General features: G+C 33.6%; 8 protein-coding genes across 17 annotated transcripts; 5 read left to right on the forward strand and 3 right to left on the reverse strand.

The window, feature by feature from the left end:
• Positions 1-4,073: 4,073 nt before the first annotated feature.
• Positions 4,074-18,681, reverse strand: LOC125065558. Its single transcript, XM_047673238.1, has 2 exons — positions 18,559-18,681; positions 4,074-4,956 (listed from the first exon to the last, which is right to left on the reverse strand). Exons 1-2 carry the CDS (start codon positions 18,604-18,606, stop codon positions 4,468-4,470), a joined length of 537 nt encoding a protein of 178 aa, XP_047529194.1. The 5' UTR covers positions 18,607-18,681; the 3' UTR covers positions 4,074-4,467.
• Positions 18,682-34,913: 16,232 nt separating this feature from the next.
• Positions 34,914-40,773, forward strand: LOC125067341. Of its 2 annotated transcripts, XR_007119720.1 has the most exons (5): positions 34,914-35,122; positions 35,541-35,631; positions 35,948-36,187; positions 38,373-38,482; positions 40,588-40,773. XR_007119720.1 is itself a non-coding variant. In XM_047675888.1 (4 exons), exons 1-4 carry the CDS (start codon positions 34,991-34,993, stop codon positions 38,414-38,416), a joined length of 507 nt encoding a protein of 168 aa, XP_047531844.1. In that variant the 5' UTR covers positions 34,914-34,990; the 3' UTR covers positions 38,417-40,331. The 2 variants fall into 2 exon arrangements, 1 of the variants encoding a protein (XP_047531844.1); XM_047675888.1 differs by lacking the exon at positions 40,588-40,773 and having other exon boundaries at positions 38,373-40,331.
• A 10-nt stretch (positions 40,774-40,783) lies between these two features.
• Positions 40,784-66,862, reverse strand: LOC125067291 (serine/threonine-protein kinase hippo). Of its 9 annotated transcripts, none has more exons than XR_007119718.1 (12): positions 60,037-60,654; positions 50,036-50,138; positions 49,026-49,184; positions 48,413-48,640; positions 47,636-47,844; positions 46,837-46,946; positions 46,259-46,374; positions 45,769-45,910; positions 45,121-45,268; positions 44,902-44,965; positions 44,019-44,227; positions 40,784-43,956 (listed from the first exon to the last, which is right to left on the reverse strand). XR_007119718.1 is itself a non-coding variant. In XM_047675864.1 (12 exons), exons 1-11 carry the CDS (start codon positions 66,684-66,686, stop codon positions 44,055-44,057), a joined length of 1,518 nt encoding a protein of 505 aa, XP_047531820.1. In that variant the 5' UTR covers positions 66,687-66,862; the 3' UTR covers positions 40,784-43,956; positions 44,030-44,054. The 9 variants fall into 9 exon arrangements, 8 of the variants coding, with proteins under 8 accessions (XP_047531820.1, XP_047531755.1, XP_047531773.1 ...); XM_047675864.1 differs by lacking the exon at positions 60,037-60,654 and adding an exon at positions 66,664-66,862 and having other exon boundaries at positions 44,030-44,227; positions 44,859-44,965; XM_047675799.1 differs by having other exon boundaries at positions 44,030-44,227; positions 44,859-44,965; positions 60,037-60,660.
• A 425-nt stretch (positions 66,863-67,287) lies between these two features.
• On the forward strand, positions 67,288-68,322 carry LOC125067332 (cilia- and flagella-associated protein 20). Its single transcript, XM_047675876.1, has 2 exons — positions 67,288-67,714; positions 67,866-68,322. The coding sequence occupies exons 1-2, from the start codon at positions 67,439-67,441 to the stop codon at positions 68,181-68,183; spliced, it is 594 nt and encodes a 197-aa protein (XP_047531832.1). The 5' UTR covers positions 67,288-67,438; the 3' UTR covers positions 68,184-68,322.
• A 1,131-nt stretch (positions 68,323-69,453) lies between these two features.
• Positions 69,454-77,142, forward strand: LOC125064555 (nodal modulator 1). The gene is made up of 16 exons (XM_047671663.1): positions 69,454-69,654; positions 69,814-70,200; positions 70,706-70,865; positions 70,953-71,201; positions 71,458-71,626; positions 71,784-71,948; positions 72,625-72,706; positions 72,832-73,022; positions 73,234-73,757; positions 74,084-74,264; positions 74,498-74,700; positions 74,865-75,055; positions 75,131-75,286; positions 75,406-75,511; positions 75,748-76,110; positions 76,441-77,142. The coding sequence occupies exons 1-16, from the start codon at positions 69,506-69,508 to the stop codon at positions 76,588-76,590; spliced, it is 3,426 nt and encodes a 1,141-aa protein (XP_047527619.1). The 5' UTR covers positions 69,454-69,505; the 3' UTR covers positions 76,591-77,142.
• A 1,329-nt stretch (positions 77,143-78,471) lies between these two features.
• Positions 78,472-80,145, reverse strand: LOC125066071. Its single transcript, XM_047673983.1, has 4 exons — positions 80,009-80,145; positions 79,606-79,720; positions 79,047-79,139; positions 78,472-78,624 (listed from the first exon to the last, which is right to left on the reverse strand). Exons 1-4 carry the CDS (start codon positions 80,085-80,087, stop codon positions 78,546-78,548), a joined length of 366 nt encoding a protein of 121 aa, XP_047529939.1. The 5' UTR covers positions 80,088-80,145; the 3' UTR covers positions 78,472-78,545.
• Positions 80,146-86,168: 6,023 nt separating this feature from the next.
• LOC125077947 (heat shock protein Hsp-12.2-like) lies at positions 86,169-86,819 on the forward strand. Its single transcript, XM_047690077.1, has one exon. The coding sequence runs from the start codon at positions 86,243-86,245 to the stop codon at positions 86,741-86,743; it is 501 nt and encodes a 166-aa protein (XP_047546033.1). The 5' UTR covers positions 86,169-86,242; the 3' UTR covers positions 86,744-86,819.
• Positions 86,820-92,689: 5,870 nt separating this feature from the next.
• LOC125066938 (phospholipid scramblase 3-like) lies at positions 92,690-98,480 on the forward strand. Its single transcript, XM_047675272.1, has 5 exons — positions 92,690-92,758; positions 94,765-94,964; positions 96,791-96,982; positions 97,565-97,723; positions 98,383-98,480. The coding sequence occupies exons 1-5, from the start codon at positions 92,731-92,733 to the stop codon at positions 98,404-98,406; spliced, it is 603 nt and encodes a 200-aa protein (XP_047531228.1). The 5' UTR covers positions 92,690-92,730; the 3' UTR covers positions 98,407-98,480.
• Positions 98,481-102,874: the final 4,394 nt, after the last annotated feature.

Raw genomic sequence — 102,874 nt, forward strand, 5'->3', positions numbered from 1 at the left:
ATCCATACGATACGTTTGTATATTTTTGTATAAATTTGTAATCGCTTGCGATGTTAAAGAGAGAAAATAAATTATTTTTTTAAATATTTAAACAATGCTTTCATTTGGAAACCTTTGAAATTGTTTTTTTTTTTTTGTTATTGAAGTAGGCAAACAAGCCGCTTAATAGTAAATATGTATGCCATTGTCCTTTAAAGTGACCTAACAATTCACATACTAATTAACTATACAAAAGGCAAAAAAATTAATAAAATAAAATTACAGATAAATAATTATTGTTTTAAATTTAATCATTATATTACCACATCAAACAAAGGGCTACAACTTTCCGTGGCAAAGTAACCGTTTACATAATAAATTAGCAACACAGGTGTCTCACAATTAAACTGACCCGAACAGATGCGACACTCGGGGGCCAGCTAATGTTATTCTAAATCCACACATAGCGTCCCACTTCAATGATTGTATGGGATATCGCTACCCCAGTCATTCCCACGATTGGCCTCTCGCTCGTATTTACGATTTGCGTATGCGTCGTCTCGCTCGCACAAACTACTTCCGTAGGAAGAACAGGGTGCAAAAACTTTAAACTTTTTTGTCTGATCGTGTGCGTGCCGTGTGTCGGCATGTGTCGGTATGTTTGTGTGTACGTTTTATGTTGTTACGATGTTCCTTCCGCATCTTTTGGTTTAGAGTGGAAATATATTTATTAAGTTTTTTATCTGTCTTAATGAAAAATAATCTACTATTTTCTCTTGTTATATTTGTATGATTGACTAAAATAATCAATAAATAGGTTTATATATTAAAGCTCAATTTTAATAGTACATACATACACTTTATAAATATTGTCTTTAATGTAACTCAATAAACAAATGTTTACCAACAAAAAGTTGGTAAACATTTGTTCATTTTTACCTCGATCACAATAACATCGCAGATGGGATTTGGATTCAATTTCAATAAGAAGTATTAGTGTCAACTATTTATTTAATACTGAGTTTTCCTTTGTTTTAGAATGTAGACCATGGAAACATTCCAGGTATACATACGTACTATGGTAGATAGTACTTGTATCGCTCACTTATTCGTGACAGTGTAAAAGATATTTTTCTATATAGATAATATAACAAAACATGATCACAACCACGTAATGATTACTGGCGTCCTTACAACTTGTGTGTATAGCAGAGACGCTACGTGACGCAAGAAACGTACAAATAAATAAACATTTGTTTATCGTTTGTAATTGTTGTAATTGTAAGAACACGTTAATTATCTGTGTATAAAAAAGTTTTAAATACTTTATTTGAACATTAATTTTAATAAAACGTTAAAGTCATCTAGATATACCTTGATTACAACAGTGTGGTCCTGGAAGAATGTTGACAGCTGATTTACGGTGATACGCCCTTTTGATACGTGTATATGATACATTTCGCTAATCACTGACATTTCACATTCTTCTTAAAGAATAGTCCTACAGGATCAAATTTGAGACTAGATGATGAATTAAAAGGTTTTTGCCTTTTAGTAAATGTCTTTAAAAGTAACTCGAGTTCATCTTAAAAGTGTTCAAAACTTATATTACGCACATGACTTTCAATGTTATAATTAATTTTATGAGTTAACTTATATTTCAAATATTCTTTCAATTGAAAGTGATTATTTGCAAAGTAGTTACAAAGAAAACGTAGTCGTCTTAAAAATTATTTACATATGGTAAATGATTAAAAGAATAAAATATTACTACCACTATTCTGGATTATATGTAAATGTACACAGTCTAAATAATTTCAACAATAAACGTCCAACGTCGAGGGTCGTAAATGGATGAGGCTAACTAGCAATAAGGTATTCATAATAAGGGTTATGTGTGGAAATACTGGAACAGCTAATCTTAAGGGAGCCGATTGCGCAGAGCATAGTATAGTGCACAAGTGTGTGCCCAAGCACAGAGTTGTCTATTGCCTCACTCTCATAATAAAAAGGACGGCAAATCCGACTCGACCGGAAAGACTTCAGGCGCGAGACCAACAGCTTTACGCACTTTTCGAGCCACGGAACACACATACAAATGACTCGGGGTTGCTACTGAGAGTTTTTCGACAGAGTCTGATCAGAAACAGTACTAATACCACTAGTAAACTGTATCTAGACAACGTGATACACCACGACATTATTCAATTCAATAGTTCCTTTGTGTGTGTGTATTGTATTATATACAATTAATATCTTGACAATATTTTGTCACATCGGTAATTCTTATTTCAGAATACATAATAATTATATGTACGAAAAAAACCAGTCTTTAATACAATAACAATTATTTTACGCATAAATGCTTGCTCATTAGACATTCTTTACAGAATATGTTTGTATATGAATTGTTTACTACAATGAGCTGTTATGATGGCACTATTGGACACAAAATAAACCTGAAGAACTCGTTTTTGGAATTAGCTAATAGTCGTCTGGTTAAAAAAGCTATTGATGGTCGCGAAAACTGGTTTGTTTATTGAGTCAGTATTGACTTGCTACCCCATCGCAAAATATCGCTCGTTTCTGAAATATTTTTGGGGATCCGTGTTTATTATAATTATTTCTAAATCCACAGACGTTTCTCGTGCTTTTTCAGTTTGTATTTGTGATATTATTTCGCTCCGTTTCATTTGATTATATTTGATAGTTTTATATTTCTATATTCATCTTAATATAATATTATAGTAAGCTTCAAATAAAAATACTATTTCGTCAGCGGTTTTTATCTATTTTATGTATATTATCGATAGTTTTATGAAAATTCTCGTACGCTAAACATATTTATGTGTACTATAAAAATATTGGATACGTTTTGATTTTGACAAAGGATTTTGATATATTGAAATTATTCTCATAAATTTTCATTTATATTTGATAACGATCGAATTTAATTAAACGTAGTTAACGCAGTAAACAGAAACAAAAAACAAGCACCAATTAACAATAACAAAAGTAGGTACTTAGGTACAAGACCAATATTCGGCGCTATGACGCCCTTTATAATCGTCCATTTAAAACCCTACTTGACTGCCACAATACTTGTACCATATCTTAAATCAATTGGATAAAATTAACATATGACTCTAAGTGACTTACAATTATAAATAAATAACCATAAAAAAGACTAATTTTATACCTCAAGAATTAATATTTTTGGCACAAACATTCCTATGAGCTTCCATTACAGAATAAACTGTCCATAATGAGAATTATAAGTTATTTTACGAAATTAAATTGATTAAAGATATTTTTTGTTAAATAACTTGTATGTAAACAAAATTTTGGTTTATCGAAAACAGGTAAAGAAGGTAATCTTCCCGTGGATCGAATAAAATCTGCCAATAAGAATAACGCTAAACTCCTCTGAGTGGATGGAACGTTTTTTTCAAAAACATTTTATATAAAATGTATTTTTATAGCGTGATGTTAAACGTGTTATTTAAAGTAATTATCAACTGAATAATTAAACGCTGTTTTGGTATTAGAATCTCATTATTATTATTAACACATTTTTTTGTATATAATGTAATAATTTCTTTCTCAGATGAGGTACTTGCTGGTAAGATAGTATTTTAAATATTCAACTCCACAGAGACTATATTAATAAATTTAAATACAACGAATGTTAGTGCTACAGAATACTGTTTATAGCTTTAATTCAATCTCAACAAATTAAAAAAAAGAACAAATAAATAAAACGAAACATTATATATTTTATAATATTTATTTACAATTGTATCAGATGGTAATTAAATCTATAATCTATATAAAATTTATTTGAGATCAATATCATAATTATACATCTATGCATTATCACAATAACTTTGGTAATCACTACATCTAATTATAATTATTTATTTCAATACAGATTTATAAATTACAAACAAATAATTCATCATGTAAAAAAAACATCTTCACAAAAAATAGTGTTGCCAGTGAAATAATTATTTATTCAATTGTTTATTTTTTTTTTTGGGTCATATGTAAATTTTACATTAATTTTAATTATTTTATATTCATCCCAATTAAATATATTATAAATATTGTATTTATGTTTTATTTATTTTTCAAAACATCGTCGCGAATAGCGTAAAAAACCGATTAACTTAAACCACTTTTTGTAAATCATTTTTATTTGGGCGTGTTTATTTCAAGTAAGTATACTGACTTATTCCTGTTAATTCTCTGCCATTTTTAAATCATTCTCAACGAAGAAAATCGCTTACAGAAATCATCAAATCTTGAGCACAGATAAAATAAAACGTAATAAAAAAAAATGTCGTTTATAAATCATAATGTTTTAAAGTAAAACTAAACACCGATTTATAACACCGGCTTTACAATTTATTTCTTTTAACTTAACCATAAGAAATCCGTTATTATGAAAGTTACTAAAGTAAAACATTATCTAAAATTATAAACAATTCATAACGTACTAACTAATTCCAAGCTTTCATTTATCATATTCTGAGCTTTCTCATCTTCATCAGCATCAGGATCATAGTCCAGGAGCGTGTATTCGGTGTGAATGCTGCTACTGTCCTCGCTGTCATTTACGTTAAAGTAGGTGACCGTGGCGTAGCAAACGGGTCTGGTGTGGGCGGGACTGCTACGCGTCGAATCATACGCGGAGTCGGACCGTCCCGAGCTATCACAAGTTGAATTGTTGTAGCTCTGAAGGCTGTCATTGTGAGAGTCGTAGCTGTTGTAACTGCTGTAGTAGGATGTGTTCTCGTAGGACTCGTTCGCGATGTGTAGCGGTGGCATGGAGGTTCTACAGGGGCAGAAGCGTTGTAGATCGATCTCCGCGCGCGCGTCCACCGTTCCATTATATGACGGAGAGCGCACCAGCGCTGGAGAGACCCGGTTTCGAGCGTTCTTTTTGTTTTTATTCCGCTTGAACAGCTTAAAAGCCTGCAAAAAAAGACAAATACTATATAAGGAAGAAGTACTCTATGATTAATGTTGCTCAGTAGATATTACGAGTCGAGATTGAAATAACTTGACATTAAAGAATATATCTTACGTAAAAACACAAGCATGAAACATATCATAAAATGTTCTTTGTGTATTATATTAAGGAAATATGAAAAAAAAAACTTGTTTAATAACATATTTAGTTATAAATGTGAAAATACATGTTATACAATTTTAAACGATCAACAAATGTTACCAATCGTATAAATATGATTATACTTTGATAACGATATCATCAATATGAAAATAAATCGAAAAAACCTCACATAAATTTAATATCAGCTCGATTTTCAAATCGTCGAAAACCTTATTACAAACAAAACGAATAATCGCCGCCATCGACACCGGGTGCGATTTATTCCGCACCGACTTACGTTGAAATCGTTTTTCCATATCGTAAAAACTATTCGCCGATACTTGGATTCTGATATTATTTCTAACTTTTATTTGTAACATGTGTTGTTGCTGAATGATCATGAAATAACATGTGTTTGTTTTTTTGAACATTTTGCGTTCGGCGCTAAAGGAAGCACCACACGTACATCATTCCATCGCTTTGCTTTAAAACTTCCTCTCAATATGTAAGAAGGTCTTAGCCCAGCTGTGGGATATAAAGAGGCTTTTACTTAACTTTCATTATTGCTTATTTTGTTCATATCCGTTCACATATCGTTGATTTAATAAATATAAATGAGTAATCGTTAAGTTACTAATGTGTTTTGCATTAGTAATAATAACTTAGGCTACTAAGTTACTGCTTAAAATGCCTAACGATCTATGTTAGATGTACCATTTCAATAAATACTCGGTAATTCGGCCCCTGTATAATCCAGAACCGTCTATAATCCGACATCAGCAAACCAAAGGTCAATATATAAACGTGTTTAAACTTGTTACGTGGTGGTCACGTGTTGCCTCAGTTCTCTTGCGTTTGAAGTTCGGAAAATTTCATAGTCCGACACCGCCTTGCAAAATATATATTTGTAGGATTATATTTTACTACACATACTTATTCCTGATATACACACACAAGTAATAAACATGCATTAGAATATTTATTTACTATTAAAAGTTTATTTTCTACATTATGAAGTTTAACACCATTGATATTATGAAACTATTATCAAATACACGTTATCAGATAATGTAGAGCTATATTAAAAGTAGGTCAATAGCCAGTCAAGGGCTTATGCAACACAAAATATACTAAAACCTAATGATAGGCGTGACATCGAGATAATCGGGGGAATCGGACGAAACAAACATGGCGTGTAAAAATAAATCATCGATTTATATTTTAATGCCTTTGATTAAAATATTTACTAGCGTATACAACATTCACACCTATTTTTAAATTAGAAAACACGACCCGCTATGTCCCTGCATTTGAAATCTTTTTTTGTTTATTTATTGTACTTGTGTAAAAGACCATATTGATCTATATTAAATACACAATTTATTTAATTAAATGCATAAGGATTGATGTTGTATTGCTTAAAATCGCTTCGTAAATAAGTCATTATTTCTCATAAAAAATAAAGGATAAAAAATATATCATTGCGGACTTTTTGTAGATCTTTTTAATACTATAGTATATTATTTTGATCTACCTCGTAGGGTTCAGTCCGCTTTTGCAATAGCGCAAAAAAAATGTATTTGTTTAAGACCTCACATTAGAAATCTATAAAATGATCAGTGTTCCTCTACTACTTTATGCATGTATTATACATATAAACCTTCCGCTTGAATCATTCCATCTATTAAAAAAAGCCGAATCAAAATCTGTTGCGTTGTTTTAAAGATTTATGCATACACAGGGACAGACAGACAGCGGGAAGCGACTTTGTTTTATACTATGTAGTGATATAGTAAACGAAACGTGAAAATCATTAGTAATAAAAATTAATGACGTTCGAATCGATATTAATTTAAAAAAAAATTTTGCGTAATTTTTTTATCAATGAAATTTTTTCCAAGTCGGTGACAAAAAAAATAATTAATATATTTTTATCGAATTTCTTTATATGATTCCATTGTGTAAGTTATTGTGAGTCGAAATTAGCTGATTATTATTTTATAATTGTATGATTCCCGAAAAAGTAATTGGACTACAATTATTACTGCATGTTGCGAAACGCAGTTACGTCGGCGATTGGCGCCCGGCTGGCTGAGAGTTCACGACTTTTACTCTGACGTCACAGCGCTGCTACGATTAAGCTATCGAAAACATATTTAACAATGCACTAAAACTAAATACTACGTCTCCAAATATATCGCCAAAATATTAGTTAAGAAGACGCGTGAAAATTGTTATTTAAGATGACTTTTTAAAACATTGTAAACAGTTGCCGATGCTTTCAATGCTCTTATTTATGTATTGTGTCTGTAATTGGAATTTAATTTATCGATATAATGATGTCCTACTTCGTGTTCAATTAACATTGTTATGTTTCATCGACTCGACAACAGCAGCGCTTATCGGCGATCTATTAAGCTTTATTACTATTTAGAAATATGAACACTGGAAATGCCATCACTGATTACATTACATCAATTATTTTATTTGAATACAAATTGTAATCATCTGTTGTATATATCGGTATAAAATATTTTTTTATTTCTCGATCACAGCGCCACCTAAGCTAAACCATTCCGGGATAAATGAACGTGATTTACCGAAATAAGTCCAGCCGTTGAGGAGGATTTCACTGTACATAGGTACAGAAGATTTAGATATTATGGAACTAGCTACTAGACCCTTCGCACGGGTGGAATAGTTGTCAACATATACAATTGGTATAATTGGTCGGCATTTCTTTTCTGATATCTCTAGAATCATCTCCTTTTAATTCAATAATTTCAATAATTACTTTTCTCATGAACCATTATGTCCATTAGTGCAAACCATATAAAAATCCGATTGGTAGTTTTTGAATTTATCCCATACAGACGTGGCGGGGGGACTTAAATAAAATTTGTACTGAAGATCATATTAACTTGAGACAGTATTGCATAATTTCTGAACGAATGCAGAAATGTTATCGTTGCGTCATGTTATGTCTATGTCTCTGTCATTCTGTCTGCCGCACGCTTATTGTGTATCGAATTACGGACCGATAAAATCATGTTTTATATTTCTGCCAAGAAATTTTCAGTAGGAGCTCAGTGTTAGGAAGTTGGCAGCGTTGCTCTTCCGTTCCTAGAAAAGCAGGATCCGAATATATCTGTTATCTCACTGGTACAGATACCTTATCCATTTTCTCCCCCGTCATAATTCAATGTGATCGAACCCAAGACTTTGGAAACTGTAGTTAAGCTCTAAGTCAAAAAGGCTGATTTATGTATGAACTTATTGTAAATACTATTAGGAGTAACTTAGTTTTGTGTAATGTATCTTGCGTACATTGCGACACGAAGAGACCCGACCGAATAATTTTACTCAAAATGTCGTCCAACTTAGCGCATCGACCTATAATTAAGTTTTCAGTGTCGTCTGACTAAGCACGCGCACATTCTATTACACTTCACTTAAAGTTGTATTTCGTACAGTCGGCCCCATATTGTCAATACATAATAAAACAAAGACTGTAAGCTTGATCTTTTAATCTACGCAACGGATATCAATACGACAGTGATTCAAGAGCAAGGTTTATGTGTATAATACAAGCAAATTATAAAAGAAAGGCCGAGATATTCAACTTTTCTGTCCGGAAAAACACTATTTTATTTCTTTGTACGCTTGTTTTCAATCTTAAAATTATATAGACTATTTTACGCATGTGTATTGTATTGTATGTGTATTGTACGCATGCCCGACTTGGGCAGGTTTTTAGTATCATATCAAAGATTAACGTATTTTTTAAACTAATCGTACTTTTTAAAAATAGTTATCACAATTAAAACTCTTAAACTTGCTAGACATGTTAATATATTAATATTCTTGTCTGTGTATAAAAGTCTCCAAAAACGTAACTATCTTACATCTAAAGTGTGTCAAATTAAAAATAAATGTTTCTGTAAATGTATCCAACTGTACTCTCTAAGTAGGCTAAGCGCGGCTTCATCCCTCAAGGGTTTAATCTTGCGTCACTATTCGGCTAACGCGCTCGCTAGTAGCTTAATTAATTATTACGCCTGACTCACATGTAAAACATAGTCCTAAATAAATATTATATCAACACGTTTAGGTAGCGCGGAGGTGCGCTATTTTTGATGAACTGACTCATATAAGCCGAGATGGCCCAGTGGTTGGAACGCGTGCATCTTAACCGATGATTTCGAGTTCAAACCCAGGCAGGCACCACTGAATTTTCATGTGCTTAATTTGTGTTTATAATTCATCTCGTGCTCGGCGGTGAAGGAAAACATCGTGAGGAAACCTGCATGTGTCTAATTTCAACGAAATTCTGCCACATGTGTATTCCACCAACCCGCATTGGAGCAGCGTGGTGGAATATGCTCCAAACCTTCTCCTCAAAGGGAGATGAGGCCTTTATAGGCTGCTAATGCTAAAAAAATGACTCATATATATATTATAATATAATAAGTCATTAATTATTGTGGTTAAATAAAACTGCTATATAAATACTGTTACAATGTTTTAGTTTCAGTAACAAAACATATCCTATTTGCTTGTTATTTTTCAAGTATTCATAATATCTATTTGTGTTTTTACAGACACATATCACAAACTAAAGGTGTTTATGTAGCTATTTAAGGAGAAACGATAATTAATTTAACGACAAAATGTAGAGTATATAAATAATATATAACATTTTCTTTTGACTTGACTTAAAAAAAAGGTATGTTTGTATGTCCACGATTTTCACAAAAACTACTGAACACGTTTTGGATGAGATTATCAAATATTTTATGTGTCAAAATATATGCACCTGCTTTGGCTTTCAATATTTATTATATTCAATATTAAAATGAAACAAAATATTTAAAAAGTTAGTTAAAAAACACGTTTCTTGAGGAAAGTTAGACCCAAAGTCAGAAAACCCTATAGACAAATGATATTACATTTATTTTCTTATTTGTTGTCAAACTCGTGTAGAATGCCCGGGATGACTGATGAAACGGTCTTCCATAGGGAGGTGTATATGTATATGTACATATATACAAACTCCCCATGGACGATCGTTTCATTCGAATTTGTGTATACTACAGAAACCTGCGTGTTGGTAGTGTTCGGGAAATCTCAGTTCCTAATACTGAAGTACAATACATAATATACTCTTTTGAATTGTGACTAAATATTTATTTTTGTTGTCGTAAAAGGTTCTGAGAGATAACTTCAGCTGAACAAGAACACGCTTTGCACCTCAATTGTCTAAATTTAAAGCTTTTGAAACGGCGACGCGCAGTTACTTAGATAATACTACTATATACTAAAACCGTCTACATATTCTTATGTTTTAAGTAAGTCTCCTAATGTATTTGTATGAATTAAACCGACTTAAGTCACATCATAGGAAATAAAGTATTGAATAAAAATTACATAGATTATAATAGATAGATAAAATTGCATAGATTAAAAAAAATATATACAATGTGCTGTTGCTATTTATGTTTTGTACAAATCAATGATTTTCTAATAGCATGAACCGACCGTTGATGAATACTATAGAGTATTTAAGTATTTATTATTAATCTGTCTAGTTTAATCAGGGAGTTATGTAGAGGGTGCTCGGTCACCGTAACCACACATCGCTGGCGCGGAAACACGCAAAAACCCGACACGCACGTAACGGACTTTAAAACCTTGGGGGTTTGTCATGTTGAACCTGTTGAATTCCTACGTATGTGAATTGGAATTTTTTATATATTTATTTACGAAGTCATTTATTACACGTTACATCCCAGACACCTTGCGAATGAGAGCCAGGCTAAAAAAGTAGATCCTATATATTTATATTATCGTGAGAGATTACGGATTAGATTAAAAAAAATAACAAGACAAATTAACCTTATCTTCCTACTAACATTTAAATGTAATATTACGAAGCGAGAGAACCCTGAATATCTTCTAAGCACTCCCTGACTTGGGAATTTATTCATAATTCAGACAGAATCTTAAGACAGGCGTAATTGAAATTCCAATCCAGATATTGAATATCCCTTTCTCTAAGTATTCCAAATATGTCATTTATTTAAGTTCCAAAGGCAGACGGGATTAATATACAAATTAAATATGATATTTATTGACAGGGAGAAAGTTAATAAGTTCACTAACAGATATAAAGGATATTTTAATTTCATCACACATTATGTACAAACAAACTAATATTAATTTAAATGGGTTACTTGAAATCAATTGAAACTATTTATCTAGGTGACATTTGGTCTGTCCTACATTACTGATCTCAAATGGTTTGCCCGGAGACCAGTGGTTCATAGATTTAGGTGTTCAATGATTAACTTTCATCAATTTAAATATTTTAATTTAAACGCTGACCCAAGATCACTCCAATTTCAAGATCACTCCACGTACTTTTACATAAATAACAAATTTTAACGCGTATAAAAGTTTTAAGACAAGCAAAGACCAACAATAAAGAAAACAAAAAATAATCAAAATATAGATTAATAATTGAATTGTTGACTTCCGAAAATAGATTCCATAATATAATTTCATATCATCATAATCGCGTTCCGTTGTTCCGAAGACGACATTGGAAATCCGATTTGATATATCCGGCCTTACTATTGTTACTATATTGTTTAAATGTACCTTTAAAAGGTATTGATTACACGAACATATATTTTATTTTAATATAAAAATCAATAACACAAAGCCGATTCGAGAATTCATAGTATATATACATACATATATGTATCTTTTAATATCTTTAAGCTTTAGGTCTGTCTCAAGTGTCAACGGATAAAGCTTAACGCAGTGATCAAGAATGTATAACGGAATATTCAATTCTATAATATAGAATCAACACGCGATAAATAGCTATATATTGGAGCGATTATTTGTGGAGCGATCAAAGTTGAACGCTCAACCCGCTTTCATTCCCTTGATTTACAACCGAGTGTTACAACTTATGAAAGAGAACAGCTACGACAGTTGACACTCACACACTTATAATAAGCGTACGTACGTTATACATGTGGTCACATGAATATTTATCAGTAATACTGTTAAGTATTGTTTTGATAGTACTTTTTACTACTTAATATTTAAACTGACATGGCTGCAATCTTATCATATGAGAATAAATGGCCGTGGCCGGAATTGATCATCATGTTGACAATATATTTATTTATATTTTTAATATATTTTTGTGTTTTATTTTGCTGGATATCCGTATGCAATTATTTGGTCCGTGGTAAGGCTGCACGAACGCTTTATCAATAAACATATTTTGTCATAAATTCTCGAACACTACACACGAGTTCTATTTAAATGTGTAAGTAAACAAATAAATTAACTTAAATGACCACCAATACATTTGCGGACTGTTTGTCAAACATTTGTAATCACAACCCCATTTTCATTTAAAAGCAATATCGTAAGAACAAATCGCGTAATCTAAGTTTGCCGGTCAGAAATTTGTCACGAGACATATAGACATAGATAATCATTTTAAGTATCAAAAATGGAAGTTTTGTATACATACAATTATGATTTAAATCGGCTACGTTATTTTTATTACAGTATTGTCACAAAAAGCATAGACTTAGCCATATTAAGTCGGGGTAAGAGTTTAATTATCAGCTTCAGTTATAACAAATGGCATGTTTAATTTCGTAAATTTGTTTCAAACAAGAACTTTTTTAAATAAACATTGTTTATTAATGTATAATGCCGCAGGACTGTTGCCTCATTGTTTATTAATGTATAATGCCGCAGGACTGTTGCCGTACGTTCGAAGACGTTTTTACGTTTCGGTCGTTTAACGTCTCGTCAAACTTAAATCTAAATAAAACTATAATAAAATTCTTTGATTTTTTATTTTAAGTTTTTAATTTTTTATGAGCAACAAAAGGTTTATTGTTTACTAAATAACTAAGTTAAATAAGTAATCATATAACGGATTATTCATTGAATTAATTTCCAACTATTTATTGTAGAATTTTAGACAGAGATTTCTTGTAACCTATTTATATATTTTTTATTCAATAAATAAATTAGTTAGACTTGACAAATTGACGTAAAGGCAATGTTCTTTTTTTTATATTTATGGATTCAATAAAAAAAGTCAAATGAGTTTCACTATAACACAGAAACATCAATATCGAAGCTAATTTATCAGAACAAGATATTGCTATCCCTTTCTGACGCGTGGTGTTGAAGAAGAGAGCATTTCATCATAAGACCTGACAAATAAGTTTCAATACTTTTTTTTTATAACTTGTGAAGTCGTATTCCATGTAATCGAATATAAAATATATATGCTAAATGCAATCTTGCAACTCGAGTCTTTTCTACAGAAGCAGTAGCACTTAGTGGTTTCTTCATTCTTAATTTTCTAATCCAAATTCATTAAAAAACCACTAGTAACGGAGATTAAAGCACCAAGTGTCAGATTACGTGAAGTACACAGCAGTTCTAGAGCAAGGAAATAGTTCCATAAGATAATGCGAGCCACAAACACAGCCAGTTTTACGCGTGCCAATTGATGAGTTTGATAAGTGAAGTGAAATGAAAATATAAAAATATATAACAACTATTAAAATTAAGTATTATTATTAAAATAAAGACAAGATAAATGCGCGTTATTCGTTAATTTTCATCACAACTGAGTTTATGAGTGGCTTTTTCTTGATAGAATCCATATCTCATAACGTGCTAACTTTAAATTTGTAAGATGACATTTCAAAAGTTATTACAAGAGTGTACTTGAATAAAGTATATTGATTTGATTTATTTTTATTATAAAATGAAATTAACATGCGATATAACGAACAATGGCACTTCAAGGAACCGATCGTGATACTTATATTTAAAGTGAACGAGTCTACTATCAATAATCGTCAATGCTTTGTCATGATAATGATTTATACTCGTAACAATAACAGAGCAAAAGTCATTTGTCGGCGTCTCTCTGTTGGAATTATCATTTAAATAATTCTATATAAGGATCGTATGAGCCAAGATGGCTCTGTGGTTAGGACATCTTAGCCGACGATTGCAAGCGCAACTGAATTTTCTTCTGTTTAATTTATTTTTGTAATTCATTTCGCTCCCAGTGGTGAAGGACAACATTCTGTGAAAAATTGCTACTTCGTATAATCCACAAAAGGAGCAGTATTTTAGAATAAGATATTAAGACATTCTTCGAAAAAAGAAAGACGTTTGGCCGATTCTTCGCTCTGGGTTCAATAAGAAATCGTATTGAAATTAATGTTATAGTTTTTCTACATAAGAGTATATACATAGAATTATAAAAATAAACTAGATAGGTTCTACCCTCTGATTAGATATTCTACCACCAAACATCAATATTAAGTATTGTGTAACGGTTTGAATTTCAATAGACGAGATATAACATCTTAGTCCCCAAGGTTGGTGGCGCATTGGCTATGTGAGGAAAATAAAGAGTTTAATTATTTCCTACCAATGGCTATTTGCCCGTCGGCCTACTCAAAATATAATTTATATAAAAAAATCATAGAAGTTGTAAAGATTAAGAATGTTTCTTTATCTGTAACGAATATATATATACGTTTTACTTTTTAAAACAATTAGAGACACATGGCAGACAAAAACCAGTAATATATAAAATTGTTCATAATTAATTATAGTCCACTAATTGCAGAACATTTAACGTAGGAGATAATTTTATAAAATATTTTTTCTGTCCTCTTATGCACTATAGTCGCAGGCCGAAGATTGGAAATAGATTTTATTGATTGATTATCAGGATCAGAAGCGGGTTTGAAGGTTAACACATGAAGTCGCACGGGGCCCCAGTATACATTGCCCTGAATTTTGGAGCATGCAACTGTTTTGAAGAAGAACGATTAAATAAAATCGATATTTTGTATTAGATAAAGCAGAAACCTTCAAACTATATTAGTAGCTTAAAAAAAAATACGTGAAAAAGTACCTATTTATAAATATTTTTATTTATTTATATATATGACACATAAATTTCAAAGTCAAAATTTTAACTGCATTGAAACTAAGTTTAATGGCCCTTATACCTGTAATAAAATCAGTTCATTGACTCGTATTCTGCTTTCCAAAAGTAATTGAACACAATTTTCTAAAAGCTTTATTGCTTTTTTTTCTAAATAATTCTGATTTGAATAGTTAACTCTATTCTCTTCATAAATCAAAAACAAAAACTTCAAAACCCTGCCTTAATTCTGAACTTGAACCACATTAAATATATTACTACTGAAATATATTATGTAAGCGCAGCCTCAGTGAGGTAACAACGGAGGGTTAATATGCTTGCTCTTCGAGGCGCGGTGAAGCACTCTCTGAAGATAAAGAATTCAAGTATGCTGAGATATTTTTAGAACGGATACCATAATTTATTAAACAAAAATTTCATTATATTTCTATATAAAATGATTGCATTTACTGGCAATATTACAAATAATACGATTTTGATTAGATTTTGTTATTACGTAGAGTTGTATAGAATTAGTATGAAGGTAAATTGATTTATAAATGTCAAGTTATTTAAGTAACACTTTTGATTCGCAACGTTGCATTATAAAATTAAAATTGTAAATCTACCATTCAGAAGGCATTACCGAGTACAACCGGCAACAAACTGAGAAAATAATTTAAAATTTAAAACACACTCCTTAACAAAAAAAAATGAAACCAAGTTTAAGCGAAAGAATTTTGGAAGCGACTAATTCCATTCTTTAACTTTTTTCCTTTTTTAATTTAAATAATATCGTAGTATAACAAACATTTAAAAACGTGAAATATATTGATACACATTCGTAGCTTCCAAACACGTTATTCATCCATATGATATGACAACATGACAATAAAAACACAATTAAATAATGAAATTAAAACGCTAAAGTTTATTTTCATTCCTTAGCTGTCATTTACTCGCACCTTCCGGCGCGTGCTATGAAGCAACATCGCGCAAACAAACACCGCTTATATAATACCAATGATAACAAATGAGTAAACAAGAGAAGTCTAAGTGAGTATGATATGTTGCAAACAAATCATTGTAGATATTGTCCATTTAATTGTTATCATTTTGACACTAGCCAGCCTGCCTAGGCGGTCTGCGTTTGCGATAATGAGAGAAGTAAGCGGAATGTTGTACAGCCGCTCGCTAAAGTAAAACATGCTAATTGAATTGATTGTTGTTTATAAAAGTAACTAATTATGAAGGTTTCAGTGAAGCCATTCTGAACAAAAAGTTTGAACTCCTGTCACGTGTTATACTCCCTTCGTTCTAATTTCAAATTCAGTTTTAGTTCCACTCAATTTAAAACTCGTTATGTTTAACGGTTACTACATCGTTGGTAGTGGCTTATAATCTCAAGCTTTTTATTTATATCTCGAGTTGGACCAGTAAAAAATTATCGAGTACTCTATAAAGAAGGTCAGTACCCTGAGTTTGTAATCGGGGATAGATACTCCCGTTCCTCGGAAATTAAATCAAACCGTTGCCCGCTGACATACCACACAGGGAAAAAGGCACTGGCATCTCTTACGTCGTCAATAAAGTCAAACAACAATAACCAAAATGTTATGCCCCTTGTGTCTGTTCTGACGCTGGTTCGACCCCCCTTCAAACCGGACACAACAATCCGAAACATTGCTATTTGGCGCTAGAATAAGTGGGTGGTATTTATCTGACTCGCACAAAGCCCTACCTCGTAGTAAATTGTTATTAACAAAAAATATTTTAGTTTTAACGGTGATATTTCATAAATCTCAAATTAGGTGGACGTTTAAATTCGATAGTAGAACAAAAACACTACCCTTCTTAACGTAATGGACTGACTAACAACGCAGAAATAATTACGTTAATTAGACGTTAGTTTTTTTTTTTATAAATCAAAACACTAATTACCGTCATTTGATTCAAAACAATAAACAGATAACGAACTGTTTATTAAAAAAATAACTTTTTTTACGATCGCCGTGACGTATATCGCTTCAAATTTATACACACATAACAATCGTCTAAAGTAACCTTCAACTCATCATATTAGAGCTGCGACGTAAACTCGTTAAAAAAGTAACCTCCAAAATTATATCTCGGTACTTATCTTACTAATGTTTTAAATGCGAAAGTTTGTGTGTTTGGGATTTGAATGTTTGTTGTTACTCAATACCAAAACAATTTAAGATTGGTCTAGAATATAGAAATTCGGATTTAGAATATAAATGAGCGGTTATTACATCTCCAAGAATCAAAATCAAAAAAAGAATCATTATTTTAGTAATTCTAATAAGCACAGTTAAATAGTCATTTTACAAGAATAAACTGAAGGTAAAGCTACGACTGTTTCGGAACTTACATTGCAACAGTAAAAACGCCAAGAAACTCAGTAGTTACTCTTTTTTTTTTAATAATCACATACAATTATATCTATCCTCTATATTGCTGAATTCTCGTTTGAAGGGTGAGTATGCCATTATTATATAATATAACCGTTCCTGCCTACAAAAGGCGTTATAACCACATCTTAGATCCTTTGTAGCCCTTGTGCCCTATGAGATTTATACTTCTTGTAGTATTCTTTCCAATTTTATATTCATCCGAAAATTTAAAATATAGAATACCTTTCCTAGCTTTGGTTATCGCTCTTCATAGTGTTCAAATAAATAATTAAGTATAATATTGAAGGAAATTGACTAACGATGTTCACGTCATTATTGTACCAATATTGAGCGAGCTCCCGTCCGTCTGCTTCCTCCCTTTTATCTCAGACAAACATTTATTCAAACCAATCACTATGTTATACGTTATCTCGTGTGAATAAACGATTTAACGTATGCTCAAATTTTATCGTATTTCCTTAAATATGTGCAAATAATCATAATATAACCGAAATATATCTTAAATTATATACTAAGTTATTTGAGAAACACGTAAACTATATATTGATATTCTTAAATCTTATTTATTTATAATCACAGTTAAATGGATGATTGTTTTTAACGCTTTTAGAAAACGCCTGTTCATATCAATGGAACTGGAAACCGGTTACATTGAAAAAACTATGAATTCGAATATGATAATCAGAAGTCTAATGAACGGGACTCGTAGCATCACTTCGTAAACAAAACTTTTAAATAAATGTACATATATCACAACAATAAAATTAATTGAACTAATATAGTTAATTATTAAGTTATAGATCCAAGGAGATTAATTCCAAAAGTGTCTATGAAACTTTGAAAGCTCCTGGTAATCATTTTATTGAAATACTTTGATTATTTGATATTGAATTAAAATACATTGAAACATAATTATATTATTGATGTACAAAAGTTTATGTAGTTATCAATAGTTTCTAGCGTCAATTATAATTAAATTATATTAAAATAAAATATCAAATAACTGGAAAAGCGTAAAAGTCTCTTACCTGAAGCCACTTCTTTCTTGTATCCGTCAAAAAGTCTGCAAGAACCATTTTCACAAAACAAATCGTAACGATAACAGAGTTTGACACAAGCACGCGTGCGTCCAACACCAATATCTGTGAGGGAGTGAGCCCGAGTAGAGGCAGAGGGCTAGCGTGTGTGACCCCTCCGCCCCCGCAGGAACACTTGTAGAGTTGGCCCCTTACAGCGAGCGACTTTAAAATCTTAACTAACATTATAAAAGTGAGTTTTATTATTTATTTGTTTGTCACAATTTCCCATGTTAACTACTTAAAATTTTAAAACACATTGTGGGGGTTCATCTAAGGACATAACTCAGGGCAGTACCAAACACCTGCTAACACGCGGTTGATGTCGCGGGCGGAATCTTTTATGAAGAATTTTATAAAGTCCGAATTGAACGTCCTACAAATAATTATGTACATATATGTTAATGCTTACTCTATATAAATTAGGTATATAAGGTAGCTTTACTTTAAATAGTTTGTTAAATGACGATTTAAAAGTGCTTGTAAAAGCCTGCTTGAATAAAGTATATTTTGATTTTGATGAATGAAACATTAAATTATTATTATTATTCCCGTGCAAAAATCTTTACTCTTTAATTAAAAGCATAACACTTTACATTGCCATTTGCCTCCACTGGTGACAGGAGCTTTTTTGCCCAGAGGATCAAAACCACGCTTACGTTCCACGCAGTCTTGATTTGTAAAATAACTTTTTTTTTTAATTTGTTTGAGTATGATTTAGGCGCTAATAAATAACAAAAAATAATATTTGTCAAAAAAACGTTTAATCAATTACTTATTTAAACAATTTTATTATAAAACAAACTCTGCTCTAAGGTAACGTAGAGTGTATAAATATTGGAATAAGGTTATTCAGCTCGTGTCGAATTTGACAGCTTAGAGAATTAACAAGATAACTTGAAGGTTTGTTTCTGCTAAAAATTACAATACAATAAAAAAGCAAAAATCAAAATGATGTAATCTTTCGAATATTCCTACATCGGTGGTTCTTTCGCCGGTTCTTCTCAGGTCAGGGTGTTTCCTTTTCCGAACAGGTGGTAGTGTTTAATTTGACTATCAGTAAGTAAGCTTCTATATTGAATAAAGAAATTTGAGTTTGAGTTTGAGTTTATATGAAAATGGTAAAAATACTGGTAACTAACAGTATATATATTTTTTAATTATAATTTAATTCAAAGGTAGAAAAGAAAAACGACTAAATTATTCGATTAATTGACAATAATACAAAATGAAAAGAGCAACCAAAGAAGGCTAAGTATACTTTTCTTTATTATCTTCATAATACAACTTTGTACATAAATATGTCAGTTAAGCACATAACAAATAAATGCAGCTATTATGTAATAAAATAAAATAAGGTCTGATAGATCTGGCATTTTCCTATGAGATATTTGTTTTCATTGTACGTTTTTCTTTTACAAACAATAGAAAAATAATTAAATATAAGAAGAATAACATAATACTTCCATAAAAATTCCTAAACGCTGCAATGCACTACTAACCTCTTTTCTTATCAATGTATGCGTAAATTAAGTATTTTAATGTTAAGCCTTTATTTAAATAAACCTTCGGAAGATATAAAAAAAAAATATGAGATTAGACTAGTGACATTAGCTTAAGATAATTTTATTATTAATCTGTGTTAATATAGTTTCATTTTATTTTATACTAAATACCGTCCCGACTTCGTATGAGTATTTTATCCTCGTTTTTAACTAAGTATTAAAATAATTCGCTAACCTATTCGTCCGTACTGTTTTAATGCATTGCACAACGTACCCCGCCTATATTTATGCATTTATTTAAATAAATCGTAATATTTCTAAAAGGTTCGAATTTCAAAGCGGTAAAGACAACATCAACGTCAAAAATTAATATGTTATTTACTAATAAGGTTTTAGTACGTTATTGTTTTTACCAATATTTTTCTCTACAAATCTATGAGATGTCCTTCATAACACAACTGCATATAAACTGAATCTGAAATCTGAATCACTGAAACTGAAGAATTCAATCACTTGGTAGTTTTGTGCAAGCCCGTCTGGGCAGGTACCACCCACGCATCAGATATTTAACCGAAAAACACCAAAACCTAGAATTATTGTATGCCGGTTTCCAGGATGAGAGTGCCCATGTGACTTCAGGACTTGGCATCATATTGCGATTTTATAATTGACATAAATAGTAAAACCTACTTGGCGGTCAAATCTTGGCTGGATACGGCTTCCTTAATAATACATAAGATCTTGGCCCAGTACGTAAATAGGTCAGACTAATAGATTTTAGAGCGCAATGCTTTAAAACTTAACCTTCCCTTAATGAAATATACTATACTGAAAAAGCTTATCATGATTTTTTGCATCATCTTATGAGATATATTGACAAAACAGTTTGTTAGGAAACTAAAAATAGTCAAATTATTTGTTGGCAGCGGTTGTCTAAAATTAAAAACTAATTTGATTGATTTTGGAAACTTGCAAACATCTATATTCTATAACCCAAAAACTTCAATTGTTGAGCTGTCTGTTATAACAGCCAGGCACACTGAAATAAAATACAAACTAAAAATAAGATGGAAATACAATCCAATGGTCGAGATTCAAAAACAATTACTATATTAATTGAAAAAAGGCAGTTATTTTGACATTATATTGATGGAGATTTGATTTCAAAATCTCGGTATCTGGAATATACTTAATATTTAAACAAGCCATTCAATAAACGAGATTACTAAATTAAAATCTAGTATTTTAACTCATAAGCTCAGCTCAATAACTCTGCCTTAGATTAATAAATATTTTACAATGTTAGTCTCTCCGTTGAAAGAATGATTGGTGTAAACATTATATTGTGCTAATACAAACAGCACGCACCCGTGTTTTTGCGCTCTGACGTGATAGGATTGGCCACAGAATATAAGTTCAGAATATATTTGAAGAGTTTCAGAGACATAATTTTTTTTTTACGAAATAAGTCGTAAGTATTTTTTTTTCTTAATAATTTAGTTTTTTTTACTTTAGTACTGTATCTCTAGAACTAATAAATTTCCAATCTTTTGATTAATAAACTCTATTGTCTATGAATTGTCTATAGATTATTCCAAAATATAAATATAATTATAAAGTAATTAGTAAGGTCGTCTAATAGTAAAGCTAATTAATAATTATTCTAAATGAATTCAAAAGCTAAGCTGATTGCGATAATATAACCCCAAAAAATTATATAACAATTTCAAGTTGCAGCTGCCAGAATTAAATATATTATACTTATATTCCGCCTTGATTCGCCACGAATGGAAATCAAACCCACGAGTTACAAACAGTATGATAAAACAATAGCACCCACACTTGCTCATATAACTTGTATATGAAAGTAAAGCGGAGCGGCCCTTGGGAGTGTGAGAAATGTGACCGCCGTGGGTGCTAACTTCATAGGGGCGGAGTCGCCGTTATCAACTATACATAACACCTACCGCATAATAGTACTAAACAAACATTTATATGGTATTCACTAAAACTTATATATAAACTAAAACAAACTTGCACAGAACATGCATAACCCTTTATAAAAAAGGGACTTTGTCCATCCTAGTACCGAGTGAACAATTTGTGTTTTTTATTTAGGTAAGTGGTCACTACCTCTAGACATTGCTACTGTAAGAAATAATTCTCATTCCTTATATAACCAATGCCCACCAGCCTTCGGAACTTGGATGTGATCCCTAGTGCCAATAGTCAAAATGGCTCACTTACTAAGCATTGCTGTCTGGCGGTAGAATATCTGACGATTATCTAGCAAGCTGGGCACATCCTCATCTCATCTCGCACAAAGCTATACCATCAAGTAAAGTAAGTGTTTTTCCATATCGTACCGTGTTATGGGATTATGAATTAATTCTAATGAAAGAGTATTTTTGCTATTTTGTAATATAATCGTATACAAATGGAATTTTCCCATTTTATCGAACAAAGGCCAACCTTTAGCAAAGATCTTATTACCATACTAATATTATAAAGAGGTACGGTTTGTTTGTTCTTGTCGGTTTCATGCGTGACTACTAATCCGATTGATCTGGAACTTTCATACTACAATAGTTTCAGGACGAATAAATTCTATAGATACATATAACATGTTTGTATATTTTATAAAATAAAAATCAGATTTTTATGTCAAAAGTCCGTAACAGGATATACGAATATACATATGTAAAAGTATATTTTATTTATGAATTTTTGCCATCACGATCAATTGATAGGTAGATGCACTCTGTTTTCCTTGACTCTTAAAAAGCCTGTGCCTGATTTCCAAGGAAAGAGATTATAAACACTGCCAATTTCCAAAGTCTGACTGTTACTGAGAATAAACCGAAAAACACGGCAGGTAGTCTTCCTAATACACCCTGGTTGTTGGTATATATATATATATATATATATATACTTAAATCATTGGGAAGAACGTGTGCGATGGATTGGTCGCGCTGCGGGATAGTTTCAGCGAAGACATCCGCTACCTTACACGTTTCGTGCCCCGCTCGTGGCTCGGATAAGCTTTTTTGAGGGGAATAAAGGATGATCTCGTCGATCCGGCAATGAACCGTCAGAAACTTGAGGTCTCTTGTTTTTCTAAACACAGATAGTGAGTTCGCTCGTTTTCCTTCTTAAATATTATAAAAATAAACCGTCGGGTGGCTAGTAATTCATATAAGTAATATATGAACGTTGCTTTAATTGGGTACATGAAACGTGCTCTGGAGTTTATTGTACGACTAACTAGGAGTTCCTGTACGGAACGGTTCTAGAACCGTCATTGTACTGCCAACTGCGGCCACGCGACTGCTGTTAACGTAACATGTGCTTCGAAGTAACTGTTGTTTTCTTTCACGTGCTTCTGTAAATACATTTAAATATTCTAAGAAATCATGCCTTCAATTGTAGTTAATGATGTAATTAAATATTATTTTGTACATTTATTATTTCTCTTATATAAATATAAATTATTGTGTAGTAATAGTATTTACATTAGTGATAAAATAGTTTATCACCATAATCATTGACAAGAGACAAAGTTAAAAAAAAAATGTTCGAGAAAAAAATCACGTGCTTGAGTCTCAGTATCTACTCGAGACAGAGAAACATTTCTACGAAGGCAAGTCCACACTCAAAGGCCCTTAAAATTTTACCTCAATCGCGTAAAGAATATTCACTTCAAAATAGCAATAACAAGTCTACAAATAATATTAATACAAATAATGAATGAGTTATGTCGTAAACAAAATAAAGCACACTATAATCATATTTTAAATAATTAAAAATGGGTCGAACAAAAAATCAAACAAGTGAAAATTTGGAAAAGTAACTTTTGCCGTCTAGACGATTACAGTACGTGGGAAAGCCTTAACCACCGGGTCACACGCCGAGCGACACGTGTCCGAGAATTAATATATATAATACCTACACGTCCACCCCTCAACCCCACACAACCATGCGAATCCACTGCCAAGCGAAATATAACTCTGTCCTAATGAACTAGGGTCGGATTCACATAAAACATAGAAAGTGATTGAGTGAGCAAATTTATATAATTACAGAATTATGGAAAGTGCTAGCTTAATGCAGGCACACGAATTGCGTTTTTGTTTGTAGACTTGAGTTAAATATAGAGTTTATATTATGCTATAGAGTATGTTATGTTATTTTAATACTTTAGAGTTTAGAAGATACATAAAAACAATTACATTTTTTTCGTACATATTAAAACAATGATCAAATAAATTCAACTGAATTTAAAATAAAAATGAATTTATATACTTCTATGAGAAACTGCTGCCCTGCAATACATAAATATATTTAAAAAAATAAATGATTCAAAGATAAAATACTAATCCTGTCGATATATTAATAATTTATATCTATAAACGCAATATAGTTTCCCCAGCAAAATACAAAACCACACAATTGGACAATGAAACGAGAATATCCGTAATATAATGAATAACAAATATTAAACACTTTAAAACTTTCAAAGCATTTTAAAGACAACGTCAATCTTAATTCTGTTAACAAGCACTAGAGGGGATTAGTCTTAACACAGAGAACAATTATATTTTTGCTCATTATACAAGAAGTAAAAAAAATATGTATAGAAGAATGACGGGCGGCGCTCGCGTGCGCGACACGTGCGCGGCGAACGCACTCGGACTCGGAGATTAATATTGTTGTTTGTTTTTCAGACTTGTTTATCACAAAGCTTTCAGTTTCACGGCGTAGTTTAACAGAATATTTAGTTAAGTGTAACGAGTTGTGTTTGCCGACTAAAAATAAAGGGAATATTTTACTGTGTGTAAATCGATGGCAGAATATCAATTCGACTTTTTTACAATTGCTTTGTTATCTTCGCCGATTGCAAACTGATTTTAGTATTACATAATAATGTTTTTAAAAAACGGTTAAATGGTTTTTTTTTTTTGTTTTTAATAATAATAATAATCAGCATGTATTGTGATAGGGTCGGATACTAAAACTATCTTCTTTGTAACAAAGATACGGATTAATTCAGATTAGTTAAATTCTAAAGAAATAAGAAGTGATGAGAAGTTTATGTCGTTAAATAATATATTATGTAGTTACATTACAGTGTATATTTAACTGAAAGAAATGAATTTTCAGAATTTAGATAGTCAATCCCAATTCACTCCGAGAATAAAGAAATATTGTTATCAAGTCTCGCCTCTGCGAAATTCAATTTGTCTTTTTTTGGAACGGACTGCTCGTTGAGACCTACGAGAAAAGTTCACGTGTTTTCATCTCGTCCCTGACAATAGACAAAGCTATAGTCTTATATAATGATTAGGTAACGAAGAAATACATTTCAGAGCACTACGGTATGATTCTGAAGTAAATAACAAGTATGCACTTAAATAAATAGGGTACATTTTAAATCAAATCTTATGTAAAATGGTTATTTTTAAAAGTATTTTATTACTCATAATGCGAATACAAACTCTCTTCTTCCTCTTATTCTTTCTCCAAGTTCTATGAAAAAGTTATATAATTAAGGTTCTTAAGTAAGTTTTACATTTACTGTTGGGAGCGGTTATAAAACAAAGGCAGATGGAGTGACTATAGTGACATCAACAAAAGCGAAATCGACATCCCGGTAGGGCGAGACGAGTCTTTTTGTTAAGTTTTTCAAAAAAGTACCCTATGTCCCACCAACATTAGAGTCCACAGTATTTACAATTATCACGCCGATATATGTAATTTATCGACTTATATATTAAAATGATCAGTAAAAAACTGGTGTTTTTGCGCTGTTTAATGGGTTATTGCCTTCTGGCAAAGCATAAAAAATTAATAACGAATGCATTTAATTCAATGTGGATACGTATATTTGCTATAAATTCGTACATTTTTGTTAAGGTGAAATTTGGAGAAAATTCACGTTAAAGGCCTTGTATCCTTCAAATGAGATACACGGAACTGTGCGGAAAGAACAGAACCGCCAACCCGACGCAAATCGTAATGTAAAAAATATATTTTAATAAAATAATAGGAATATTGACATAAAATGATTAAAATAGAATATATTTTTACATGTACTAATCATATTTGCATTTTATTGCAATTTTAGAATTCGTAAGTAACTTACAAAAAAGTAGGAACGTGAAAAAAAGGATTATAAAAAAAACTATACTAATAACAAAATGCCATCGTTCTATATTTAGCATTTTTTTTAGCATTTGCAGCCCGTAAATGTCCTACTGCTGGGATAAAGGCCTCCTCTCCCTTTGAGGTTTCCTCACGATGTTTTCCTTCACCGCCGAGCACGAGATGAGTTATAAACACAAATTAAGCACATGAAATTTCAGTGGTGCGTGCCTGGGTTTGAACCCGAAATCATCGGTTAAGATGCACGCGTTCTAGCCACTGGGCCATCTCGGCTCAGCACAGCTTATAAATTATATACTTAGGATAAATGAATAAATTTAACAGTAACTCTTCAATATATATAACAGTGAAATGTATGTTCGTAAAAAATATCGAATAATTATAACTAATATCCCCTTTCAGTAGGGCTACATCTGTGTCTTGTTTATGGACCATTAATTTTTGTTGGCAAGAATTTTTAGGATGCCGTTTACCGCTGAACCACTGGAGGCAGAGCGCTCTCTCGTAATGGCCTAGAAGTCATTTGTTATTGCTTTGGCGTACATACCCATAAGCAGAATTGGAGCGTATTTGCATTGTGAATGTGCACTATTCAGATACTTCATTATACGGAAGAGGTTTTATAGGGAAGCAGGCATGTTGAACGTGTACATATATGCATACATACTAAGACGAATTAATCGACTTAAAATGTAGGTAGTGTGTGAGGTAGGTCCCCAGTTTATTACAAATTGCACAACAGAATTATAAACTAAATGAAATTGTTATAATATATATTACACTCGGATAAAAAAAAATGTTTGTCTTTCAATATAGACGTTACATAACGTTTTATTGTATATTATACTATTTTAATTGTAACATAAAAATAGCTCTGTAATAGATAACAGGTGCGACACCAATAAATAATTTGGTCGATTGAGATATATGTAGTTACCAAATTAATTTTGAAATAACCGCGTGTTACAAATGTTTTCATTCAATACAATGCGAATGAAACATCATAATGAAATTTTAAATTGTTGATTGAGCGATTCGATTATGTAATTGTAATCGAATGATGGATCGGTTAAAATATCAATCATGTGAACGATAACACAGGAAGAGTTGTCCCCAGTGTATGATGAAGTGATGTTACAAATTTGTAGAGCTCTGTAATCAATAATATCACTTTTCAAATTGTCTGAAAAGATATATTTCGAGATTATGAAAAAAAATTAATATCTTATTTATTAATGCATAAGCCGATTTTTGTCGCAGTGACTATGGGACAATAGCTGTACGTAAAAATTAGTTATGTTCTCATTTTGAAGAGCAGCCGTAGCTGTGCAGAAATTTAAAGAGGATTCTTGGATACAATTGAACAAAGAATTAATTTTAGAGAGCCGAAAAAGTTACTGGCTGGTTAGAGATAGGTACTACGGCTGTATAAGTATTCCAACTGAACTAATGTATACTATTTGACACTAAAAAAATCACTTCAAAGAGGTTCATCATTTTGGCGCCAAATGTAGATGAGTGACTTGCACTTTACAATGAAAGGAAATAAAAACAAGACCTGTCATAAGTTTCGAAATTTCTAAAAAAACTTTTGATTAAACAGGAAGTTCTGCGTGAGACACACTAGTACAAATTTAACCAAATAAATGATTATAAATCTAGAATATATTTATTATAATATAAATAAAGGAGGCAAGAGCAATTTCTAATATTATAATATTCTAATTCTCGTTGACGTCAGTGGTCCACCCCATTGGTCACGTGAGTTATGTACGCAAACATTTTGAATATCATATCGTTATTATTTCACCGTTATTGACATAACATCTCAATTATTCAGATAGTATAATAAGTTACTAGGCATAATAGGTCTTGATACATGAACAGAAAAATAATTTCCATCTCTTACCATTAGGTATTATTATTATTTCTACTATATTTACGAGCACGTGTTATGGTATTATAGCTTCATGAACATATGTATTCATTACTTACTTTATTTCCGTCTTCTCTGTCTAATAAACAAACAATATCTAATAAGATTTGAAACATCGAAGTTGATGGTTGATGAATTAATGTATAATTCAAGAAAACCATTAAATAAATATTATATTAATGAGTAAAATAATTATAAACCTAGAGCATGACGGCATAAGAGAGCAGCACGCCGCGCCGTTTGCCAATACGGTATACGAGACGATCTTATCCCCAAGGCGTGCGAAATTCTAATAGATGTTTGACATCAAATAGTATTTTCCCAGGCTATTAATCATCATCCCACCTATCACATTCATCCATTTATTTTTGCTCCGCTGTAAAAATAATTTGTAACACTAATAAAACAAAAAATATTAATATTTGTAGGAATTAAAGAAAATAGCTAAAGAATTTATCTAATAAACCAAGTATCAAGGGAATGAATCCCACTACAAAAGCTCGATTGCAACAATATATATTGCGTCAAAGCTTTCACAAGCTTCGATTGACCATACCGTTTTATTGCTCGATTAACTCGATAGGGAGCGGCTTTTGTGTTCGACAACCCTTATCACAATCGTATAAAGTTAAATATGCTTTAACTTTTAACATTAATTTGATTATCTGACCACTGACCACTAAAATAACCGATGTCCAAAGAAAACATATAGAGCCCGATCCAGTAATGCATTAAAATGTACATCTACTGTGTAACACTTGATATTAATTTAATAATATCGTTGTATTAAAAATCTGGCATATAATATACTTAATATGAGCTTTCATCAACCAAATATCTGAACTAAAATTACTGTATTATTAAATTTCATGTGTCCTTTATGCCAACATTAATTGGAAGAGCCTTATTAACGACGAAACAATCATTGTTTTATATATATCAGATTAGCCCATAGCAATGCTATATAATAGGTATTTCTTAAAAATAGCATAAGTTAATTCAAAAATAAAGTACGTACTTTATTTGAATCTAAAAAGAATTAAACCATACTGGATTTCATCAAATCACACATGATAGGGCGCACGCAATCATTAGTCGCCATTCAACGGGCGCGTTTCAATCGAATTAAACCGATTGCATTACAATTAATTCAATTATAAATTATATTTACGATATGTTGCCGCTTGTAAATTTTCTCCGATTGTCCGAATGACGATTTATTATTTGGTTACAACTGGTATACTTTACGATTACACTTTTATGATTATCTATTTTTCATAGATATTTATTACCTTTATTAAATAAAAGCATTTAGAACTGAACTGAATCTGAAACTCTATTTCGATAGACTGCATTGTGGTTTTTCAATCTGCTTTGTAAAATAATATTCATTTAATCTTTATAGCCGACGCAATGCTTACAATAAAATATAAATTTTTAACTTTAACAATAAATGTTAATTAATTATATAACGTTCAACGAAATAAATCGAGGATTAAATTTTTTGTATGCAAATCTCGTCATTCTTGATTTGTTGAGAAGCGTGAACTATTTATATTTAATTGTATATTTTTTTTAATTGTTAAAGTGATGTGCGGTGACTATAGACGTCTGTGACGAATGTTCACGAAATAAAATTTAATTGCTTTCATTGTGTAAACTCTGATATTGAATACTGAAATCATTTACTTTCTGAAGCAGATAATTTTTAAAAAAGTGTTTCGGTTATTCATAAAGATTAATAATACACGACGTAATTTTCTAAATATCGTAGTAAATCCACGAGTTTTACACATTATATTTTATAATAATAATGTTAATTTCCGTAGTATATGTCGGAGAAGTAGTCGGGTTTACAGCTTCCATCGCAGTGAAACGCAATCAATATAAATAATCTTTATTAGTTCTGTTAACAATTTATTGTCTATTTTAAAAAATGTGTCAATGCAATATGGCGTTGCTATAACAATGCCCGTTTCTAACGCGTCCTTTTCGAATGAATCAAACGGATATTCACAACTACAACTTTTTATTATAAATTAATGCAATTACTGTAAATTCATTCTTAAAATATAGTTTAATATTAAAGATGAATATCTATTTGGTTCTTATTATTAAATATAGCTCTTAATTAATTACAATTGAATTACTTAAAAATAATATAATATTTTTATTACATAGTCCGTTATGACACATTACAGGTGGCGCTACAAGACGGATCCAAATTAAGTTTTACTTATTGAATAATAGTGTTTTACAAATTTACATAATAAAATATAAACATTAAAATGATAATTGACAATATACTTATAATTATTATTTTACATTATTAATATTTTAAACCATTGCCGATAAATGGCGACTTGCCATACGCCCATACGGCCATACTGACTCCAGCGCGTCCCCTGCGCTGTTACATGTTATAATTTCATACAAGGCATCGACCATGCTGGGATCTAGCCAACACACAAGGCATCACCCATGCTGGGATCTAGCCAACACACAAGGCATCACCCATGCTGGGATCTAGCCAACATACAAGGCATCACCCATGCTGGGATCTAGCCAACATACAAGGCATCACCCATGCTGGGATCTAGCCAACATACAAGGCATCACCCATGCTGGGATCTAGCCAACATACAAGGCATCACCCATGCTGGGATCTAGCCAACACATAAGGCATCACCCATCCTGGGATCTAGCCAACACATAAGGCATCACCCATCCTGGGATCTAGCCAAAACATAAGGCATCACCCATCCTGGGATCTAGCCAACACATAAGGCATCACCCATCCAGGGATCTAGCCAACAAGACCAGGTTTAAGGATACGCATGGTGGCCAACCAGCGTTTTAGGAAGGGATATAGGATAGGATAGGTTAGGAAAAATAAATTTACACATACACGCACATATTAATTATATCATTAAATAAATCATATCAACAAAAAATGATATTAATTACGCCATAAAATAAAACATATCAACAAAAAAAATATATATGTTAATTACAACATAAAATAAATCATATCAACAGAATGTATCATACAGTATCAACATTGACCGGAGCGGAAATAGAAGCACCGTCACGTTAATCAGTCTCATTTGATTCCTCCGCCCATACGGTAAATTCGTCCGAGTTGACATAATCATTAAAAGGGTCTGATTGAGCTGTAGGGGCAGGCCGTAAGGCATTATGACTTACAATTTTTTCTGAACACCCACGAAAGTTAACATGTTTAAGTCTGTATCGATCATTTGCCAATATATCTAAAATTTCCATCGGGCCTTCAAATTTAGGGCCTAATTTAGTGGTGTGTCGTTCATGGCGCTGCATCAAGACGAAATCACCAACTTTACCTCTACCAAAGCGCATTTTATCATTAAGGGACCGCTCGTCCATCCGTTTTTAAGCATTTGATCTAATGTCCTCTAAGTTGTCTGTCAGTATGTCATCGTCAATTTGTAGCATTTTGATGGCAGGTGGGAAACATCTTTTATCTAATAATTATTCCATTGGATTTATTCCTGTACTTTTTATACTGTACAGTTAATAGCTAGTTGTAATTTTTGTAAAGCGGTGTGCCATGGCCTATTAGTCTCTAACGGACATATTATCTTTTAAGACTTTCATTAATCGTTCAACTCGCCCGTTGGCCCTACTGGCTCCCTTACCTATTACATAGTATTGAATCTCATATTGGTCGCAAAAAATTTTAAGCTCTGTAGATGTCATGCTTTTATCCTGATCGGCAATTAATAATAAATAAAAATTAAGTAATAAATTTTGAAAACATTTGATAGCAGTTTCGCTTGTACGATCATTGGTATAAAGCATATGGACATACTTAGTGAAACCATTAATAAATACAAAAGCATATTCAGGTTCGTTGCATTTCCCGTTCATTCATCCGGTTATATCAGCATGAACTGTATGGAAGGGCACAGCTATTTTATCAATTGGATGAAAAGTAACCTGTCTAGCGCCCGATATCTCCTTTCTTTCTCTACACATAATACAGTTTTCTACAAACTTTCTAACTAATCTAGTCATATTAGGGAACTAATACGGCTCTCGCAATTTTTCAAGGATATTTTCTCAACTAGTGTTGAAGAATATCATGATAATAGGATATAAGATTTTCACCAGTAATTACGTGAAACTATAATTCATTTATGTGTTTTATTATTTATCTGTACTTTACGTCTCATTAATTTATCCTGAAGTATAACGTGAGTATCTGCTCTATTTTTGGGAATCGAATCACTATTCAATTGTTCTACAATATTAGCTAGGGTTGAATCGCGTTTTTGTTCGAGGAGTTACGTTCGTCACTTTGACGCCGGAAACAATTTTTCTCTGAATGTCCTGTACGATGACAATAACTACACTCAATAATCTTAACATTACTATAACTACCACTGGTACCGGGATTGTTATTTGATTGCAATAAAAGAGAGTTATGCTTAGAGAGATTTTTATCTCTACAATCTCCTGATAAATGACCAGGCTTATTGCAATTGAAACATATAATTTGATCCTTTGAAGGTCCTGTAACACGTATTTTTTTAGAATCGTTATATTTACTCTCTCTATTTTCGATTTTACGTTTCCGAAATGTTTTTAAAATCGATACTAATTTGGGGAGCGATTCGGGTGTATTTCTCAACAACTCCGACCGAATAAACTCAGGATAAATACCTGTGATCAGTGCATCTACCACCTCGGCAGCGGAAGCTTCTGGTCTAACTCTCTTGAAAAGCGTCCAGGCCGTCGTAGCATATTCAGCGTAGCTTTTCGCCTGGTCCGAAGTGTAGCTGCGCCATTTTTGCACATCATCCGCGTACCGGAACTCTTCACCAAACGTATGGATCAGCTCCTGCTTCACTTGCTCCCACGTCGTTGAGTGCAACGACCAGGTGTCGGCCCATACCTTGGCTCGTCCTCTCGATTGCAGAATGGCCTTCATTCGAGCTTCGTGTGGCGAAATATTCAATTTTATAATGGTTTGATCAACATTAGCGCACCAGTCCCTGATGTCATGTGATCTCTCATCAGGGTTGAACGGCGGAAGATAAAAGTCATGGTGTCGCCGCATAGTTACGATTTCCTCAGTTAATGTTGCTCTTGCAGCGCTTTTCGCAGCTGTCCTCGTAATAGATGTTAGAAGACCCATAACTTGTTCCATAGTGAATATTGACTCATCCGGAGGTCTTGAAGAGTCTCGGGGCTGTGATCCCACCGCTGCTGTCGGAGAAGTAGTCGGGTTTACAGCTTCCATCGCAGTGAAACGCAATCAATATAAATAATCTTTATTAGTTCTGTTAACAATTTATTGTCTATTTTAAAAAATGTGTCAATGCAATATGGCGTTGCTATAACAATGCCCGTTTCTAACGCGTCCTTTTCGAATGAATCAAACGGATATTCACAACTACAACTTTTTATTATAAATTAATGCAATTACTGTAAATTCATTCTTAAAATATAGTTTAATATTAAAGATGAATATCTATTTGGTTCTTATTATTAAATATAGCTCTTAATTAATTACAATTGAATTACTTAAAAATAATATAATATTTTTATTACATAGTCCGTTATGACACATTACAGGTGGCGCTACAAGACGGATCCAAATTAAGTTTTACTTATTGAATAATAGTGTTTTACAAATTTACATAATAAAATATAAACATTAAAATGATAATTGACAATATACTTATAATTATTATTTTACATTATTAATATTTTAAACCATTGCCGATAAATGGCGACTTGCGCCCATATATACCTAATCATATAACAAAAACAACCTAAAACTAACTAATAAAATATATAATTTTCCAACAATATTTTACAAATAACTTAAAAATATATTTGAAAAATAGTTTAAGTTACCTATAGTGAGTGTTAAAATATTACACAGATTAACTATTAAAATTGAGGTTATCTTTTATCTTAATTTGTTTTTTTGTCCGAGTGTCCGATTTTTGTCCCAGTGATTAAAGGAAGCTACACATTAAAAATCTGTTATGGTCTCACTTTGAAAAGCTCTAGACGTACATGTGCAGAAAATTAAATAAGATTCATGATTTATTTCTATTTACTAAATTGTTAAAATTTAACAAATCATTTATTTTAGAGAGCGAAAAAAAGTTACTCTCCGGCTAGAGATCGGCGCTGCGGACAAACTCCAAATCTAATTGAACTAATGTAATCTATTTGACATTAAAAAATTCCATTTTGGCGGCAAATGTTCGTAAGTGACCTGCAGTTTAGAATAAAATGAAATCAAAACAAAACCTATCGATGTTCCTAAATAACCTTTTGAATAAACGAAGTTGAAGTTACTAGTTATTGATATGTTGTCCAACTTAAATAGAGTACAGAATACTGATTATTCTAAATAATTTTTGTTTTAACTTTTAAGATACTGCTAGCGCCATCTAGTTTTAGATAATAAACATTAAATGACTACGATAAGTGACGGATTTGAAAAAATGGGATAATTTATTTAAGAGAACGTTTAAAATACATTAAAAATATATGTCTTAACATTATTTCTTTATTTCTGTTTTTACTTAAATTAGTATTTGAAATGTGAAAAAAAATTTTTTAGACAAGAGTAACATTATTAATTAACCCAATGACATTGACATTTACAAAATCATATTGTTTGTATTGCTATCTATGTATACAGTGCGAGCGCGTAAATACGATACGGGGCTGTATTGATTTTGTGTCTAAAAAATATCAAACTGCTGCATGGTCACCCATGAATGAAAGTACAGAATTAGGAGAGGACTTCAAGTGCAAGCTCCCAAACGTTTCGATGTCAACTCAATCAAAAACAATGCCAATGATTGATTTAAAAGTTTACATCCGCGTTGTAGCCGCAGTGTTTTCGGTAAGGTGTAATTATTACTATATTTTTTCTTTTAATTAATTAAAAAATAAACTGATAATTTTCATATCGTTCATAGTTCATACATATATCTTCTGTAAATTTTATTATTTCAAATGGAATTTGACTTGATTTTAGTCTCGTCGTAAACAAAAATATTTTTTTTTATCATTTATTTAATTTATATATTTTCGAAATCTGAACACGATAACTACATAGCTGCTCTAAGCAGATAACATGTACCAATGTTTATATTCTTAATTATCACATTAGCAGTGACACAAACAATGTCTGAATAACGTTTTATTTTTAGAAACTGTTACATTTAGTCCGACTATTACTTAATTCTGACATTTTTGTTTTAATTAATTTATAAAAAATATATTCTAATTCCATTACATTCTAAAATATCTGGTTTCAGATTTCTTCAGCAACGGCATTAGTGATGGCATTGCTCCGGCTGTTGACACCTAATCTGTTCTATGTGGAACCTCTAGATGGCAGCAATATTGGTAACATTCATATAATGAATACAAAAGGTTTTGTATACTATTACCCTGAGACTGTTCTGGTGGATCATTAGCTAAACTATATTACTAGTAAAAAACACCATTAATACATATTTTTTTAAATTTGGAATAAGACAACTGATTTTACAACAGCAATAATAGTATATAATCTCACTAAAACCAGTCGAATGGGGAGTTCCAAACCCACCGATTATTACGAATTGCTGCATTTATATAAAGTCTATAATGTATAAATATCCATTTTTAAAATTTAAAGTTACTGTGTGCATCTCCTTAATAAAATTTTAACATTTTTCAGTATTGCACTACTTTATAACCGGTTTAATGGTGGTCACAAGTGCCATTGGCCTTCTCAATAGCTGTGTTGTGATGAACCGCAGTGCTGCAAAGAACACAGGCCGCAATATAACCACTTGGCTCCTGCTGGACTCCCTGTTTGAGACAACCAGGGTTGTGTACGTCTTCATCTGTGAGGTTGTGATAAAGGGCCGAGGCTCTTTACAGACATATGAGATGTTGATAAGCATTGCGCAATACTGTGAGTATTCAAGTTTTTAATTATTAATTAAAAGAGTAATAGCAATGTGTCTTGTCAACATTCAAACAATTACTTATATTCCAATTTTCCCCTCCAACAAATCATAAAAGTGTTTTAAGCATATAGCATAAGCCTATAGCCTGACTCGTCACGATTGAACCAGTGCATTCACATTGCTAGGCAACTTGTATACTATTGAGCTTCCAAATCTTAATTTATGTTACTGCCTTCATTATAAATATTTTTTTGCGAGAGCCTTGTTAAATATTGATTTCCCTTTTCATGTCATGTTAAAATTGGTGGTAGTGCTTTGAGCAATCTCATGATGTATTCTACTGCCAAACAGCAATGCAGCATTGTATGAAGGCAGAGTGGGGCTAACTACTACTAGCATTAGATACATTTCTTTTCTTAACTCATAAGGTTGATGGCATTGGTGATGTAGGGAATAGATATTTCTTTCAGCACCAACATCTGTGAGCAGTGGTAACAACTTACCAGCAGGTGGCCAATTTGCTTGTCCACCTAACTTTATTTAAAAAAAAAAAAAACGAAGTTATGCTGTAACATTATTGAAAATATTTATTTCAAGTCATTAACAGTCGACCTTAGACATTGTTCACACTTTCGTGTGTTCACCTTGACACATATTTGCATTTTTAGAAATTTGTAGAACTAGTTGTCGCCCGCAGCTTCGCTAACGTTGTTAAAATTGTTGATCGTCAGGCGTGAAGGAAAAAAGTAGCCTTTGTCTTTCCTTGGAGTTCAAGCTTTTTTCATATTTGACCGTGATCTTTCACAGACAGACAGACAGTTCGCATTTATAATATTAGTATAGATATTTAGGATTTGATATACCTAAATTAGCTAATATTCTTGTTGTTGAAAGTTCATGTAACGTTATTTTTATAAAAAAATATTATTATCACTTTTGGTTACAAATTATAATTATAAAATTAATCATATTTGTTTTAAACGGTTCGTAATACAATAATAATTCAATGTCTCGTTGGTCTTGTGGTTAGCTTAGCGCTGTAGATTCCAAAATCCTAAGTTCAAATCCTGGTTCGAGTTAATTTATGGACGATTTCTCTCTCAAAACTCTCAACAACCGCCCAGTGTTTCAAATTTTAGTTTCATCGTTTCGCAATCCCGTCATCGGATCGCGATAGCGAGGAAATAGAAATTGCACCTGTTGCTGTTAATACACTTTCGACTTAAAATATCTCGTGCGCAGTTGGATATTCTCCCTTGAAACTGTCCGCCGCCGTGGCCGAAGTCGGTCAGTAGGATGTCATTAATCAATGTACCAGTTTCAATTACGTGAATAATCGAGGAATATTCGATAAAGCGACCGCTTCGAAATGGTGGAAACGTGGAATAGAATTTATATTTTCTTTACTAATATTTAAAATGCGCAAATTATTCTCTGTTTCGTTTTCTCGGCCAAACCACTCAGCCGAAATTGTTGATTTTCGGCTTGAAGCAAGCAACCCCAGTCCCCATTGGCTACTTTTTATACCCAAAACCTAAGTCCTACGACAACAATTGTACTATGACGAAGCCGCACGTCAAATTAGTAAAACTATAAATCCTAGAGTGGATTTGTTTGTAACGCTTCTAGGAAACTAGCTTAATACAGAAGTTTTGTTGTCATTGTTCACGTTTCTTGGTAGTAAAGTAATATAATTTTAAATTCACAATTCTATACCGTTGTATGAGAGACCGCTTGACAAACTGTCGAGACCGTTGAGACCGAAGTCAGGTTTCCTTATAAATAAAGCAAATATTTAACACACTTTGGAGGGAAAAATGGAAATAATATTTAAGATTTGGAAGCGTTGCTGTATTTAATTTTTGTATTTTGTTTTCATAACACTTCTATAAAATCCAACTAACTTTTATCCTTTCGTTTGGGTGGGTCGCGAACATCCCTCAACTATTATAGGTACCGCAATTTAACAATACTCAGTATTTCAAGAGAAAATCAGTATTCTTACAGGCACATGGTATATAATATCTCACTGGCACATTGGCCTTTTAGAAAGCCCTCGGTAGAATTTTCAGTATGAACCAATGGTAGCTCTAAATATTATTTATCTTATAAAATGGAATTTAAAAGAGTAAACTAAGAATATATTTGAACATACATTGTTTTGATTGTGTACGTGTTTTTTTTTTTCAGTATTGGACAGCTTCCTGTATTGTCAGATGATACTCAGGCACTAGTATAGAGCGTTACTTTTATTTTATGTATCCTAGATAGTTATTAGTGTCCAAGTTATGTACACAAATGTAAGTATTGCAGACATTCCAAAAAGTAGTGATAAAATCATTTAAGTCACACACGTCAGGGGTGTCCAAACATTTACTGAACGGTGTTATTATATATGAACTATAATTGTACATGTATTATTAGACTGTCTGTTAAATAATTTTAAATTATAAATGTTAGGAAGAAAAACGTATTCATAAATAATATCTTAAGCCAGTTCGATGGTAACGAACAGGACAATTAGCATCGTGAGTATGTAATTCATGGCCATTATATGCAAGTATTTAAAAGACTGGCATAAACGTTAAGTAAGTCGCAAGAATAGTTATTTCTTACAAAAGAATCATAAGTAATTTCAAGCTATTCTTATGCAGACTGATCCGACTTGAGTCGATTAAAAGTAAAGCATTTTTCCGTCAGAAGCGATTGAATTAACGTTGCAGCTAACATCTTAATTTCTCATCATATTCGAATGAGTGTTACTTCAAAAATATCCTTCTGAGATATATTTAAACGAATTGCGGACGACAGTTTCGACACCCCTGATATTAATCACAAGATATATGGATCTCGTTTGGAAATGAAGTATTATTTTATGAATCAAAGTGAGATTTAGTTTAAAGTTAGAGTTAAACTCCATAACGTGTAGTAACTCGTAGTATTAAATACTTAGATCTTCACTAGAATCTTTATTCACTGTGATCTTATTTTATACACTTTAAACATTGTTCCTTTTTGTAACTTTATTTTTATGTATTCTCTTTTGTAATTATATTTTGTTTTATTTTTATTAGATGTTTATTAATTTGTCAGGGATTAAAAACATGTGGTTTGTGCATATTTAATATAAATCAGGCGCTATACATTTGTGCAAAGGTTTCATTGCACTAATATTATTCATACACATGATACAATTTTTGTAAATATGTTGACACTGGTAACACTGCGAAATGACTTTAATGTAAAAATTTTTTTTTTTCGAAATAATTTCTCGATTGTAATTTTAGCTGCATTTAATTGTCAGTTTTATTAATTGTCTTGCTTATAATTTTTCATTAACGAATCAACTTAATAATCACAGTGTTTTCGTGTCAATTTGTAGTTTGTGAGTGTTACTAATGAAGCTTCATTGATTGTCGAATGTGTGGCGCCAGTTTTACCGTTAAATAAAAAAAAAAAATTCGATAATACTTGTAAAAAATTTAACGAGCTTAAATGAAATTCAAAATTATATCTTGTATGGAAATATGATTCAAAAATATTGTATCTCGTGTAAAATAATATCCTGACAGAGTATTATTAAAAAATAAGTTTAATATATAATCAAGTTCACTCAGCTCGAAGCTCGTTATAATTTATAATACGTAAGATATCCTTTAGCTCTAATCATCACTCGTTAAAACACCATTGTACTATATAAAGTTAATATAAACTGTTAAATATTATAATCCTCTCGATTAACAGGCTAAGCTTTATACAGTAGGTTTTGCAAATTTGAAAATCATGTCAAATATCTGTCCAGCTGAACTCAAAACTACCATAATGGTGCCAATTTAGTTATGGAGTTAAATCAATCATTATCCTTTTCCAATCATAGTCAACAGCTGGACACAAACCTCTCCCAAGTTGCGCCAAGCTCTCTGGATCTCTGAAATGTTACATTTTTACTATACTTCACGGTCCTAAAGAAAGCAGCTGAATTTACATATTTTTATAAATACTATTTGATTTATTTACAACTATTTTAACAATCCACAACAGGGGTAACTATTAAAAAGGGAATAAATTGTTGGTACCAAGACGAAGTCGGGAATAGAAATTAATAAAATATTTCAATAAAAAAAAAAATCATGGGTCATAGAATAGACATTAATAAGTTGTTCGATTTTTAAACCAAAATGACGCCCTCTGGTAGAAATTTGACATGATCTCCAAATTTACATGTATACCCATACCCTGAATACCTTTGATATAATTAAAAATACTCTTTGATAAGTTATAATAAATGTCCAACTAATCGCTACTTCCAACCATCACGTAGAAAATCTAACAATATATTTTTTATGCCTTTATTTGATTAAGATATACCTGTATATAAGTCAATTTTATGTCACGATTTCCATAGACGGACCGACATCGAATGACGCAAGCGAAGTGGTAATTGAAAACAAAACAATCTACTCTAAAACCTCCTAAACGATTTTATTAGTAGACTTTTTATTTATATCATGATATTATATTTTGCACAACTGATACGACTAGTCGAGCAACTTTTTTTTTATATAAGACTTAAATTACACTAAAAATAAAGGTTAATAAAATAACGTGTTTATAATTTATCCTTTTTAATCTGTGAGTCATCCGTCCAAAAATATAATGCGTACAGCTATCAACACTCCAACTGGCTACTGAATTACAAAAGTGCACTTCTCGTCTACGACAAATTACAAGCGGCAGTACGCGTGGCGACGTTACCTAGCGATCATTGAATTGATGGATTATTATTATTAAAAACTCTTGATTACACTTCACAATGTCGAACAATCCTCGACAAATAACGCATTAGTGAAACCACAGTAATTAATAATAATACAAACATTTCTATTCATTATTAACATTTTCACAACGCCTTAACTTGTATGTAAGTATTGGTTTTGCTCGATGCAGGCACACATTCGCTATAATTAGGCAAACTTTTTCGTGACTTTCAAAAAAATGAATTAAAAGTTACATCGGAACATGTTTGAATATAAACGATCGTCGCAAGGTCGCCACGCGAGGCCTCCGCCGGCGGCTGCGGCTGTACGGATTCTTACATATTTACAAACTCACAAATAAACTGTTAGATGAAATCAAAACTCATTTAATTTTCTCTCTATTGGACGCGTTACTGAAATCCGTACAGCTCAATCCTTTACCGATAACCCTTATCATCTATCGCGATAAGGTTCAAAATCGCGAACCTTTAAAAGTATTTAGTATCAAACCATGTTCCCATTCCATTGCCTTCGACAGCGTCAGTTTGATCGCTTAAAGAGCAAATAAAAGCGAAATGCGCTTTTAGCAAAATTACACACGTATTACAATTGTTACCCTGTACAATTTTTAGAGAAAATGTTTATCTAATGTATGTGTAGGCCAATTTTAGACTCATGGCCAGCAAAATACGCCAAAGTTTTCAAAGTATCTTTCTATAATAACGCCATTAATGGCAACAGTAATAATATCTTTATATTAAACGAAAATTTAAGTAAACATATGAATATTTCAATTTCATGGCAATATCCAACTCATTGGAGTTTAAACAGACACAAAATATAAATAAGAAAAAATGTCGAATGTAGCAACAAAAATAGCACCACTTAACATTTCGAACAAAAGCCAAATAGATTGATAAATTCATCGAATACACCGATATTCTGCTGACCAATATCGCCTTTCACAATAAATATTTCGCCAATAAATCAGGACGAAACAATTTTCAAAACTTACAATATACATAAGCGAAAAATTTCAAATGAAAATTTCAATCGCAAATGGCACGCCGAACACATTGATTACCTTCCCATCGCTCCATAGATAAAACACTCTAAATTTTAAATCTATTGCTCGAATGTACGAAAATACTATTATATTACACTTAATGGCACTTCTAAAAATTTGTAACTTCTCAATATCTCATCGAAGATTATTCATTTAGCAAAATATGATCTGTACAGGCGGGGAGAGGGGCACGGGGTGTAGGAGGGAGGGAGGGTTTAGAACTTGATAAACATCAAATTTATCACAAAGATTTAACATTTCAAACAATCAACGTCCCTCCAACGGCTCGATCCCCATTCCGCGGGTCAGTCACCCTATCTGTCATTAAAACTTTTTCTCTACAAGAACATTTTTACAAATCTAATTATTAAAATATAGCATTTGTCAAACCGTTAAACTAACGCAAAGTACACAGTTACCTTTGCATATAAATTTGGAAATATATCTGTCGAATCTCACAACCCGCTACAATGTACAAGAGTGAATATATCTAAGATAGAATTACACGTATAATACAATTGAGATGACACGCCTGAGATCCAAACGAGGAACTAAATTAACTAAACGACGACGTTATTGAATACAAAACAAACACTTCACCTTCGGAAATTAAATGAATCCTCAAAAAAAATAATATCTACATACACAATATTGTCATGAATTAATTACAATATACTATATCTATACAAAATTAGTATACGTATATTCTTATAAGGGGTTTTGTCACACAATGAAAATACTCTTAAGTTCCCGCTAGAGGACTTTTCTAATATGTATAAATCAGGTCAATATTCACAGGTAAAACGCTTGTGTACATATAACGAGTTAATTTTATCTATTATAAAAAATATGAAGTATTTGTGCTGTCCAAGTAATACAAAACCGTTCAACGCCATCTAGCGGGACTACGCAGGCCGCAAACTGCGCGGATATGTCTCGGCATCCTTACGTACGAGTTCAGAGTCTACTCTCTAAGCTAAGATAACAGCTTAATCTAAACTATATCTACAGGAGGATAGTTCCCCAACATCTGCAACGAGTTCTACGCATCACGCGCACAAACGCGTTAAATCTACGGAGAAAATTACAAATATTCAATATTTGGCCGAAATATTTCAATTAAATGCTTAAGCCGTGATACGAATGAGTGATGAATGAGATTAGGAACAAGTTTTAGCGGTTGCATGAGCGATTTGGCACCTCTACTCCTTCAAAGCACCCGGTTATTATTTGACTAAATCTAAAAGTTCCAATTGATAGAAATTTTATAAATATTAGGCCAATCATAAAAGTTTTGTTTGAAATTTAACCGAAACACTGCTTCTCACATGAAACTATTTCTCGATTGAATATTGAAATAATTGTTAACGAAATGCATCATTGTACGTATCTACAGATCACAATAGCGTTATTGAGGTGTAATGATGTTTTAAAAATCACAGTTTGCAGAAAATATATCGCCCAGCTCTTTAGCGTAAGCCATATAAAGCTTGACATTAAACTTAACCTTGTAAAATTAAGCTTCAGAAGTGCTCGTACGAGCCTACTTGAATAAACAATTGTTTGATTTTACATAATGTTCAATGTTACAAGAACATTGCAATTTTTAGCACTCTGTATGAAACAAGAAATATTTATTCAATCTATACTGAATTGTTTTTTTTTTGAAAACGTACTATTAAATAAGTATATTTTTTCAATCATTTGATGCGTACTTATTAAATTCAGTTCTAATGAACCAAAATCTACGAGGCCCTTTTTCATCGTTACCGGTAAAAACTAAAAAAGATCTTTGTAATTTTTCAATAAATCACAATCACGGGCCGATTCAGGATTCATTACATTTGGTGATTAGCGCTAATTTGTGAACTATTTCAAGGCATGTTAAATAAGAAGATTCTCGAAATTGGCCATTCGCGGGCAGCGGGGCCGTCGAGACGCCGGGATTCCTAGAAGTAAGAGAAGGTATTTAGTAGAGATCCGCCGAGTAGAGCGCAGGCATCGGCCCAGAGCGCGGCGGCGCGGCGGCGGCGCGGCGGTACCTCGCGCTCACAGCGTGGCGGCTAGAAGTTCTGCTGGCGCTTGCGCTTGAGCGAGATGGCGTCGAGGATGGGGCGGCGCTTGCGCTCGTAGCGCTGGTGCAGGCGCTCGATCTCCGCCTCCATCTCGGCGTCCAGGCGCGCCATGCACGCCTCCAGCTCCCCCTCCGACAGGAACGACAGCTGCGCCACACGAGTTAGGGAGCGCCGCGCCGGACTACTGCTTACATCGGAAGCGAGTCGAATCGCCCGAATAGATTCTTAATCAAATCGGAGCGGCGACCGCCGATCGAGTTGGTTTGCTTTGAATTTTTTATTTTAATTCTTTTTTTTGGTGGGCAACAAGCGACGGGTCAACTGATAACGAATCATGCGACCCGGCTCGCTCAGAACGATACAGTGCCGGGTGTACCGGCGATCTTCAAATATCTCACACCGGACGGCGCCGAATTGATCGATTAGTTCTACCGAGGAGCCCCGTAAGTAGCATTTAAATTATTTCGAGATTTTATTCAAGAGAGATAAATAATAAAGAAAAAAAGAAACTAAAAGTAACTTAATACAAATGTTAATGTTAGTGCGTATCTCTAGACATTTTAGTAGTATTAGTTCCAACTCTATTAGTTACTCAAAAAATAATAATAATCAAATATATAAAAGTGTAAGATAGGACGGTCAACATCGAAATATATCCGTGTGACCGTGTCAATACAAAAAATATTAGTCGATTACAACGAAGCTAATGCGACTGTGTTATAGTAAATCTTATATATGTCGGAGTGTGTGGGGGTGGGGGGTGGGGGGCGCGACTTACGGGGCCGCAGCGCGAGCAGAGTGACGACGTGCAGTTGACTTACGAATTCGAAGTTCCCGTCGTCCAGCAGCGCGCGCTGCAGCGGCGCGCCGTCCGCCGGCGCCGCCCTGCGCGCACACACACACACACACGAATTATTGGGACTCTCCCGTGTAAATTACAGCAGCCTCAAAGATCGATCGGGGCGTCGGTCGGTTATCTCTATCGAAGTTAAAGAAGTATTTTACCGCATATTTTTTTACGTTACTCGTGTTCGGCGTACCTCTCTTCGTCCGACAGTCTGAGGGGTCCGGTGAGAGTGCCGTTGGTGGCGGCCATGCCGAGGTGATTGACCTCCTTCTTCTCGAAATGCTCCAAGAACAGCGGCCTGTATTTCGGCCTGTTCGTGTCCATGGGGTCGGTGTCGTGCCCTGGAAATTGTATCATTTACATTAATTATAGTATATATTTAAAACAAGATAAAAGAGTAGTTTGTATAATAACTCACTTAGTATTTCTATACGTTTGATTCTTTATATATATAATATAGATAGACGGACGGGCAAATAGCCACCTGGAAGGCGCTGTAAGAAGTACATCGTCAAAAACCAACTTTGGAAACTAAGATGTTATATCCCTCAAACCTGTATTACACATTATTTCCCCTTATAAACTAAAAAAAAATGCGAATATTAGGTTTTTTTATATTTTTTGAATTTTACTCTATCATTTACAACAATGTTGACTCAGTTCAAATTTTCTTATAAATTCACAGAATACACAGACTTATTATATTTTTTAATTACACGAATTAGAAAGAGATAGCCATACTTTCATTGCTCTTAAATAATTTACAGTAAGTATGCGACAAATGTCTAAATAATATTAATAGGTCAGTCAATATTTTTCTCGCCTATAATATTTCACTCACGTTTCATGGTCGCCAGGTCGTGGTCGTTAATGACCATAGTGCCTAAGTCAGCGGCCAGCTCCAGTGACGCGTCTCTGGGCACCAGCGTGGCTTCTCTCGAGGAGCGAGCCTTCATCGTGGCCTCGCTGTAGTCGTCTCCGCCCTGATGGAATAGTGAAGTAACCATTGCATGAAAAGCTCTTACTTTAGCTCTACTATTCCCAAAGACAAAGGCACTGTAATATATAGTATAATCTATTCACTCACGAAGATAACTCAATAGATCACTCACCGTTAAATTAGTATTTAAAAAAAAATATCTTATCAAATATACTATTTCTTTGTTTTTGCTGACTCTACTCTGAGTCGTCTCACGCACACCGAGACATATAGTGGGCCTGATTGTCACGTATGGCAGCGCACGCCTGCACCCGGACGGGGAGGCCACCTCGTGAGTGAATAGATCGCAAGCGGCGGAGTAAGCGGCGGAGTAAGTGGCGGGCGTACGTACGGGCGCGAAGGCCTTGGCGGGCGGCGCCTGCGTGGCGGCGCGGAAGGCCTGCGTCTCGCGGATCTCGCGCGCCTCCGCGATCATGCTGCTCAGGATGCTGGCCTGCTTCGCGTTGCCTGCGACACACCTCACCTCAGCTCTCTCACCTCACTCCCGACCTCACTCCGACCTCACACACCCAGCGTGTGAGCTGAGCGCCTCTATCTCGGCCATATCGCGCTCTGTAGTTACTGATTCTATGCTTTTTAGAATCTAGGCAACTTTCTACACACTTCAATTCTGTCTAATATTTGAGTAATCGGTTTTCTTAAATGAACATTAGTGGGCCACACGTATATAATATATTTTTAATTTTATTTCTAAAATGTTTCAACTACTACAAAAAGTATAACATTGAGCTCTCTATTTAATTAAAAGTCAAAAGTTTCTATAATCACTGTATTTGTCAATAATATAACGTAATTTAATTGAGTGACTTACTGAAGAACGTAAGCAGATGCATACGAATTAAAATTTTCAACAACAAACTCACTTTCGCTTTAATAATATAGTTGAGGATATTCCTAATGCCTACGAACCTATAAATTCGTGTGCTAACAAAAACTCAGCCGTCGCTCGCTCCTCGGGGTTCTTAATGAGGCACTGACTGACGAAGTCGATGAACTCGGGCGACCACTGGTCCGGCTCTCTGAAAGCATTACGCAAATCATCATTACTACTCTTTGTTATGAGGTTGGTCGAGGAGTTGGCGTCCTCGAAATAAACTAAGCTGGTAAATATAAACTAGTATATATCCTTTCCCTCAGTTTGGACCTCTCCATTGGTTTGGGGAAACAATCCGAATATTATACTTAAATTAAAATCTTATGTTTTTCTCAGAAATTTCAAATGTTTAAACGTGTGACACACTAATGTTGCATGTTAATGTTTTAATTTTGATTAAATAACTAAGAATTTTATTAAAATGCATGCAACATTTGTAATTATATATATGTTTTAATTATGTATTTCATGTTATATAAATACCGAGCGACACAGGATTATCTAAAGACCAACGGATCAACAAATATTTTTTTACAGCTGTTCTTAGTTATTTTTTATAAGCATGTAAGGAATAGCAAATTTGTATAAATTAAAATTATGACGGTATAATATCGAAATAAATTAAAGTACACTTTATCCAAGATTCTCTGACATTAATAAATTTTACAGTGTTCAATTTAATTTAAAGCTACCGATATATGAAATCCACAAGTGTCCATTTGGAAAATTATTCGTAAATTGCAACATAAAGCGGTCTAGTTATATTATTGGAAACATAAGTCATACAATTCCAGGTACATATAGTATGAATTCGCATTTTAGTTAAAATCTCACCTAAAGGACGGCGGAGGTTTAGTGGGTATCATAAATATCGCCCTCATCGGGTGTATGTCTCCGTACGGAGGTTTCCCTTCCGCCATCTCTAGGGCAGTGATGCCAAGTGACCAGATGTCCGCGACACAGTCGTAACCGATCTCTTGTATCACTTCCGGCGCCATCCAGAATGGCGTCCCAATTACTGTATTCCGCTTTGCCATTGTATCCTGAAAACGATAAATAGAATACATAGCTCTAGAAGTTAAAGTTTTTTTTTAATACACATAAGTTGACTGACCAGCAAAACGGCTATCTGATGGTAAGTGGTAACAATCTATACGTGTATATAGGCATAGTAAATTCCTTATGATGCCCATGTGTACCCAATCTTGGGGCGTCAGATTTTATGTCCCTTATGCCTGTAGTTACACGTGCTAACTCATTCTTACAAATAAATATTGCTATTTGGCGATAAAATATGTGTAGAATGGGTGATACCTAACCAAACGGAACGGAAAACCTTGCACAAAGCCCTACCAAGAGAATGTACCTATATTAGGGTTTCCTGTTTATTATTGTTACTGCGCCTGAACTATCTGTTCCATTTTGGATCCAGTAGCAGTCCCATCGAATTGGGAAAGTCATAGAATAGATAATACTCTTGTATTTGCTAACAAACTTATCCACTATAAAATATGTCCTGAAAAGTTGGTCACTGACATATATGTATTTATATTACTCGTTTCGGTAGTCAATAAATATTATTTACGGCTTAGATATTGTCACGCAACTCACTGTCAACTGTCCAGCGACTCCAAAATCTGCTAATTTAGCGTGACCTTCAGTATTGAGCAATATGTTCCCCGCTTTGATGTCTCTGTGTATCTTCCGTCTCCGGTGCAAGTACTCCAGGCCCTTGAGCGTGTCGCACAGGATGGTGGCTATCTCGTCTTCGGAGAGCGTCTTCTTCCTCAGTCGCATTATATCTGACACGGAACCCGCGCCGCAGTATTCCATTACGATCTGCAGAAGAATAAATGTCGACATTTTACGCTTGTGTTACCAAGTTTTTGTCATAGAAGATATTATTCAAAAGTACATCTTATAATACGAAAGCTACTTTAAGAAAAAAAATAGTAACAAGAAAATTTTGAAGCTCGAGAAATATACATTTAGGTGGATAATCTGGTAAACCTAAGATAAGTTTACGGAAATTTCCCAAAAATAAAATATCGTCAAAATATATCCGCATTACTTAGTCAGACAGTAAGACATTTCAAATTAATCTATCTTTTACTTTTGCAACAGTACCTACTGCTCTTTACAGAGCTTTACTAACTCAAAATAAGCGAACGGAAAATATAGATAATTATTGTAAAAAGACGAACATTATGTAGTTAATTCTCACCCACAAGTCCGTGTTCTTGAAATAACTGCCATAATATTTGACAACGTAGGGACTGTCGCACTGTTGCATGATGGAGATCTCCTTGATGATCTCCTGCAGATCCGTGTCGACGGGCACCTGCTTGATGGCCAGCACCTGCCCGCTCTCTTTGTGTAATGCCTGAAATGGTAGCATTACATACATACAATTTTACATAACAAGCCGATGCTAATCCATAGCATTTCTTAACTTTGGAATAAGTAATTATCATTGAATTGAGATATATTTTATCGTATTCACCATTCGTATATATTTATAAACGCGTTATTTATTGTCACAATTTATTTTTATCTAAAAATACCATTAACATCACCCAGTACTCTAAAGTTGATTGGAAGGAATCTTTTTTGGTTAAGTTCATCTCTGTTCACCCATAGTTTAAATTAGGCTTAGATATTATGATATGCCGGTAAAACTTAACGAGCCAATCCACTATAGATCCAAAGCCGAACGAGCACCGCTCAGGTTTAATGTGCTTAATTTGTGTGTATGATATGAATATCATGAGGAGGAATATCATGAGTGCACGCGTCGGATGAATTCCTGTAAAATCTGTATCAACCAACCCACATTGGACCAACGTCAAATAAGCTCGATAACATTCTCATTAATTGCTGTTTATAAATACAATGCCTAATCCCCTATAATCAATAAATGGCACACACGCGTAACGGTTCAACGAATTCTTCGAAAGTAAGGGGTTAACAATATGCAAATCCAATGTTGCCTTTTAAGGCAGTCAATTAAAACCGCGATGAATTGACTATTTAATGTTTCTGACCTAATTGTATAATTTACCCAGAGCTCGAGCTGATGTTTATTAATGAAATGTAGGTTTGTAATATCTATTAATAATGATAAACTGATCAAATAATTTACGGACTATAATAATGTAAATCTTTCACTAAATAGGCGATTGGGTAGAGGATTAATTTTACAGGCTATCTTAAGTAAACCAAATCTGTGTAAACCTTGTAAACGCTGCCATATGATCCTTCTCCAAGTTTGCAGATGATGTCAAAGACCTCTTCAGGCTGCCGCGTCAGACTCTCCTCTGATAGTTTCTTGAGCTCGCTGAAACAAAGATAAGTTATACGTAAAAATTAAATTCTAAATATCATTTTCTTTATTAAGACGATGATCGTTAACAAGAGATCGCTTTTGACACCTTTGATTCCCTATTCGAACTCAAATTCCTTTATTCAATATAGAAGCATTACACTTTCTTAATGATGGTCAAATTAAGCACTACCACCGGTTCGGAAAAGGAAACACCCTGACCTGAGAAGAACCCGCGAAAGAAACTCAGCGGGTCTTTTTTTTCGTCAATATAATTATATACATGATTGTATATGAATAGAAACAGCCAGGAAGCAATCGTTTCATTCCCAAGGTGTGCTAAAAAACATAAACTCACTAATTGTATAGTAACCTTTCGCACACAAGCGTTCCTTAACATTTTTTTTAAATTTCGCAACAGAAGCATTTTGAACGCTTTCTGGGATCCTGTTGTAGAAGCGTATACATTGCCCCACAAAAGAGTTACTGACTCTATGCAGTCGAGTAACAGGAGTAACAAGATTGTGTTTGTTCCTTGTACCAATGTTATGAGAATCACATTTTCTCATAAAAACATTAATATTTTTTCCGTACATACAAAACATTATAGAATATATATTGAGAAGCAACAGTCAATATCTAATTTCTTTAAATTTATACCTTAATGATTCCTTGGCTCCTAGGCCTAATCGTCTGTTTAGTTTTATGTTTAACTCGATTACTGACAAAACTATACTATCGGCCAGACTGCCTCTAGAGCCTCTTAGAAATGTCTGCGCGATTTTCTTGTCTATATATGAGATTAACCGGTATTTCTATGTATAGATTATAATAGACACGAATATTTTGGACTCGCTCTCCAAATAAACCAAATTTACAATTATCTTAGTTTTCACAACTATTGTTCTCAATCTAACCTGCGTTGGAACCCGAGTCTAAAACCAAGCATCTTAGTAATATGTACCTAGTAATATGCAATTGCTTGTATTTAATAAAGTTCTGGTAAATAAATATATATTCTTATCCCTGGAATAAAGGTTTCGCTTATAGCAGGTGCATAAAGTTTGTGCTAAGGTTAGGTGTTTCAACAAACAAAGTAATGCATTTCAAGACATTATACAACTATATCGCTTCGAATACAATGACACCATAGTCTGGATTGGAAGACTTCACGCACATAACGGCAGGCTGCCAAGTTCCACGGAATAATTTATGCCCGATGTCTATTTTTGTATGAAACAGACATTTTCTGAAATCGAAGGTGAGAAACAGATAGTTATTACTTGGAAACATAAAAATGAAACCTTTAAGAATAAGTACATATATACCTGCGGGGAGTATTAAGACAGTATTGCTATTTTCTCACTACTTTAATAACTATTTCGTATGATATCCAAACCACACTAAACCGCCTTGTAGGAGCGAGTTAGTTTTTTTTTTTTATAACATATAAAAGGCAGACGAGCAAATGGGCCAACTGATGGTAAATGATCACCACCGCCCATAAACAATGGCGCTGTATGAAATATTAACCATTTCTTACATCGCCAATGCACAACTAACCTTGGTAGCTAAGACATTTAGTCCCTCGTGCCACTCACTCACCTTTCAACTTGAACTTAACATCTCTTAGTACCGCTGTTAGAGTATCTGATGAGTGGGTGGCACAAAGCCTTACTACAAAATAGTAAGGAGGAAGTAAGAATATGACTTTAACCATCTGGCTGTTTCTTTCTAACTCATACCGTTCCATCTCCATCTAAATTACAACATTACAAATTATTTTCGTTTGGCGGTAGGACGATTGAAGAGTGTGATTTATCTACCTCGCCATGTCTACCTTCTTAAGGTCTTATGCAAGGAATGGCCTAAAACTTCGAATCTATTACATTAATAGACATTAAGATAGTATTGATATTGTTTGAAATAATCTAATGTGGATTTATGAGATAATCTTGTCAATGATGAGTCTTGATGACTGCCGTCGCACTTGACACGAGATATTCCGTTTTTGTGTCTGTAATTGCAGTGTTTTATAACCTTCACAGTGCGACCAAAGCAGCTAACTACTAGATATTGAACCTAACTGCAAGAGTGTTTGTTAAGTAGAATTAAACTCCAACAAATTACTTAATTTCGATAATACTACGCGCGATATATTATTCGGTCAAAATTTCATACATTGTATAGTACAGTTGAACGGTAATTTCATAAATCGGAAGGTTCTTTTACGTTAAGATATCCCGTATATTGAGAGACTTTATGAGCCGTCTTTGGAGGTACCACCATCATATATTCTACCGCCTAGCCCCAATACTTAGTATTGTTGAAAAGAATGATTATTTTTTTAAGGTGTCAATGTCTACGGGCAAAAATTTACGACCTACGACCTACTTATTTGCACATCCGCCATAAAAAAAAAATCCAAATCAACCGCAGATGACAGCATGTGTCACGGCTAGTTCAAAGTTTATAGGTATATTTAAATGAATTATATCTATTTAACACAAAAAAATATGCGCCTGTTAAGAGCTGAACAGTGAACAGCATTATAAGCCCGGTAGGATGACCACGATAACAGAACGGAATTCATAAGTGTATTTTACTGCTCAATTTTAACTATTATAAATGCGGTTAAACGGAACAGAAGTTGATGTACAAGAGCGCCATCAAGCAATCAAAAAAACAAAAATCTCTATGAAAAAATAATATCGTCAGCATAATGAAAAAAAAAAACGCTTACAGACCTAACTGTAATCATAAATCTCAATTTATTTATTTCTGAGTCAAAATTAGTGAACATCTGTAAAATAGTATAAAGATGTATTAATATCGAAGACAATATTCCAACATGCAATCTATACGAATATTATAAACGCATAAGTAACTCTGTCCGTCTGTTACGCTTTTACTTAACCGATGAAATTTGCTACAAAGCAAGCTTGAGCTCCAAGTAATTACATAGGTTACATTTTTAAACCTAAGACCTGACGTCCCAACCTTAAATTGCGAGCAAAGCCGCAGATGACATCTAGTTTATATATATATATAATAAAAATAATGACATTTAAAAAATAGACCTTATATTTTATTATACGCCATCAAAATAAATATGAATAACGTTTAAGCATTATAATTAGCATGAGTTAATGTTTTATTTGTAATACGCAAACAGATAGTTGATAATGTTATTATTTCAAATTTATTACAAAAAAAAGATAACAATAAGCATTCTATAACTTAATTTCCTGAAAGTTCAATGACCTATTATATCACATACCGTATGTATGAATGTATAGAGACGTAAACAAGGCGCCCTATAAAAAGCATTGGTTACGAAATTCAGGGCCAATGAACGTTTATCATGCAAGTTAACCCCTGATGCCATGTTCACCCCATTGTCTTTCATATTTGGTAGTACAGACAATTATACATGTATTGGTTGACATGTTACAAACATAATAAATGGGAAATATTATATAACTGAAGAAATGTCAACTGACTACATCTATTTTAATCTATTCCCATATGTATATGGCCTAGTAGTTAGAACGCGTGCATCTTAACCCATTATTTCGGTTCTTACCCAGACAGGCACCACTGAATTTTCATGTGCTTAATTTGTGTTTATAATTCATCTCGTGCTCGGCGGTGAAGGAAAACATCGTGAGAAAACTTGCATGTGTCTAATTTCAACGAAATTCTGCCACATGTGTATACCACCAACCCGCATTGGAGACCAAACCCCCAAACTTAGTCTAGCAGCGGGAAATTTACAGGGTGCTAATGTAATGTAAACCAAATCTGACTTTGAATGCAATTACAATTAAAGTATTTTTAATGTTAAGTTAATTATTGTTTTTTTATTCATTATTGAAAGCAATAAAAGTGTCAAGTTATTCAATATAAACATAAAAAATAAACTAAGCACAACAAATTTGCGTATTTATTTAATCTCTCTCTCATATTAAATATAGCATCTCAAGTCCCGTTCCTCGCTGGAGCTTTAAAGTGAATCTAATTATAGAATTTTAGTGAGCTAATTTCATATTAGCTCCAAAACGAGACTTTTTATGAGGTCATCGACAGTTACTTTACTTTGATTCCACCTGCGTGCAGGCCGGGCATTTATTGAAATGTTTGAAAGTCCAATCATTTTTAAAATTTGTACATCAATGATAATCAAATTCTTAAGTAAGCATAAACAAAACAGATTATTACTACAAACACACGCTACAAAACATAATATGTGTAATTCTAGCTACATATAATATGTGTATATATTGGGAAATACTATGTATTTTCTTTTAATAGTGGTCTAATTGTTTTCGGGTTCAGATCTATGTCACAACACATTTCGAGTTTTAAAATAAATTCTAAATCACCATACCTTCATAATAAATACCAAAGAAATTAATAATGTTCATGTACTTATATTTTTAATACATGAAGGCAGACGACCTTGTGAATCACTTGATGGTAAATGGTAACTGCCGCCCGTAGAGATCAGAGTATAAGAACTATAAATCATTCCATTCACGACCAATGCAATGCGAACTATGGCAACTGAGATGTTGCATCCCCTGTGCCTGTAATTACACTGGCTCACTCGCTATTTGTCGGTTGAATATTTCATGAGTAGGTTGTATTTACCCAGACGGAGTTTTACAGAACCTCAACACTAAGTAAAGACCAAGCTAAGATTTTAGAACGTAGCCTCCCAACTATTTATAACGTAAGGTTATAAAACGATACCAATACTGAAGACACCATGTGTTAAATACCACGAATCGCCGTAAAGCACGAAACCAAGACAGTTCTAATGAAGTGCTTGAAATGTTAAAATATTCCAAATATTTCGAGAAATAAATGTCTCAGAATATCTCTAAAAGACGAAGTATGAAACAAAAGGAGAATTATATTGAGATTCTTAACGAACTTAAAAATATTTCATAGTAATACATACGTGACGACCTCCGTGGTCGAGTAGTGTGTACACCGGTTTTCATGGGTACGCCACTCCGAGGTCCCGGGTTCGATTCCCGGCCGAGTCGATGTAGAACAAGTTCATTAGTTTTCTACACTGTCTTGGATCTGGGTGTTTGTGGTACCGTCGTTACATGTGATTTCCATAACACAAGTGCTTGAGCTACTTACATTGGGATCAGAGTAATGTATGTGATGTTGTCCAATATTTATTTATTTATTATTTATTATTATTTACATACATTATGAGGGTTTACTATTGTCTGTTTGATTTCTTCAGATTCACGTGATCTTTACGAAACTTTCAAATCATAGGTAGGTTGACGTTACAGGACGGACATGACTTCATGTTATTTATTTATTATGTACTGTGTGAATGTATATTTCTTTTTAACAAAAAAAAAAACTATAAAACTTTAACGCATTATCCTGATATAAAAAAATGATATTACCAATCAAGTCTGATCATCGTAATTGATTTTTTTTTTATTTATATTTCTGTTCTTTTAAGAACTTTAATTCAACCGCACGAAGTCGAATCGGGCCGCTAGTGTCGAATGAAATGGTTGAAAATTCCGAAAGCGCTGTGGGAGCGTCTCATTAGTCGTTAAAAAATAGATAGTGGTGATGTCGCGGCAACACGTGTTTGGTGCTCGGACATCTGGGCCCGAGAGAGGAATGCGATTTGTTGTAGTTTTATTATAATATAAATAAACAGGCTAACGATAAGCTCAAAGAATAAAAAAATAAACCAGAAACTAATAACTAAAAAAAATAGTAGGGTAAAGTACTTTAACCCGTAAATGTCCCATTGGTGGGCTAAGGCCTCCGCTTCCTTTTGAAGAGAAGGTTCAAGACTACTATATATAGATAAGGTCTTATGGCTTAATAGGACCGAAACAGAAACTACTTATTACAATCAACACCAACTGTGGAAACTATGTTAAATCCTTGTGCTCTAGGCACATGGATTTAACTACTGGCTCTCTCAACCATCAAAACGAAATGTATAAATAATTTATATTGCTGTTTGAATAATTTATGGGTTGATAGTACCCCCGTAAACGTAAAGGTTAAATTCAAACGCGTGCGAAGTCACGGGCACAACTAGTCATTTTATAAATGTATTCATTGTACAACAAGTCCTTCTCAGGTCCAAGTTATTTCTGTGCGGACCTGTCGGTGATAGATTTTTGACAATTAATAATCAATTTCAAAGCATTGCTTTACTTGCTGGTTGGGCTTAGTGTATGCCCGGGTAGAAACCACCCACTCATCATAATTATAATTTACCGCTAAACAGCAATACATATTTGGTGCTGTTGTGTTTCTAAAGTAGTTTCTAAGTTGTGAGTGAGCCAGTTTAACAGCAGGCACACGGGGCAAGGACCATAACATCTTGTTCCCAAAATCGTTGGCACATTAGAGTTGTAAGTAATGTTTAAAAATTCTATCGTCTATGGACAGTAGTGTTTCTTTAAATAAATAAAGATCAAAACAAATAATTTTGACTTTGAAATCATAATCACAATAAAACACAATTATAGTTTTTAAATTCAATTTTAGAGCGATCGCTTATAAATCAACAATAATATTATCTATAGAAGAATGTATGTTGATTACGCAAACACAAAAACAATATGAGTAAGCACAATATCTATTAAATCAAATAAAATGCAATCTACTGACGCGGACTTATGCGGAGTTCACACCGACGGTCAATAAAAAAAGCGTTATTTCTCGTGCTATTAAAAAATGATTTACCTAATTGAGTTATAAATATGTATGTAATTTAGAATAATATCATAAATACGAAAGTAACTCTGTCTATCAGTTGCTTTTTCACGGGTAAACACACAGAAACGAATTTGAAGAAATTTCGCATGAAGCAAGCTTGAACTCCAACGAAAGATAAATAGACTAACACGTAAAACGAACGAATCCGCGAACGACAACTAGTTAAATATATATTGGTAACCAAAAATTGTATTTAACTGGTAATTATCCGATCGAAAATTATTTTGAGATTAAAAGTATTCGTTGGTTTTGTACAGTCCTAACTAATATTAGAAATACGAAAAAGAGTTACTTTGTTTGTGTTACGCGTCCACGTCTTAACTACTCAACCTATCATTATAATATTTTGTCAACACCTCGGTAGGGAAAAGAACATAGGGTACTTTATAACTGTTAGTTGCAAAATTCACTAAAGGAACAAGAAATGAAACAGAAGAAATAATAAACGAGAACTTAGCACATATGTAGATACATTTATAACGCACGCCTCTCCCTTTCAAAAGCCTTCTAACACAGCCAAGAAAAATATATAATAAAATAAATAAATACTGATCAAATAAATCCTCATTTTTATAGTATTAAAATACACTAGGTGAAATCACAGCTTTGCCTGCTTGGAAATCAAATTTACAACCTCAAAATTACCCCCCTCAAAGGTTGATAAACCTATATCCGTCCTTGGGATTACAACTTTCGCCGTATTGAATTTCAACAAAACCGATTTAGTACTTTAACAATGAAAGCGAAACAGACAGACAGATACATACATAACAGAGTCACTTTGGCGGTTATATTAGTACGGATTAGTCCAATAAAATAGTAAACACACAAAAACTATACATAGAGGTACACATACAATACATTTACTCTTGTACTGGCACTCTTATAAATTATACTATAACTAATTACCGACTTTATAAACATTCGAAGACAAATAACAGTTCGAGATAATAAACTATCACATATTAAGTCATCAATTAAAAGCAAGCGACGAGTCACAGCTGTTTAAATATTACGTTTGAAATATGACACCATATGATAAACTAATCAGAATCGGATACTGCTATACGATTCTGTTAGAATTCACAGCGTATCTCACTCGTGTAATATTCACATTCGACTTCATTGATACGCCATTTTGATATCTATACGGTATAAATTCCATATTTATACTATATATATATATAGTCAATCCTGCGTATCACATTTTGACATTTCACGCTTGTACTGATCGCGATAATATTTAAAATGTCATTGTACTTAACATTTTGTTCAATTATTATAGAAACGTCAATTATGAATACAAATAAATTATTTAGTAAGTGACATATATCCGTCTAAATGGTACTTTAATCCGTCATCGAAATCATTAGATTAGAATCTATATCTACATATTTTTCATCTTGAACATTAATAGGAAAATGGTGTCCGATTTCGGTCATGGTCCCATTCGTAACGGGTCATAGACAAGCACGACGGAAACATTACAGAACTCAAGTGTATGTTCAAACACAGATGCACCATATTCCCTTACTCTCATAATTTGATAGGTCGGCACACAGACATGATCGGACCCGAGTCACAACGGTTTTCATCTAAACCATAAGCATTGACACTAAGATGTGTAAACGATTTGTGATCGTCAATGTGCTGCCAACCAAAAGGATAGATATATTATATAGCTAGCTACAAGATTATATTCATGATAAAAAAGCGTGGAGTTAATGCTTGTTGACTTCCAGGCAGGAGATATAGCATACATATATAATTGTATTTAACTAACATGACTGTATTTTTATATGTTGAAAATGAGTAACTACTTGCCGGTTCTTCTCGATAGAATCTACATTTCGAACCGGTGGTAGCTTTACTTTAAATAGTTTGTTAAATGACGATTCAAAAGTGCTTGTAAAAGCCTACTTGAATAAAGTATATTTTGATTTAATTTGATTTGATTAGCATAAGGTCGATCATCGGGAACATACGCCTGTGTTGTAGAAGATCCAGATTCGAGCATTACAAAAGTGTGTGAGATAAACTGAGCATCACAGTGCGTGACCTATAATGATAGTTTGTAATGTAACATCAGTATGAGAAAATAATCGAGCACTAAAAAGTAAAAACAACTGTCTCCACTGCAGGCGCTGTTAAATAACATTCGAACAAAGCAATAAAAATTATAGATGTTTAGTCGCCAATTATGATTCCGACTATCACTAGTAACAATGTGATAATCATAAATTCAACTCAATCACATTTAAAAAATTTAACGTACAATATTGAAGAACTCTTAACAAAACGTCAACAAAAAAAATCTTGTATCCTACGTGTATATTTATGTATGTTTCTCAAACATGGTTTATCTCGTCATTCAATATTATAACGAGACAATAATATAATAGCAATTCTTTTGTTCCATTGTGCTTCTGTATCTTGATACGATATTGAATTTACAGATCTCGATCGGGTGTCAATTTCGAAACTTACTACTTATTCTTTCACTCGCAGTATCCAGTGACACGATCGAAAACGTAAAAGTAGCACAATTAAAATAAATCCAAAACATTTTAAAACCTAAACATGGTTCGACTTTCTTCGACTTATGACGATTAGATGTTTAGATGTTTTTTTTTACCTTTATCTTAGACATCGATAACTCGGCATAGCACTTCCCTATTTTATACATTTCATTTAAAAAATATATATATATATATTAGACAATATAACTGTGTGAAGCTTAACTATTAGTAGTATATTAAGGTTTTAATTAAGTTAAGCACATTTTCGGTCTTTTTAGTTATATAACATAGTGGAGCGTAATAAAAAGATATTTATTTATACCCAAATAAATTATGAAAATTTACGTTAACTCTTGCAAATAAAAGTTTTTACATATGTATGTACACGAACATAATATTAAAACAAATTTTATACCAACATAACCACTAGACGAACCAAGCCATTCCTACAATTTAATTCGAAATAATATTTATATAACAAAAAAACACGAATAATATAAGTCTCTCGGCGACTTATCACAAAGTCTAGATCGCATATCGCTCAAAGTAAATTCTATCATTGATTTCGCGCTTCATTTAGTTTAGAGGAAAACGATAATTGCAATGCTTACCCCTGAGGGCGTTCGTTGGCGTCCATTCTTTCAGAGCGTCTCTTCTTACAGGTATTACAACTGAGGGTCGGGGCACCCCCTTCCCACATGCCACCCTTCCAAAACACGAGCCTACCCTCCTCGTCCATGAGGAATCGGCATCTTCACGACTAATGCATCTTATCACATCTCAACCACTCATATTGTTGACAAATTTTCTTCGTCAAAACAGTTATATAGAAAATTATTAAAACACAATCGTCACAGTAACAAAATCACGTAGAATTATTTCGCAAAAAAAAGTAAAATATATCACGGCATTCTACGAAGCATGATAGTCTAATCAGAACACTCCAAACACATACAAATACAGCTCTGAACCCGTTTACTAAGTAAACACTTCATGACTTCATTCTGCACGAAGTTAATACTGTTCGTTCGATAAAGTCGATGTCCGACCACTATCTAAACTCAAAGACCAATTTATTCCAAAATTCTCCACGATGAATATGACGCGCAATTTTTACGAAGAATAGTTTAAACGTAAGTATATTTACGTAATGGCACGTCCGTTGCAAACATTTAAAAGCGATTAACAAAAGTTAAATCCCAAAATAAACTCTGGTATCCTTTCCAAGTCATAATAACCGGTCGAAGCGTGCGCGACTAAGCGAACGTCCCTTGCGCCGGCTCACACTACACTGCACTTTGTTTCTATGATTCCATCCCGTTGAATACTGACAGATTTGGAAATATGCGAAAGAATTCCTAATGTGATTCACGCTTTGAGTTTTTCTTCAACTCGCTGGCGTCAAAATACGTTAGAGCTACACCCAGCTAAGGAAGGAACGTTGTTCAGACATATCGATTGCAATTGATTTTGAAAACAAATAAGTATATTTCCATTTAAATTATCATTTAAAACTGGCGCTTCCAACTTAAGTTGTATTTAAGATCATCCTGTTCTATTCGTATTTTTACGTATCCATAGTAAGGAAAACTTTACACAATGTATAGTGTTGAGGATAAACATTAGTTATATGTTTTATATTTAAATGAACCACACATTACAGACTACATTTTGATTGGCTTTGATTTTTAATATGATGCTTATAGCGTTGTTAACTTTAACTTGTATAATATAATCACGTAAACCTCAAAATATTATCACTTCTCCAAAAAATGTCACAACGGTTACATAAATCAAATTCTGCCCGTTGTTTATACCGCCGCCTGTGTCACGCGAGCATGCCGGGAGACGGGTGGGCGGCTCCAGATAAATAAAACGGCGTGTTGGTCCATCTATAAATACGACTGATTCTATGCGATACATCGACACGATGACCTTTTTATTGGCACGCTTGTACTCCGTTGTATTGACACTAGGTTGACCTAGTCTACAATACGAGGAATTATTAGATGAGCATGAATACGATGTGAATAAACGCGCGGTGCAACTTCTGTTAGTTTGCCATGGCAAATATTTAAACGGGATTTTTTACTAAATGTTTTGATGTTTCAACAATTGAAAAATCCCTTTTTATTCTATTTATAGTGTATCAATTACAAAACGCTTATACATAAAATTATAATGAAAATAAAAAAATACTAGCTTTTACCTAAAGAAAATTATTACGAACTACATATTCCTCTTGTACACTGAAGATGTTTATACAAATCTAACAACTATTTATTACCCGTGACCAACGATTTCCAATTAAATTTTAAATGTTCAATTGATGACCAAGAAAAATTTGAATAGGTATGGATAGAAACTACCGCAATTACTCATTATATAAGCTACCTCTTAATGCAACCAGCATTAATACGTCGAATACAATGCTACAAATATGTGAATTCTCTCATGACATAAATGTTACCTGAACCACGAGAAAGCACGTATTTACCCACAGAGATATTTTAAATTAAACGCATTTATTAACTAGAAGCTTTATCATAATAAATATAATTGAAATTGAAATCAATAACAATGTAAGATAAAATGAAACATCGTGCTAGTAACATCCTGCATTGAAGATAAATAATTAGGTCGTGAGAAAGGACCGCAGGGGAACGTAATATATCTTTACACTTGTCAAGAAAAGCCGATGAAATGTTGACGCATCTGTTTCCGCTAGTGATATTTTTGCGAGCAATCTACAGAGCGTTGAACCTAAAACTCTTAAAGCTATACCTGTTGGTATGTTGAGTTTCCGTGTAACGATTCCTAATCCAACATATTTGAATAAAAGAGGTCAGAGGAATATTGTCTGTGCCAATTTCCCATCAAATCGTGATGCTATAGGTATTGATGTAACGTTAATCCAATTTTTAGTAGAAATCCGTAGAAATGTAACTAACAGAAATATATAGCCAGACCCTAAGCTGAGGTTTATTCTCATTTTGAGGAGATTGTTTCGAACTTATTCAATAATGCTTTTCGAATTCGACTTGTAGGCTTAAGTTTATTGCAAATATAAAGTTTCGCAATGTTTTCAATTCATTCAACTGCGACCATAACATTAATTAAAGCCATATTTGCCTATTTTTTTAAATATACCATTAAGCAGTGATATTACAGCTCGAATTTAAACCCACAATCTTTGTTAACACACAAACGTTACCACTGGGCCACTTCGACAGCATAAATATTTGATAAGTACATGTTTTAATAAAGCGAAGGTGTTCAAAAATCTTCAAACTTGGAATCATGTTCGATATACGATAAAACAAGTGTGAAAAGAAATTCAAAGACGATCAATTTTATCAACAGCTAATTGTTACTATAGACAGAAAGAGAGCAGTACTCCGACACGGGACGGGTCAGCTCAGATCGACGACCCAGAATCTGGGAACAGCGCACGATCTAGCTCGAGATGCAGAGCCCACGCGTTTTGCAACAAATCGCACGGCCAACTTTGTCAATGGCGATTATATACCAACTAAAACTATATGTATTAAATATATTAACTGGTTCTGTTTAAATATATGCAACAGATTTAAGTTACTTATTGGCAAATCTTTAAATGAAACATTTAATTTATTGGCATAACAATTTGAAATACTATTTGCAATCTGTATTTGAGATGTCTGAATTCTTTAGTAATATCATGTAAAAGCTCGAAGAGAAACGGATATTGATGATGATATGATTGGAAATTATTTTTTGTTTTAATTTCCCCTAGACACATTCGTAGAGCTTGAAAGCTATGACCTTGAAAGTTAAATTGCTTCGTTCATATTTTCTACAATTTCAACAAAACCAGAGCCGAAATGGTCCAATAGATGGAACACATGAATCTTAACCGATGATACTAAATATGAAATTCCATATATTTTATGTTTATAAATCACCTTCTAGCTCGACGGAGGAGAGAAACATGGTGGATAAATCAACATGTGTCAGATATAAAATTGCCGCATGTATCCATCAACCTGCAGTCGAACAACGTGGTGGATCTCTCATGTAAGAGGAGAAGAGGTCTTTGTCCGACAGTTTTTTACATAAGCAACAATAGATCTTTAGATTTTGAACAACATATCAATAAAAGGAATTAAAATGCTTCGAAACAGATAGCTCTACAAAACGGAACTAAATTACGTCATTTTGTGTAATAAATTTAATAGTTTATTCAAATTAACAACATTCGTAATCAAATAGTGTTTCACGGTCAATCAATCAGTATCAAATCGAACGTAGATGTTATACCAGTGGAACAATGGCCGCAAGTGGGTTACGACTTCTAATAGTCCGGCATCCGCATTGACTCACTGCATTCAATGCCTTCTAGATGTTAACAATCAATCGGCACACCAAAAAGGCTCCGCATTTCCAACGTAATCGATAAGAAGCTTCCTTGTTACCGCTTTGATTTTAAATTTGGAACTCAGAGGTTAGTTTCTTTAATCAAAAATATGCGATTAATGAGTGTAATAACATTAAAATATTTTTTTGTTTAAAATCATCATTCACCGAGAAAAATAAATATCAGGTATTAAAATTAACATCCTGCATCGCTTATATCTCAGTTGGCTTTTCCAATTAAGTAATTAAACGTGCAGCAAATGAAAAGATGTACGGAGCTCTTGATATAAAAGCGTTTTTATTAGTATTTATGTTGTATTTAAAAAGAAAAAAAAAAAAGTTTGCTTTTTAGATGAAATGGCGTTTGTTCATTCATGAGGTGGAATCGCAATGTATTCCACAAAAGCTTTGAGTTCAGTCATCTTGATCAAGATGCGTTCGAAAAAATCAAAACAATGGCCGACACGCTTGGTTCCCCGCGCGCGGGAATTTTGCGGTCACATTCCATAAATAAAATGCTATGTATTTTTATTGTACCCACTGCCCTGTAATAAGTATACATCGTACTGCATTAATTATAAAGCAAAATTTCGCAGGCTCCAGTTGACTGACCGCAAACCGAGTGGAATCGAAACGAAGCCTTTCGTTTCGTTCATTCAATAAAGGGAATTTCCAACCTAACTATAAAACTGCATACTTTTATAGTAAGAACTGGTTTCTGTTGAAGCAGAGAAAGTACACACATAAGTGGGTCAGTTTATGTTAAAAATACATCCCTTTTTGCAAGTTAGTTAAACTTTGCCACATTTCATTTAAGCTTTTATATTTTTAAGACTTTCCAAATGCAAAAGGTTATATCTTAAATTGAAAAGGTTATTGATTTATCAGTGTCAATGTCGGAATTAAGAATTCTACTTTAATAACCAATTATTTTTAATCCATTCTTAGAATAGCTCATATCACAGCAAAATATGGTCCGCAGACTTGTTGTTTATGAAGGCTTATAAATCATTGTGGGTGGCATAGACAATTTACTATCCTGATTAACTATATAAGGTCATCGATGAATAATAAATTATAGCACAACCATAGATAATATTATATTGCACTGAAGTAATAATACAAGACAAGTTTATTTTTGTGTCAATACATATTTTATAAGAGAGGACTCGTAAGCTATTTTTCAATAGAGAGCATTGGATGTTACATTTGAAAAATTTAATTCGACTTTTCGTCTAGAGTCCATTACACTCTAGACGAAAAGTCGAATTAAATTTTCAAGAAAAACAGATAGAAACAAATATACATTTAAATAAAAATGTCCTGAATCTTCTAATCATTACCAATCATTTCAATATATACATAAAAACTCCTTTCATTACCACATTCATAAAATGAGAGTATCAATTACTAATAGAACTAAAAGTATTCAACTAAAAATTAATTTCTTATCAAATGCTGTCCATTGGCGGATGTAACTATCATTAAAAGATAAATAATGCATGTTTGTTCACACACCCCCACAGAATATATCTAATATACAATTTCATTCTGTTTTCTAATTTCACTTGAACCAATTATTTTGTCATTGTTTACATGTTTATTATAAACAGTAGACTTGTACAAATTTTAGTATCCAAAAGCAGGCAGGAATCAATGACCGATTAGAGAATTAATCAGGAAAGGTACTAAAAAGTTGCAAGTGATGACAAACTAATTAAAAACTAATCATTATAGAGATACAATCAGATCAATTTAACGTTTAAACCATAAAATTATTAGTTAAAAATTGTCTCTATTCTAAAATTTTTTTTGTAATTCTCAAAAAGAGTTTAGTAATTAAATAGTAATAGTTTTCTTGACTCAAAATTTTATATATTGTAAAACACAACAACAAAACAAAGTCAAATCAATAATATTAACAATAAAAGATAACAACAGGAAATCAGACACAATTAAAATGAGAACTGCAATTTAAAAAAAAAGGACATTCATTAGTCATTTTGAGTTTTTTTATTATTTCCTGAGCTTAGGAAAAACTTCAATGATCCAATTTATTTATGATAAATTTTAAATGGCATCAATGTTATGAATGTCAAATAAACTGGTTTTTTGTATGCAAATACATTGATTTTTTTATATTAGAACAGGCTATAAATATTGCTAATACAATTGTTTTATTTTAAATATTGAGGCATATCCTTTTACACAATGATTCACACAGAATTTGTATTCAACATGTCACACATGCTCAGAAATATTTTTTATATGTGTGTATATTTAATATTAAATCTCAAACCAATTAACTTCTGACAGTATTATAAATTTAAAAAAAATGGAATCATTGTTCAGTAAATGTTAAATATGATTTTGTTGATTCTTTGTATTTAGTATATTGAAAATACAAAAAATATATATAAACAACAATTCCTCACATACTGTCATATTTTTATCTGTTTATATAGTTAATTTTTTTTTATAAATAAACAGTAAAGAGAATCACTACTAAATTCCAAGCTTGTCAATTTAAAAAAAGACATTAAATATTTTTGTTTTCTTTTCTCTATGAATTTATTTTAAATCAACAATTGACATTTCTCACATTTCCACTTATTATAGATTTATTTTATTAGATATCATTTTTGACATGTTACTATATCACTAAAAAATATTAAAAAAATATTTCGACGAATTTATCAACCATCATACTACATACATAAATAGAAACAGCGAACCCGTTCAAGCATTTGTATCTTACTACTTCTAGCGGTCAGGTAAATTTAAATATACTTTTAGGGAAGTCAAATATATTCTATTCAAAAGTATAATATATAACTACTTACTTTTTCGAAGAATTTTCCGTCATATTCGGTGATTCACTAATACTTTAAGTAAATACATAAACAAACTTTCATTATCCTAAAATGTACCTAAAGGTATGACTTATTTCTTCATTATGATTTATAGTTGACAAAATCAAATACTAAATTTATAATTTTATGATGCATGCGATACAATGCATCGCATGATTCGCGTGTAGTGTACTTATCTGTCAAAATTCACAGACAAGAGACAACGTTCACTTCAATCAATCGCTGTCATGAAAGCGCATTACGTTCCATTATATCCGGTTTACATTGATTATATCTTTAAAAGCCCTTTACATTGAAACAAACAAAAATTAATTAATTATTTGAACTAACTAAATGTAACCATTAACAACAATGGTAGTTTTTCTCATAAACTATTCGTCTAGGGTATTTATATTTAATTTTTCAATAAAAAACTAATCATTAAGAAACGGATATATACCAAAAAATATATTTATATTTAACCAAAATCTTTGGGATAATTTATAATAATTTATGGAAGCAGTTTTATTTTTGTTGTAAAAGTCATGTTGAGTTAAAAGAAACGTTATATTTTGTTTGTTGCTATGGTAATCTTGAATTGATAACAAACGCATGGCCAATGGCGGAGTTCAAAATTCTTGTGTTTACTGTCATGCTGTCAAGTTTCAATGCAAACCCGAAAAAACATTTTTTATTGATCAAACTTTTATAGTAACTATCTGATAAATGTTGGAACACACAGAGGTTTCTAGAATACTTTGTAGAGATGTTTAAAAACACTTTTCAGTCCGGGTTTTTGTCAATTCTTTACAGTATAGGTAGCAAACCTTTGCAAATTTGGGATAAAAAAGTTCGAAATGGGCACATAAAACGAATCACGGACAACGATATACAGAGCTTAGTATTAGAAATAGTTGGGACCAATGTCAGCACTACGTATATCACTTGTCCTGCCGATCCAAAGAAGACTCTTGGCATCAAACTACCTTTTTTGGTTATGATTATCAAAAACCTCAAGAAATATTTTACATTCGAGGTTCAGGTGAGCAGCATGTATTTATTTTAAGAGTTACAATTATACAATTCAAGAATTGTTTTTAAAATGAGTACTTTTAGAACTTTGGAGTCAAGAATAGCTTTTATATGTTATAATTAATTATATTATAAAAAAATATTCAATTGTCATATTTCAGGTTTTAGATGACAAAAATGTGCGCAGGAGATTCCGAGCAAGTAATTATCAATCAACAACTCGTGTGAAACCATTCATTTGTACCATGCCTATGCGTTTAGATGAGGGTTGGAATCAGATTCAATTTAATCTTGCTGATTTCACAAGGAGGGCTTATGGTACCAACTATGTTGAGACTCTTAGAGTCCAAATTCATGCCAACTGTCGTATAAGAAGGGTCTACTTTTCAGACAGATTATATTCAGAGGATGAATTACCAGCCGAATTTAAACTCTTCCTTCCTATCCAGAATAAGGCAAAAACAGCAATTGCTACATAAAAATCAAACTGATGTTACCTTAGTAAATGTATTTTATAAGTAAAATTTATTTAGTTTTTGTTTTATGAAGCTTCATATCATAATATTTATGTATTTTGTGATCTCTCACAGAAATAAACATGCACACATTTTATAATTCCATTGTGTTTAATTGTAAAGTGTTATAACCATTTTTTTTAATTTACAAAGTACCAACTCAAACTCAACAACTATCCAACAAGATTAGTCAAAAGTGTTTTCTCTAATTTAAAATTATGAAAGATACCTAACATGGAAAAATTAGAATCTAATAAAATTTAGAAATTACATACACAAAAAAAAAAGAAAACTACACAAGGAACATAATTAAAATGGAAAGATATACTTATGTTAGTATGGCCTGCAATCAACGTAAAAATTAATATATTTAGGAGATAGTGACATTACTTTGTGCTTGTATTAAGCATTGTGAAAATAATGCAAAATAGAAAACATAACTTATTGTTCATTTAACGTTTGCCCTGTTTCGTGGATCACATGACTCATATATATTTGTTGTGTCTCTGAGTTGTGTATGTTATTTGGACCAGCAAGTTTGTATCAATCTAGACTTTTTCAGTTTTGTATACGGTCGACAAATAAGATTGATTAATGAATTTATCAAAACTAAAATTAAATTTCGAAAAAAATTTGTTATTACTGGTTGCCATTTAATTATTAGGTTTTAAGGAAGTTTTTTTTCTTCCGTCTCAACGCAGGATTTTCCTTTTTACGAGAAATCAATTTAATATAGGTACTATTAATAGATCAAGTGGAATAAAGTTAAAATTTAATTTTAATGTTGTTTAGTTTTAGTTATATTTGCATTATAATAACTGATTTATATAATTTTGTTTATGATTAATAAAATATTAATGAGGGGGGATCTGTTCTTTGAAAATGAGATTCACACGTAAAAAAACAGCATTAATTGAGTACTTTAGAAATTTCCACTATTATGTGTAAGGTACATAGTACTTACCGAACCTAAATGGAAACGATAATGTTATAAGAATAAAGAATTGAAAAAATAAACTAATTTTTAAACATGAATCAATAATATTTTAATAAAAAGATATAGTCGTACAGTTTTATGATTGAAAATAAATTTAAATAAGTCCTTCGTAAGTTATGTCAGTTAAATGATTAGCTTAAATTTAAAAATATTACTTATTATAATTGAGTAGTGACAACTCCCCGACTCCCTGTAGTTTTTATTATTCTGTGGTGACAACGATAAGTGCCAACTTCTTTTTATCAACTGTCAAAAGTCTGAGGTTTAGGTAATTGGTTAGAATGCAGAAATGTCTCTTAAAATATCCGATTTATTAAATTTATTAGTAGCATATTTAGTCACATTTACATCGACATGTTATGCCAATGATATATTAGGATGTGGTGGTTTTGTGAAAAGCCATGCAAGCTTGGATTTTTCCAAAATAGAGATCGGCTTGTAAGTTAACCTAAAAATCATAATTTAATCTATCACGAATTTGGGTCATAATTTTAAAACTTAATCTAAGAGACTAATAATCTTAAAATAAATTGTATTTGATCGTTAAAATGACAATTTCATATTGCACCGTTGAAAAATAATATTATTAAATTTTAGGTACACGAAGGAAGGTAGCTTAAAAGAGAGAACTGAATGCGCCCCTACTAATGGATATTATTTCTTGCCATTATATGAAAAGGGCGAGTATATACTAAAGGTGCACCCTCCTGCTGGGTGGAGTTTCGAGCCTTCACAAGTAGAACTCCTTATAGATGGTGAAACAGACCAGTGTTCTACTGGTCAGGATATAAATTTCTCATTTAATGGTTTCGGTATAACTGGAAGAGTGATCACCGCAGGACAGAAACAAGGGCCTAGTGGTATTGATATCCAACTTGTAAATGAGAAAGGAGATGTTAGGAACACAGTAACAACGACTAGTGGTGATTTTGATTTCACTCCAGTTATACCTGGAAAATATGTAGTAAAAGCAACACATTCTAAGTAAGTTATAATATCATTAGTTTTGCTATAAATACTATGATAACGAAGTGTAATAACTAAGTTACTCATTGTCCAATTTTCATTATATTTGGTCAATTATATTAAATTCACACTGAAAACAACTAGTATAAAGAAATGTCCCATACCTTAATATACTAGGAATGTCCTGAACACAGCATGCAGATCTGACTTTGAAATTTGATCTCCTTTAATACAAACAATATAATACACAAGTAACCTCTTCTTGTTGCATATTTATTATATAGATTATTATTGTTATAAACAATAAGGAGTATTATATATTTAATGCACGGGTAAATCTCACCAATACCAATCAGATGACTGCACTATATAATTGACAAAATATAAATTGTGTGAGTAAAATTGCTCTAATGATCGGATACTTTAAAATTTAGTTGCAATTTAGGAGAAATATTAATTTAATTTTTAAGTCATATTCATAATGTTATAACAGATTTTTATAGTAAGGTAATTGTTATTGCAGATGGAAAATTGAGCCTTCTCAGACTGTAGTGCAAGTGAAGGAAGGAAATACGGCTTTGCCTGTTGGATCTTTGATTGTGAAAGGTTATGATGTCTCAGGATCTGTCATATCTTTCGGCAGCCCTATCAGTGGAATCTATGTTCTTCTATATTCAAAAGATGTAATTTTTTTACGTTACTATTACAATTATCAATTAAAGTTGATTCTTTTCAAACTTTGTCTACAATATGATTGTATTTTTATTTAGGAAAATCAAAAATTCCGAGTGGAAGGTTGTAAGACTGCCCTTCTGCAAGGAGTTCCAGATGCTCCGATTTGTTACTCAGTAACAGATGCAGCCGGAGAATTCCAATTTGGTCTGGTACCGGCTGGGGAGTACAAGTTGCTAGCTATGACCAGCTCACCCGGTCAACCTCTTGTCACATACAATATTAAGCCTGATGTGGTGCCTTTTGCTGTGCTTCATGACAGTTTATACATCAAGAATGCTTTTGAAGTTAGTAAATATAATACAAATTAATTAAAGTATCATTTCTCTATTTTCAATTTAGCTTCTCACAAAGCCTTTAATATGAAAGTGAAATAAGATGTAACATAATTAATTGATTGTAATATTGTATCCTGTTTGATATTTGATTTTACAAAACAGATTTAAGATATTTTCTAATATATATATACTTCATAACGAAGGGCTGTACAATGCACATAGCAAGTAGTAAGATATAGTATGATTGAGCATGTTTGGTTCTCAGGTGACGGCATTCAGTGTGCGCGGGCGTGCGCTGCGCGGTGCGGACGGCGCGGGCGTGGCGGGCGCGCGGGTGCTGCGCGGGGGGCGCGCCGTGGCCACCTGCGACTCGGACGGCAGGTTCACTCTCACCGGACTCAAGCCTGCCACCTACACTCTCACCTTCCAGCATGGTCGGTTGAATCTTTTTTATTTAACTCACTGTTTTAAGAAACTGAAAAATGTATCACTCCATTTAATAACGAATTATCCTCTATCAGCTATGACATTAGCTCACAGTCCTTTGGCCAGTAATGTTGTCTGCATGAGTATGTTGTCTGTTCGCGCCAGAGGAGTGCGAGTGGGACGAGGTGCAGCTGGTGGTGACGAGCGGTGGGCCGAGCGCGGCGCTGGAGGCGGTGGCGGCGCGCTGGCGCGTGTGCGGGCAGCTCACGCCGCCCGAGCCGCGTACGCTGCAGCTGCGGCCCGACCTGCGCGTGCAGGCTGGTGACGATGGTAACGTTACAGATCTCATTTACATATAGTATCTATGTACTATTGAGAGTAATGCTATTTTCTGGAACCCCAAGATAGAATTATTATTTAGATGTAATGCACAAATTACGAATAAAGTTTAATGAAAGTTTGTTCATCTTTTGCATATAATACTCCCATATACAATTTCCATAACACAAGTGCTTTAGCTACTTACATTGGGATCAGAGTAATGTATGTGATGTTGTCCAATATTTATTTATTAATATTTATTTATTAATACTCGTCTAGATACCCAAATATATTTTTTCTTGGTATGGCAGTATACGATATATAAAAATTTAGTTTGATACAAATAACCCAAACTGCTAGATATCAACGTTAACTGTCTAACTTTCCTAACTGCATATGTTACAGAGCAGACTGTACCTGTAGGTTATGAAAATGAGAAGGCCATTGGAGCTTTGACTCTAATATAATTCTAAAAAAAACATAGGCATCACTACAGTAAGATCTTTATTAGCTACGTAATTTGGATGCAAACCAATATAAATCCATAATATAATGTAATTTTTTCCTGTTCTGCCAACCGATTTTATTATATCGTATTTATTTATTATTATACTATTTAAGTACATTGTAAAAATGGGTAGAATCACTGAAGCGAGGTTACATTTTGCGAATACCATTTTTTCAGGTAAATGGTGTGCCTTTGTACCATCCGGCGAGTACACGGTGAAGGTCGAAGTGACCGAGCAGGAACAGAGGGAGGGCTTACAGTGAGTCAGTCTTCCCCACTATTGCATTTACTAGTCGTCTATATAAATATTCTGGCCAACACCATGAGCCTAAAATTGAAATAGGCCTCAAAGCCGGTTCGAATCTGACGCCCCACTCGTTGCAGGTTCTTCCCCGAGTGGCAGACGGTGCGCGTGCGCGGCGCGGCGGTGGGCGGCGTGGCGTTCGGCCAGGTGCGCGCCACGGTGCGCGGCCGCGTCCACTGCGGCGCGCACTGCGCCGGCCTGGCCGTGGCGCTGCGCCCGCTCAAGCCCGACGGCGGCTACGCGGGCCCCCCGCGCTACGCGCCCGTCGTCGGTGAGTGGCGGGCAATCGTTAACGATACGACTGTAGATATGCAAACTATCCCGCTTCCGAGAACACTCAATAGTTAAACACAGATCGAAATAAGGCAAAAAACCATCTCCTAGCGTTCCAACTCGTCTCTCACGAGTCGATGGAATATTTTCGATAAAGAATTAGTCTCGAATCCTAGTCAAGTCGACGAACGCTTTACGATACCCCGCAGACGGCGAGTACAGCTTCGAGGAGGTGGTGCCGGGCGGCGTGGAGCTGTCGGTGGAGGCGACGCGGCTGTGCTGGGAGCAGGCGGCGCACAACGCGGCCGTCACGCAGCGCCTGCACTCGGCGCCGGCCTTCCGCCTGCGCGGCCTGGCGCTGCTCGTGTGGGCGTCGCACGCGCTGCAGCTGCACTACGAGAGCGCGGACGGCGCCGAGCGCGGCGAGCTGGCCGTGCCGGCGGGCGACAGCCGCCAGTGCCTGCCGCCGGCGGAGCGCTACACGCTGAGCGCGCGGGGCTGCCACCGCGTGCAGCCCGCCAGCGCGCCCGTGCGGCTGGGCGGGCCGGACGCGCCGCGGGTGCGCTTCGTGGCCACGGCGCACGCGGCCGTCGTCGATATCGTCTCCCCGGAGCCGGCGACGGACGTGGTCCTCCAGATCGTCCAGGACGGACGACCGCCCGAGGAGGTGCCCCTCCAGCCGGTCCCGCGGGATGGAGTGTACGTGTACGAGCACACCATGTATTTGGAGGAGGTGAGCGAAAATTATTGCTGATTTTTCATTTTCGCATAGTCATTCAGTAAGATTTTCTACTTGTATTGAAAAAGAGCCTGAGTAGTCTCGTGAGTAACATGTGACATGATATTATATCTATGTAAGTACTATCTATCATGTCCCGGCAGTGGGACGTTCGCAGGAGGTTAATTTTATTTTTCTTAAAAATAAATTGGAGCACCTACCCAGGTAGGCTTCAAAATAATCTTTATTTATGGATCGGTTTCCAAACGAATCCGATCCATAAATAAAGAGATCCACCGAGACGAGTCCGAGGCGGGTCGAATAAGGCGCGGTGTCGGCAGGGCGCGACGGCGGAGGTGTGGGCGCGCTCGGCGTCGCTGCTGTTCAGCCCGCGCGGCGCCGTGCGCGTGTCGGGCGGCGCGGACTGCGCGCGCGTGCTGTCGCTGCGGGCGGCGCGCGCGCTCGTGCTGGCCGGCCGCCTGCAGCCCTCCGTGTCCGGCGTGCTGGTCACCCTGGAGGGCGGTACGGTATATGTTATTTCCACATTACGACTGCGTTTATTTTATGCACGGTTAAAAGTGGCAGTGGTTTGTAATGGCACTGTCATTGATAGGATAGGATATATGAAGGATAATTATTGAAATGATTATCCTTCGCTTCAGATGGGGATAAATAGTTTTGAGTAGAATTTAATGATGTACGTCGGATGATAGCTATCTGGTGAGCCGCGTTTGAGACATTCATAATTTTTTCAGGTGATGTCAGACTGACGCAGACGACGGAAGCCGACGGCAAATACAGCTTCGGTCCGCTAGACGCGGACATCCAGTACACGGTGCGGGCGGAGAAGGAGTCCTACGCCTTCGACGAGCCCGACGAGAACGGAGTCATCGTCGCACACAAGCTGGCGGAGATCGCCGTGGTGCTGCGGGACCGAGCAGACCACGCGCCGCTCGAGGTGAGCACGGACCCTAGAATAGTGAAGATTCTGAACTGAATAAAACGAGATATCAGTTCCGAGGGAGTCAAAATCCGTAAATGCATCCAAAGTTTGTAGCGAAATAGGTTCGATGAAATAAAAGTGTTTCCGCAACAATAACGACCGACCGACGACCCTTGCAGGGCGCGCTGGTGTCGGTGTCGGGCGGCGCGTTCCGGCGCAACGTGGCGTCGGGCGCGGCCGGCGCGCTGCGCTTCGCGGCGCTGTCGCCGGCGCAGTACTACGTCAAGCCGCACATGAAGGAGTACCGCTTCGAGCCGCCGCACGCCATCGTCGCCGTGGAGGACGGCCAGGAGCACCGCGTCGTGTTCGAGTGCGTCTCGCGCCCGACCGCACCGCCCGCCCCGCTCGCCGGCGGCGGACGGCGGTAACGGATCGCTCTGTGCAGGGGCGTCCGCGTGGCGTGGTCGCTGCTGGGCCGCGTGGTGTCGCTGGGCGGCGCGGGCGCGGCGCGCGTGGCGCTGCGAGCGCGGCCCGCCTCGTCGCCCGCGCGCCCGCACTGCGCGCAGCAGGACGCCTCCGCCTCCGACACGGGACACTTCAGGTACGCGTCGCGTGGCGCGGCCGGGCCTGGCCGTTGTGTCGTGTCGCTAATAATTTAAGCTTGAGTAGAGATCGTTTTAATTCGAATATTAGTAATTATTAAATTTGTTAATGTTTTAGAATACGAGGTCTATTGCCGGGTTGCGTGTACGTGGTGGAGCTGAAGGAGTCGGCGGAGCCCGAATTGTCCGGCATCGTGCTCGCGAGACAGCCGCCTCCGTTTGAAGTGAGTGTTTAATGCTTGGCACGGGATTGGCTCCGGTTTTATAACTTTAACTTTTATAACATTAGGAAAATTAAGTTGCCTATAAAGTGCAAGTGTAAATTATGATTTCGAAACTGCTATTTGTTTTAAAAAACGGTGATATAATATTAACTGTATGTATTATTTTTTTATACCTAACTAAACTATTTGGGGAATGTAAATGTATACTCAATAAGAAAATTATTAATCTATTTCAGGTCAAAGAAAAGGATATAGAAAACGTCCGACTTATAGTTGTCCAACCCAATCACTTAACAGATGCGAATGTCTTAATTCGGACTCCCAACATAGACCACTACAAGACCCTCAGACTGACCCTCGCCTTGGAGTCGACCCCACACAATCCGATATACTCGACGAAGCTCGACCCACTAGGCTATAATCAGTTCAACAATCCCGGACTGATGTACACAATGCCTAGGTTGCCGGCGGACAATAAGACTTATGTCGTCCAGATAGAGTCATCATTGTCGAAAGTCAGTCATTCGTACGAGGAGCCGGCGTTCTATTTTAATTCAGACGGGAAGTTTAAAACTTTCGATATCGACTTCGAGCCGAAGGTAATACTTATTCTTATTATCGTTTTGAATTTATCAGCAGCACTCTGTGCCACTATATTACTAATAATAAAAAGTACTATATTAGCACCGACTACAAATAAATAGAAAAAGACAAATGAGTGATGATTTAATGAGAGTAGACATTGAGAAGCAGCCATGTGAAGCTACCAGAATATGTTTAATCATATTTTAATTTGACTTTTTAACAACAACACCCTCAAGTAGTTCGCCACTAAAAATATTGTCTAATGATCACGGGAGCATCGACGTTAAGTCCAAACGAATGCGACCGTGACGCGGGAGAGGGCGCTAACGAGGCCGTGGTTGCAGCTGCGCTCGTCGGAGCAGGAGCTGCGGCACAGCCCGCTGGCGCTGCTGGCGCTGCTGTCGCTGGGCGCGCTGTACTCGCAGCGCGCGCGCCTCGCCGCCCTGCGCCCGCTCGCCGCGCGCCCGCGCCGCGCGCCCCGCGACCGCTCCTAGCCGCTCCTAGCCGCGCCACGCACTCTTACTGTTGGAGCATACCAGACCATTTGCATTTTATTCTATTTCTAACCTCTAATATCCCACTACAAGAATGTGTTTTAATGTTGATCTGTGTGTCTCGATAGATCACCTCCTGGGCCCGACCATATGGCTTGGATGGAACAGGCCTGTTTTGGTCTGTCAGTAAATTCTTCTCATAAACTACAAATCGATTTAAATTATTTTAAAAACTATAGCCACTCGTTTCGACATGTTCAGTCATCGAGTGTTCCACGTGTTATGTTCAGTGTTTTTGTCCATTAAAATAAGTAATTTGAGAAATGTTTTGATAGGACTAATCGTGGACTTAATCGAAACATTCCATTATGGAATTTATTTTAAAGATATCAAAACGGTATTAATATTTATTAATATAATTAAACCAAATGGTAGGAACAAATTATTTAAATTGAAACGAATTATTCCATGAGTTATAAGAATGTATTAATTTATAAAGGTTGTTTTTTATCTATATAATTTATGTGTTGTGTGGTAATGAGTATTTTCTAGATATAAAGATGATATAAAAGGTGTGTGGAATGTGTCCTTTGTTTTATTTTATACGTATTATCCGACTCACCCTTACACGGCACTACGATCCAAGCAAATATTTACATTTTAAATTATGGAAGTTGTGATTACGAATACGGTGAATAAAAAAGGGTTGGGTTTAGTAAAAGTCGCCACGATTTTGGGGAAACAAAGTGTTGTTTAGGTCCCTGATTATAACAATACCACTCGCGTCGTGCGAAACAGCGCCCTTTTCGAGAAAATTAAGAAAAACTATCTAACCTATATACGCGGAAATATGTCAAATAAATCGTAATATCACTAGGAGCAGGATGAGTAACTATTTTGTTTAAGTTCGACAAGGATGCAATATACATAAGGTGCTTGTCATATTATGTCAAAACGCTAAATTAATATGTCAAATATCACGAATGTATTCTGACATTCATATTTAAATATGTTGTTCGTTGTTTCTTTTTGAGACGCGTAATTCGAATGAGTGTTCATTTTGTTCGTTGTGATTTATTTCAATGATTTTGCTAGAAAGCTTAGATTTATACATTTGATTGTAAAAAAATTGACACAAAACCGACTCTGTTAACTCTGACTCAATATGGTCTTGTCGGTCTTACCCTTAGAGTGTTTTTTAAGGCCACTGAGTTTTGAAATTGTTGATAAATAGCCTGACTTGAGGTTAGAATTATAAGATTAGTTTTTGCCAATATCTCAGGAACGGAGGTAATTCGTGTGATGGGAATGGTACCAGAGGATAGTGAGACTACCCATAGCCTCCCCTACAGCACCTCTACCCCCCACTCCTGCACCCGACTACTAAACCGGAACCGATATTTTTGAGAGAGACGGTGACAATCATTGTATAGACAACGAGGAAGAAAGGTAACGAATAACTAGTCTCTTCCTGGGACACGGTATTCGTTTCTATAATAATATTTCAAGTTATTTTTATATTAAACAATTTAAGGTTCACGTTAAAAAAACTTTGATAAACAAGATATATTACTCAATACAAGATTACATTAAAGATAATAAAGCAATTTATATATTCAATTGTACTTAACTGACATGCAATAATTAATATGATGGAAAATAGTAACTACTGAGTTTCTTGCCGTTTTGTTTCTTCTCAGTATAATCTAACAAGATGATTCAAAAGTGCTTTTATGAGTCTACTTGAATAAAGAATATTTCGATTTTGAATATGTTTTAGTCTGGTTTGGTTTATTGTTGATTACTTGAAATAAAAAATAAATAAGTAAAAAACAGAGACGATTGTCATGATATTTATTTTTAATTTTCTTACCGATACAATTCTTAATATATTTTATATTACTATCATTATACTACGAAATAAATAAGTATTTTTACTAAGCTAAAAATATTGTTTATCTGTAACAGCTGTAACGCTGATGACACTCTGAAAGTGTTCGTGCGTGATGATCCCATAGACGAGCATTCTCTTTACTGTAAAAAAAAATGTCATTATAGAAAAATTTTAGGAAAAAACTGGGGCCTTTTGCAACTTTAGAACATATTTTTTATACTCGAATTTCCATTATTTTTATTTATAACACTAAAAGTCAACAATAGCTCCAAAAAAATTAAAAATAGCTTCAAAAAAATTAAATAAGTGATTTGTTTTTTTAGTTTAATTGTTCTTAGGTTTAGCGTACATATGTTAGAAAGAATGGTAGAAAGACTATTGGTAAAAGACGACACTATTTACTCGTACACGAACATTGTTAGTTATTTTACTAATTAAATTAGTGGATTTAAATATGGAAATATATATGATGATAATAATTCCCCCTCGAACCATTTAGTCTTGAGCAAAGGGATTACGTCATAAAAATACATTGCCATAAAATCACTTATTATAAACTTACTTTACGAAGTACAGTTCGAATGCTGCAAAGAAGTTTGTATTGGATCGTGCGTGGAGTAAACAGAGATTCAGCTTTTCACATTCGTCCTCGGATCTGCATTCAAAAATAAAATCAGTAAATACTTTTTAATATAGTTTTCATAGACCAAAATAAAGAAATAATATTAAGTTTATTCTCTATTACATTTGCATATTAATAAAACTTTTTGTATACTTTATTGTATCTACATGAAAAGTTTTTTGAATACCTACATTGTATTAATATTTGCCCGTATCAGTCGAATATTAATTGCATTAAAACGTAGTCATTTTCTTTGAAGTGCATTATTATTACAGTTGTTTCTGTGACCTTAAGGACTTTCGTCAAAACATCGACATTAATTGATCAAATATCCAAATGGATCATGGATGTTATTACTACTTTTATTAATTTATCGATTGCAAATACTCTGTCTATAAGTTTTCTTTAATTCCATTATTCGTAATATTAAATCTATTATTTAAATGAATTTAACTCAATAAAAAAAGGTTTAAAATATATATGGTAAATTGAGAATTACCCTCTCTTGGTTCTAATTTTTGAAATGTCAGCTCCAGAAAAACTTCCAATAGTCAAAGATGGGTTAATGAACCTCTTGATCAATTTGTGTACAGGATTGTTCTCTATTGCAGTTTCTGGAACAAATAATTGAAATATATAACAGATTATAATCATAGTAAATGAAGCATTTGTGTCCAAGCTTAATACATTTTTTTAAGTCAAGTTACTTAAAACCATGGCCACAAAATAGTAATATTTTTTTTTAAGGTATTGTAAATTTTAATACACTATGATTTTCGTTTTCAAGTTGAACTTGTCCTAATAAGTCTGTCTATTACAATGAAATATTATTCAAATTTATATGCAGAAAACTATTCCAGTCGCATGTTTTATTTTTTTTTTAATACATAAAAAATAAATACCGCTTTGATCAATGTCCAACGGCTTGCACAAGACGGATACGAGTGCCGCCAACATCAACACTAAGATTTTTGCTTCCATTATTGTTTATTTTAAATTGTATGGTTGAATATCAGTATCAAAATAAATTGTTTCAAATATTACATTGGAATATATACCACGGCAGTGTTCTCCCACTCATATTTCATCGACGTAAATCCGACGTGTTTCGTGCTTAAATACATTGAAAAAGTAAATATATAGGTACTATTTGCTATGTCCAATTAACAAGTCCGGAATGTTTAAATAAAGGCGCTTTGTGCTTTATTTACAATTTCAATATATTTTAATATAGAGCAGTTGTAACGAGGTGTAACCGTTGTTTTTTTTAAAAACCCGTAATGTAATCACACATCCCATCAAAAACATAAATGTAAAAATGAGAGCCAAGTTAAATATTATGATATATACCTTGGTTGTTGACTTCAACGACAAAAGAAGTGAGATCTAAATTTGTGCCAAGTTAAATAGTCCTTTCTGAAATTTATTTATAACTACATAAAATATCATTTCTTCTTATAACTTGGGATAATATATTGTTGCCTAAGGTCTGACTTGGTTAGTTCTTATATGTTTATAAACACAAATTGTAGTTTGTGTTTAGAATAACAAATTATAACTCAGAACATCTAAGAAGAATGGAGGACAGCTCAGTATTGCTTAGTTAGTGTTAACGTACATTAAGAGCTGCGATGGTCCAGTCACTAGGAAACATGAATCTTAACCAGATATTGCGAGTTCATATCTAGACAAGTACCATTGAATATTTGCATGCTTAATTTGTGTTTATAATTCATTTGTAAAGGCTTAGAACTTACGAAGGCTACAATATAATTCGTATATGAGAACTAGCCAAGTCAGACCTTAGGCAACAATATATTATCCCAAGTTATAAGAAGAAATGATATTTTATGTAGTTATAAATAAATTTCAGAAAGGACTATTTAACTTGGCACAAATTTAGATCTCACTTCTTTTGTCGTTGAAGTCAACAACCAAGGTATATATCATAATATTTAACTTGGCTCTCATTTTTACATTTATGTTTTTGATGGGATATCACTACTTTTTGTATATAAATTATTAGTAGGTACTTATTAATAACAAAATTATTTCCAAATGGTTTTTGTTAAGCTATTCTATTTTACTACGTTTACGGGGTATAATTGTCTTTTTTTGATACTTTCTTATTTTCCTTGTAGGTACCTCTGAAATGTTCGAGTGAATTGCCTATTCAGTGTCCTGATTTTTTTTACGCGTTTTCTGTTTATACTTAATTTGGCCAAGTAGGGGTGGTATAACGTGCGCAGACGGTTGTACTCTACAATAGAGCTCTCTTGTGTCTTGATTTGACTTGGACCTAAATTGATAAGATGTACTCCATCTCTAAGGTTTTAACTCTGGAGAGGCCAACGTAAGCCTGCTCTTTACTTAATATAGAGGAGCCTATGTCGAAAAGAGCACCGTCAAGGCGAAGGCCTTGTAATTTGTGTATAGTAGTAGAATATGCTAAGCAAATAGAGAATTGTTTCCTTTGAACATATATGTACATTACTTCATATCTGTAACTTAGTTTTGACTTCTAGTTCGCAAATTAAAATATGTTTAAATTGAATCGTTATTTTACGTGTGCTATTGCTGTTGTCGACGTCCCCAATGTACCGAAATGCCTATTATTTTTTTTTTTTAAGTATAATTATTTTGCACCATTGATGTGCGCTAAATGCTAGTTAATAACGTAATAAATACGAAAGTCGGCTATACTCATAAGTACTAAAACGGAAATATTTGGATTTAAAAAACTTAAGGGTGGTATTCAACTTGTTATATATTCACGTGAAGACCTTAAAATCCACATTAAGACCGGCTGTCATAAGTTTTGATTGCTGGTTCTTACATTATTTTTTTTATTACAGTTATTACAGGAACTAAGTATATAAGTGTTCCTAATAGACCCAATAATTGAAAAATTATAATAAGAGATAAAAAATTACCAGTTTCAGATTTTTTCCTTTATATTCGCCTAATTATCTATCTGCATGCCAAATTTGAACTTTCTAGGTCACCTGGAAGTAGGATATAGTTTTGATCTATAGGTCAGTCAGTGATAAAAATGACGATTTTTAGACGTTAATATCTAAATAACCGTTTGAGATGCGTTTATGAAATTAGGAACACATATGTATCTCGCGAGTCTCAATATATGAGCCAATTTTGACTCGTTTATGTCAAATAGTTTTTGAGTTATGAGGAGGTCAAAAGTGGCTCCAAATGGTTCGTGTAATATTACACACGGTGCTGCACGCCAGTTCTGCTACTAGAACTTGGCTGACACGCTACCGCGTGTCTAGATTATTTATTATTATTTTGGGAAATAGATTGGGCTTCCCAAAGCCAACATTGTGCGCAGCATCTAATAAAAGCTAATTTCAAAAAGGCATGACTTCGATTGCACATTTGTTTATATGTGTGTCATTTTTTTACTTGAATATTTTATTTTTAGAAAATATTTATCTTATGTCTTACATACATACATAAACAGCCTGTAAATTTCCCACTGCTGGGCTAAAGCCTCCTCTCCCTTTGAGGAGAAGGTATGGAGAATATTCCACCACGCTGCTCCAATGCGGGTTGGTGTAATACATATGTGGCAGAATTTCGTTGAAATTAGACACATGCAGGTTTCCTCACGTTCACTTCAGTTTTCCTTCACCGCCGAGCACGAGATGAATTATAAACACAAATTAAGCACATGAAAATTCAGTGGTGCCTGCCTGGGTTTGAACTCGAAATCATCGATTGAGATGCACGCGTTCTAACCACTGGGCCATCTCGGCCCTTATGTCTTATTAAATTAAAATAGTAACAGATTAAACTATTGTAAAATTGTACATTTTTATAGTGGCAATTATACTCTTTTTTTATCTCAGTTTGTATTTTTTTCATTTCCTTGTGTCTGCTTAAAAGATTTAAAACAGATAGGTAGGTAAATAAATTGATAAGCTGTGACAACAAAATTGAAAATAAAAGATTATTAACTGTAAGCAAACAATTTTCGAATTGTTAGTTGATACTAAAAAATATATGTGTGTATTGACTCTATATTAAAAAAGTGATCACAATTTAGTACTTTTTGGCACTGGACCAACATGTCATTGTGGTCCATACATATAGTATGTATCTAAAGCGCCATTTAGCGGGTTCTCGCATGATCCTACTTATAAAAGGTCGTCTCAAAAATAGTATTTATGTCCGTCAAAAAGTAGTTCACTAACAAACGTACGTACTACGAGTGATTATATATCGATTATATTGTATAAAGATAGTGGTTACAACTTGACTATGTGTGATAAACGAATTGTAATCCAAAAATAAATCGCAAACACTAATCCCCAACGCACTCGTATTCTCAATTAGCTGACCACGATTTGCGGAAACATTGACATAATGTGATTCACGTTTATGTTTATTTCCACTATGGTGAAAAATAGATTTGGTTGTTATTTTCTAACAATGTTACTTTATATTGATTTTATAGAAAATATTTTACTCTTTCTATCCTTAAAATAAGTAAATATTTGTTGTATGTTCGGTATTCGGCAGGCTTAAGTTATTTCTTTAATTATCTCCGTTAAACATATTTACTTTATCTTTGAAGTTAAGTAAACTATGTCAAGTTTCGAAGAAAATAAGTATATTTAGATGTTTATAATATTTTTTTTGGTAAGGTCTTTACCTTCTCTTTAAGCTCTAGCTTTAGGGGATTGATCATTCTGAATCAACAATCTGAATTTCGGCTGACTTCATTCAAATTCAGGCGAAAATTTGCATTTAGTAAAACTCACATCAGGACTATCGTATTCCCAACAAAACCTCTCACATCCCTCACTATTTTTTTAAATTTTTTCCTTACATTTAAGGTACGTAACAATTAAATATATCTAATGTTTAACTCAAAATATTTCATTGATTTAATTGTTTTTTTATTGTTCATATTCAAGATGAAACAGCGTGTACGGTGTACAACAGACTCTAAATACATGGACATATATTCATATTAATAAGACGTCCAAATATAACATTGAAAGGCATCATTCGGTTTTTATTACCAAATAATTAGAGTAATATTCAATACAAATAGGTACTGTTGTGCGTCAAACGTTGATCAAACATTCATCACGAGTTATTTACATAATTCATAAAATGAGCGAGTGAGAAGCTTATTAGGTTGAAATTTAAGTTCGTGCGGCTTAAACTGATTTTCTGCATTGACTGCAAGCTCGTCTGCAGAGTTACTTATAGGACCGGCTTATCCATTAGTCAGTGTAGGCTGAGTAGTCCCGCGACGGCTAGAGGCCTCCAGGCAAGCAATAAATATGGAAATTTGAAATTCGTTGATTCTGAAATTATTAAAGATAAATATTTCTTCTATTTGAACAGAATTATGGCATACCTCGATGGTGAAAAATATATTGAAGGAAGTAAAGGGTGTATTGTCCATGGACCCCGACATGGGTAATCCGGACCTGAGTAATCAAGTTTTAGATCGCAGGGCAAGCAAATTGCATTGGAGATTCTAACGATAAGGTAAGGACAAAAATCATCAATCCTTGAATATGGTCTGAGGACTTGTCTTTAGACTTGCTAAAAAAGAAGCGTAGCAAAATATTTTTTAGTTAAAAAAAACAAAAACAATTTATAAATATTTTGAAAAATAATACTACTGAGTATTATATTCGTTATAGCACGTCCATCAAAGGTAGGTTCATCAAATTTCTTTCCGTGTCGACAGTAAACTGACATCTATAAGCAAGGCAGAGCTTCTGATTTATGATGAGAATGATTTAGCTATTCAAATTGTGTTCAAGCGCGATTATTTATAAGAAGACCTCATTCTAAAATCATAATCATATATATTTAATAAATTATATCATAAATGTTAAAAACTACAAAAGTAACTGAAAAGACAATTAAAAGTTTTAAGTCGATGACAAGCCTAAAAGTTTAACTACTTTTTTTTTAAATGGTAAATTTTGTATCTCCACGGTTATGCTATCCGTGCCTGTCTGTATCTTATTTGAAATTGTACTATTTTTATTTTAGTGCACCTGCATTTTTTTATTTATATATGTTGTTCATATGTAAAAGCTGTAGATTCGAATGGTATTTATATTTGGATCCATTCCAATGTATTCCATTCGGATTGTGTCCTTAAAGGGACGTTTTTTCTTTTCTTGGTTTTCTGGATTCATTGACTGATCTGGATGGTATTTGGCAAGTCTGTTCAAGATTGAATCATTTCTACTACGGATCGCCATTTTCAGATTGTAATCTGAAAAAAAAGATATAGGTGGTCCCATGGACCCTAGGAACCTACCACAACAGATTTAAGTTTAAATTATCCAAGTCGATGTAGTGTTTCTTATTTAATCGGTAAATATATAAAAATAAAATCATGTGCGTTTAAAATTCTACTGTGTTATAGAAATTTAGAGTTTGTTTAAAATAAACTTAAATGTAAATCGGTTTTGGGGACTGTGTTATACAGCCGACCTATCAGAGTTATAATTAGAATTGTTATGGAAAATTATTTTATTGTTGACAGAGAAAATATTAGAAATGTTCTAGCTACTTGTTTCATAATGTTACTGGGAATATGCATCATGCAATGCGTCGAAAATATTATGCAACTTAAATCATTCCTTGAAATGATTATACATGTATTATATTATTGAGATAAAAAAATGTTTAGTTAAATAATTATTTTCTAAAATCTTATGGTTTTTTATACAAAAAAAATAAAAATTATATTATTTTAGTTATAACTACTCGCCTCAAGATGGCGCTGTATAGTCGACTGGAATAAAAAAGTACTTAAATAAAAAGATAGAACACATTGAAGAGCAACGTATCTTTTACTAACAATTTTGTATTTTTTTTATACATATAACAACCTGAATAAATAAATAAAGTAACGTTTCTAGAATCTTAAGTAGACAAATGATCTACGTAACAACAGATGGCACTGATGCAATGTTCTATCTTTCTCTAGAAAATTCGAGATATTTCAAGCCGCTTCTGGAATATAGGTGGCGCGACTACGGCAGGTATATAAGCACGGAAACTGCGGGAGGGCGCGTCAGTCGAATACAAACAAACGAGCTGTTTACATACACGAAGAAAAACAAACAAAAACAATGTCTCTTATGCCATATTGGTTGCGTCATTTGAGAAATGTGGCTTACCGGGATCCAGTTGCAAGGATTTTAGAAGATCCATTCGCTGTTTTCGCCAAAGATCCTTTCTTCCGCGATCCGGTGAAGTTTATCAGACAGATTTCGGCCCCTCTGGAGAAAGAGCAGCATGGAATCGAAGGAATCTACTCCGACTCAGAAATCAAAGTGGACGGAAAAAAAGTTGAAGTGCATTTGGATGTTCAGAATTTTACACCAGAACAGATCGAGGTGAAAACAGTCGGTAACGAGATTATGATAGAAGGCAAGAAAGAAATTAAGCGCGAAGATGGATGGACGAAGAGCCACTTCGAAAGACGTTTCCTGTTACCGGAGGGCTTTCCCCCAGAGAGGGTCGAGTGTCATCTTGATAAGGGAAAACTGAAGTTAGTGGCGTTTAGGGCTGAACCACTCCCGGAACGAAAAATACCAATTCAAGACAAATCTGCAGATGATAAGGCCTAAACGTGTACCTTTATATGTGTAACGTAGCAATATTTAGTTTCCAGACTGATAGTTTAATATGTTTATATACTATGTATTATAAGTTTGTTATGTAATTTAAAAATAAATAGTTTATAATTTAATCGCGTTTTATTTTTGAACTGAAAGTCAATTCTAAATGTGTTTTCTAGTATATAGCAAAATAAATGGTAACATAAATAACTAAAGCTACAAGTAGTATATCTAAATTTATCTGTACCCATTAATAATGCCTTGTTAACCCTGTCAATGCTACTCGCATTACTAGCCGGCATGGCTTAGTGCATAAAACACGCAGATATTTAGCGAATATGGCGAGTTCAAATTCTGTTAAGTATTCAGTTTTAATTTTTTTTAATGTCATGTCATAGCATAGGTGGCAAACGATCAGGAGGCTCACCTGATGGAAAATGATTACCACTGCCCATGGACATCTTCATGAAAGTTCCCAAGTCGTATCGGTTCGGAAAAAAACCGCCGGCGAAAGCTGGTTCCACAGAGTTGTGTGAGGCAGAAAATGTCTTAAAAATCACGCTGATGTGGATTTTCGAACATCTAGATGGTGCGGGTGAAACTTAGAATTTTGACGAGATGTCCGAAGTTGAAATTCAGCAGAAATAGCAGTTAATTATGAGATGGATCGCGTAGGTAATGCCAGTGGGACTATTACGGTAATACCATAGTAACTGTTGCTGTCAAATATTTGCTGCGGTGTGATGTTTGTCCTCTGTACCCGTGTAACTGTGACGGTATGTGCGGTGGTGATCACTTACCATCAGGTGGCATATTTGCCTTTCCTGTAATGATTTAAGTTAAAAAAATATAGCATAATTTCCAAGGCATTTTGATTTTATAATTTTACTCTATCATTCACGTCCGCACACCACTACAACATTTCATAAAAGTAATCTAGATACTTGAATGAAACCATTTCTAGAGTTCGCTGTTCAAGAGCTAAAGAGCTCGGTGAATTAGCGATATTGTATTGCGCTCCCGTATTATCGTACGTTACTTTTAAAAATATATACATTTGAATGGAATAAGTTTTACAGAGTTTTGCTACAGGTGGACCTCGGAACAAAAACGTGGACCAAGCTACAAATTTTGGTTTTGGATATAAAGTGGCTTACTAGTTTTTTTTTTCACCAAGTTCATATGGAGGCGTGTACCCACCGATGATCCTGCGTGGTGATGTCAATTAGTATATTGCTTTTCAGCGTTATATACCTAATAACTCTAATAAGTGAGTGGTACCAATCCAGATATTAAACTAACAGCGTAAATTCGACTAAGGACTCTTTTAATTTTATAGGAATATTAACCTTCATATATTATATGATTGACTGAAATAACTACTGATTTTTTTGCTTGTTCTTCTCGATAGATTAATTATAAATAACGATTTAAAAAAAATACTTGTATCAGGTTATTAATAAAGAATATATTGATTATTAATATATTCGTACTAAGAATTTTAAAATCAACGCTTATAAGGGCGGGGCATAAGTGCCAAGGGAGTATATACTTTTATGGTGTCGCAAATACCCCTTCCAGCCCCCGAGCCAGTGTACACAATGTCGTGGGTACAGTGCGCATCGCCTCATTATAAATTTAGATTTTCGGTAATGTAAACGAATATAATTCTTATTTATAATAATTTGTCTTACTCATATCGGTGTTATAAAATTATCTAGTCTTCGTAATGTACATTATTACTTGCTTTGGGTTAAGATGGGTAGATGGTGGGCAGGCTGCACGTTTGACTTTTATAACAATTGAATAAAAGTAACGAAGCTGTTTTTGTAGTATAAGTAGCATCGTGCAATGTTGGATACTATAAAATTTAATTGAAAAAAAAATAATGTCATTTACGTATTCAAGACGTAAGACCTTTGATGACTTTTACCATCTGATAAAAGCTTTGGGATAGTACCCAAGTGTAAGTAGTGCAGTGCGTCCATAACGTGGCAGAGCTTTCTTCAAGGGAGATATGACTCTTGACTCAAACACATGCTTGCTTCACATAAACGCTTGAGATAAGTCTGTAACGTAACCTTTTCAAAATAACGTAACTAAATTATTTCGATAAGAACGCTAATAGCATCAAGTTTTCAGCTGACCGTACCAAAGAGTTATATCACTTCAGTATCAAACGGAGCGCGGAACGCGAGGGCGGGTTGGGACTTGTGACCGATAATACAGGATACTCTATACTCTCGTGGAAAAATAATTTATAAATTAAAGTGTGCGAGCAACATTTTAATAAATAGTTTTGGTGTTCCATATAGCAGTGAAAAGTTAAAAAAAAATACATGTAAATATTTTTTCAAATTTATAGTATTAAAATAGCAAAATACAACTGATATTTCTTAAGAGCGTAACATAAATTTAGGCATATTCCGGTTAGTCGTAGTTGTTTTAGTTTAGTTTAACTTTATAAGAATGGGGTTTAATGTATATAAAAGTAAAAAAAAAAAAATACTTTTCAGTTCATATAATTTTAGGTGGGATATCGATGGGTCTTGTTATTTGAGACCTTATTGAAAAATAAACTTTGGATTTTATAAATATAATCCGATGTTTGTATGTAAATTTTCTTTTCCAATTACACTCAGCTGGTATTTGCTCACGGGTGGTCTAAAGATTATTTAGAACTTCCTCCATCCGTAATATTAAAAATTAGCTAAAAAATAAAATAGTTTAAATGGATATAGCTTTTGTATAAGTTCATTTAATAACATGAGAGATTTTCTGTTTCTAAATTCGTTGCTATTTAAGATTTTAAATTAACATGGTTATTTTTATTACTATAAGTATTTGACAGTGTCTTGTGAACAAGACATTCGTAGATAATGTCGAAATATCGAGCTCCACCAGATAAAAATCATGGTAAATATCCAGTTTCAAAAACTTATCGTTGGTATTTTTTTTCTACCGTCGTAATTTACTCTATGATAGGGAGTATTGTCGTCGAAATAAAGCCTTAACTTGATAATCATTACGTTACTAAAACGAGATGTAAATTATTTATTGTTTGTACTTTCGACTTGAAAGTATTTGAAGGCATGTCAGTTAAATAACTGAATATAATTAGTTACATATTTTAACAATTTTGTTGACGTATGTAAGTGTAGCAACATGTATATTTTAATATTAAAGTATTAAAGTCGATGAAGTCAAGTAGGAAGTGCTGTGAATTCCTCTAATCTAGTTTGACGCACAGATTTGATCCTTCGGGCTTCTGTGTTGCGAAGAGAAAGTTGGAAATTAGGAATAATAGTGTTACTATTTTTGGACGTCGAATCGTTTCTTTGCATTTTCTCAGAATATAATGCACACTTTATCAATTTCCCACATGTTTTATTTTTAACCAACTTCAAAACAGAAGGTTATGTGCTTATATTGACAAGTATTTTTATTGTTATGTGAAAGTAGGCTTTGTCTATTAATTATTTATCATCATCAAAGTGCTTACAGCTCCTGATTCTCCCCCTTCCGCATATAGTCAGGTCTTGCCGCCTAAAGGTCATCGGTTCAATCCAATCCAATATTTAGGTCATAATCATTGGATATTAATTCTAGTTCTCTTTGTAAGTAATATATTTTCAACACGATTATTATAAAGACGGTGTAATAATAAATACATACTTTACGATTGCATGTTTATTACATTTAACTAAATATACAATGATTATTTATTCAAAAACTACTTCGATGTTCATACCATACAACTCCGCTCACGATGTTTATTTGATAGACAATTTTATTACTTCTAACGGCTTTTTTTATTTCATTTCATGAAGGCAGGCAATTTCCACGTGATGGTGAATAGGCACCGACGCTCATTTTCAATTCAAGTCATATACCATCAACCTTAGGAACTAATATGTTATATGTCTTAGAGGATTGGAATTGCGATCCAACGGGGAAATGCTGCTAGCATTTTTGCCATCATTCTAAGCGGTCATGATTTGTACAGTAATTATTTTTAAATCGTATTTGTATATATTTAAGGCCTTAATATTAGGTACTTACAATAAATATTTTGTGTCTTTTATTACATTGGCTCATTTGCCCTTTGAAGCGGTAATCACCAATAAATGAAAGATTCCTCTTTATGTTATGTCTGTAGAATAATAGATGAGAAGGTGGTACAGAGTCAGGCTTGCATAGCTCTACCATCATTTGTATAATGTTAACACATTTATTACCTGAGGCTTGAGAGGTCTTTCAACAGTTTTTAAAAAAAATAAGGTGATATTTTCAATGCTTATTTTTGATGTTCTTCTCTATGTATGATCACCAGATCACTTGAAAACGACTTGACCGATTAAAAATATTCAAATGAGGTTGATCCAAGATACCGCTAACTGTTAATATTTTATGTGTAACATTCTCTAATTTTACATAGCGATTTGTTGACGATAACTTCTTTCTATGTTTTGTTTTGTATTAACAAGATTTCATTTAAGATATGAGCTGAAATCATAACCATTTATAGTAACGCTATTATGCGCTACCGTTATAAATATAAATCTATTATTCATCTTCCTCCTTTTCCGTATTTATTGACGCAATGATTCCCATCAATCAGCCAGTCCCTGAGCTCTAAAATTTTGATAAATTTAATAATATTAAAGTTACAGCTTCTAAGTGTCCCATTCTTGGACAAAGGCCTCTCCTTTCGAGGAGAAGCTTTAGGAGCAAGTCGGTGAATACATGAATGTCAGAATCTGAGATGGCTAAGTGGTTAGAACACGTGCAACTTAAATAATGACTGCGTGTTAATTACGTATTGCGCTTAGAACGCGTCTTATACAAAATAAAATAGCTTACTAAGACTTTTATAACCTTTTATTTAATTCTCCATCTAATAAGCGTTATCCCAACCCGCTTCCATTAATCTTGCGCTTTTCTGTCTGACTAAACTCTTTCTTTATGATAAGGGTTCAATGACTTACTATGTGAAAATTATTTAAGTTAGGACAAGTGTGACAAGTCATGCTAAAGCATACTTATTAAATTATATCTTTATATAACGTAAAAGTCAGTCGATTCGCGTCTCGTATGTTAGCGAATGTATTTTCTTTTTCATATACGTAGGTAGACTGGCTAAAGGGCCTTGCTAAATCGTCACCACTATCCCATAGACCCATTTTGGTTTTCCAATTAAGGTTGTTCAAATTGTTCACCATTCCTTACATCGCCAATACACCACCATTTTTGAGAGTACTAGTATTGCCGTCTGGCGTTCGAATATCTGATGAATGGGTGGAACTTGACCTTGAACTTGTAAAGCCTTCAAAATCTTTCCATGTTCTACTTTTCAATATCATCAATTTATCTTTTATAAATAAGATACACTAAAAAATTTAATTAAAAAAAACGGTGTCTTTCATATCACTCGGCACGTCATATAACAATATGCTTATTAAAATAAATATCACATTAATTAGAAACATTTCACTGTAACGAACCCTTAATATTTCCGTGCGAACAAGGTTGATACTGATGGTGTCGGCTCCGTTATAATAACTATCGCACGCAATTTTATTTTTAGGAGCTTTGTTACGATTACGAATAATTTGTACTTACATAATAATATATAACATAATTTACCATTATTAGTTATACTTATAGCTCAAAAATAAAAGTACTGGTTTGCCCTTTAACCCGGAAATTGATACAGGGTCATTTTTATCCGGAAATATGCAATACAAGTAGACATCCCTTACAAGTTACAGCGTTATATAAATACACTTTATTTTTCACCATTATGTAACTTCTTAGCACGAATAGACTAAATTATAGAATACGTGTTTTAAGTGATACAAAATAAATTATATGAATTATTAAAATTACTAAATAGTAATAATGTATTCGTAAAACAAACTATTTGTTATTTGATGGAGTAATAGTGTAAGCTCAGTTATAAAGCATCAACGAACACAAAACATCGGAAATACAAGATGGAAGCCGGCAATACAGCTGCTACTGGTAAGGATACTTATACACTTTATTTATGTTTTATAAGGTATTATTGATATTTATACGATAACTAGCGAAACAACCGCCCATATCGCAGCGATTTTTTGGTAACAAATAATTTGGAATTGTTGGTATCTTTTAAATTTTATTCTGTACTAGCGACCCGCCCCGGCTTCGCACGGGTGTAATGCTGATACTAAATATACTACAGAATGTCTTACAACGTACACAGTTTTTCAGTCGTTAGACAATACAAAACGTCTATGTCTCTGCGTTTTAAATCTGTAATTTCTTCGAAAATATTCAATTAAATTACATGCTGTGAGGGACAATATTGATCTATATTAAATGCACAATGTATTTAAGGTCCGTAATTGGATAAGGATTAATGCTGTATTGCTTGAAATCGCTTCGAAAATATTAAATAAGCCATTATTTCTCGTAAAAAATAAAGGATAAAAAATGGTTATTGTAGCTTATCCCTAAGATATAAACATATACCATAACGGACTTTTTTGACAACCTTTTTAAAGTGTACAATACTGTAGTACATTATTTTGATCTATCTCGTAGGGTTCAGCCAGCGTTTGCAATGTAAGCGCAAAAAATGTGTTTATTTACGACATCACTTCAGAAACCTCTAAAATTATCAGTGTTTTTATACTAAATCGTGCATGTAATATACATATCAACCTCTTGAATCAATCTATCCATTAAAAAAACCGCATCAAAATCCGTTGTGTAATTTTAAAGATCTAAGCATACACAGAGACAGACAGCGGTAAGCGACTTTGTTTTAAACTATGTAATGATTGTGAGGTTGGTCGTCAGGTGTATCGTTAGGCATAAAAAGTACCCATTTCTATTTATATTATTCTCCCATACTAATAACGCGATTTTTTGCCTATATTTGCTCGATATCAATAAATGTGTGTACATACTGTTGTTTACCTAGTCAATGGTACGGAACCCTTCGTGCGCGAGTCCGACTCGAACACGGTCGGTTTTTTTTTAAATAAACAAGACTATTATTTGTCATTACTGTATATGCTACAAAGCTATAATTTCACGCGTGAAGTCCAATGGGGTAGTTAGTTCTTTTTAAAGGTTTTTGTACAAAAACAAAAAAAAGTACCTCTGCTAAGCTTAGACCGCCTACCTTACCTTACCTACCGCCGAGAAGATTTGGACCTTATTTTACCACACTATAATAATAATAACGCGGGTTGGTGGATAAACATAGGTTAATTTCATTTTCTTTGTACAGTCTAGTAGAATATATATATTTTATTATAGAAGTGAAATAAATGTAAAACGAATGAAATTATAAAATCTATTTACTTAAGTATTTTTAAATGATTTCAAAAATAACAAGTTGTCTATTTTGAAGCGATATTTTCAATACAGCGTATTTTTAACACCTGTATTTCTATTCATTCGAAAAATCAGAACACGCAGAAGAATTTATGGCCCAATTTATTTAGCTGCATAGTTTTTAAGAACGTTCATATATTAAGCTAAGATTTATCGCAACGAATCGTGAAGTGGCCCACCCGCATCACCGCTCATGTGTCCAGATGATTCGCTGTTTGTTTTTCAGTTACATAATAACATCGAAACGAAGAAGTGAAATGATACGACTTTTCAACACACTATTCCGCTGTCAGAACACGAATAAATGCGCTCTGGTTTTAGTTAGTACAGTTTATGCGTTTGTTTATAAATCTTTGGCTTATAATCGTTCACTTGTTGAATTTGAATGAATTTAAATGTGATTTTTCTTGAATTTTTTCATTCAAACTTTATTCTCGATTGCAAAGTAAATCTTTTCTATGGCTGTCAAGTTGGAGGCTTGGAGCGAATAACATCACGCTGCTTCCCGGCGGTTTGGTGACATGAGACAGATTCGTTAACAGTTTTTACCATGTTTTACTGCATCACTGATTAGAAGATATATTATTGAGACTAAATAAAACTGGACTAATTTGTTATCAACTTCATTTTTTGGTTTTCAGGTATCGAATTGCTGAAGACTCTGGATCGCGTTTTGATAAGGGAGCAGTCTGGATCCTACGTCAATAACAAATACGTGGTGCTGACCGCAGAGGGCGCTGTTTTGCTGTACGCGAAGGAAGACTCGGGAATTTTAAACAGAGTGCTGGTCGGCAAGAGCAGAGCGTTTGAAATCGACGTATTTGATACTAACGATAAAGAAGTAAGTTTATTAACCAGACCGATTTTGGTTACGGCGACCTGTCTCAAGAGCGACTAGCCAACTACCAGCACGTTTCACGAGATCATAATTCATTTGAGGCCTTTCGAACGAAAACGGTGCTTATAATTCGAGCACTCTACCTCGATGTAATAGAGTCGATGAATGTGTTATTGGTTTTGAATATATTGTACATTTATACATTTTTATGTACATAATTTAATGAAGTTTCAAAATAATGTTGCCATAACAATAATATGTTTGGGATAAATTTATTGTTTATTTTTTTTATTTTCATGACAGGTTTTCATACAATTCCTTACTTGTGGAAGATGTAGTAAGTTATATATGTTAATATATTTATTTAGGTACATTGGTTTAGAAGCTGTGGCAACACGGTCGTATCTTTAAATACTATGATAACATTCATATATTACTGACGTTGATTATTTAATCGTCTTAAATGATTTAATTATAAGGTTAAATAATTTTAAAATAAAATTGACATTAAGTTCAATTTATATAACTGGGCAATAATGTTCTGTAAAAAAACTTACTGACTTAGATTATCACGATATTATAACCGAAATGTATAGCGTACAATTACGTGGGCTGTAATCATAAATGTGGCCACAATCATAACAGCTAATACGCAAAGGCACGCAACACTGACCCTTGACCTTATGCGTTATGATTTCCACTATAAGTTTATTCAGGGATATTACAGAATTTTGTTAAGGTGAACCTTCGAGAGCTTATAATATTGTTAATAACTAATAATAAATGTTTGTTTGTTTCTCTTCTACGGATACTGTCCGCGTTCCTAGTTCCTTTTTTTGTTGTTCAATATAGTATATATATAATATAGTATGTATTAAGACAACATAATGATGTCATTTTAACTGGTAATTTATATGCATATTTTCATATCCTGTTCCCAGGTTATATCAATACTAAACTACAAAAGTAACTATAAAAGTAAGTAAACTACAAAAGGTCCAGTGGTTAAGCCGTGCTGACGTGACAAGCTGACTGACTGAAACATTTACATTCACATTGTATTTTATTTAATTTTATTTGGACAAAATAATACAAAACACAAATGAAATTCTCGGTTACCGAAACGTTTAACGGATGAAATTACATAGCACTTAAGTACCGGAAAGGGTTTGACTTTGAACCGAAAATTGAAGTTAGTATTACGTAATATATAATTAAAAGAAAACACTTAACACATCAAAGTATATTGAAAAATTATAATTGATAATTTACTTCATAATATGACCTATTATTTAAAAAGATAATATTCGTTTTTAAATTTAATTAGGCGACCTGATTAGGCTTACCATCATCCGTAGGAACTGGCACTGCGATAAGTCAAATTACCTTCCACCACCATCCTGCCAAATCTTCCTCAACAAAGTGCCACCGTTTGATGTTAATATCTCCAATGTATGTTATTACATTGGCTCACAAATTCTTTGAATCTAGAATTGATATGGAACGAATAGTAACCACCCAGATCGACCAACACAGGTCCATTCAAATAAGATTGCATTTGGAATTAAATTTCATAAAATACTTAAGATTTAATTATACTTTATGTATGTTATAAATTAATTTCAACAATCCTTTAATTAACTAAATTATATGGTGCGTAAAGGTCAAAACATTTTGTCTAAATTCTAAATAAATTCTAACCAAACGCTTGCTTCATAATTTGGAACACAGTTGTGATGGCGTTGTAAAAATAGTGTAATAATATATTTTAAGATTAAAGATAAAATAAAATGTAATATCAATTTATTCTTAGCATTTAATAATTGCAGGTGATAAAAATCCGTCGGCCGTACACCGTCGGTCCAGATAAGATGGATGTAGCGCTCTGCGGGCAGGCTGCTGCGGTCGTGAGGAAGGAGGTCACCTTCTTCAAGCCGGTGCTGTCTATCAACGATGTCAACGATCACCCCGTAGTGAGGGTCAAGGGACCGGTGTCCATATCATCTGAATGCAACTTTGAGGTAATTAGATCAAGCTTTATACTCTTGTTAATATATTATCAAATTTACAATGTACCTTTTGTATGTACAAATGTAACTATTTTCTTAGCCTTTATTAAAATATTTTATTAAATATAAACATTATTTATATATATTATAAATATATTGAAAATTTAAAAAGCCTGATGTAAACGTTCGTCTTGTTGGTTCGTGCGAACCACCAATGTGTCCAACATTGGAATTTAATTTATATAAATATCAAATATTTATAGTGTCCGACAGAAGGTCAATAGTTACGTAGGTATGCGTTAATCGTATAATTACGTCGTAAGCTTCAATGATTGTATGAAATTATTTAACAAAACAAAGCTTTTATTATTTCTAAACTTAACTTAATAAAGTCGCTTAACTTTATTTTGCGTCATGTAGAACGTAATTGTATGAACTGTAAATATCTAAATTTAAAAAATAAAACTCTTTAATAGGTATCACGAAAATAGTAATTTAAATATCAAATCTACTCATAGGATTTGTTTGTTTTTCAAAATGTTTACGAATGTGACCGAATTAATATAATATATAAAGTACAAATCAAACTTTCAGTTATATTCCACTGACAAGAAACGTATCGGGGACATCGGCAAGCGCTGGAGCGGCCTCGCGCGCGCGCCCGCCGCCGACCGGGACAGCTTCGCCATCCGCTTCCCGGTAGACCTCGACGTGCGCTACAAAGCTGCGATCATTAGCACTTGCTTTCTCATTGTGAGTACCAATCACGTACATACAAGTAACGAGAATTCATATCGGCGCCAAATGGTAAATGGGTCACTTCAGTGGTCATCATCTCCCATAGACATTAGCGTTGTACGAAATATTAACCACTCCTTACATAGCTATTGAGTCAACTTGGGTACTCAGTGTAACTACAGGGACGAGGGACCTAACATCATACCTTTCAAGGTCGGTGACGCAATTGCAATCTAAGGAATGTTTAATATTTCTTACTGAGATGATGTCGGACGGTGGGGACCATCAGGTGGTCCATATGTTCGGCCTCGAACCTCTACTATAAAAAAAAAATTAAAACACCTTATGATGATTTGCCGCTGATTGCTTATAATTTGTCAGAAAAATTATTTATAGAGATCTAATTTTAGCCGCGATGTGGCCGAGTTCTTTCAATAAAAATAATTGTCATTGAACTTAACCGAGGTTGTCATTATACTCAATAGATGGCAATAATCGTAACAAAGAGATAAGCGTGTTACATCTATCCAGAAAATAAAGGCTGTATTAGCAAAATATGTAATTTATTGTCGTCCCGACCCATAAGGACATCATTTTCTGATATTTTAGATCACATTACACACACAGATTACAGGATGATGTCTCTATTATTAAAATAACCATTTCATTTTCAGGATTTCTTGTTCTATGAAAATTGAAGACACGCTAAACGAATCAACCTTTGACAACGAACGCAGTGAAACAAAATAAATTGAGCTTTACGTTATTTACAAATTAAAAATGAATTATTTTTATGGTTCACGAGTAAGATGTTTTAAATAAATTCATTTAATTTATTTTTCGATATTTGGTTATCCCTTAACATAAATATTTTTTATTTCACATAGTTATCGTACAGCGCCATCTTTTGTTCAATAGCATAAAATGTAGACTTCTCCTTTTCATGCAGTTTCCTAATATACTACTAGATGGCAGGCAGTCGGGAGCAAAAAGTGTGTTTTTATTACAATGTAAAGTTTTCACCGCACACATGCCAGATGATGTGTTAAGATACACATTATTTGGGATGTGTAAGATATTATAATATTAAATAATCAGGTTTTGATTAAATATTGTTTGTCTATAACTATTTTTAGAAAATGTAGGTAGCATGAAAGACATTGTGTGTTTAATATCGAAAATTTAATTATAAGATTTCAGTGCGTTGGCTTTTTAATATTTAACTGTCAGACCGACTCTATATATTTTCAATATAAACTCACTGTAAGATCTACTAGAAATTTAATCTAAAAGGTTTCGTAGTTACAAACTGCAGCTATTAATGCATGTCTACAAGAAACAAAGTTTTAATTGTTTTCAAAAGTTAAGAAGAATCCGCACAACTTCTCTGAATAATTATTTTTGTCTGAAGAATTTTTGCATTTAATTTATAGAAATATTTTAATATTTTTCTATAATTTTATATAAGATTATAAGATAATCTTGGCCGGCAACTTTGCTTACATGGAATTTGGTCCTGAAGTGTTTTTTTTCTTTTCTTTCTCGAAAAAATGTGTGTGTAATGGAAGACGAAGAAGGTTCGCCAATGCGCCGCCAACCGTAGAAACTCAGGTATTATGTCTCTTGTGCCTGTAGTTACACTGGCAGTCGTCCTTCAAACTGAAACACAATTATACTAAGTGTTGTTTGGTGTTGAAATATGCGATTGCTAGATGATACCTGTATTTTTTTTTCACATAATAAATATATGCAAATAGGGTAAAAATAAATGATAAAAAAATGGGAAATTTAGGTACAGGAGTACTCGTGTAATAGTGATGAGTTCTTGGAGTTGTAAATAATAAAGTTTTTTTAAAAACCCTCCGCTATGTCAGGCAGATCCGTCTGCGGAGGTGTTCCGAGCAGCTATAAAACACGCCGCGTGTACACTTGTAATTAATTTATTTCTAAGGCGCTCTGTTTCCGCAGGCCTTCAAGATTTATTGGAGCTGGAATTAACAAGATAATAAAGTTTTTTTCTGCGGAAGCGTGGCAAATGAGAGCGATTTTTGTTTCGCACGGTGAAATTCAATCGCCTTATTAGATTCGACGTCGCTTAAAGTGCTTTCGTTACTGAAACGAAATATTATGGTCATTCGTCTGCCACCGCTATATAAATAATTCTCGCTTAAGATGTGCATGACATGAAATATTTAAATATCACTGAATTCAATTATAATACCTAATACAAATACAACAACAACTTATTAATTTATTTTAGTCTGGCAAACTTCTTGGGTACAGTGCTTCGTCGCATTCAAGATTTTATGTCGGGATAATATATTTTTAGTGTCCAGATATTACACGAGCAGTACCCAAAGGTCATTGTGAATAATATATTTTCTAGTCATCTATACAAAATATATAGTGACGTGTACATTTTGTATGCAACGGGATTTTTGACTGTCTGTCTGTTCACTTTCACTGTTAAACCACTAATGAAATATGAACCAATTTTGAACCCCGAAGAAGGCTACTTTCTACCTTAAACTTAAAACGAAACCCCCTCATGTTTTTATTATCTTTCACATGGAGAACGCACCGCCAATTTTATGTGAGGTTTTAACATAATAAGCTATACCGAAAAATATACATATAATATCCTAAGTATATGAGCAGCGCACGCAAAGAAATTATAATAAATTAAAAATACAAGTGTAATAAAGTAGTTTTTCTGGATAATTTAGATTATGATATTAGTATGACAAATTTTTGTAATTCTGCCAAAAATGTAAGTGCTATCGTAGGACGACATAATTCGTCCTTCAATTAAAACACTTTGCACCGAATGATTAACTCAAAGGCTCTGAGAATAATTACTTAAAAACAATATAATTACATTAATTCGAGTGATTTGGACGACTCCCGCCAAACGGGAAATGACTCCTGGAAATGAAAGCTGACGGAGGAAAATGGCAGGCCTGAAGTAATGTATTGTCTAAAGAAACATTACGATATTAGATTTTCTTTTGGAAAATCATCTACCGAAATGATAACGTCAAGTTATAAATACAATATATTTAATATATTAACTGTTTGAAGGATAAATGGCGCTGATAGTTTAGTGACGTATATGTTCGGCTGCTGATCATGGGGCTCGGTGTTCAAATACCGGGTTGTTGCAATAAAAAGTTATGTCTTTTAGTTTTTCTGTCAAGGAATTCTCATCAGGGTTAGGTTGAGTAAATTTTTAATAATTTATCTTAAAGAAGTCCTTTATAAAAAGGACTCAGGATTATTTGGGACATCACTTTTTAGGAAGAGGCCGTACCCTCTTGTACAGCTGTGCTCATGAATTTTACAAATATTAAAGTCAGACAATTTATTTTATATTGATTATGAGGGTAAGTTAAGGTGTACAGATTTTATTATTGAGGCCAGAAAGATATTAACGTTTCACTACTTGACACGGAATCTATGTTGGACTTTATATAACTTTATATACTATACACAGTATATGACTCCAGTATACCCCGAGTATATAAAGTTCAAATTCATCTTCTAGAGAATCAGGAAAAGTGTTTATTTGTTTAGTAATGTTACTAAGTAAATGCTTTTCAGATATAATATTATTATTTTGCTCATTGAATTTTGATTTATGTTTGTACAATTCTCATCGACCAGCTTTCCGTTTTCTGAGCACCTTAAAGGTTAACTGTATGATATGGATATCTTAGTGTGGAGTTAATGCTTGTTGACTTCCAGGCAGGAGACGTTTTTTTTTTTTTTAGCATTAGCAGCCCGTAAATGTCCCACTGCTGGGATAAAGGCCTCCTCTCCCTTTGAGGAGAAGGTTTGGAGCATATTCCACCACGCTGCTCCAATGCGGGTTGGCGGAATACACATGTGGCAGAATTTCGTTGAAATTAGACACATGCAGGTTTCCTCACGATGTTTTCCTTCACCGCCGAGCACGAGATGAATTATAAACACAAATTAAGCACATGAAATTTCAGTGGTGCCTGCCTGGGTTTAAACCCGAAATCATCGGTTAAGATGCACGCATTCTAGCCACTGGGCCATCTCGGCTCTTCTCTCTCTCTGCTCTCCAGGCAGGAGACGTAACATTCATAAAATTTTATTAGTATTTAACTAACATTACTGTATTTTTAGACATTGAAAAAGAGTAACTACTAAGTTTCTTGCCGGTTCTCCTCGGTAGAATCTACATTCCAAACCGGTGGTTGCTTTACTTTAAATAGTTTGTTAAATGACGATTCAAAAGTCCTTCTAAAAGCCTACTTGAATAAAGTATATTGTGATTTGATTTGATTTGACTTATTGGGATAAGTCGTTGTAAACTTATTTTGTTTTTATTTAGTTAATATAAACGATAGAAGAGGTCATGTAATAATGCACGTTATCGTACACAACTACATGACATGACAAATAAAGTGTACATTGTTTTTGATTGAAAAAAGTAACTGTTGAGTTTCTTGCCGATTCTTCTTGGTTGATTCAATATTCCGAATCGGTGGTAGCTTGATATTAAAGATAACGTTGTAAAATTACGAATATAAAGGCCTTATATTCGTCATTTTACTAGGTTATATTTCGATTTTAAGTTTAATCATTGCATGTGTGTGCAATAAAGAGCTGTTGTACGTAAACGTAACAACACAATGGCAATTGGGAGATGTATCATCAAGCATGAAGCTCGTACATAAGCGAAGTAAAAAAAAATCATCGATTTGAGAAATCAATAATCGCTGTTCAGTATACAACAATATTTCAATTCGGAGCGATATTTCATCCAGGAAAACATTCCGAGTGAGAAACTAAGCTATTAGCATAATTAACTTACTTCGGTGTCCGTTGAAATGTTCGTCGAGTTAAGGAGGGAGGGGGGATGTAGGTCAGGGGATCGGGATTCGTATTTCCTTTTGAAATGACGTAATAACTATCAGAGTAAAGAAGTCGTCTCTAAATGTGACAGAAATGAAAGGAAATGGATTTTAAATATTTCTCTTGATAAAGATTACGGAACAAAGTTTTTCTTCGCTTAAATTAAATGTTTTTGTTTATATTTCAAAACTTTCAGCAGTTTGAGTTTTAAAAAATTAATAAAGATAAAATATCCCAAACGACCGAGCGAGATCGGGCGAAAGATCAACTACCTTGCGATTA

The sequence above is a fragment of the Vanessa atalanta genome, chromosome 1 (assembly GCF_905147765.1).
Source record: "Vanessa atalanta chromosome 1, ilVanAtal1.2, whole genome shotgun sequence".
In the NCBI taxonomy this organism is placed as follows: Eukaryota; Metazoa; Arthropoda; class Insecta; order Lepidoptera; family Nymphalidae; genus Vanessa; species Vanessa atalanta.

Coding starts and splice junctions, on each gene's coding strand:
- LOC125067291 (XM_047675799.1), bottom strand. CDS start 60,164: ATGGACGAGGAGGGTAGGCTCGTGTTTTGGAAGGGTGGCATGTGGGAA. Junction 49,185..50,035: donor CATATGGCAGCGTTTACAAG/GTTTACACAGAT, acceptor CTACCATTTCAG/GCATTACACAAAGAGAGCGG. Junction 47,845..48,412: donor GAGTCGCTGGACAGTTGACA/GTGAGTTGCGTG, acceptor TATCGTTTTCAG/GATACAATGGCAAAGCGGAA.
- LOC125066938 (XM_047675272.1), top strand. CDS start 92,731: ATGGAAGCCGGCAATACAGCTGCTACTG. Junction 96,983..97,564: donor CATCTGAATGCAACTTTGAG/GTAATTAGATCA, acceptor TCAAACTTTCAG/TTATATTCCACTGACAAGAA. Junction 97,724..98,382: donor TTAGCACTTGCTTTCTCATT/GTGAGTACCAAT, acceptor TTTCATTTTCAG/GATTTCTTGTTCTATGAAAA.
- LOC125077947 (XM_047690077.1), top strand. CDS start 86,243: ATGTCTCTTATGCCATATTGGTTGCGTCATTTGAGAAATGTGGCTTAC.
- LOC125065558 (XM_047673238.1), bottom strand. CDS start 18,606: ATGGTTCTTGCAGACTTTTTGACGGATACAAGAAAGAAGTGGCTTCAG. Junction 4,957..18,558: donor CAAGAAAGAAGTGGCTTCAG/GTAAGAGACTTT, acceptor CTTTTTTTGCAG/GCTTTTAAGCTGTTCAAGCG.
- LOC125066071 (XM_047673983.1), bottom strand. CDS start 80,087: ATGGAAGCAAAAATCTTAGTGTTGATGTTGGCGGCACTCGTATCCGTC. Junction 79,721..80,008: donor GTTGGACATTGATCAAAGCG/GTATTTATTTTT, acceptor TATTTGTTCCAG/AAACTGCAATAGAGAACAAT. Junction 79,140..79,605: donor AAAATTAGAACCAAGAGAGG/GTAATTCTCAAT, acceptor TTTTGAATGCAG/ATCCGAGGACGAATGTGAAA.
- LOC125067341 (XM_047675888.1), top strand. CDS start 34,991: ATGAATGAAAGTACAGAATTAGGAGAGGACTTCAAGTGCAAGCTCCCA. Junction 35,632..35,947: donor TCTAGATGGCAGCAATATTG/GTAACATTCATA, acceptor AACATTTTTCAG/TATTGCACTACTTTATAACC. Junction 36,188..38,372: donor GATAAGCATTGCGCAATACT/GTGAGTATTCAA, acceptor TTTTTTTTTCAG/TATTGGACAGCTTCCTGTAT.
- LOC125064555 (XM_047671663.1), top strand. CDS start 69,506: ATGTCTCTTAAAATATCCGATTTATTAAATTTATTAGTAGCATATTTA. Junction 71,627..71,783: donor CACTCTCACCTTCCAGCATG/GTCGGTTGAATC, acceptor TGTTCGCGCCAG/AGGAGTGCGAGTGGGACGAG. Junction 71,949..72,624: donor CGTGCAGGCTGGTGACGATG/GTAACGTTACAG, acceptor CCATTTTTTCAG/GTAAATGGTGTGCCTTTGTA.
- LOC125067332 (XM_047675876.1), top strand. CDS start 67,439: ATGTTTAAAAACACTTTTCAGTCCGGGTTTTTGTCAATTCTTTACAGT. Junction 67,715..67,865: donor ATTTTACATTCGAGGTTCAG/GTGAGCAGCATG, acceptor GTCATATTTCAG/GTTTTAGATGACAAAAATGT.